Here is a 139366-nt window from a genome sequence, read left to right on the forward strand (position 1 = left end):
CTCCTGCAGGGATGGTGCCCTCGGCTAAAGGTTCCTGGAAGACCTGCGAAGCAGATGGTTTCCCTAAGTGCAGCTCAGACAAGGGCAATGAGGCAGAGTTCCTTGACAAGTGGCACGTGAGAGAACAGGTTCCCTGGAGCTGTTGCCGTGCCGAGGAAATCTAGCTCTCCCCAAGGAGGTGTGCAGTGCGTTGCTCCACACTAGGCCTACACAGAGTGGCTGGGAAGGGCTGCCGGGCTTGGAGGCCGCTGAGCAGGCCAGGGGAGGCAGCCAGTATTCAGTGGTCTTGCAGGGAATCGGGTGCAAACGCGAGGGACCTGGGTGTCCTGAACGGCGCGCACTACCAAGACGAGAAAGCTGAACCGCGACGAAGACCTCTTGGAAAGTGCTGCATGCCTCCGCTTCAGCAGGGCAATAAAGCGACTTTCCTCGAGGCAGGGGCTAATGTTCGGTCTCCAGGTAAGTCGAGAGCATAGCGGCATGAGCTCCCAACCAGGCCCTGGACGCACGGTGTTTTACGAGAGAGCACTCATTTTCTTCCCAGAGCAATGCCTACCGTGACGAGAGGCCCATCAGAAAGGGTGTCTCTCCGTGTACTTCAAGGCCCGACGGAGGGAACTTTCCAACTGTGCCTTCAGGCCCGCACTTCAAGCCCGACAGGCGGTAAACGTCCCCTGGGGCTTCAACAAGGCACAAACCACACAAAGTACACAACGGGCCCTTCCCTGGATCAGCGTGTTTACGCAGGGTGTTCTGAGTGGAGCAAACGGCCTCAACCAAGGCAGGCTCCCTTTAGGCATGTAAGCGTCTGCCTCTTCCAAACGACCGCTGTGCTGCCTGAAGAACTCTGCTTTAGTTGCCGCTGCAATGCAAGCTGACTTTCTCCGAGAGTAGAGCGACTTTCCAACCGAGGTGCCAGAAGGCGTTCTAAGCAGACTATTTCCTCAGTGCAGCTGAGAGTAGGTCAATGGCGAAAACTTCCAGGGCACAGTGGACCGGCTAGAAAGGCGTTCCTGATGCTGTTGGAGTGGCGAGGAATCCTAGCCGTCCCCTTTAAGAGCGCTGGTTGGAGTCCTTCCCTCGTCAGACACAGTAGGCCCCTCTCTCAAGGGCCTAGGGGGCTGGGTGTGGCAGAGCATGCCCACAGGGGCAGGGGATTTCGCAGGGAAAAGGGTGCACACCCGAAGCGCCGAGGAGTCCTGAGAAGGGCAGCACCATTCAAATAAAGCACTACAGTGACAAAGCACTGTACTTCAGTGGCAGTTGCAACGCAAGCCCACTTTCCCCTGCAGGTATGGTGCACTCGGCTAAAGGTTCCTGGAAGGCCTGCGAAGCAGATGGTTTCCCTAAGTGCAGCTCAGACAAGGGCAATGAGGCAGAGTTCCTTGACAAGTGGCACGTGAGAGAACAGTTTCCCTGGAGCTGTTGCCGTGCCGAGGAAATCTAGCTCTCCCCAAGGAGGTGTGCAGTGCGTTGCTCCACACTAGGCCTACACAGAGTGGCTGGGAAGGGCTGCCGGGCTTGGAGGCCGCTGAGCAGGCCAGGGGAGGCAGCCAGTATTCAGTGGTCTTGCAGGGAATCGGGTGCAAACGCGAGGGACCTGGGTGTCCTGAACGGCACGCACTACCAAGAAGAGAAAGCTGAACCGCGACGAAGACCTCTTGGAAAGTGCTGCATGCCTCCGCTTCAGCAGGGCAATAAAGCGACATTCCTCGAGGCAGGGGCTAATGTTCGTTCTCCAGGTAAGTCTAGAGCATAGCGGCATGAGCTCGCAACCAGGCCCTGGACGCACGGTGTTTTACGAGAGAGCACTCATTTTCTTCCCAGAGCAATGCCTACCGTGACGAGAGGCCCATCAGAAAGGGTGTCTCTCCGTGTACTTCAAGGCCCGACGGAGGGAACTTTCCAACTGTGCCTTCAGGCCCGCACTTCAAGCCCGACAGGCGGTAATCGTCCCCTGGGGCTTCAACAAGGCACAAACCACACAAGGTACACAACGGGCCCTTCCCTGGATCAGCGTGTTTACGCAGGGTGTTCTGAGTGGAGCAAACGGCCTCAACCAAGGCAGGCTCCCTTTAGGCATGTAAGCGTCTGCCTCTTCCAAACGACCGCTGTGTTGCCTGAAGAACTCTGCTTTAGTTGCCGCTGCAATGCAAGCTGACTTTCTCCGAGAGTAGAGCGACTTTCCAACCGAGGTGCCAGAAGGCGTTCTAAGCAGACTATTTCCTCAGTGCAGCTGAGAGTAGGTCAATGGCGAAAACTTCCAGGGCACGGTGGACCGGCTAGAAAGGCGTTCCTGATGCTGTTGGAGTGGCGAGGAATCGTAGCCGTCCCCTTTAAAAGCGCTGGTTGGAGTCCTTCCCTCGGCAGACACAGTAGGCCCCTCTCTCAAGGGCCAAGGGGCCTGGGTGTGGCACAGCATGCCCACAGGGGCAGGGGATTTCGCAGGGAAAAGGGTGCACACCCGAAGCGCCTAGGAGTCCTGAGAAGGGCAGCACCGTTCAAATAAAGCACTACCGTGACTAAGACCTCCAAGAGCTTGCTGTATGCTCCGTTCCTGCAGGGCGACTCAAAGCCTTTCTCGAGGCAGGCCCTCTCGTGGACGTTCCCTGTAGTCCTACAGCCTGACAGGATGAGCTCCCAACACGGCTCCGGAAGCCATCTGAGAACTGAGAGAAAAATTCCTTCTCTTCCCCGAACCATGCCTCCCGCGCCTAGAGGCCCGTCAGAAACGGTGTTATTCAGGTAGCTCCAAGGCAGCATGAATGGAGCTTTCAAAATGGGAATTCAACGCTTCTGCCCTCCGGACCCCACTTCCAGTAAACACGTAGTCCACTCCCTTGGGATTTCTAGCAAGTGCCCTGGGACACTAGCTACGCACTCGCTCCTGCCCTGAATCCACTTTTCGTCACAGGGTGCTCTGCATGGAGCCAACTCCCTCATCCAAGGAACCCTCTAGGTAGGCTCTATCGGGCCTTAGCCTCTACCAAAGGCCTGCAGTGAAAGAGGAAGCACTGTACTTCAGTGGCAGCGGGAACGCAAGCCCACTTTCTCCTGCAGGGATGGTGCCCTCGGCTAAAGGTTCCTGGAAGACCTGCGAAGCAGATGGTTTCCCTAAGTGCAGCTCAGACAAGGGCAATGAGGCAGAGTTCCTTGACAAGTGGCACGTGAGAGAACAGGTTCCCTGGAGCTGTTGCCGTGCTGAGGAAATCTAGCTCTCACCAAGGAGGTGTGCAGTGCGTTGCTCCACACTAGGCCTACACAGAGTGGCTGGGAAGGGCTGCCGGGCTTGGAGGCCGCTGAGCAGGCCAGGGGAGGCAGCCAGTATTCAGTGGTCTTGCAGGGAATCGGGTGCAAACGCGAGGGACCTGGGTGTCCTGAACGGCGCGCACTACCAAGACGAGAAAGCTGAACCGCGACGAAGACCTCTTGGAAAGCGCTGCATGCCTCCGCTTCAGCAGGGCAATAAAGCGACTTTCCTCGAGGCAGGGGCTAATGTTCGGTCTCCAGGTAAGTCGAGAGCATAGCGGCATGAGCTCCCAACCAGGCCCTGGACGCACGGTGTTTTACGAGAGAGCACTCATTTTCTTCCCAGAGCAATGCCTACCGTGACGAGAGGCCCATCAGAAAGGTTGTCTCTCCGTGTACTTCTAGGCCCGACGGAGGGAACTTTCCAACTGTGCCTTCAGGCCCGCACTTCAAGCCCGACAGGCGGTAAACGTCCCCTGGGGCTTCAACAAGGCACAAACCACACAAGGTACACAACGGGCCCTTCCCTGGATCAGCGTGTTTACGCAGGGTGTTCTGAGTGGAGCAAACGGCCTCAACCAAGGCAGGCTCCCTTTAGGCATGTAAGCGTCTGCCTCTTCCAAACGACCGCTGTGCTGCCTGAAGAACTCTGCTTTAGTTGCCGCTGCAATGCAAGCTGACTTTCTCCGAGAGTAGAGCGACTTTCCAACCGAGGTGCCAGAAGGCGTTCTAAGCAGACTATTTCCTCAGTGCAGCTGAGAGTAGGTCAATGGCGAAAACTTCCAGGGCACAGTGGACCGGCTAGAAAGGCGTTCCTGATGCTGTTGGAGTGGCGAGGAATCGTAGCCGTCCCCTTTAAGAGCGCTGGTTGGAGTCCTTCCCTCGTCAGACACAGTAGGCCCCTCTCTCAATGGCCTAGGGGGCTGGGTGTGGCAGAGCATGCCCACAGGGGCAGGGGATTTCGCAGGGAAAAGGGAGCACACCCGAAGCGCCGAGGAGTCCTGAGAAGGGCAGCACCGTTCAAATAAAGCACTACAGTGACAAAGCACTGTACTACAGTGGCAGTTGCAACGCAAGCCCACTTTCCCCTGCAGGTATGGTGCCCTCGGCTAAAGGTTCCTGGAAGGCCTGCGAAGCAGATGGTTTCCCTAAGTGCAGCTCAGACAAGGGCAATGAGGCAGAGTTCCTTGACAAGTGGCACGTGAGAGAACAGTTTCCCTGGAGCTGTTGCCGTGCCGAGGAAATCTAGCTCTCCCCAAGGAGGTGTGCAGTGCGTTGCTCCACACTAGGCCTACACAGAGTGGCTGGGAAGGGCTGCCGGGCTTGGAGGACGCTGAGCAGGCCAGGGGAGGCAGCCAGTATTCAGTGGTCTTGCAGGGAATCGGGTGCAAACGCGAGGGACCTGGGTGTCCTGAAAGGCGGGCACTACCAAGAAGAGAAAGTTGAACCGCGTTGAAGGCCTCTTGGAAGGTGCTGCATGCCTCCGCTTCAGCAGGGCAATAAAGCGACTTTCCTCGAGGCAGGGGCTAATGTTCGGTCTCCAGGTAAGTCGAGAGCATAGCGGCATGAGCTCCCAACCAGGCCCTGGACGCACGGTGTTTTACGAGAGAGCACTCATTTTCTTCCCAGAGCAATGCCTACCGTGACGAGAGGCCCATCAGAAAGGTTGTCTCTCCGTGTACTTCTAGGCCCGACGGAGGGAACTTTCCAACTGTGCCTTCAGGCCCGCACTTCAAGCCCGACAGGCGGTAAACGTCCCCTGGGGCTTCAACAAGGCACAAACCACACAAGGTACACAACGGGCCCTTCCCTGGATCAGCGTGTTTACGCAGGGTGTTCTGAGTGGAGCAAACGGCCTCAACCAAGGCAGGCTCCCTTTAGGCATGTAAGCGTCTGCCTCTTCCAAACGAACGCTGTGTTGCCTGAAGAACTCTGCTTTTGTTGCCGCTGCAATGCAAGCTGACTTTCTCCGAGAGTAGAGCGACTTTCCAACCGAGGTGCCAGAAGGCGTTCTAAGCGGACTTTTCCTCAGTGCAGCTGAGAGAAGGTCAATGGCGAAAACTTCCAGGGCACGGTGGACCGGCTAGAAAGGCGTTCCTGTTGCTGTTGGAGTGGCGACGAATCGTAGCCGTCCCCTTTAAAAGCGCTGGTTGGAGTCCTTCCCTCGGCAGACACAGTAGGCCCCTCTCTCAAGGGCCTAGGGGGCTGGGTGTGGCACAGCATACGCACAGGGGCAGGGGATTTCGCAGGGAAAAGGGTGCACACCCGAAGCGCCTAGGAGTCCTGAGAAGGGCAGCACCGTTCAAATAAAGCACTACCGTGACTAAGACCTCCAAGAGCTTGCTGTATGCTCCTTTCCTGCAGGGCGACTCAAAGCCTTTCTCGAGGCAGGCCCTCTCGTGGACGTTCCCTGTAGTCCTACAGCCTGACAGGATGAGCTCCCAACACGGCTCCGGAAGCCATCTGAGAACTGAGAGAAAAAGTCCTTCTCTTCCCCGAACCATGCCTCCCGCGCCTAGAGGCCCGTCAGAAACGGTGTTATTCAGGTAGCTCCAAGGCAGCATGAATGGAGCTTTCAAAATGGGAATTCAACGCTTCTGCCCTCCGGACCCCACTTCCAGTAAACACGTAGTCCACTCCCTTGGGATTTCTAGCAAGTGCCCTGGGACACTAGCTACGCACTCGCTCCTGCCCTGAATCCACTTTTCGTCACAGGGTGCTCTGCATGGAGCCAACTCCCTCATCCAAGGAACCCTCTAGGTAGGCTCTATCGGGCCTTAGCCTCTACCAAAGGCCTGCAGTGAAAGAGGAAGCACTGTACTTCAGTGGCAGTGGGAACGCAAGCCCACTTTCTCCTGCAGGGATGGTGCCCTCGGCTAAAGGTTCCTGGAAGGCCTGCGAAGCAGATGGTTTCCCTAAGTGCAGCTCAGACAAGGGCAATGAGGCAGAGTTCCTTGACAAGTGGCACGTGAGAGAACAGTTTCCCTGGAGCTGTTGCCGTGCCGAGGAAATCTAGCTCTCCCCAAGGAGGTGTGCAGTGCGTTGCTCCACACTAGGCCTACACAGAGTGGCTGGGAAGGGCTGCCGGGCTTGGAGGCCGCTGAGCAGCGCAGGGGAGGCAGCCAGTATTCAGTGGTCTTGCAGGGAATCGGGTGCAAACGCGAGGGACCTGGGTGTCCTGAACGGCGCGCACTACCAAGAAGAGAAAGCTGAACCGCGACGAAGACCTCTTGGAAAGCGCTGCATGCCTCCGCTTCAGCAGGGCAATAAAGCGACATTCCTCGAGGCAGGGGCTAATGTTCGTTCTCCAGGTAAGTCTAGAGCATAGCGGCATGAGCTCGCAACCAGGCCCTGGACGCACGGTGTTTTACGAGAGAGCACTCATTTTCTTCCCAGAGCAATGCCTACCGTGACGAGAGGCCCATCAGAAAGGGTGTCTCTCCGTGTACTTCAAGGCCCGACGGAGGGAACTTTCCAACTGTGCCTTCAGGCCCGCACTTCAAGCCCGACAGGCGGTAATCGTCCCCTGGGGCTTCAACAAGGCACAAACCACACAAGGTACACAACGGGCCCTTCCCTGGATCAGCGTGTTTACGCAGGGTGTTCTGAGTGGAGCAAACGGCCTCAACCAAGGCAGGCTCCCTTTAGGCATGTAAGCGTCTGCCTCTTCCAAACGACCGCTGTGTTGCCTGAAGAACTCTGCTTTAGTTGCCGCTGCAATGCAAGCTGACTTTCTCCGAGAGTAGAGCGACTTTCCAACCGAGGTGCCAGAAGGCGTTCTAAGCAGACTATTTCCTCAGTGCAGCTGAGAGTAGGTCAATGGCGAAAACTTCCAGGGCACGGTGGACCGGCTAGAAAGGCGTTCCTGATGCTGTTGGAGTGGCGAGGAATCGTAGCCGTCCCCTTTAAAAGCGCTGGTTGGAGTCCTTCCCTCGGCAGACACAGTAGGCCCCTCTCTCAAGGGCCTAGGGGCCTGGGTGTGGCACAGCATGCCCACAGGGGCAGGGGATTTCGCAGGGAAAAGGGTGCACACCCGAAGCGCCTAGGAGTCCTGACAAGGGCAGCACCGTTCAAATAAAGCACTACCGTGACTAAGACCTCCAAGAGCTTGCTGTATGCTCCGTTCCTGCAGGGCGACTCAAAGCCTTTCTCGAGGCATGCCCTCTCGTGGACGTTCCCTGTAGTCCTACAGCCTGACAGGATGAGCTCCCAACACGGCTCCGGAAGCCATCTGAGAACAGAGAAAAATTCCTTCTCTTCCCCGAACCTTGCCTCCCGCGCCTAGAGGCCCGTCAGAAACGGTGTTATTCAGGTAGCTCCAAGGCAGCATGAATGGAGCTTTCAAAATGGGAATTCAACGCTTCTGCCCTCCGGACCCCACTTCCAGTAAACACGTAGTCCACTCCCTTGGGATTTCTAGCAAGTGCCCTGGGACACTAGCTACGCACTCGCTCCTGCCCTGAATCCACTTTTCGTCACAGGGTGCTCTGCATGGAGCCAACTCCCTCATCCAAGGAACCCTCTAGGTAGACTCTATCGGGCCTTAGTCTCTACCAAAGGCCTGCAGTGAAAGAGGAAGCACTGTACTTCAGTGGCAGCGGGAACGCAAGCCCACTTTCTCCTGCAGGGATGGTGCCCTCGGCTAAAGGTTCCTGGAAGACCTGCGAAGCAGATGGTTTCCCTAAGTGCAGCTCAGACAAGGGCAATGAGGCAGAGTTCCTTGACAAGTGGCACGTGAGAGAACAGGTTCCCTGGAGCTGTTGCCGTGCCGAGGAAATCTAGCTCTCCCCAAGGAGGTGTGCAGTGCGTTGCTCCACACTAGGCCTACACAGAGTGGCTGGGAAGGGCTGCCGGGCTTGGAGGCCGCTGAGCAGGCCAGGGGAGGCAGCCAGTATTCAGTGGTCTTGCAGGGAATCGGGTGCAAACGCGAGGGACCTGGGTGTCCTGAACGGCGCGCACTACCAAGAAGAGAAAGCTGAACCGCGACGAAGACCTCTTGGAAAGCGCTGCATGCCTCCGCTTCAGCAGGGCAATAAAGCGACTTTCCTCGAGGCATGGGCTAATGTTCGGTCTCCAGGTAAGTCGAGAGCATAGCGGCATGAGCTCCCAACCAGGCCCTGGACGCACGGTGTTTTACGAGAGAGCACTCATTTTCTTCCCAGAGCAATGCCTACCGTGACGAGAGGCCCATCACAAAGGGTGTCTCTCCGTGTACTTCAAGGCCCGACGGAGGGAACTTTCCAACTGTGCCTTCAGGCCCGCACTTCAAGCCCGACTGGCGGTAAACGTCCCCTGGGGCTTCAACAAGGCACAAACCACACAAGGTACACAACGGGCCCTTCCCTGGATCAGCGTGTTTACGCAGGGTGTTCTGAGTGGAGCAAACGGCCTCAACCAAGGCAGGCTCCCTTTAGGCATGTAAGCGTCTGCCTCTTCCAAACGACCGCTGTGCTGCCTGAAGAACTCTGCTTTAGTTGCCGCTGCAATGCAAGCTGACTTTCTCCGAGAGTAGAGCGACTTTCCAACCGAGGTGCCAGAAGGCGTTCTAAGCAGACTATTTCCTCAGTGCAGCTGAGAGTAGGTCAATGGCGAAAACTTCCAGGGCACAGTGGACCGGCTAGAAAGGCGTTCCTGATGCTGTTGGAGTGGCGAGGAATCGTAGCCGTCCCCTTTAAGAGCGCTGGTTGGAGTCCTTCCCTCGTCAGACACAGTAGGCCCCTCTCTCAATGGCCTAGGGGGCTGGGTGTGGCAGAGCATGCCCACAGGGGCAGGGGATTTCGCAGGGAAAAGGGAGCACACCCGAAGCGCCGAGGAGTCCTGAGAAGGGCAGCACCGTTCAAATAAAGCACTACAGTGACAAAGCACTGTACTACAGTGGCAGTTGCAACGCAAGCCCACTTTCCCCTGCAGGTATGGTGCCCCCGGCTAAAGGTTCCTGGAAGGCCTGCGAAGCAGATGGTTTCCCTAAGTGCAGCTCAGACAAGGGCAATGAGGCAGAGTTCCTTGACAAGTGGCACGTGAGAGAACAGTTTCCCTGGAGCTGTTGCCGTGCCGAGGAAATCTAGCTCTCCCCAAGGAGGTGTGCTGTGCGTTGCTCCACACTAGGCCTACACAGAGTGGCTGGGAAGGGCTGCCGGGCTTGGAGGCCGCTGAGCAGGCCAGGGGAGGCAGCCAGTATTCAGTGGTCTTGCAGGGAATCGGGTGCAAACGCGAGGGACCTGGGTGTCCTGAACGGCACGCACTACCAAGAAGAGAAAGCTGAACCGCGACGAAGACCTCTTGGAAAGCGCTGCATGCCTCCGCTTCAGCAGGGCAATAAAGCGACTTTCCTCGAGGCAGGGGCTAATGTTCGGTCTCCAGGTAAGTCGAGAGCATAGCGGCATGAGCTCCCAACCAGGCCCTGGACGCACGGTGTTTTACGAAAGAGCACTCATTTTCTTCCCAGAGCAATGCCTACCGTGACGAGAGGCCCATCAGAAAGGGTGTCTCTCCGTGTACTTCAAGGCCCGACGGAGGGAACTTTCCAACTGTGCCTTCAGGCCCGCACTTCAAGCCCGACAGGCGGTAAACGTCCCCTGGGGCTTCAACAAGGCACAAACCACACAAGGTACACAACGGGCCCTTCCCTGGATCAGCGTGTTTACGCAGGGTGTTCTGAGTGGAGCAAACGGCCTCAACCAAGGCAGGCTCCCTTTAGGCATGTAAGCGTCTGCCTCTTCCAAACGACCGCTGTGCTGCCTGAAGAACTCTGCTTTAGTTGCCGCTGCAATGCAAGCTGACTTTCTCCGAGAGTAGAGCGACTTTCCAACCGAGGTGCCAGAAGGCGTTCTAAGCAGACTATTTCCTCAGTGCAGCTGAGAGTAGGTCAATGGCGAAAACTTCCAGGGCACAGTGGACCGGCTAGAAAGGCGTTCCTGATGCTGTTGGAGTGGCGAGGAATCGTAGCCGTCCCCTTTAAGAGCGCTGGTTGGAGTCCTTCCCTCGTCAGACACAGTAGGCCCCTCTCTCAAGGGCCTAGGGGGCTGGGTGTGGCAGAGCATGCCCACAGGGGCAGGGGATTTCGCAGGGAAAAGGGTGCACACCCGAAGCGCCGAGGAGTCCTGAGAAGGGCAGCACCATTCAAATAAAGCACTACAGTGACAAAGCACTGTACTTCAGTGGCAGTTGCAACGCAAGCCCACTTTCCCCTGCAGCTATGGTGCACTCGGCTAAAGGTTCCTGGAAGGCCTGTGAAGCAGATGGTTTCCCTAAGTGCAGCTCAGACAAGGGCAATGAGGCAGAGTTCCTTGACAAGTGGCACGTGAGAGAACAGTTTCCCTGGAGCTGTTGCCGTGCCGAGGAAATCTAGCTCTCCCCAAGGAGGTGTGCAGTGCGTTGCTCCACACTAGGCCTACACAGAGTGGCTGGGAAGGGCTGCCGGGCTTGGAGGCCGCTGAGCAGGCCAGGGGAGGCAGCCAGTATTCAGTGGTCTTGCAGGGAATCGGGTGCAAACGCGAGGGACCTGGGTGTCCTGAACGGCACGCACTACCAAGAAGAGAAAGCTGAACCGCGACGAAGACCTCTTGGAAAGTGCTGCATGCCTCCGCTTCAGCAGGGCAATAAAGCGACATTCCTCGAGGCAGGGGCTAATGTTCGTTCTCCAGGTAAGTCTAGAGCATAGCGGCATGAGCTCGCAACCAGGCCCTGGACGCACGGTGTTTTACGAGAGAGCACTCATTTTCTTCCCAGAGCAATGCCTACCGTGACGAGAGGCCCATCAGAAAGGGTGTCTCTCCGTGTACTTCAAGGCCCGACGGAGGGAACTTTCCAACTGTGCCTTCAGGCCCGCACTTCAAGCCCGACAGGCGGTAATCGTCCCCTGGGGCTTCAACAAGGCACAAACCACACAAGGTACACAACGGGCCCTTCCCTGGATCAGCGTGTTTACGCAGGGTGTTCTGAGTGGAGCAAACGGCCTCAACCAAGGCAGGCTCCCTTTAGGCATGTAAGCGTCTGCCTCTTCCAAACGACCGCTGTGCTGCCTGAAGAACTCTGCTTTAGTTGCCGCTGCAATGCAAGCTGACTTTCTCCGAGAGTAGAGCGACTTTCCAACCGAGGTGCCAGAAGGCGTTCTAAGCAGACTATTTCCTCAGTGCAGCTGAGAGTAGGTCAATGGCGAAAACTTCCAGGGCACGGTGGACCGGCTAGAAAGGCGTTCCTGATGCTGTTGGAGTGGCGAGGAATCGTAGCCGTCCCCTTTAAGAGCGCTGGTTGGAGTCCTTCCCTCGTCAGACACAGTAGGCCCCTCTCTCAATGGCCTAGGGGGCTGGGTGTGGCAGAGCATGCCCACAGGGGCAGGGGATTTCGCAGGGAAAAGGGTGCACACCCGAAGCGCCTAGGAGTCCTGACAAGGGCAGCACCGTTCAAATAAAGCACTACCGTGACTAAGACCTCCAAGAGCTTGCTGTATGCTCCGTTCCTGCAGGGCGACTCAAAGCCTTTCTCGAGGCAGGCCCTCTCGTGGACGTTCCCTGTAGTCCTACAGCCTGACAGGATGAGCTCCCAACACGGCTCCGGAAGCCATCTGAGAACTGAGAGAAAAATTCCTTCTCTTCCCCGAACCATGCCTCCCGCGCCTAGAGGCCCGTCAGAAACGGTGTTATTCAGGTAGCTCCAAGGCAGCATGAATGGAGCTTTCAAAATGGGAATTCAACGCTTCTGCCCTCCAGACCCCACTTCCAGTAAACACGTAGTCCACTCCCTTGGGATTTCTAGCAAGTGCCCTGGGACACTAGCTACGCACTCGCTCCTGCCCTGAATCCACTTTTCGTCACAGGGTGCTCTGCATGGAGCCAACTCCCTCATCCAAGGAACCCTCTAGGTAGGCTCTATCGGGCCTTAGCCTCTACCAAAGGCCTGCAGTGAAAGAGGAAGCACTGTACTTCAGTGGCAGCGGGAACGCAAGCCCACTTTCTCCTGCAGGGATGGTGCCCTCGGCTAAAGGTTCCTGGAAGACCTGCGAAGCAGATGGTTTCCCTAAGTGCAGCTCAGACAAGGGCAATGAGGCAGAGTTCCTTGACAAGTGGCACGTGAGAGAACAGGTTCCCTGGAGCTGTTGCCGTGCCGAGGAAATCTAGCTCTCCCCAAGGAGGTGTGCAGTGCGTTGCTCCACACTAGGCCTACACAGAGTGGCTGGGAAGGGCTGCCGGGCTTGGAGGCCGCTGAGCAGGCCAGGGGAGGCAGCCAGTATTCAGTGGCCTTGCAGGGAATCGGGTGCAAACGCGAGGGACCTGGGTGTCCTGAAAGGCGGGCACTACCAAGAAGAGAAAGTTGAACCGCGTTGAAGGCCTCTTGGAAGGTGCTGCATGCCTCCGCTTCAGCAGGGCAATAAAGCGACTTTCCTCGAGGCAGGGGCTAATGTTCGGTCTCCAGGTAAGTCGAGAGCATAGCGGCATGAGCTCCCAACCAGGCCCTGGACGCACGGTGTTTTACGAGAGAGAACTCATTTTCTTCCCAGAGCAATGCCTACCGTGACGAGAGGCCCATCAGAAAGGTTGTCTCTCCGTGTACTTCTAGGCCCGACGGAGGGAACTTTCCAACTGTGCCTTCAGGCCCGCACTTCAAGCCCGACAGGCGGTAAACGTCCCCTGGGGCTTCAACAAGGCACAAACCACACAAGGTACACAACGGGCCCTTCCCTGGATCAGCGTGTTTACGCAGGGTGTTCTGAGTGGAGCAAACGGCCTCAACCAAGGCAGGCTCCCTTTAGGCATGTAAGCGTCTGCCTCTTCCAAACGAACGCTGTGTTGCCTGAAGAACTCTGCTTTAGTTGCCGCTGCAATGCAAGCTGACTTTCTCCGAGAGTAGAGCGACTTTCCAACCGAGGTGCCAGAAGGCGTTCTAAGCGGACATTTCCTCAGTGCAGCTGAGAGAAGGTCAATGGCGAAAACTTCCAGGGCACGGTGGACCGGCTAGAAAGGCGTTCCTGATGCTGTTGGAGTGGCGAGGAATCGTAGCCGTCCCCTTTAAAAGCGCTGGTTGGAGTCCTTCCCTCGGCAGACACAGTAGGCCCCTCTCTCAAGGGCCTAGGGGGCTGGGTGTGGCACAGCATACGCACAGGGGCAGGGGATTTCGCAGGGAAAAGGGTGCACACCCGAAGCGCCTAGGAGTCCTGACAAGGGCAGCACCGTTCAAATAAAGCACTACCGTGACTAAGACCTCCAAGAGCTTGCTGTATGCTCCGTTCCTGCAGGGCGACTCAAAGCCTTTCTCGAGGCAGGCCCTCTCGTGGACGTTCCCTGTAGTCCTACAGCCTGACAGGATGAGCTCCCAACACGGCTCCGGAAGCCATCTGAGAACTGAGAGAAAAATTCCTTCTCTTCCCCGAACCATGCCTCCCGCGCCTAGAGGCCCGTCAGAAACGGTGTTATTCAGGTAGCTCCAAGGCAGCATGAATGGAGCTTTCAAAATGGGAATTCAACGCTTCTGCCCTCCGGACCCCACTTCCAGTAAACACGTAGTCCACTCCCTTGGGATTTCTAGCAAGTGCCCTGGGACACTAGCTACGCACTCGCTCCTGCCCTGAATCCACTTTTCGTCACAGGGTGCTCTGCATGGAGCCAACTCCCTCATCCAAGGAACCCTCTAGGTAGGCTCTATCGGGCCTTAGCCTCTACCAAAGGCCTGCAGTGAAAGAGGAAGCACTGTACTTCAGTGGCAGCGGGAACGCAAGCCCACTTTCTCCTGCAGGGATGGTGCCCTCGGCTAAAGGTTCCTGGAAGACCTGCGAAGCAGATGGTTTCCCTAAGTGCAGCTCAGACAAGGGCAATGAGGCAGAGTTCCTTGACAAGTGGCACGTGAGAGAACAGGTTCCCTGGAGCTGTTGCCGTGCCGAGGAAATCTAGCTCTCCCCAAGGAGGTGTGCAGTGCGTTGCTCCACACTAGGCCTACACAGAGTGGCTGGGAAGGGCTGCCGGGCTTGGAGGCCGCTGAGCAGGCCAGGGGAGGCAGCCAGTATTCAGTGGTCTTGCAGGGAATCGGGTGCAAACGCGAGGGACCTGGGTGTCCTGAACGGCGCGCACTACCAAGACGAGAAAGCTGAACCGCGACGAAGACCTCTTGGAAAGTGCTGCATGCCTCCGCTTCAGCAGGGCAATAAAGCGACTTTCCTCGAGGCAGGGGCTAATGTTCGGTCTCCAGGTAAGTCGAGAGCATAGCGGCATGAGCTCCCAACCAGGCCCTGGACGCACGGTGTTTTACGAGAGAGCACTCATTTTCTTCCCAGAGCAATGCCTACCGTGACGAGAGGCCCATCAGAAAGGGTGTCTCTCCGTGTACTTCAAGGCCCGACGGAGGGAACTTTCCAACTGTGCCTTCAGGCCCGCACTTCAAGCCCGACAGGCGGTAAACGTCCCCTGGGGCTTCAACAAGGCACAAACCACACAAGGTACACAACGGGCCCTTCCCTGGATCAGCGTGTTTACGCAGGGTGTTCTGAGTGGAGCAAACGGCCTCAACCAAGGCAGGCTCCCTTTAGGCATGTAAGCGTCTGCCTCTTCCAAACGACCGCTGTGCTGCCTGAAGAACTCTGCTTTAGTTGCCGCTGCAATGCAAGCTGACTTTCTCCGAGAGTAGAGCGACTTTCCAACCGAGGTGCCAGAAGGCGTTCTAAGCAGACTATTTCCTCAGTGCAGCTGAGAGTAGGTCAATGGCGAAAACTTCCAGGGCACAGTGGACCGGCTAGAAAGGCGTTCCTGATGCTGTTGGAGTGGCGAGGAATCCTAGCCGTCCCCTTTAAGAGCGCTGGTTGGAGTCCTTCCCTCGTCAGACACAGTAGGCCCCTCTCTCAAGGGCCTAGGGGGCTGGGTGTGGCAGAGCATGCCCACAGGGGCAGGGGATTTCGCAGGGAAAAGGGTGCACACCCGAAGCGCCGAGGAGTCCTGAGAAGGGCAGCACCATTCAAATAAAGCACTACAGTGACAAAGCACTGTACTTCAGTGGCAGTTGCAACGCAAGCCCACTTTCCCCTGCAGGTATGGTGCACTCGGCTAAAGGTTCCTGGAAGGCCTGCGAAGCAGATGGTTTCCCTAAGTGCAGCTCAGACAAGGGCAATGAGGCAGAGTTCCTTGACAAGTGGCACGTGAGAGAACAGGTTCCCTGGAGCTGTTGCCGTGCCGAGGAAATCTAGCTCTCCCCAAGGAGGTGTGCAGTGCGTTGCTCCACACTAGGCCTACACAGAGTGGCTGGGAAGGGCTGCCGGGCTTGGAGGCCGCTGAGCAGGCCAGGGGAGGCAGCCAGTATTCAGTGGTCTTGCAGGGAATCGGGTGCAAACGCGAGGGACCTGGGTGTCCTGAACGGCACGCACTACCAAGAAGAGAAAGCTGAACCGCGACGAAGACCTCTTGGAAAGTGCTGCATGCCTCCGCTTCAGCAGGGCAATAAAGCGACATTCCTCGAGGCAGGGGCTAATGTTCGTTCTCCAGGTAAGTCTAGAGCATAGCGGCATGAGCTCGCAACCAGGCCCTGGACGCACGGTGTTTTACGAGAGAGCACTCATTTTCTTCCCAGAGCAATGCCTACCGTGACGAGAGGCCCATCAGAAAGGGTGTCTCTCCGTGTACTTCAAGGCCCGACGGAGGGAACTTTCCAACTGTGCCTTCAGGCCCGCACTTCAAGCCCGACAGGCGGTAATCGTCCCCTGGGGCTTCAACAAGGCACAAACTACACGAGGTACACAACGGGCCCTTCCCTGGATCAGCGTGTTTACGCAGGGTGTTCTGAGTGGAGCAAACGGCCTCAACCAAGGCAGGCTCCCTTTAGGCATGTAAGGGTCTGCCTCTTCCAAACGACCGCTGTGCTGCCTGAAGAACTCTGCTTTAGTTGCCGCTGCAATGCAAGCTGACTTTCTCCGAGAGTAGAGCGACTTTCCAACCGAGGTGCCAGAAGGCGTTCTAAGCAGACTATTTCCTCAGTGCAGCTGAGAGTAGGTCAATGGCGAAAACTTCCAGGGCACAGTGGACCGGCTAGAAAGGCGTTCCTGATGCTGTTGGAGTGGCGAGGAATCGTAGCCGTCCCCTTTAAGAGCGCTGGTTGGAGTCCTTCCCTCGTCAGACACAGTAGGCCCCTCTCTCAAGGGCCTAGGGGGCTGGGTGTGGCAGAGCATGCCCACATGGGCAGGGGATTTCGCAGGGAAAAGGGTGCACACCCGAAGCGCCGAGGAGTCCTGAGAAGGGCAGCACCGTTCAAATAAAGCACTACAGTGACAAAGCACTGTACTTCAGTGGCAGTTGCAACGCAAGCCCACTTTCCCCTGCAGGTATGGTGCACTCGGCTAAAGGTTCCTGGAAGGCCTGCGAAGCAGATGGTTTCCCTAAGTGCAGCTCAGACAAGGGCAATGAGGCAGAGTTCCTTGACAAGTGGCACGTGAGAGAACAGTTTCCCTGGAGCTGTTGCCGTGCCGAGGAAATCTAGCTCTCCCCAAGGAGGTGTGCAGTGCGTTGCTCCACACTAGGCCTACACAGAGTGGCTGGGAAGGGCTGCCGGGCTTGGAGGACGCTGAGCAGGCCAGGGGAGGCAGCCAGTATTCAGTGGTCTTGCAGGGAATCGGGTGCAAACGCGAGGGACCTGGGTGTCCTGAAAGGCGGGCACTACCAAGAAGAGAAAGTTGAACCGCGTTGAAGGCCTCTTGGAAGGTGCTGCATGCCTCCGCTTCAGCAGGGCAATAAAGCGACTTTCCTCGAGGCAGGGGCTAATGTTCGGTCTCCAGGTAAGTCGAGAGCATAGCGGCATGAGCTCCCAACCAGGCCCTGGACGCACGGTGTTTTACGAGAGAGCACTCATTTTCTTCCCAGAGCAATGCCTACCGTGACGAGAGGCCCATCAGAAAGGTTGTCTCTCCGTGTACTTCTAGGCCCGACGGAGGGAACTTTCCAACTGTGCCTTCAGGCCCGCACTTCAAGCCCGACAGGCGGTAAACGTCCCCTGGGGCTTCAACAAGGCACAAACCACACAAGGTACACAACGGGCCCTTCCCTGGATCAGCGTGTTTACGCAGGGTGTTCTGAGTGGAGCAAACGGCCTCAACCAAGGCAGGCTCCCTTTAGGCATGTAAGCGTCTGCCTCTTCCAAACGAACGCTGTGTTGCCTGAAGAACTCTGCTTTTGTTGCCGCTGCAATGCAAGCTGACTTTCTCCGAGAGTAGAGCGACTTTCCAACCGAGGTGCCAGAAGGCGTTCTAAGCGGACTTTTCCTCAGTGCAGCTGAGAGAAGGTCAATGGCGAAAACTTCCAGGGCACGGTGGACCGGCTAGAAAGGCGTTCCTGTTGCTGTTGGAGTGGCGACGAATCGTAGCCGTCCCCTTTAAAAGCGCTGGTTGGAGTCCTTCCCTCGGCAGACACAGTAGGCCCCTCTCTCAAGGGCCTAGGGGGCTGGGTGTGGCACAGCATACGCACAGGGGCAGGGGATTTCGCAGGGAAAAGGGTGCACACCCGAAGCGCCTAGGAGTCCTGAGAAGGGCAGCACCGTTCAAATAAAGCACTACCGTGACTAAGACCTCCAAGAGCTTGCTGTATGCTCCTTTCCTGCAGGGCGACTCAAAGCCTTTCTCGAGGCAGGCCCTCTCGTGGACGTTCCCTGTAGTCCTACAGCCTGACAGGATGAGCTCCCAACACGGCTCCGGAAGCCATCTGAGAACTGAGAGAAAAAGTCCTTCTCTTCCCCGAACCATGCCTCCCGCGCCTAGAGGCCCGTCAGAAACGGTGTTATTCAGGTAGCTCCAAGGCAGCATGAATGGAGCTTTCAAAATGGGAATTCAACGCTTCTGCCCTCCGGACCCCACTTCCAGTAAACACGTAGTCCACTCCCTTGGGATTTCTAGCAAGTGCCCTGGGACACTAGCTACGCACTCGCTCCTGCCCTGAATCCACTTTTCGTCACAGGGTGCTCTGCATGGAGCCAACTCCCTCATCCAAGGAACCCTCTAGGTAGGCTCTATCGGGCCTTAGCCTCTACCAAAGGCCTGCAGTGAAAGAGGAAGCACTGTACTTCAGTGGCAGTGGGAACGCAAGCCCACTTTCTCCTGCAGGGATGGTGCCCTCGGCTAAAGGTTCCTGGAAGGCCTGCGAAGCAGATGGTTTCCCTAAGTGCAGCTCAGACAAGGGCAATGAGGCAGAGTTCCTTGACAAGTGGCACGTGAGAGAACAGTTTCCCTGGAGCTGTTGCCGTGCCGAGGAAATCTAGCTCTCCCCAAGGAGGTGTGCAGTGCGTTGCTCCACACTAGGCCTACACAGAGTGGCTGGGAAGGGCTGCCGGGCTTGGAGGCCGCTGAGCAGCGCAGGGGAGGCAGCCAGTATTCAGTGGTCTTGCAGGGAATCGGGTGCAAACGCGAGGGACCTGGGTGTCCTGAACGGCGCGCACTACCAAGAAGAGAAAGCTGAACCGCGACGAAGACCTCTTGGAAAGCGCTGCATGCCTCCGCTTCAGCAGGGCAATAAAGCGACTTTCCTCGAGGCAGGGGCTAATGTTCGGTCTCCAGGTAAGTCGAGAGCATAGCGGCATGAGCTCCCAACCAGGCCCTGGACGCACGGTGTTTTACGAGAGAGCACTCATTTTCTTCCCAGAGCAATGCCTACCGTGACGAGAGGCCCATCAGAAAGGGTGTCTCTCCGTGTACTTCAAGGCCCGACGGAGGGAACTTTCCAACTGTGCCTTCAGGCCCGCACTTCAAGCCCGACAGGCGGTAAACGTCCCCTGGGGCTTCAACAAGGCACAAACCACACAAGGTACACAACGGGCCCTTCCCTGGATCAGCGTGTTTACGCAGGGTGTTCTGAGTGGAGCAAACGGCCTCAACCAAGGCAGGCTCCCTTTAGGCATGTAAGCGTCTGCCTCTTCCAAACGACCGCTGTGCTGCCTGAAGAACTCTGCTTTAGTTGCCGTTGCAATGCAAGCTGACTTTCTCCGAGAGTAGAGCGACTTTCCAACCGAGGTGCCAGAAGGCGTTCTAAGCAGACTATTTCCTCAGTGCAGCTGAGAGTAGGTCAATGGCGAAAACTTCCAGGGCACAGTGGACCGGCTAGAAAGGCGTTCCTGATGCTGTTGGAGTGGCGAGGAATCGTAGCCGTCCCCTTTAAGAGCGCTGGTTGGAGTCCTTCCCTCGTCAGACACAGTAGGCCCCTCTCTCAAGGGCCTAGGGGGCTGGGTGTGGCAGAGCATGCCCACAGGGGCAGGGGATTTCGCAGGGAAAAGGGTGCACACCCGAAGCGCCGAGGAGTCCTGAGAAGGGCAGCACCGTTCAAATAAAGCACTACAGTGACAAAGCACTGTACTTCAGTGGCAGTTGCAACGCAAGCCCACTTTCCCCTGCAGGTATGGTGCCCTCGGCTAAAGGTTCCTGGAAGGCCTGCGAAACAGATGGTTTCCCTAAGTGCAGCTCAGACAAGGGCAATGAGGCAGAGTTCCTTGACAAGTGGCACGTGAGAGAACAGGTTCCCTGGAGCTGTTGCCGTGCCGAGGAAATCTAGCTCTCCCCAAGGAGGTGTGCAGTGCGTTGCTCCACACTAGGCCTACACAGAGTGGCTGGGAAGGGCTGCCGGGCTTGGAGGCCGCTGAGCAGGCCAGGGGAGGCAGCCAGTATTCAGTGGTCTTGCAGGGAATCGGGTGCAAACGCGAGGGACCTGGGTGTCCTGAACGGCACGCACTACCAAGAAGAGAAAGCTGAACCGCGACGAAGACCTCTTGGAAAGTGCTGCATGCCTCCGCTTCAGCAGGGCAATAAAGCGACATTCCTCGAGGCAGGGGCTAATGTTCGTTCTCCAGGTAAGTCTAGAGCATAGCGGCATGAGCTCGCAACCAGGCCCTGGACGCACGGTGTTTTACGAGAGAGCACTCATTTTCTTCCCAGAGCAATGCCTACCGTGACGAGAGGCCCATCAGAAAGGGTGTCTCTCCGTGTACTTCAAGGCCCGACGGAGGGAACTTTCCAACTGTGCCTTCAGGCCCGCACTTCAAGCCCGACAGGCGGTAATCGTCCCCTGGGGCTTCAACAAGGCACAAACCACACAAGGTACACAACGGGCCCTTCCCTGGATCAGCGTGTTTACGCAGGGTGTTCTGAGTGGAGCAAACGGCCTCAACCAAGGCAGGCTCCCTTTAGGCATGTAAGCGTCTGCCTCTTCCAAACGACCGCTGTGTTGCCTGAAGAACTCTGCTTTAGTTGCCGCTGCAATGCAAGCTGACTTTCTCCGAGAGTAGAGCGACTTTCCAACCGAGGTGCCAGAAGGCGTTCTAAGCAGACTATTTCCTCAGTGCAGCTGAGAGTAGGTCAATGGCGAAAACTTCCAGGGCACGGTGGACCGGCTAGAAAGGCGTTCCTGATGCTGTTGGAGTGGCGAGGAATCGTAGCCGTCCCCTTTAAAAGCGCTGGTTGGAGTCCTTCCCTCGGCAGACACAGTAGGCCCCTCTCTCAAGGGCCTAGGGGCCTGGGTGTGGCACAGCATGCCCACAGGGGCAGGGGATTTCGCAGGGAAAAGGGTGCACACCCGAAGCGCCTAGGAGTCCTGACAAGGGCAGCACCGTTCAAATAAAGCACTACCGTGACTAAGACCTCCAAGAGCTTGCTGTATGCTCCGTTCCTGCAGGGCGACTCAAAGCCTTCCTCGAGGCAGGCCCTCTCGTGGACGTTCCCTGTAGTCCTACAGCCTGACAGGATGAGCTCCCAACACGGCTCCGGAAGCCATCTGAGAACAGAGAAAAATTCCTTCTCTTCCCCGAACCTTGCCTCCCGCGCCTAGAGGCCCGTCAGAAACGGTGTTATTCAGGTAGCTCCAAGGCAGCATGAATGGAGCTTTCAAAATGGGAATTCAACGCTTCTGCCCTCCGGACCCCACTTCCAGTAAACACGTAGTCCACTCCCTTGGGATTTCTAGCAAGTGCCCTGGGACACTAGCTACGCACTCGCTCCTGCCCTGAATCCACTTTTCGTCACAGGGTGCTCTGCATGGAGCCAACTCCCTCATCCAAGGAACCCTCTAGGTAGACTCTATCGGGCCTTAGTCTCTACCAAAGGCCTGCAGTGAAAGAGGAAGCACTGTACTTCAGTGGCAGCGGGAACGCAAGCCCACTTTCTCCTGCAGGGATGGTGCCCTCGGCTAAAGGTTCCTGGAAGACCTGCGAAGCAGATGGTTTCCCTAAGTGCAGCTCAGACAAGGGCAATGAGGCAGAGTTCCTTGACAAGTGGCACGTGAGAGAACAGGTTCCCTGGAGCTGTTGCCGTGCCGAGGAAATCTAGCTCTCCCCAAGGAGGTGTGCAGTGCGTTGCTCCACACTAGGCCTACACAGAGTGGCTGGGAAGGGCTGCCGGGCTTGGAGGCCGCTGAGCAGGCCAGGGGAGGCAGCCAGTATTCAGTGGTCTTGCAGGGAATCGGGTGCAAACGCGAGGGACCTGGGTGTCCTGAACGGCGCGCACTACCAAGAAGAGAAAGCTGAACCGCGACGAAGACCTCTTGGAAAGCGCTGCATGCCTCCGCTTCAGCAGGGCAATAAAGCGACTTTCCTCGAGGCAGGGGCTAATGTTCGGTCTCCAGGTAAGTCGAGAGCATAGCGGCATGAGCTCCCAACCAGGCCCTGGACGCACGGTGTTTTACGAGAGAGCACTCATTTTCTTCCCAGAGCAATGCCTACCGTGACGAGAGGCCCATCACAAAGGGTGTCTCTCCGTGTACTTCAAGGCCCGACGGAGGGAACTTTCCAACTGTGCCTTCAGGCCCGCACTTCAAGCCCGACTGGCGGTAAACGTCCCCTGGGGCTTCAACAAGGCACAAACCACACAAGGTACACAACGGGCCCTTCCCTGGATCAGCGTGTTTACGCAGGGTGTTCTGAGTGGAGCAAACGGCCTCAACCAAGGCAGGCTCCCTTTAGGCATGTAAGCGTCTGCCTCTTCCAAACGACCGCTGTGCTGCCTGAAGAACTCTGCTTTAGTTGCCGCTGCAATGCAAGCTGACTTTCTCCGAGAGTAGAGCGACTTTCCAACCGAGGTGCCAGAAGGCGTTCTAAGCAGACTATTTCCTCAGTGCAGCTGAGAGTAGGTCAATGGCGAAAACTTCCAGGGCACAGTGGACCGGCTAGAAAGGCGTTCCTGATGCTGTTGGAGTGGCGAGGAATCGTAGCCGTCCCCTTTAAGAGCGCTGGTTGGAGTCCTTCCCTCGTCAGACACAGTAGGCCCCTCTCTCAATGGCCTAGGGGGCTGGGTGTGGCAGAGCATGCCCACAGGGGCAGGGGATTTCGCAGGGAAAAGGGAGCACACCCGAAGCGCCGAGGAGTCCTGAGAAGGGCAGCACCGTTCAAATAAAGCACTACAGTGACAAAGCACTGTACTACAGTGGCAGTTGCAACGCAAGCCCACTTTCCCCTGCAGGTATGGTGCCCCCGGCTAAAGGTTCCTGGAAGGCCTGCGAAGCAGATGGTTTCCCTAAGTGCAGCTCAGACAAGGGCAATGAGGCAGAGTTCCTTGACAAGTGGCACGTGAGAGAACAGTTTCCCTGGAGCTGTTGCCGTGCCGAGGAAATCTAGCTCTCCCCAAGGAGGTGTGCTGTGCGTTGCTCCACACTAGGCCTACACAGAGTGGCTGGGAAGGGCTGCCGGGCTTGGAGGCCGCTGAGCAGGCCAGGGGAGGCAGCCAGTATTCAGTGGTCTTGCAGGGAATCGGGTGCAAACGCGAGGGACCTGGGTGTCCTGAACGGCACGCACTACCAAGAAGAGAAAGCTGAACCGCGACGAAGACCTCTTGGAAAGCGCTGCATGCCTCCGCTTCAGCAGGGCAATAAAGCGACTTTCCTCGAGGCAGGGGCTAATGTTCGGTCTCCAGGTAAGTCGAGAGCATAGCGGCATGAGCTCCCAACCAGGCCCTGGACGCACGGTGTTTTACGAAAGAGCACTCATTTTCTTCCCAGAGCAATGCCTACCGTGACGAGAGGCCCATCAGAAAGGGTGTCTCTCCGTGTACTTCAAGGCCCGACGGAGGGAACTTTCCAACTGTGCCTTCAGGCCCGCACTTCAAGCCCGACAGGCGGTAAACGTCCCCTGGGGCTTCAACAAGGCACAAACCACACAAGGTACACAACGGGCCCTTCCCTGGATCAGCGTGTTTACGCAGGGTGTTCTGAGTGGAGCAAACGGCCTCAACCAAGGCAGGCTCCCTTTAGGCATGTAAGCGTCTGCCTCTTCCAAACGACCGCTGTGCTGCCTGAAGAACTCTGCTTTAGTTGCCGCTGCAATGCAAGCTGACTTTCTCCGAGAGTAGAGCGACTTTCCAACCGAGGTGCCAGAAGGCGTTCTAAGCAGACTATTTCCTCAGTGCAGCTGAGAGTAGGTCAATGGCGAAAACTTCCAGGGCACAGTGGACCGGCTAGAAAGGCGTTCCTGATGCTGTTGGAGTGGCGAGGAATCGTAGCCGTCCCCTTTAAGAGCGCTGGTTGGAGTCCTTCCCTCGTCAGACACAGTAGGCCCCTCTCTCAATGGCCTAGGGGGCTGGGTGTGGCAGAGCATGCCCACAGGGGCAGGGGATTTCGCAGGGAAAAGGGTGCACACCCGAAGCGCCGAGGAGTCCTGAGAAGGGCAGCACCATTCAAATAAAGCACTACAGTGACAAAGCACTGTACTTCAGTGGCAGTTGCAACGCAAGCCCACTTTCCCCTGCAGCTATGGTGCACTCGGCTAAAGGTTCCTGGAAGGCCTGTGAAGCAGATGGTTTCCCTAAGTGCAGCTCAGACAAGGGCAATGAGGCAGAGTTCCTTGACAAGTGGCACGTGAGAGAACAGTTTCCCTGGAGCTGTTGCCGTGCCGAGGAAATCTAGCTCTCCCCAAGGAGGTGTGCAGTGCGTTGCTCCACACTAGGCCTACACAGAGTGGCTGGGAAGGGCTGCCGGGCTTGGAGGCCGCTGAGCAGGCCAGGGGAGGCAGCCAGTATTCAGTGGTCTTGCAGGGAATCGGGTGCAAACGCGAGGGACCTGGGTGTCCTGAACGGCACGCACTACCAAGAAGAGAAAGCTGAACCGCGACGAAGACCTCTTGGAAAGTGCTGCATGCCTCCGCTTCAGCAGGGCAATAAAGCGACATTCCTCGAGGCAGGGGCTAATGTTCGTTCTCCAGGTAAGTCTAGAGCATAGCGGCATGAGCTCGCAACCAGGCCCTGGACGCACGGTGTTTTACGAGAGAGCACTCATTTTCTTCCCAGAGCAATGCCTACCGTGACGAGAGGCCCATCAGAAAGGGTGTCTCTCCGTGTACTTCAAGGCCCGACGGAGGGAACTTTCCAACTGTGCCTTCAGGCCCGCACTTCAAGCCCGACAGGCGGTAATCGTCCCCTGGGGCTTCAACAAGGCACAAACCACACAAGGTACACAACGGGCCCTTCCCTGGATCAGCGTGTTTACGCAGGGTGTTCTGAGTGGAGCAAACGGCCTCAACCAAGGCAGGCTCCCTTTAGGCATGTAAGCGTCTGCCTCTTCCAAACGACCGCTGTGCTGCCTGAAGAACTCTGCTTTAGTTGCCGCTGCAATGCAAGCTGACTTTCTCCGAGAGTAGAGCGACTTTCCAACCGAGGTGCCAGAAGGCGTTCTAAGCAGACTATTTCCTCAGTGCAGCTGAGAGTAGGTCAATGGCGAAAACTTCCAGGGCACGGTGGACCGGCTAGAAAGGCGTTCCTGATGCTGTTGGAGTGGCGAGGAATCGTAGCCGTCCCCTTTAAGAGCGCTGGTTGGAGTCCTTCCCTCGTCAGACACAGTAGGCCCCTCTCTCAATGGCCTAGGGGGCTGGGTGTGGCAGAGCATGCCCACAGGGGCAGGGGATTTCGCAGGGAAAAGGGTGCACACCCGAAGCGCCTAGGAGTCCTGACAAGGGCAGCACCGTTCAAATAAAGCACTACCGTGACTAAGACCTCCAAGAGCTTGCTGTATGCTCCGTTCCTGCAGGGCGACTCAAAGCCTTTCTCGAGGCAGGCCCTCTCGTGGACGTTCCCTGTAGTCCTACAGCCTGACAGGATGAGCTCCCAACACGGCTCCGGAAGCCATCTGAGAACTGAGAGAAAAATTCCTTCTCTTCCCCGAACCATGCCTCCCGCGCCTAGAGGCCCGTCAGAAACGGTGTTATTCAGGTAGCTCCAAGGCAGCATGAATGGAGCTTTCAAAATGGGAATTCAACGCTTCTGCCCTCCAGACCCCACTTCCAGTAAACACGTAGTCCACTCCCTTGGGATTTCTAGCAAGTGCCCTGGGACACTAGCTACGCACTCGCTCCTGCCCTGAATCCACTTTTCGTCACAGGGTGCTCTGCATGGAGCCAACTCCCTCATCCAAGGAACCCTCTAGGTAGGCTCTATCGGGCCTTAGCCTCTACCAAAGGCCTGCAGTGAAAGAGGAAGCACTGTACTTCAGTGGCAGCGGGAACGCAAGCCCACTTTCTCCTGCAGGGATGGTGCCCTCGGCTAAAGGTTCCTGGAAGACCTGCGAAGCAGATGGTTTCCCTAAGTGCAGCTCAGACAAGGGCAATGAGGCAGAGTTCCTTGACAAGTGGCACGTGAGAGAACAGGTTCCCTGGAGCTGTTGCCGTGCCGAGGAAATCTAGCTCTCCCCAAGGAGGTGTGCAGTGCGTTGCTCCACACTAGGCCTACACAGAGTGGCTGGGAAGGGCTGCCGGGCTTGGAGGCCGCTGAGCAGGCCAGGGGAGGCAGCCAGTATTCAGTGGCCTTGCAGGGAATCGGGTGCAAACGCGAGGGACCTGGGTGTCCTGAAAGGCGGGCACTACCAAGAAGAGAAAGTTGAACCGCGTTGAAGGCCTCTTGGAAGGTGCTGCATGCCTCCGCTTCAGCAGGGCAATAAAGCGACTTTCCTCGAGGCAGGGGCTAATGTTCGGTCTCCAGGTAAGTCGAGAGCATAGCGGCATGAGCTCCCAACCAGGCCCTGGACGCACGGTGTTTTACGAGAGAGAACTCATTTTCTTCCCAGAGCAATGCCTACCGTGACGAGAGGCCCATCAGAAAGGTTGTCTCTCCGTGTACTTCTAGGCCCGACGGAGGGAACTTTCCAACTGTGCCTTCAGGCCCGCACTTCAAGCCCGACAGGCGGTAAACGTCCCCTGGGGCTTCAACAAGGCACAAACCACACAAGGTACACAACGGGCCCTTCCCTGGATCAGCGTGTTTACGCAGGGTGTTCTGAGTGGAGCAAACGGCCTCAACCAAGGCAGGCTCCCTTTAGGCATGTAAGCGTCTGCCTCTTCCAAACGAACGCTGTGTTGCCTGAAGAACTCTGCTTTAGTTGCCGCTGCAATGCAAGCTGACTTTCTCCGAGAGTAGAGCGACTTTCCAACCGAGGTGCCAGAAGGCGTTCTAAGCGGACATTTCCTCAGTGCAGCTGAGAGAAGGTCAATGGCGAAAACTTCCAGGGCACGGTGGACCGGCTAGAAAGGCGTTCCTGATGCTGTTGGAGTGGCGAGGAATCGTAGCCGTCCCCTTTAAAAGCGCTGGTTGGAGTCCTTCCCTCGGCAGACACAGTAGGCCCCTCTCTCAAGGGCCTAGGGGGCTGGGTGTGGCACAGCATACGCACAGGGGCAGGGGATTTCGCAGGGAAAAGGGTGCACACCCGAAGCGCCTAGGAGTCCTGACAAGGGCAGCACCGTTCAAATAAAGCACTACCGTGACTAAGACCTCCAAGAGCTTGCTGTATGCTCCGTTCCTGCAGGGCGACTCAAAGCCTTTCTCGAGGCAGGCCCTCTCGTGGACGTTCCCTGTAGTCCTACAGCCTGACAGGATGAGCTCCCAACACGGCTCCGGAAGCCATCTGAGAACTGAGAGAAAAATTCCTTCTCTTCCCCGAACCATGCCTCCCGCGCCTAGAGGCCCGTCAGAAACGGTGTTATTCAGGTAGCTCCAAGGCAGCATGAATGGAGCTTTCAAAATGGGAATTCAACGCTTCTGCCCTCCGGACCCCACTTCCAGTAAACACGTAGTCCACTCCCTTGGGATTTCTAGCAAGTGCCCTGGGACACTAGCTACGCACTCGCTCCTGCCCTGAATCCACTTTTCGTCACAGGGTGCTCTGCATGGAGCCAACTCCCTCATCCAAGGAACCCTCTAGGTAGGCTCTATCGGGCCTTAGCCTCTACCAAAGGCCTGCAGTGAAAGAGGAAGCACTGTACTTCAGTGGCAGCGGGAACGCAAGCCCACTTTCTCCTGCAGGGATGGTGCCCTCGGCTAAAGGTTCCTGGAAGACCTGCGAAGCAGATGGTTTCCCTAAGTGCAGCTCAGACAAGGGCAATGAGGCAGAGTTCCTTGACAAGTGGCACGTGAGAGAACAGGTTCCCTGGAGCTGTTGCCGTGCCGAGGAAATCTAGCTCTCCCCAAGGAGGTGTGCAGTGCGTTGCTCCACACTAGGCCTACACAGAGTGGCTGGGAAGGGCTGCCGGGCTTGGAGGCCGCTGAGCAGGCCAGGGGAGGCAGCCAGTATTCAGTGGTCTTGCAGGGAATCGGGTGCAAACGCGAGGGACCTGGGTGTCCTGAACGGCGCGCACTACCAAGACGAGAAAGCTGAACCGCGACGAAGACCTCTTGGAAAGTGCTGCATGCCTCCGCTTCAGCAGGGCAATAAAGCGACTTTCCTCGAGGCAGGGGCTAATGTTCGGTCTCCAGGTAAGTCGAGAGCATAGCGGCATGAGCTCCCAACCAGGCCCTGGACGCACGGTGTTTTACGAGAGAGCACTCATTTTCTTCCCAGAGCAATGCCTACCGTGACGAGAGGCCCATCAGAAAGGGTGTCTCTCCGTGTACTTCAAGGCCCGACGGAGGGAACTTTCCAACTGTGCCTTCAGGCCCGCACTTCAAGCCCGACAGGCGGTAAACGTCCCCTGGGGCTTCAACAAGGCACAAACCACACAAGGTACACAACGGGCCCTTCCCTGGATCAGCGTGTTTACGCAGGGTGTTCTGAGTGGAGCAAACGGCCTCAACCAAGGCAGGCTCCCTTTAGGCATGTAAGCGTCTGCCTCTTCCAAACGACCGCTGTGCTGCCTGAAGAACTCTGCTTTAGTTGCCGCTGCAATGCAAGCTGACTTTCTCCGAGAGTAGAGCGACTTTCCAACCGAGGTGCCAGAAGGCGTTCTAAGCAGACTATTTCCTCAGTGCAGCTGAGAGTAGGTCAATGGCGAAAACTTCCAGGGCACAGTGGACCGGCTAGAAAGGCGTTCCTGATGCTGTTGGAGTGGCGAGGAATCCTAGCCGTCCCCTTTAAGAGCGCTGGTTGGAGTCCTTCCCTCGTCAGACACAGTAGGCCCCTCTCTCAAGGGCCTAGGGGGCTGGGTGTGGCAGAGCATGCCCACAGGGGCAGGGGATTTCGCAGGGAAAAGGGTGCACACCCGAAGCGCCGAGGAGTCCTGAGAAGGGCAGCACCATTCAAATAAAGCACTACAGTGACAAAGCACTGTACTTCAGTGGCAGTTGCAACGCAAGCCCACTTTCCCCTGCAGGTATGGTGCACTCGGCTAAAGGTTCCTGGAAGGCCTGCGAAGCAGATGGTTTCCCTAAGTGCAGCTCAGACAAGGGCAATGAGGCAGAGTTCCTTGACAAGTGGCACGTGAGAGAACAGTTTCCCTGGAGCTGTTGCCGTGCCGAGGAAATCTAGCTCTCCCCAAGGAGGTGTGCAGTGCGTTGCTCCACACTAGGCCTACACAGAGTGGCTGGGAAGGGCTGCCGGGCTTGGAGGCCGCTGAGCAGGCCAGGGGAGGCAGCCAGTATTCAGTGGCCTTGCAGGGAATCGGGTGCAAACGCGAGGGACCTGGGTGTCCTGAAAGGCGGGCACTACCAAGAAGAGAAAGTTGAACCGCGTTGAAGGCCTCTTGGAAGGTGCTGCATGCCTCCGCTTCAGCAGGGCAATAAAGCGACTTTCCTCGAGGCAGGGGCTAATGTTCGGTCTCCAGGTAAGTCGAGAGCATAGCGGCATGAGCTCCCAACCAGGCCCTGGACGCACGGTGTTTTACGAGAGAGCACTCATTTTCTTCCCAGAGCAATGCCTACCGTGACGAGAGGCCCATCAGAAAGGTTGTCTCTCCGTGTACTTCTAGGCCCGACGGAGGGAACTTTCCAACTGTGCCTTCAGGCCCGCACTTCAAGCCCGACAGGCGGTAAACGTCCCCTGGGGCTTCAACAAGGCACAAACCACACAAGGTACACAACGGGCCCTTCCCTGGATCAGCGTGTTTACGCAGGGTGTTCTGAGTGGAGCAAACGGCCTCAACCAAGGCAGGCTCCCTTTAGGCATGTAAGCGTCTGCCTCTTCCAAACGAACGCTGTGTTGCCTGAAGAACTCTGCTTTAGTTGCCGCTGCAATGCAAGCTGACTTTCTCCGAGAGTAGAGCGACTTTCCAACCGAGGTGCCAGAAGGCGTTCTAAGCGGACATTTCCTCAGTGCAACTGAGAGAAGGTCAATGGCGAAAACTTCCAGGGCACGGTGGACCGGCTAGAAAGGCGTTCCTGATGCTGTTGGAGTGGCGAGGAATCGTAGCCGTCCCCTTTAAAAGCGCTGGTTGGAGTCCTTCCCTCGGCAGACACAGTAGGCCCCTCTCTCAAGGGCCTAGGGGGCTGGGTGTGGCACAGCATACGCACAGGGGCAGGGGATTTCGCAGGGAAAAGGGTGCACACCCGAAGCGCCTAGGAGTCCTGACAAGGGCAGCACCGTTCAAATAAAGCACTACCGTGACTAAGACCTCCAAGAGCTTGCTGTATGCTCCGTTCCTGCAGGGCGACTCAAAGCCTTTCTCGAGGCAGGCCCTCTCGTGGACGTTCCCTGTAGTCTTACAGCCTGACAGGATGAGCTCCCAACACGGCTCCGGAAGCCATCTGAGAACTGAGAGAAAAATTCCTTCTCTTCCCCGAACCATGCCTCCCGCGCCTAGAGGCCCGTCAGAAACGGTGTTATTCAGGTAGCTCCAAGGCAGCATGAATGGAGCTTTCAAAATGGGAATTCAACGCTTCTGCCCTCCGGACCCCACTTCCAGTAAACACGTAGTCCACTCCCTTGGGATTTCTAGCAAGTGCCCTGGGACACTAGCTACGCACTCGCTCCTGCCCTGAATCCACTTTTCGTCACAGGGTGCTCTGCATGGAGCCAACTCCCTCATCCAAGGAACCCTCTAGGTAGGCTCTATCGGGCCTTAGCCTCTACCAAAGGCCTGCAGTGAAAGAGGAAGCACTGTACTTCAGTGGCAGCGGGAACGCAAGCCCACTTTCTCCTGCAGGGATGGTGCCCTCGGCTAAAGGTTCCTGGAAGACCTGCGAAGCAGATGGTTTCCCTAAGTGCAGCTCAGACAAGGGCAATGAGGCAGAGTTCCTTGACAAGTGGCACGTGAGAGAACAGGTTCCCTGGAGCTGTTGCCGTGCCGAGGAAATCTAGCTCTCCCCAAGGAGGTGTGCAGTGCGTTGCTCCACACTAGGCCTACACAGAGTGGCTGGGAAGGGCTGCCGGGCTTGGAGGCCGCTGAGCAGGCCAGGGGAGGCAGCCAGTATTCAGTGGTCTTGCAGGGAATCGGGTGCAAACGCGAGGGACCTGGGTGTCCTGAACGGCGCGCACTACCAAGACGAGAAAGCTGAACCGCGACGAAGACCTCTTGGAAAGTGCTGCATGCCTCCGCTTCAGCAGGGCAATAAAGCGACTTTCCTCGAGGCAGGGGCTAATGTTCGGTCTCCAGGTAAGTCGAGAGCATAGCGGCATGAGCTCCCAACCAGGCCCTGGACGCACGGTGTTTTACGAGAGAGCACTCATTTTCTTCCCAGAGCAATGCCTACCGTGACGAGAGGCCCATCAGAAAGGGTGTCTCTCCGTGTACTTCAAGGCCCGACGGAGGGAACTTTCCAACTGTGCCTTCAGGCCCGCACTTCAAGCCCGACAGGCGGTAAACGTCCCCTGGGGCTTCAACAAGGCACAAACCACACAAAGTACACAACGGGCCCTTCCCTGGATCAGCGTGTTTACGCAGGGTGTTCTGAGTGGAGCAAACGGCCTCAACCAAGGCAGGCTCCCTTTAGGCATGTAAGCGTCTGCCTCTTCCAAACGACCGCTGTGCTGCCTGAAGAACTCTGCTTTAGTTGCCGCTGCAATGCAAGCTGACTTTCTCCGAGAGTAGAGCGACTTTCCAACCGAGGTGCCAGAAGGCGTTCTAAGCAGACTATTTCCTCAGTGCAGCTGAGAGTAGGTCAATGGCGAAAACTTCCAGGGCACAGTGGACCGGCTAGAAAGGCGTTCCTGATGCTGTTGGAGTGGCGAGGAATCCTAGCCGTCCCCTTTAAGAGCGCTGGTTGGAGTCCTTCCCTCGTCAGACACAGTAGGCCCCTCTCTCAAGGGCCTAGGGGGCTGGGTGTGGCAGAGCATGCCCACAGGGGCAGGGGATTTCGCAGGGAAAAGGGTGCACACCCGAAGCGCCGAGGAGTCCTGAGAAGGGCAGCACCATTCAAATAAAGCACTACAGTGACAAAGCACTGTACTTCAGTGGCAGTTGCAACGCAAGCCCACTTTCCCCTGCAGGTATGGTGCACTCGGCTAAAGGTTCCTGGAAGGCCTGCGAAGCAGATGGTTTCCCTAAGTGCAGCTCAGACAAGGGCAATGAGGCAGAGTTCCTTGACAAGTGGCACGTGAGAGAACAGTTTCCCTGGAGCTGTTGCCGTGCCGAGGAAATCTAGCTCTCCCCAAGGAGGTGTGCAGTGCGTTGCTCCACACTAGGCCTACACAGAGTGGCTGGGAAGGGCTGCCGGGCTTGGAGGCCGCTGAGCAGGCCAGGGGAGGCAGCCAGTATTCAGTGGTCTTGCAGGGAATCGGGTGCAAACGCGAGGGACCTGGGTGTCCTGAACGGCACGCACTACCAAGAAGAGAAAGCTGAACCGCGACGAAGACCTCTTGGAAAGTGCTGCATGCCTCCGCTTCAGCAGGGCAATAAAGCGACATTCCTCGAGGCAGGGGCTAATGTTCGTTCTCCAGGTAAGTCTAGAGCATAGCGGCATGAGCTCGCAACCAGGCCCTGGACGCACGGTGTTTTACGAGAGAGCACTCATTTTCTTCCCAGAGCAATGCCTACCGTGACGAGAGGCCCATCAGAAAGGGTGTCTCTCCGTGTACTTCAAGGCCCGACGGAGGGAACTTTCCAACTGTGCCTTCAGGCCCGCACTTCAAGCCCGACAGGCGGTAATCGTCCCCTGGGGCTTCAACAAGGCACAAACCACACAAGGTACACAACGGGCCCTTCCCTGGATCAGCGTGTTTACGCAGGGTGTTCTGAGTGGAGCAAACGGCCTCAACCAAGGCAGGCTCCCTTTAGGCATGTAAGCGTCTGCCTCTTCCAAACGACCGCTGTGTTGCCTGAAGAACTCTGCTTTAGTTGCCGCTGCAATGCAAGCTGACTTTCTCCGAGAGTAGAGCGACTTTCCAACCGAGGTGCCAGAAGGCGTTCTAAGCAGACTATTTCCTCAGTGCAGCTGAGAGTAGGTCAATGGCGAAAACTTCCAGGGCACGGTGGACCGGCTAGAAAGGCGTTCCTGATGCTGTTGGAGTGGCGAGGAATCGTAGCCGTCCCCTTTAAAAGCGCTGGTTGGAGTCCTTCCCTCGGCAGACACAGTAGGCCCCTCTCTCAAGGGCCAAGGGGCCTGGGTGTGGCACAGCATGCCCACAGGGGCAGGGGATTTCGCAGGGAAAAGGGTGCACACCCGAAGCGCCTAGGAGTCCTGAGAAGGGCAGCACCGTTCAAATAAAGCACTACCGTGACTAAGACCTCCAAGAGCTTGCTGTATGCTCCGTTCCTGCAGGGCGACTCAAAGCCTTTCTCGAGGCAGGCCCTCTCGTGGACGTTCCCTGTAGTCCTACAGCCTGACAGGATGAGCTCCCAACACGGCTCCGGAAGCCATCTGAGAACTGAGAGAAAAATTCCTTCTCTTCCCCGAACCATGCCTCCCGCGCCTAGAGGCCCGTCAGAAACGGTGTTATTCAGGTAGCTCCAAGGCAGCATGAATGGAGCTTTCAAAATGGGAATTCAACGCTTCTGCCCTCCGGACCCCACTTCCAGTAAACACGTAGTCCACTCCCTTGGGATTTCTAGCAAGTGCCCTGGGACACTAGCTACGCACTCGCTCCTGCCCTGAATCCACTTTTCGTCACAGGGTGCTCTGCATGGAGCCAACTCCCTCATCCAAGGAACCCTCTAGGTAGGCTCTATCGGGCCTTAGCCTCTACCAAAGGCCTGCAGTGAAAGAGGAAGCACTGTACTTCAGTGGCAGCGGGAACGCAAGCCCACTTTCTCCTGCAGGGATGGTGCCCTCGGCTAAAGGTTCCTGGAAGACCTGCGAAGCAGATGGTTTCCCTAAGTGCAGCTCAGACAAGGGCAATGAGGCAGAGTTCCTTGACAAGTGGCACGTGAGAGAACAGGTTCCCTGGAGCTGTTGCCGTGCCGAGGAAATCTAGCTCTCCCCAAGGAGGTGTGCAGTGCGTTGCTCCACACTAGGCCTACACAGAGTGGCTGGGAAGGGCTGCCGGGCTTGGAGGCCGCTGAGCAGGCCAGGGGAGGCAGCCAGTATTCAGTGGTCTTGCAGGGAATCGGGTGCAAACGCGAGGGACCTGGGTGTCCTGAACGGCGCGCACTACCAAGACGAGAAAGCTGAACCGCGACGAAGACCTCTTGGAAAGCGCTGCATGCCTCCGCTTCAGCAGGGCAATAAAGCGACTTTCCTCGAGGCAGGGGCTAATGTTCGGTCTCCAGGTAAGTCGAGAGCATAGCGGCATGAGCTCCCAACCAGGCCCTGGACGCACGGTGTTTTACGAGAGAGCACTCATTTTCTTCCCAGAGCAATGCCTACCGTGACGAGAGGCCCATCAGAAAGGGTGTCTCTCCGTGTACTTCAAGGCCCGACGGAGGGAACTTTCCAACTGTGCCTTCAGGCCCGCACTTCAAGCCCGACTGGCGGTAAACGTCCCCTGGGGCTTCAACAAGGCACAAACCACACAAGGTACACAACGGGCCCTTCCCTGGATCAGCGTGTTTACGCAGGGTGTTCTGAGTGGAGCAAACGGCCTCAACCAAGGCAGGCTCCCTTTAGGCATGTAAGCGTCTGCCTCTTCCAAACGACCGCTGTGCTGCCTGAAGAACTCTGCTTTAGTTGCCGCTGCAATGCAAGCTGACTTTCTCCGAGAGTAGAGCGACTTTCCAACCGAGGTGCCAGAAGGCGTTCTAAGCAGACTATTTCCTCAGTGCAGCTGAGAGTAGGTCAATGGCGAAAACTTCCAGGGCACAGTGGACCGGCTAGAAAGGCGTTCCTGATGCTGTTGGAGTGGCGAGGAATCGTAGCCGTCCCCTTTAAGAGCGCTGGTTGGAGTCCTTCCCTCGTCAGACACAGTAGGCCCCTCTCTCAATGGCCTAGGGGGCTGGGTGTGGCAGAGCATGCCCACAGGGGCAGGGGATTTCGCAGGGAAAAGGGAGCACACCCGAAGCGCCGAGGAGTCCTGAGAAGGGCAGCACCGTTCAAATAAAGCACTACAGTGACAAAGCACTGTACTACAGTGGCAGTTGCAACGCAAGCCCACTTTCCCCTGCAGGTATGGTGCCCTCGGCTAAAGGCTCCTGGAAGGCCTGCGAAGCAGATGGTTTCCCTAAGTGCAGCTCAGACAAGGGCAATGAGGCAGAGTTCCTTGACAAGTGGCACGTGAGAGAACAGTTTCCCTGGAGCTGTTGCCGTGCCGAGGAAATCTAGCTCTCCCCAAGGAGGTGTGCAGTGCGTTGCTCCACACTAGGCCTACACAGAGTGGCTGGGAAGGGCTGCCGGGCTTGGAGGCCGCTGAGCAGGCCAGGGGAGGCAGCCAGTATTCAGTGGTCTTGCAGGGAATCGGGTGCAAACGCGAGGGACCTGGGTGTCCTGAACGGCGCGCACTACCAAGACGAGAAAGCTGAACCGCGACGAAGACCTCTTGGAAAGTGCTGCATGCCTCCGCTTCAGCAGGGCAATAAAGCGACTTTCCTCGAGGCAGGGGCTAATGTTCGGTCTCCAGGTAAGTCTAGAGCATAGCGGCATGAGCTCGCAACCAGGCCCTGGACGCACGGTGTTTTACGAGAGAGCACTCATTTTCTTCCCAGAGCAATGCCTACCGTGACGAGAGGCCCATCAGAAAGGGTGTCTCTCCGTGTACTTCAAGGCCCGACGGAGGGAACTTTCCAACTGTGCCTTCAGGCCCGCACTTCAAGCCCGACAGGCGGTAAACGTCCCCTGGGGCTTCAACAAGGCACAAACCACACAAGGTACACAACGGGCCCTTCCCTGGATCAGCGTGTTTACGCAGGGTGTTCTGAGTGGAGCAAACGGCCTCAACCAAGGCAGGCTCCCTTTAGGCATGTAAGCGTCTGCCTCTTCCAAACGACCGCTGTGCTGCCTGAAGAACTCTGCTTTAGTTGCCGCTGCAATGCAAGCTGACTTTCTCCGAGAGTAGAGCGACTTTCCAACCGAGGTGCCAGAAGGCGTTCTAAGCAGACTATTTCCTCAGTGCAGCTGAGAGTAGGTCAATGGCGAAAACTTCCAGGGCACAGTGGACCGGCTAGAAAGGCGTTCCTGATGCTGTTGGAGTGGCGAGGAATCCTAGCCGTCCCCTTTAAGAGCGCTGGTTGGAGTCCTTCCCTCGTCAGACACAGTAGGCCCCTCTCTCAAGGGCCTAGGGGGCTGTGTGTGGCAGAGCATGCCCACAGGGGCAGGGGATTTCGCAGGGAAAAGGGTGCACACCCGAAGCGCCGAGGAGTCCTGAGAAGGGCAGCACCATTCAAATAAAGCACTACAGTGACAAAGCACTGTACTTCAGTGGCAGTTGCAACGCAAGCCCACTTTCCCCTGCAGGTATGGTGCCCTCGGCTAAAGGTTCCTGGAAGGCCTGCGAAGCAGATGGTTTCCCTAAGTGCAGCTCAGACAAGGGCAATGAGGCAGAGTTCCTTGACAAGTGGCACGTGAGAGAACAGTTTCCCTGGAGCTGTTGCCGTGCCGAGGAAATCTAGCTCTCCCCAAGGAGGTGTGCAGTGCGTTGCTCCACACTAGGCCTACACAGAGTGGCTGGGAAGGGCTGCCGGGCTTGGAGGCCGCTGAGCAGGCCAGGGGAGGCAGCCAGTATTCAGTGGCCTTGCAGGGAATCGGGTGCAAACGCGAGGGACCTGGGTGTCCTGAAAGGCGGGCACTACCAAGAAGAGAAAGTTGAACCGCGTTGAAGGCCTCTTGGAAGGTGCTGCATGCCTCCGCTTCAGCAGGGCAATAAAGCGACTTTCCTCGAGGCAGGGGCTAATGTTCGGTCTCCAGGTAAGTCGAGAGCATAGCGGCATGAGCTCCCAACCAGGCCCTGGACGCACGGTGTTTTACGAGAGAGCACTCATTTTCTTCCCAGAGCAATGCCTACCGTGACGAGAGGCCCATCAGAAAGGTTGTCTCTCCGTGTACTTCTAGGCCCGACGGAGGGAACTTTCCAACTGTGCCTTCAGGCCCGCACTTCAAGCCCGACAGGCGGTAAACGTCCCCTGGGGCTTCAACAAGGCACAAACCACACAAGGTACACAACGGGCCCTTCCCTGGATCAGCGTGTTTACGCAGGGTGTTCTGAGTGGAGCAAACGGCCTCAACCAAGGCAGGCTCCCTTTAGGCATGTAAGCGTCTGCCTCTTCCAAACGAACGCTGTGTTGCCTGAAGAACTCTGCTTTAGTTGCCGCTGCAATGCAAGCTGACTTTCTCCGAGAGTAGAGCGACTTTCCAACCGAGGTGCCAGAAGGCGTTCTAAGCGGACATTTCCTCAGTGCAGCTGAGAGAAGGTCAATGGCGAAAACTTCCAGGGCACGGTGGACCGGCTAGAAAGGCGTTCCTGATGCTGTTGGAGTGGCGAGGAATCGTAGCCGTCCCCTTTAAAAGCGCTGGTTGGAGTCCTTCCCTCGGCAGACACAGTAGGCCCCTCTCTCAAGGGCCTAGGGGGCTGGGTGTGGCACAGCATACGCACAGGGGCAGGGGATTTCGCAGGGAAAAGGGTGCACACCCGAAGCGCCTAGGAGTCCTGACAAGGGCAGCACCGTTCAAATAAAGCACTACCGTGACTAAGACCTCCAAGAGCTTGCTGTATGCTCCGTTCCTGCAGGGCGACTCAAAGCCTTTCTCGAGGCAGGCCCTCTCGTGGACGTTCCCTGTAGTCCTACAGCCTGACAGGATGAGCTCCCAACACGGCTCCGGAAGCCATCTGAGAACTGAGAGAAAAATTCCTTCTCTTCCCCGAACCATGCCTCCCGCGCCTAGAGGCCCGTCAGAAACGGTGTTATTCAGGTAGCTCCAAGGCAGCATGAATGGAGCTTTCAAAATGGGAATTCAACGCTTCTGCCCTCCGGACCCCACTTCCAGTAAACACGTAGTCCACTCCCTTGGGATTTCTAGCAAGTGCCCTGGGACACTAGCTACGCACTCGCTCCTGCCCTGAATCCACTTTTCGTCACAGGGTGCTCTGCATGGAGCCAACTCCCTCATCCAAGGAACCCTCTAGGTAGGCTCTATCGGGCCTTAGCCTCTACCAAAGGCCTGCAGTGAAAGAGGAAGCACTGTACTTCAGTGGCAGCGGGAACGCAAGCCCACTTTCTCCTGCAGGGATGGTGCCCTCGGCTAAAGGTTCCTGGAAGACCTGCGAAGCAGATGGTTTCCCTAAGTGCAGCTCAGACAAGGGCAATGAGGCAGAGTTCCTTGACAAGTGGCACGTGAGAGAACAGGTTCCCTGGAGCTGTTGCCGTGCCGAGGAAATCTAGCTCTCCCCAAGGAGGTGTGCAGTGCGTTGCTCCACACTAGGCCTACACAGAGTGGCTGGGAAGGGCTGCCGGGCTTGGAGGCCGCTGAGCAGGCCAGGGGAGGCAGCCAGTATTCAGTGGTCTTGCAGGGAATCGGGTGCAAACGCGAGGGACCTGGGTGTCCTGAACGGCGCGCACTACCAAGACGAGAAAGCTGAACCGCGACGAAGACCTCTTGGAAAGTGCTGCATGCCTCCGCTTCAGCAGGGCAATAAAGCGACTTTCCTCGAGGCAGGGGCTAATGTTCGGTCTCCAGGTAAGTCGAGAGCATAGCGGCATGAGCTCCCAACCAGGCCCTGGACGCACGGTGTTTTACGAGAGAGCACTCATTTTCTTCCCAGAGCAATGCCTACCGTGACGAGAGGCCCATCAGAAAGGGTGTCTCTCCGTGTACTTCAAGGCCCGACGGAGGGAACTTTCCAACTGTGCCTTCAGGCCCGCACTTCAAGCCCGACAGGCGGTAAACGTCCCCTGGGGCTTCAACGAGGCACAAACCACACAAATTACACAACGGGCCCTTCCCTGGATCAGCGTGTTTACGCAGGGTGTTCTGAGTGGAGCAAACGGCCTCAACCAAGGCAGGCTCCCTTTAGGCATGTAAGCGTCTGCCTCTTCCAAACGACCGCTGTGCTGCCTGAAGAACTCTGCTTTAGTTGCCGCTGCAATGCAAGCTGACTTTCTCCGAGAGTAGAGCGACTTTCCAACCGAGGTGCCAGAAGACGTTCTAAGCAGACTATTTCCTCAGTGCAGCTGAGAGTAGGTCAATGGCGAAAACTTCCAGGGCACAGTGGACCGGCTAGAAAGGCGTTCCTGATGCTGTTGGAGTGGCGAGGAATCCTAGCCGTCCCCTTTAAGAGCGCTGGTTGGAGTCCTTCCCTCGTCAGACACAGTAGGCCCCTCTCTCAAGGGCCTAGGGGGCTGGGTGTGGCAGAGCATGCCCACAGGGGCAGGGGATTTCGCAGGGAAAAGGGTGCACACCCGAAGCGCCGAGGAGTCCTGAGAAGGGCAGCACCATTCAAATAAAGCACTACAGTGACAAAGCACTGTACTTCAGTGGCAGTTGCAACGCAAGCCCACTTTCCCCTGCAGGTATGGTGCACTCGGCTAAAGGTTCCTGGAAGGCCTGCGAAGCAGATGGTTTCCCTAAGTGCAGCTCAGACAAGGGCAATGAGGCAGAGTTCCTTGACAAGTGGCACGTGAGAGAACAGTTTCCCTGGAGCTGTTGCCGTGCCGAGGAAATCTAGCTCTCCCCAAGGAGGTGTGCAGTGCGTTGCTCCACACTAGGCCTACACAGAGTGGCTGGGAAGGGCTGCCGGGCTTGGAGGCCGCTGAGCAGGCCAGGGGAGGCAGCCAGTATTCAGTGGCCTTGCAGGGAATCGGGTGCAAACGCGAAGGACCTGGGTGTCCTGAAAGGCGGGCACTACCAAGAAGAGAAAGTTGAACCGCGTTGAAGGCCTTTTGGAAGGTGCTGCATGCCTCCGCTTCAGCAGGGCAATAAAGCGACTTTCCTCGAGGCAGGGGCTAATGTTCGGTCTCCAGGTAAGTCGAGAGCATAGCGGCATGAGCTCCCAACCAGGCCCTGGACGCACGGTGTTTTACGAGAGAGCACTCATTTTCTTCCCAGAGCAATGCCTACCGTGACGAGAGGCCCATCAGAAAGGTTGTCTCTCCGTGTACTTCTAGGCCCGACGGAGGGAACTTTCCAACTGTGCCTTCAGGCCCGCACTTCAAGCCCGACAGGCGGTAAACGTCCCCTGGGGCTTCAACAAGGCACAAACCACACAAGGTACACAACGGGCCCTTCCCTGGATCAGCGTGTTTACGCAGGGTGTTCTGAGTGGAGCAAACGGCCTCAACCAAGGCAGGCTCCCTTTAGGCATGTAAGCGTCTGCCTCTTCCAAACGAACGCTGTGTTGCCTGAAGAATTCTGCTTTAGTTGCCGCTGCAATGCAAGCTGACTTTCTCCGAGAGTAGAGCGACTTTCCAACCGAGGTGCCAGAAGGCGTTCTAAGCGGACATTTCCTCAGTGCAGCTGAGAGAAGGTCAATGGCGAAAACTTCCAGGGCACGGTGGACCGGCTAGAAAGGCGTTCCTGATGCTGTTGGAGTGGCGAGGAATCGTAGCCGTCCCCTTTAAAAGCGCTGGTTGGAGTCCTTCCCTCGGCAGACACAGTAGGCCCCTCTCTCAAGGGCCTAGGGGGCTGGGTGTGGCACAGCATACGCACAGGGGCAGGGGATTTCGCAGGGAAAAGGGTGCACACCCGAAGCGCCTAGGAGTCCTGACAAGGGCAGCACCGTTCAAATAAAGCACTACCGTGACTAAGACCTCCAAGAGCTTGCTGTATGCTCCGTTCCTGCAGGGCGACTCAAAGCCTTTCTCGAGGCAGGCCCTCTCGTGGACGTTCCCTGTAGTCCTACAGCCTGACAGGATGAGCTCCCAACACGGCTCCGGAAGCCATCTGAGAACTGAGAGAAAAATTCCTTCTCTTCCCCGAACCATGCCTCCCGCGCCTAGAGGCCCGTCAGAAACGGTGTTATTCAGGTAGCTCCAAGGCAGCATGAATGGAGCTTTCAAAATGGGAATTCAACGCTTCTGCCCTCCGGACCCCACTTCCAGTAAACACGTAGTCCACTCCCTTGGGATTTCTAGCAAGTGCCCTGGGACACTAGCTACGCACTCGCTCCTGCCCTGAATCCACTTTTCGTCACAGGGTGCTCTGCATGGAGCCAACTCCCTCATCCAAGGAACCCTCTAGGTAGGCTCTATCGGGCCTTAGCCTCTACCAAAGGCCTGCAGTGAAAGAGGAAGCACTGTACTTCAGTGGCAGCGGGAACGCAAGCCCACTTTCTCCTGCAGGGATGGTGCCCTCGGCTAAAGGTTCCTGGAAGACCTGCGAAGCAGATGGTTTCCCTAAGTGCAGCTCAGACAAGGGCAATGAGGCAGAGTTCCTTGACAAGTGGCACGTGAGAGAACAGGTTCCCTGGAGCTGTTGCCGTGCCGAGGAAATCTAGCTCTCCCCAAGGAGGTGTGCAGTGCGTTGCTCCACACTAGGCCTACACAGAGTGGCTGGGAAGGGCTGCCGGGCTTGGAGGCCGCTGAGCAGGCCAGGGGAGGCAGCCAGTATTCAGTGGTCTTGCAGGGAATCGGGTGCAAACGCGAGGGACCTGGGTGTCCTGAACGGCGCGCACTACCAAGACGAGAAAGCTGAACCGCGACGAAGACCTCTTGGAAAGTGCTGCATGCCTCCGCTTCAGCAGGGCAATAAAGCGACTTTCCTCGAGGCAGGGGCTAATGTTCGGTCTCCAGGTAAGTCGAGAGCATAGCGGCATGAGCTCCCAACCAGGCCCTGGACGCACGGTGTTTTACGAGAGAGCACTCATTTTCTTCCCAGAGCAATGCCTACCGTGACGAGAGGCCCATCAGAAAGGGTGTCTCTCCGTGTACTTCAAGGCCCGACGGAGGGAACTTTCCAACTGTGCCTTCAGGCCCGCACTTCAAGCCCGACAGGCGGTAAACGTCCCCTGGGGCTTCAACAAGGCACAAACCACACAAGGTACACAACGGGCCCTTCCCTGGATCAGCGTGTTTACGCAGGGTGTTCTGAGTGGAGCAAACGGCCTCAACCAAGGCAGGCTCCCTTTAGGCATGTAAGCGTCTGCCTCTTCCAAACGACCGCTGTGCTGCCTGAAGAACTCTGCTTTAGTTGCCGCTGCAATGCAAGCTGACTTTCTCCGAGAGTAGAGCGACTTTCCAACCGAGGTGCCAGAAGGCGTTCTAAGCAGACTATTTCCTCAGTGCAGCTGAGAGTAGGTCAATGGCGAAAACTTCCAGGGCACAGTGGACCGGCTAGAAAGGCGTTCCTGATGCTGTTGGAGTGGCGAGGAATCCTAGCCGTCCCCTTTAAGAGCGCTGGTTGGAGTCCTTCCCTCGTCAGACACAGTAGGCCCCTCTCTCAAGGGCCTAGGGGGCTGGGTGTGGCAGAGCATGCCCACAGGGGCAGGGCATTTCGCAGGGAAAAGGGTGCACACCCGAAGCGCCGAGGAGTCCTGAGAAGGGCAGCACCATTCAAATAAAGCACTACAGTGACAAAGCACTGTACTTCAGTGGCAGTTGCAACGCAAGCCCACTTTCCCCTGCAGGTATGGTGCCCTCGGCTAAAGGTTCCTGGAAGGCCTGCGAAGCAGATGGTTTCCCTAAGTGCAGCTCAGACAAGGGCAATGAGGCAGAGTTCCTTGACAAGTGGCACGTGAGAGAACAGTTTCCCTGGAGCTGTTGCCGTGCCGAGGAAATCTAGCTCTCCCCAAGGAGGTGTGCAGTGCGTTGCTCCACAGTAGGCCTACACAGAGTGGCTGGGAAGGGCTGCCGGGCTTGGAGGCCGCTGAGCAGGCCAGGGGAGGCAGCCAGTATTCAGTGGTCTTGCAGGGAATCGGGTGCAAACGCGAGGGACCTGGGTGTCCTGAACGGCGCGCACTACCAAGAAGAGAAAGCTGAACCGCGACGAAGACCTCTTGGAAAGCGCTGCATGCCTCCGCTTCAGCAGGGCAATAAAGCGACTTTCCTCGAGGCAGGGGCTAATGTTCGGTCTCCAGGTAAGTCGAGAGCATAGCGGAATGAGCTCCCAACCAGGCCCTGGACGCACGGTGTTTTACGAGAGAGCACTCATTTTCTTCCCAGAGCAATGCCTACCGTGATGAGAGGCCCATCAGAAAGGGTGTCTCTCCGTGTACTTCAAGGCCCGACGGAGGGAACTTTCCAACTGTGCCTTCAGGCCCGCACTTCAAGCCCGACTGGCGGTAAACGTCCCCTGGGGCTTCAACAAGGCACAAACCACACAAGGTACACAACGGGCCCTTCCCTGGATCAGCGTGTTTACGCAGGGTGTTCTGAGTGGAGCAAACGGCCTCAACCAAGGCAGGCTCCCTTTAGGCATGTAAGCGTCTGCCTCTTCCAAACGACCGCTGTGTTGCCTGAAGAACTCTGCTTTTGTTGCCGCTGCAATGCTAGCTGACTTTTCCGAGAGTAGAGCGACTTTCCAACCGAGGTGCCAGAAGGCGTTCTAAGCAGACTATTTCCTCAGTGCAGCTGAGAGAAGGTCAATGGCGAAAACTTCCAGGGCACGGTGGACCGGCTAGAAAGGCGTTCCTGATGCTGTTGGAGTGGCGAGGAATCGTAGCCGTCCCCTTTAAAAGCGCTGGTTGGAGTCCTTCCCTCGTCAGACACAGTAGGCCCCTCTCTCAAGGGCCTAGGGGCCTGGGTGTGGCACAGCATGCCCACAGGGGCAGGGGATTTCGCAGGGAAAAGGGTGCACACCCGAAGCGCCTAGGAGTCCTGACAAGGGCAGCACCGTTCAAATAAAGCACTACCGTGACTAAGACCTCCAAGAGCTTGCTGTATGCTCCTTTCCTGCAGGGCGACTCAAAGCCTTTCTCGAGGCAGGCCCTCTCGTGGACGTTCCCTGTAGTCCTACAGCCTGACAGGATGAGCTCCCAACACGGCTCCGGAAGCCATCTGAGAACTGAGAGAAAAATTCCTTCTCTTCCCCGAACCATGCCTCCCGCGCCTAGAGGCCCGTCAGAAACGGTGTTATTCAGGTAGCTCCAAGGCAGCATGAATGGAGCTTTCAAAATGGGAATTCAACGCTTCTGCCCTCCGGACCCCACTTCCAGTAAACACGTAGTCCACTCCCTTGGGATTTCTAGCAAGTGCCCTGGGACACTAGCTACGCACTCGCTCCTGCCCTGAATCCACTTTTCGTCACAGGGTGCTCTGCATGGAGCCAACTCCCTCATCCAAGGAACCCTCTAGGTAGACTCTATCGGGCCTTAGCCTCTACCAAAGGCCTGCAGTGAAAGAGGAAGCACTGTACTTCAGTGGCAGCGGGAACGCAAGCCCACTTTCTCCTGCAGGGATGGTGCCCTCGGCTAAAGGTTCCTGGAAGACCTGCGAAGCAGATGGTTTCCCTAAGTGCAGCTCAGACAAGGGCAATGAGGCAGAGTTCCTTGACAAGTGGCACGTGAGAGAACAGGTTCCCTGGAGCTGTTGCCATGCCGAGGAAATCTAGCTCTCCCCAAGGAGGTGTGCAGTGCGTTGCTCCACACTAGGCCTACACAGAGTGGCTGGGAAGGGCTGCCGGGCTTGGAGGCCGCTGAGCAGGCCAGGGGAGGCAGCCAGTATTCAGTGGTCTTGCAGGGAATCGGGTGCAAACGCGAGGGACCTGGGTGTCCTGAACGGCGCGCACTACCAAGAAGAGAAAGCTGAACCGCGACGAAGACCTCTTGGAAAGCGCTGCATGCCTCCGCTTCAGCAGGGCAATAAAGCGACTTTCCTCGAGGCAGGGGCTAATGTTCGGTCTCCAGGTAAGTCGAGAGCATAGCGGCATGAGCTCCCAACCAGGCCCTGGACGCACGGTGTTTTACGAGAGAGCACTCATTTTCTTCCCAGAGCAATGCCTACCGTGACGAGAGGCCCATCAGAAAGGGTGTCTCTCCGTGTACTTCAAGGCCCGACGGAGGGAACTTTCCAACTGTGCCTTCAGGCCCGCACTTCAAGCCCGACAGGCGGTAAACGTCCCCTGGGGCTTCAACAAGGCACAAACCACACAAGGTACACAACGGGCCCTTCCCTGGATCAGCGTGTTTACGCAGGGTGTTCTGAGTGGAGCAAACGGCCTCAACCAAGGCAGGCTCCCTTTAGGCATGTAAGCGTCTGCCTCTTCCAAACGACCGCTGTGCTGCCTGAAGAACTCTGCTTTAGTTGCCGCTGCAATGCAAGCTGACTTTCTCCGAGAGTAGAGCGACTTTCCAACCGAGGTGCCAGAAGGCGTTCTAAGCAGACTATTTCCTCAGTGCAGCTGAGAGTAGGTCAATGGCGAAAACATCCAGGGCACAGTGGACCATCTAGAAAGGCGTTCCTGATGCTGTTGGAGTGGCGAGGAATCCTAGCCGTCCCCTTTAAGAGCGCTGGTTGGAGTCCTTCCCTCGTCAGACACAGTAGGCCCCTCTCTCAAGGGCCTAGGGGGCTGGGTGTGGCAGAGCATGCCCACAGGGGCAGGGGATTTCGCAGGGAAAAGGGTGCACACCCGAAGCGCCGAGGAGTCCTGAGAAGGGCAGCACCGTTCAAATAAAGCACTACAGTGACAAAGCACTGTACTTCAGTGGCAGTTGCAACGCAAGCCCACTTTCCCCTGCAGGTATGGTGCCCTCGGCTAAAGGTTCCTGGAAGGCCTGCGAAGCAGATGGTTTCCCTAAGTGCAGCTCAGACAAGGGCAATGAGGCAGAGTTCCTTGACAAGTGGCACGTGAGAGAACAGGTTCCCTGGAGCTGTTGCCGTGCCGAGGAAATCTAGCTCTCCCCAAGGAGGTGTGCAGTGCGTTGCTCCACACTAGGCCTACACAGAGTGGCTGGGAAGGGCTGCCGGGCTTGGAGGCCGCTGAGCAGGCCAGGGGAGGCAGCCAGTATTCAGTGGTCTTGCAGGGAATCGGGTGCAAACGCGAGGGACCTGGGTGTCCTGAACGGCGCGCACTACCAAGAAGAGAAAGCTGAACCGCGACGAAGACCTCTTGGAAAGCGCTGCATGCCTCCGCTTCAGCAGGGCAATAAAGCGACTTTCCTCGAGGCAGGGGCTAATGTTCGGTCTCCAGGTAAGTCGAGAGCATAGCGGAATGAGCTCCCAACCAGGCCCTGGACGCACGGTGTTTTACGAGAGAGCACTCATTTTCTTCCCAGAGCAATGCCTACCGTGATGAGAGGCCCATCAGAAAGGGTGTCTCTCCGTGTACTTCAAGGCCCGACGGAGGGAACTTTCCAACTGTGCCTTCAGGCCCGCACTTCAAGCCCGACTGGCGGTAAACGTCCCCTGGGGCTTCAACAAGGCACAAACCACACAAGGTACACAACGGGCCCTTCCCTGGATCAGCGTGTTTACGCAGGGTGTTCTGAGTGGAGCAAACGGCCTCAACCAAGGCAGGCTCCCTTTAGGCATGTAAGCGTCTGCCTCTTCCAAACGACCGCTGTGTTGCCTGAAGAACTCTGCTTTTGTTGCCGCTGCAATGCTAGCTGACTTTTCCGAGAGTAGAGCGACTTTCCAACCGAGGTGCCAGAAGGCGTTCTAAGCAGACTATTTCCTCAGTGCAGCTGAGAGAAGGTCAATGGCGAAAACTTCCAGGGCACGGTGGACCGGCTAGAAAGGCGTTCCTGATGCTGTTGGAGTGGCGAGGAATCGTAGCCGTCCCCTTTAAAAGCGCTGGTTGGAGTCCTTCCCTCGTCAGACACAGTAGGCCCCTCTCTCAAGGGCCTAGGGGCCTGGGTGTGGCACAGCATGCCCACAGGGGCAGGGGATTTCGCAGGGAAAAGGGTGCACACCCGAAGCGCCTAGGAGTCCTGAGAAGGGCAGCACCGTTCAAATAAAGCACTACCGTGACTAAGACCTCCAAGAGCTTGCTGTATGCTCCTTTCCTGCAGGGCGACTCAAAGCCTTTCTCGAGGCAGGCCCTCTCGTGGACGTTCCCTGTAGTCCTACAGCCTGACAGGATGAGCTCCCAACACGGCTCCGGAAGCCATCTGAGAACTGAGAGAAAAATTCCTTCTCTTCCCCGAACCATGCCTCCCGCGCCTAGAGGCCCGTCAGAAACGGTGTTATTCAGGTAGCTCCAAGGCAGCATGAATGGAGCTTTCAAAATGGGAATTCAACGCTTCTGCCCTCCGGACCCCACTTCCAGTAAACACGTAGTCCACTCCCTTGGGATTTCTAGCAAGTGCCCTGGGACACTAGCTACGCACTCGCTCCTGCCCTGAATCCACTTTTCGTCACAGGGTGCTCTGCATGGAGCCAACTCCCTCATCCAAGGAACCCTCTAGGTAGACTCTATCGGGCCTTAGCCTCTACCAAAGGCCTGCAGTGAAAGAGGAAGCACTGTACTTCAGTGGCAGCGGGAACGCAAGCCCACTTTCTCCTGCAGGGATGGTGCCCTCGGCTAAAGGTTCCTGGAAGACCTGCGAAGCAGATGGTTTCCCTAAGTGCAGCTCAGACAAGGGCAATGAGGCAGAGTTCCTTGACAAGTGGCACGTGAGAGAACAGGTTCCCTGGAGCTGTTGCCGTGCCGAGGAAATCTAGCTCTCCCCAAGGAGGTGTGCAGTGCGTTGCTCCACACTAGGCCTACACAGAGTGGCTGGGAAGGGCTGCCGGGCTTGGAGGCCGCTGAGCAGGCCAGGGGAGGCAGCCAGTATTCAGTGGTCTTGCAGGGAATCGGGTGCAAACGCGAGGGACCTGGGTGTCCTGAACGGCGCGCACTACCAAGAAGAGAAAGCTGAACCGCGACGAAGACCTCTTGGAAAGCGCTGCATGCCTCCGCTTCAGCAGGGCAATAAAGCGACTTTCCTCGAGGCAGGGGCTAATGTTCGGTCTCCAGGTAAGTCGAGAGCATAGCGGCATGAGCTCCCAACCAGGCCCTGGACGCACGGTGTTTTACGAGAGAGCACTCATTTTCTTCCCAGAGCAATGCCTACCGTGACGAGAGGCCCATCAGAAAGGGTGTCTCTCCGTGTACTTCAAGGCCCGACGGAGGGAACTTTCCAACTGTGCCTTCAGGCCCGCACTTCAAGCCCGACAGGCGGTAAACGTCCCCTGGGGCTTCAACAAGGCACAAACCACACAAGGTACACAACGGGCCCTTCCCTGGATCAGCGTGTTTACGCAGGGTGTTCTGAGTGGAGCAAACGGCCTCAACCAAGGCAGGCTCCCTTTAGGCATGTAAGCGTCTGCCTCTTCCAAACGACCGCTGTGCTGCCTGAAGAACTCTGCTTTAGTTGCCGCTGCAATGCAAGCTGACTTTCTCCGAGAGTAGAGCGACTTTCCAACCGAGGTGCCAGAAGGCGTTCTAAGCAGACTATTTCCTCAGTGCAGCTGAGAGTAGGTCAATGGCGAAAACATCCAGGGCACAGTGGACCATCTAGAAAGGCGTTCCTGATGCTGTTGGAGTGGCGAGGAATCCTAGCCGTCCCCTTTAAGAGCGCTGGTTGGAGTCCTTCCCTCGTCAGACACAGTAGGCCCCTCTCTCAAGGGCCTAGGGGGCTGGGTGTGGCAGAGCATGCCCACAGGGGCAGGGGATTTCGCAGGGAAAAGGGTGCACACCCGAAGCGCCGAGGAGTCCTGAGAAGGGCAGCACCGTTCAAATAAAGCACTACAGTGACAAAGCACTGTACTTCAGTGGCAGTTGCAACGCAAGCCCACTTTCCCCTGCAGGTATGGTGCCCTCGGCTAAAGGTTCCTGGAAGGCCTGCGAAGCAGATGGTTTCCCTAAGTGCAGCTCAGACAAGGGCAATGAGGCAGAGTTCCTTGACAAGTGGCACGTGAGAGAACAGGTTCCCTGGAGCTGTTGCCGTGCCGAGGAAATCTAGCTCTCCCCAAGGAGGTGTGCAGTGCGTTGCTCCACACTAGGCCTACACAGAGTGGCTGGGAAGGGCTGCCGGGCTTGGAGGCCGCTGAGCAGGCCAGGGGAGGCAGCCAGTATTCAGTGGTCTTGCAGGGAATCGGGTGCAAACGCGAGGGACCTGGGTGTCCTGAACGGCGCGCACTACCAAGAAGAGAAAGCTGAACCGCGACGAAGACGTCTTGGAAAGCGCTGCATGCCTCCGCTTCAGCAGGGCAATAAAGCGACTTTCCTCGAGGCAGGGGCTAATGTTCGGTCTCCAGGTAAGTCGAGAGCATAGCGGCATGAGCTCCCAACCAGGCCCTGGACGCACGGTGTTTTACGAAAGAGCACTCATTTTCTTCCCAGAGCAATGCCTACCGTGACGAGAGGCCCATCAGAAAGGGTGTCTCTCCGTGTACTTCAAGGCCCGACGGAGGGAACTTTCCAACTGTGCCTTCAGGCCCGCACTTCAAGCCCGACTGGCGGTAAACGTCCCCTGGGGCTTCAACAAGGCACAAACCACACAAGGTACACAACGGGCCCTTCCCTGGATCAGCGTGTTTACGCAGGGTGTTCTGAGTGGAGCAAACGGCCTCAACCAAGGCAGGCTCCCTTTAGGCATGTAAGCGTCTGCCTCTTCCAAACGACCGCTGTGCTGCCTGAAGAACTCTGCTTTAGTTGCCGCTGCAATGCAAGCTGACTTTCTCCGAGAGTAGAGCGACTTTCCAACCGAGGTGCCAGAAGGCGTTCTAAGCAGACTATTTCCTCAGTGCAGCTGAGAGTAGGTCAATGGCGAAAACTTCCAGGGCACAGTGGACCGGCTAGAAAGGCGTTCCTGATGCTGTTGGAGTGGCGAGGAATCGTAGCCGTCCCCTTTAAGAGCGCTGGTTGGAGTCCTTCCCTCGTCAGACACAGTAGGCCCCTCTCTCAATGGCCTAGGGGGCTGGGTGTGGCAGAGCATGCCCACAGGGGCAGGGGATTTCGCAGGGAAAAGGGTGCACACCCGAAGCGCCGAGGAGTCCTGAGAAGGGCAGCACCGTTCAAATAAAGCACTACAGTGACAAAGCACTGTACTTCAGTGGCAGTTGCAACGCAAGCCCACTTTCCCCTGCAGGTATGGTGCCCCCGGCTAAAGGTTCCTGGAAGGCCTGCGAAGCAGATGGTTTCCCTAAGTGCAGCTCAGACAAGGGCAATGAGGCAGAGTTCCTTGACAAGTGGCACGTGAGAGAACAGTTTCCCTGGAGCTGTTGCCGTGCCGAGGAAATCTAGCTCTCCCCAAGGAGGTGTGCAGTGCGTTGCTCCACACTAGGCCTACACAGAGTGGCTGGGAAGGGCTGCCGGGCTTGGAGGCCGCTGAGCAGGCCAGGGGAGGCAGCCAGTATTCAGTGGTCTTGCAGGGAATCGGGTGCAAACGCGAGGGACCTGGGTGTCCTGAACGGCACGCATTACCAAGAAGAGAAAGCTGAACCGCGACGAAGACCTCTTGGAAAGTGTTGCATGCCTCCGCTTCAGCAGGGCAATAAAGCGACATTCCTCGAGGCAGGGGCTAATGTTCGGTCTCCAGGTAAGTCGAGAGCATAGCGGCATGAGCTCGCAACCAGGCCCTGGACGCACGGTGTTTTACGAGAGAGCACTCATTTTCTTCCCAGAGCAATGCCTACCGTGACGAGAGGCCCATCAGAAAGGGTGTCTCTCCGTGTACTTCAAGGCCCGACGGAGGGAACTTTCCAACTGTGCCTTCAGGCCCGCACTTCAAGCCCGACAGGCGGTAATCGTCCCCTGGGGCTTCAACAAGGCACAAACCACACGAGGTACACAACGGGCCCTTCCCTGGATCAGCGTGTTTACGCAGGGTGTTCTGAGTGGAGCAAACGGCCTCAACCAAGGCAGGCTCCCTTTAGGCATGTAAGCGTCTGCCTCTTCCAAACGATCGCTGTGCTGCCTGAAGAACTCTGCTTTAGTTGCCGCTGCAATGCAAGCTGACTTTCTACGAGAGTAGAGCGACTTTCCAACCGAGGTGCCAGAAGGCGTTCTAAGCAGACTATTTCCTCAGTGCAGCTGAGAGTAGGTCAATGGCGAAAACTTCCAGGGCACAGTGGACCGGCTAGAAAGGCGTTCCTGATGCTGTTGGAGTGGCGAGGAATCGTAGCCGTCCCCTTTAAGAGCGCTGGTTGGAGTCCTTCCCTCGTCAGACACAGTAGGCCCCTCTCTCAAGGGCCTAGGGGGCTGGGTGTGGCAGAGCATGCCCACAGGGGCAGGGGATTTCGCAGGGAAAAGGGTGCACACCCGAAGCGCCGAGGAGTCCTGAGAAGGGCAGCACCGTTCAAATAAAGCACTACAGTGACAAAGCACTGTACTTCAGTGGCAGTTGCAACGCAAGCCCACTTTCCCCTGCAGGTATGGTGCCCTCGGCTAAAGGTTCCTGGAAGGCCTGCGAAGCAGATGGTTTCCCTAAGTGCAGCTCAGACAAGGGCAATGAGGCAGAGTTCCTTGACAAGTGGCACGTGAGAGAACAGTTTCCCTGGAGCTGTTGCCGTGCCGAGGAAATCTAGCTCTCCCCAAGGAGGTGTGCAGTGCGTTGCTCCACACTAGGCCTACACAGAGTGGCTGGGAAGGGCTGCCGGGCTTGGAGGCCGCTGAGCAGGCCAGGGGAGGCAGCCAGTATTCAGTGGTCTTGCAGGGAATCGGGTGCAAACGCGAGGGACCTGGGTGTCCTGAACGGCGCGCACTACCAAGAAGAGAAAGCTGAACCGCGACGAAGACGTCTTGGAAAGCGCTGCATGCCTCCGCTTCAGCAGGGCAATAAAGCGACTTTCCTCGAGGCAGGGGCTAATGTTCGGTCTCCAGGTAAGTCGAGAGCATAGCGGCATGAGCTCCCAACCAGGCCCTGGACGCACGGTGTTTTACGAAAGAGCACTCATTTTCTTCCCAGAGCAATGCCTACCGTGACGAGAGGCCCATCAGAAAGGGTGTCTCTCCGTGTACTTCAAGGCCCGACGGAGGGAACTTTCCAACTGTGCCTTCAGGCCCGCACTTCAAGCCCGACTGGCGGTAAACGTCCCCTGGGGCTTCAACAAGGCACAAACCACACAAGGTACACAACGGGCCCTTCCCTGGATCAGCGTGTTTACGCAGGGTGTTCTGAGTGGAGCAAACGGCCTCAACCAAGGCAGGCTCCCTTTAGGCATGTAAGCGTCTGCCTCTTCCAAACGACCGCTGTGCTGCCTGAAGAACTCTGCTTTAGTTGCCGCTGCAATGCAAGCTGACTTTCTCCGAGAGTAGAGCGACTTTCCAACCGAGGTGCCAGAAGGCGTTCTAAGCAGACTATTTCCTCAGTGCAGCTGAGAGTAGGTCAATGACGAAAACTTCCAGGGCACAGTGGACCGGCTAGAAAGGCGTTCCTGATGCTGTTGGAGTGGCGAGGAATCGTAGCCGTCCCCTTTAAGAGCGCTGGTTGGAGTCCTTCCCTCGTCAGACACAGTAGGCCCCTCTCTCAATGGCCTAGGGGGCTGGGTGTGGCAGAGCATGCCCACAGGGGCAGGGGATTTCGCAGGGAAAAGGGTGCACACCCGAAGCGCCGAGGAGTCCTGAGAAGGGCAGCACCGTTCAAATAAAGCACTACAGTGACAAAGCACTGTACTTCAGTGGCAGTTGCAACGCAAGCCCACTTTCCCCTGCAGGTATGGTGCCCCCGGCTAAAGGTTCCTGGAAGGCCTGCGAAGCAGATGGTTTCCCTAAGTGCAGCTCAGACAAGGGCAATGAGGCAGAGTTCCTTGACAAGTGGCACGTGAGAGAACAGTTTCCCTGGAGCTGTTGCCGTGCCGAGGAAATCTAGCTCTCCCCAAGGAGGTGTGCAGTGCGTTGCTCCACACTAGGCCTACACAGAGTGGCTGGGAAGGGCTGCCGGGCTTGGAGGCCGCTGAGCAGGCCAGGGGAGGCAGCCAGTATTCAGTGGTCTTGCAGGGAATCGGGCGCAAACGCGAGGGACCTGGGTGTCCTGAACGGCACGCATTACCAAGAAGAGAAAGCTGAACCGCGACGAAGACCTCTTGGAAAGTGCTGCATGCCTCCGCTTCAGCAGGGCAATAAAGCGACATTCCTCGAGGCAGGGGCTAATGTTCGTTCTCCAGGTAAGTCTAGAGCATAGCGGCATGAGCTCGCAACCAGGCCCTGGACGCACGGTGTTTTACGAGAGAGCACTCATTTTCTTCCCAGAGCAATGCCTACCGTGACGAGAGGCCCATCAGAAAGGGTGTCTCTCCGTGTACTTCAAGGCCCGACGGAGGGAACTTTCCAACTGTGCCTTCAGGCCCGCACTTCAAGCCCGACAGGCGGTAATCGTCCCCTGGGGCTTCAACAAGGCACAAACCACACGAGGTACACAACGGGCCCTTCCCTGGATCAGCGTGTTTACGCAGGGTGTTCTGAGTGGAGCAAACGGCCTCAACCAAGGCAGGCTCCCTTTAGGCATGTAAGCGTCTGCCTCTTCCAAACGATCGCTGTGCTGCCTGAAGAACTCTGCTTTAGTTGCCGCTGCAATGCAAGCTGACTTTCTACGAGAGTAGAGCGACTTTCCAACCGAGGTGCCAGAAGGCGTTCTAAGCAGACTATTTCCTCAGTGCAGCTGAGAGTAGGTCAATGGCGAAAACTTCCAGGGCACAGTGGACCGGCTAGAAAGGCGTTCCTGATGCTGTTGGAGTGGCGAGGAATCCTAGCCGTCCCCTTTAAGAGCGCTGGTTGGAGTCCTTCCCTCGTCAGACACAGTAGGCCCCTCTCTCAAGGGCCTAGGGGGCTGGGTGTGGCAGAGCATGCCCACATGGGCAGGGGATTTCGCAGGGAAAAGGGTGCACACCCGAAGCGCCGAGGAGTCCTGAGAAGGGCAGCACCGTTCAAATAAAGCACTACAGTGACAAAGCACTGTACTTCAGTGGCAGTTGCAACGCAAGCCCACTTTCCCCTGCAGGTATGGTGCACTCGGCTAAAGGTTCCTGGAAGGCCTGCGAAGCAGATGGTTTCCCTAAGTGCAGCTCAGACAAGGGCAATGAGGCAGAGTTCCTTGACAAGTGGCACGTGAGAGAACAGTTTCCCTGGAGCTGTTGCCGTGCCGAGGAAATCTAGCTCTCCCCAAGGAGGTGTGCAGTGCGTTGCTCCACACTAGGCCTACACAGAGTGGCTGGGAAGGGCTGCCGGGCTTGGAGGCCGCTGAGCAGGCCAGGGGAGGCAGCCAGTATTCAGTGGCCTTGCAGGGAATCGGGTGCAAACGCGAGGGACCTGGGTGTCCTGAAAGGCGGGCACTACCAAGAAGAGAAAGTTGAACCGCGTTGAAGGCCTCTTGGAAGGTGCTGCATGCCTCCGCTTCAGCAGGGCAATAAAGCGACTTTCCTCGAGGCAGGGGCTAATGTTCGGTCTCCAGGTAAGTCGAGAGCATAGCGGCATGAGCTCCCAACCAGGCCCTGGACGCACGGTGTTTTACGAGAGAGCACTCATTTTCTTCCCAGAGCAATGCCTACCGTGACGAGAGGCCCATCAGAAAGGGTGTCTCTCCGTGTACTTCAAGGCCCGACGGAGGGAACTTTCCAACTGTGCCTTCAGGCCCGCACTTCAAGCCCGACAGGCGGTAAACGTCCCCTGGGGCTTCAACAAGGCACAAACCACACAAGGTACACAACGGGCCCTTCCCTGGATCAGCGTGTTTACGCAGGGTGTTCTGAGTGGAGCAAACGGCCTCAACCAAGGCAGGCTCCCTTTAGGCATGTAAGCGTCTGCCTCTTCCAAACGAACGCTGTGTTGCCTGAAGAACTCTGCTTTAGTTGCCGCTGCAATGCAAGCTGACTTTCTCCGAGAGTAGAGCGACTTTCCAACCGAGGTGCCAGAAGGCGTTCTAAGCGGACATTTCCTCAGTGCAGCTGAGAGAAGGTCAATGGCGAAAACTTCCAGGGCACGGTGGACCGGCTAGAAAGGCGTTCCTGATGCTGTTGGAGTGGCGAGGAATCGTAGCCGTCCCCTTTAAAAGCGCTGGTTGGAGTCCTTCCCTCGGCAGACACAGTAGGCCCCTCTCTCAAGGGCCTAGGGGGCTGGGTGTGGCACAGCATACGCACAGGGGCAGGGGATTTCGCAGGGAAAAGGGTGCACACCCGAAGCGCCTAGGAGTCCTGACAAGGGCAGCACCGTTCAAATAAAGCACTACCGTGACTAAGACCTCCAAGAGCTTGCTGTATGCTCCGTTCCTGCAGGGCGACTCAAAGCCTTTCTCGAGGCAGGCCCTCTCGTGGACGTTCCCTGTAGTCCTACAGCCTGACAGGATGAGCTCCCAACAGGGCTCCGGAAGCCATCTGAGAACTGAGAGAAAAATTCCTTCTCTTCCCCGAACCATGCCTCCCGCGCCTAGAGGCCCGTCAGAAACGGTGTTATTCAGGTAGCTCCAAGGCAGCATGAATGGAGCTTTCAAAATGGGAATTCAACGCTTCTGCCCTCCGGACCCCACTTCCAGTAAACACGTAGTCCACTCCCTTGGGATTTCTAGCAAGTGCCCTGGGACACTAGCTACGCACTCGCTCCTGCCCTGAATCCACTTTTCGTCACAGGGTGCTCTGCATGGAGCCAACTCCCTCATCCAAGGAACCCTCTAGGTAGGCTCTATCGGGCCTTAGCCTCTACCAAAGGCCTGCAGTGAAAGAGGAAGCACTGTACTTCAGTGGCAGCGGGAACGCAAGCCCACTTTCTCCTGCAGGGATGGTGCCCTCGGCTAAAGGTTCCTGGAAGACCTGCGAAGCAGATGGTTTCCCTAAGTGCAGCTCAGACAAGGGCAATGAGGCAGAGTTCCTTGACAAGTGGCACGTGAGAGAACAGGTTCCCTGGAGCTGTTGCCGTGCCGAGGAAATCTAGCTCTCCCCAAGGAGGTGTGCAGTGCGTTGCTCCACACTAGGCCTACACAGAGAGGCTGGGAAGGGCTGCCGGGCTTGGAGGCCGCTGAGCAGGCCAGGGGAGGCAGCCAGTATTCAGTGGTCTTGCAGGGAATCGGGTGCAAACGCGAGGGACCTGGGTGTCCTGAACGGCGCGCACTACCAAGAAGAGAAAGCTGAACCGCGACGAAGACCTCTTGGAAAGCGCTGCATGCCTCCGCTTCAGCAGGGCAATAAAGCGACTTTCCTCGAGGCAGGGGCTAATGTTCGGTCTCCAGGTAAGTCGAGAGCATAGCGGAATGAGCTCCCAACCAGGCCCTGGACGCACGGTGTTTTACGAAAGAGCACTCATTTTCTTCCCAGAGCAATGCCTACCGTGACGAGAGGCCCATCAGAAAGGTTGTCTCTCCGTGTACTTCAAGGCCCGACGGAGGGAACTTTCCAACTGTGCCTTCAGGCCCGCACTTCAAGCCCGACTGGCGGTAAACGTCCCCTGGGGCTTCAACAAGGCACAAACCACACAAGGTACACAACGGGCCCTTCCCTGGATCAGCGTGTTTACGCAGGGTGTTCTGAGTGGAGCAAACGGCCTCAACCAAGGCAGGCTCCCTTTAGGCATGTAAGCGTCTGCCTCTTCCAAACGACCGCTGTGTTGCCTGAAGAACTCTGCTTTTGTTGCCGCTGCAATGCAAGCTGACTTTTCCGAGAGTAGAGCGACTTTCCAACCGAGGTGCCAGAAGGCGTTCTAAGCAGACTATTTCCTCAGTGCAGCTGAGAGAAGGTCAATGGCGAAAACTTCCAGGGCACGGTGGACCGGCTAGAAAGGCGTTCCTGATGCTGTTGGAGTGGCGAGGAATCGTAGCCGTCCCCTTTAAAAGCGCTGGTTGGAGTCCTTCCCTCGTCAGACACAGTAGGCCCCTCTCTCAAGGGCCTAGGGGGCTGGGTGTGGCACAGCATACGCACAGGGGCAGGGGATTTCGCAGGGAAAAGGGTGCACACCCGAAGCGCCTAGGAGTCCTGACAAGGGCAGCACCGTTCAAATAAAGCACTACCGTGACTAAGACCTCCAAGAGCTTGCTGTATGCTCCGTTCCTGCAGGGCGACTCAAAGCCTTTCTCGAGGCAGGCCCTCTCGTGGACGTTCCCTGTAGTCCTACAGCCTGACAGGATGAGCTCCCAACACGGCTCCGGAAGCCATCTGAGAACTGAGAGAAAAATTCCTTCTCTTCCCCGAACCATGCCTCCCGCGCCTAGAGGCCCGTCAGAAACGGTGTTATTCAGGTAGCTCCAAGGCAGCATGAATGGAGCTTTCAAAATGGGAATTCAACGCTTCTGCCCTCCGGACCCCACTTCCAGTAAACACGTAGTCCACTCCCTTGGGATTTCTAGCAAGTGCCCTGGGACACTAGCTACGCACTCGCTCCTGCCCTGAATCCACTTTTCGTCACAGGGTGCTCTGCATGGAGCCAACTCCCTCATCCAAGGAACCCTCTAGGTAGGCTCTATCGGGCCTTAGCCTCTACCAAAGGCCTGCAGTGTAAGAGGAAGCACTGTACTTCAGTGGCAGCGGGAACGCAAGCCCACTTTCTCCTGCAGGGATGGTGCCCTCGGCTAAAGGTTCCTGGAAGACCTGCGAAGCAGATGGTTTCCCTAAGTGCAGCTCAGACAAGGGCAATGAGGCAGAGTTCCTTGACAAGTGGCACGTGAGAGAACAGGTTCCCTGGAGCTGTTGCCGTGCCGAGGAAATCTAGCTCTCCCCAAGGAGGTGTGCAGTGCGTTGCTCCACACTAGGCCTACACAGAGTGGCTGGGAAGGGCTGCCGGGCTTGGAGGCCGCTGAGCAGGCCAGGGGAGGCAGCCAGTATTCAGTGGTCTTGCAGGGAATCGGGTGCAAACGCGAGGGACCTGGGTGTCCTGAACGGCGCGCACTACCAAGAAGAGAAAGCTGAACCGCGACGAAGACCTCTTGGAAAGTGCTGCATGCCTCCGCTTCAGCAGGGCAATAAAGCGACTTTCCTCGAGGCAGGGGCTAATGTTCGGTCTCCAGGTAAGTCGAGAGCATAGCGGCATGAGCTCCCAACCAGGCCCTGGACGCACGGTGTTTTACGAGAGAGCACTCATTTTCTTCCCAGAGCAATGCCTACCGTGACGAGAGGCCCATCAGAAAGGGTGTCTCTCCGTGTACTTCAAGGCCCGACGGAGGGAACTTTCCAACTGTGCCTTCAGGCCCGCACTTCAAGCCCGACAGGCGGTAAACGTCCCCTGGGGCTTCAACAAGGCACAAACCACACAAGGTACACAACGGGCCCTTCCCTGGATCAGCGTGTTTACGCAGGGTGTTCTGAGTGGAGCAAACGGCCTCAACCAAGGCAGGCTCCCTTTAGGCATGTAAGCGTCTGCCTCTTCCAAACGACCGCTGTGCTGCCTGAAGAACTCTGCTTTAGTTGCCGCTGCAATGCAAGCTGACTTTCTCCAAGAGTAGAGCGACTTTCCAACCGAGGTGCCAGAAGGCGTTCTAAGCAGACTATTTCCTCAGTGCAGCTGAGAGTAGGTCAATGGCGAAAACTTCCAGGGCACAGTGGACCGGCTAGAAAGGCGTTCCTGATGCTGTTGGAGTGGCGAGGAATCGTAGCCGTCCCCTTTAAGAGCGCTGGTTGGAGTCCTTCCCTCGTCAGACACAGTAGGCCCCTCTCTCAAGGGCCTAGGGGGCTGGGTGTGGCAGAGCATGCCCACAGGGGCAGGGGATTTCGCAGGGAAAAGGGTGCACACCCGAAGCGCCGAGGAGTCCTGAGAAGGGCAGCACCGTTCAAATAAAGCACTACAGTGACAAAGCACTGTACTTCAGTGGCAGTTGCAACGCAAGCCCACTTTCCCCTGCAGGTATGGTGCCCTCGGCTAAAGGTTCCTGGAAGGCCTGCGAAGCAGATGGTTTCCCTAAGTGCAGCTCAGACAAGGGCAATGAGGCAGAGTTCCTTGACAAGTGGCACGTGAGAGAACAGTTTCCCTGGAGCTGTTGCCGTGCCGAGGAAATCTAGCTCTCCCCAAGGAGGTGTGCAGTGCGTTGCTCCACACTAGGCCTACACAGAGTGGCTGGGAAGGGCTGCCGGGCTTGGAGGCCGCTGAGCAGGCCAGGGGAGGCAGCCAGTATTCAGTGGTCTTGCAGGGAATCGGGTGCAAACGCGAGGGACCTGGGTGTCCTGAACGGCACGCACTACCAAGAAGAGAAAGCTGAACCGCGACGAAGACCTCTTGGAAAGTGCTGCATGCCTCCGCTTCAGCAGGGCAATAAAGCGACATTCCTCGAGGCAGGGGCTAATGTTCGTTCTCCAGGTAAGTCTAGAGCATAGCGGCATGAGCTCGCAACCAGGCCATGGACGCACGGTGTTTTACGAGAGACCACTCATTTTCTTCCCAGAGCAATGCCTACCGTGACGAGAGGCCCATCAGAAAGGGTGTCTCTCCGTGTACTTCAAGGCCCGACGGAGGGAACTTTCCAACTGTGCCTTCAGGCCCGCACTTCAAGCCCGACTGGCGGTAATCGTCCCCTGGGGCTTCAACAAGGCACAAACCACACAAGGTACACAACGGGCCCTTCCCTGGATCAGCGTGTTTACGCAGGGTGTTCTGAGTGGAGCAAACGGCCTCAACCAAGGCAGGCTCCCTTTAGGCATGTAAGCGTCTGCCTCTTCCAAACGACCGCTGTGCTGCCTGAAGAACTCTGCTTTAGTTGCCGCTGCAATGCAAGCTGACTTTCTCCGAGAGTAGAGCGACTTTCCAACCGAGGTGCCAGAAGGCGTTCTAAGCAGACTATTTCCTCAGTGCAGCTGAGAGTAGGTCAATGGCGAAAACTTCCAGGGCACAGTGGACCGGCTAGAAAGGCGTTCCTGATGCTGTTGGAGTGGCGAGGAATCGTAGCCGTCCCCTTTAAGAGCGCTGGTTGGAGTCCTTCCCTCGTCAGACACAGTAGGCCCCTCTCTCAAGGGCCTAGGGGGCTGGGTGTGGCAGAGCATGCCCACAGGGGCAGGGGATTTCGCAGGGAAAAGGGTGCACACCCGAAGCGCCTAGGAGTCCTGAGAAGGGCAGCACCGTTCAAATAAAGCACTACCGTGACTAAGACCTCCAAGAGCTTGCTGTATGCTCCGTTCCTGCAGGGCGACTCAAAGCCTTTCTCGAGGCATGCCCTCTCGTGGACGTTCCCTGTAGTCCTACAGCCTGACAGGATGAGCTCCCAACACGGCTCCGGAAGCCATCTGAGAACTGAGAGAAAAATTCCTTCTCTTCCCCGAACCATGCCTCCCGCGCCTAGAGGCCCGTCAGAAACGGTGTTATTCAGGTAGCTCCAAGGCAGCATGAATGGAGCTTTCAAAATGGGAATTCAACGCTTCTGCCCTCCGGACCCCACTTCCAGTAAACACGTAGTCCACTCCCTTGGGATTTCTAGCAAGTGCCCTGGGACACTAGCTACGCACTCGCTCCTGCCCTGAATCCACTTTTCGTCACAGGGTGCTCTGCATGGAGCCAACTCCCTCATCCAAGGAACCCTCTAGGTAGGCTCTATCGGGCCTTAGCCTCTACCAAAGGCCTGCAGTGAAAGAGGAAGCACTGTACTTCAGTGGCAGCGGGAACGCAAGCCCACTTTCTCCTGCAGGGATGGTGCCCTCGGCTAAAGGTTCCTGGAAGACCTGCGAAGCAGATGGTTTCCCTAAGTGCAGCTCAGACAAGGGCAATGAGGCAGAGTTCCTTGACAAGTGGCACGTGAGAGAACAGGTTCCCTGGAGCTGTTGCCGTGCCGAGGAAATCTAGCTCTCCCCAAGGAGGTGTGCAGTGCGTTGCTCCACACTAGGCCTACACAGAGTGGCTGGGAAGGGCTGCCGGGCTTGGAGGCCGCTGAGCAGGCCAGGGGAGGCAGCCAGTATTCAGTGGTCTTGCAGGGAATCGGGTGCAAACGCGAGAGACCTGGGTGTCCTGAACGGCGCGCACTACCAAGACGAGAAAGCTGAACCGCGACGAAGACCTCTTGGAAAGTGCTGCATGCCTCCGCTTCAGCAGGGCAATAAAGCGACTTTCCTCGAGGCAGGGGCTAATGTTCGGTCTCCAGGTAAGTCGAGAGCATAGCGGCATGAGCTCTCAACCAGGCCCTGGACGCACGGTGTTTTACGAGAGAGCACTCATTTTCTTCCCAGAGCAATGCCTACCGTGACGAGAGGCCCATCAGAAAGGGTGTCTCTCCGTGTACTTCAAGGCCCGACGGAGGGAACTTTCCAACTGTGCCTTCAGGCCCGCACTTCAAGCCCGACAGGCGGTAAACGTCCCCTGGGGCTTCAACAAGGCACAAACCACACAAGGTACACAACGGGCCCTTCCCTGGATCAGCGTGTTTACGCAGGGTGTTCTGAGTGGAGCAAACGGCCTCAACCAAGGCAGGCTCCCTTTAGGCATGTAAGCGTCTGCCTCTTCCAAACGACCGCTGTGCTGCCTGAAGAACTCTGCTTTAGTTGCCGCTGCAATGCAAGCTGACTTTCTCCGAGAGTAGAGCGACTTTCCAACCGAGGTGCCAGAAGGCGTTCTAAGCAGACTATTTCCTCAGTGCAGCTGAGAGTAGGTCAATGGCGAAAACTTCCAGGGCACAGTGGACCGGCTAGAAAGGCGTTCCTGATGCTGTTGGAGTGGCGAGGAATCCTAGCCGTCCCCTTTAAGAGCGCTGGTTGGAGTCCTTCCCTCGTCAGACACAGTAGGCCCCTCTCTCAAGGGCCTAGGGGGCTGGGTGTGGCAGAGCATGCCCACAGGGGCAGGGCATTTCGCAGGGAAAAGGGTGCACACCCGAAGCGCCGAGGAGTCCTGAGAAGGGCAGCACCGTTCAAATAAAGCACTACAGTGACAAAGCACTGTACTTCAGTGGCAGTTGCAACGCAAGCCCACTTTCCCCTGCAGGTATGGTGCACTCGGCTAAAGGTTCCTGGAAGGCCTGCGAAGCAGATGGTTTCCCTAAGTGCAGCTCAGACAAGGGCAATGAGGCAGAGTTCCTTGACAAGTGGCACGTGAGAGAACAGTTTCCCTGGAGCTGTTGCCGTGCCGAGGAAATCTAGCTCTCCCCAAGGAGGTGTGCAGTGCGTTGCTCCACACTAGGCCTACACAGAGTGGCTGGGAAGGGCTGCCGGGCTTGGAGGCCGCTGAGCAGGCCAGGGGAGGCAGCCAGTATTCAGTGGTCTTGCAGGGAATCGGGTGCAAACGCGAGGGACCTGGGTGTCCTGAACGGCACGCACTACCAAGAAGAGAAAGCTGAACCGCGACGAAGACCTCTTGGAAAGCGCTGCATGCCTCCGCTTCAGCAGGGCAATAAAGCGACTTTCCTCGAGGCAGGGGCTAATGTTCGGTCTCCAGGTAAGTCGAGAGCATAGCGGCATGAGCTCGCAACCAGGCCCTGGACGCACGGTGTTTTACGAAAGAGCACTCATTTTCTTCCCAGAGCAATGCCTACCGTGATGAGAGGCCCATCAGAAAGGGTGTCTCTCCGTGTACTTCAAGGCCCGACGGAGGGAACTTTCCAACTGTGCCTTCAGGCCCGCACTTCAAGCCCGACTGGCGGTAAACGTCCCCTGGGGCTTCAACAAGGCACAAACCACACAAGGTACACAACGGGCCCTTCCCTGGATCAGCGTGTTTACGCAGGGTGTTCTGAGTGGAGCAAACGGCCTCAACCAAGGCAGGCTCCCTTTAGGCATGTAAGCGTCTGCCTCTTCCAAACGACCGCTGTGTTGCCTGAAGAACTCTGCTTTTGTTGCCGCTGCAATGCAAGCTGACTTTCTCCGAGAGTAGAGCGACTTTCCAACCGAGGTGCCAGAAGGCGTTCTAAGCAGACTATTTCCTCAGTGCAGCTGAGAGAAGGTCAATGGCGAAAACTTCCAGGGCACGGTGGACCGGCTAGAAAGGCGTTCCTGATGCTGTTGGAGTGGCGAGGAATCGTAGCCGTCCCCTTTAAAAGCGCTGGTTGGAGTCCTTCCCTCGGCAGACACAGTAGGCCCCTCTCTCAAGGGCCTAGGGGCCTGGGTGTGGCACAGCATGCCCACAGGGGCAGGGGATTTCGCAGGGAAAAGGGTGCACACCCGAAGCGCCTAGGAGTCCTGACAAGGGCAGCACCGTTCAAATAAAGCACTACCGTGACTAAGACCTCCAAGAGCTTGCTGTATGCTCCGTTCCTGCAGGGCGACTCAAAGCCTTTCTCGAGGCATGCCCTCTCGTGGACGTTCCCTGTAGTCCTACAGCCTGACAGGATGAGCTCCCAACACGGCTCTGGAAGCCATCTGAGAACTGAGAGAAAAATTCCTTCTCTTCCCCGAACCATGCCTCCCGCGCCTAGAGGCCCGTCAGAAACGGTGTTATTCAGGTAGCTCCAAGGCAGCATGAATGGAGCTTTCAAAATGGGAATTCAACGCTTCTGCCCTCCGGACCCCACTTCCAGTAAACACGTAGTCCACTCCCTTGGGATTTCTAGCAAGTGCCCTGGGACACTAGCTACGCACTCGCTCCTGCCCTGAATCCACTTTTCGTCACAGGGTGCTCTGCATGGAGCCAACTCCCTCATCCAAGGAATCTCTAGGTAGGCTCTATCGGGCCTTAGCCTCTACCAAAGGCCTGCAGTGAAAGAGGAAGCACTGTACTTCAGTGGCAGCGGGAACGCAAGCCCACTTTCTCCTGCAGGGATGGTGCCCTCGGCTAAAGGTTCCTGGAAGACCTGCGAAGCAGATGGTTTCCCTAAGTGCAGCTCAGACAAGGGCAATGAGGCAGAGTTCCTTGACAAGTGGCACGTGAGAGAACAGGTTCCCTGGAGCTGTTGCCGTGCCGAGGAAATCTAGCTCTCCCCAAGGAGGTGTGCAGTGCGTTGCTCCACACTAGGCCTACACAGAGTGGCTGGGAAGGGCTGCCGGGCTTGGAGGCCGCTGAGCAGGCCAGGGGAGGCAGCCAGTATTCAGTGGTCTTGCAGGGAATCGGGTGCAAACGCGAGGGACCTGGGTGTCCTGAACGGCGCGCACTACCAAGAAGAGAAAGCTGAACCGCGACGAAGACCTCTTGGAAAGCGCTGCATGCCTCCGCTTCAGCAGGGCAATAAAGCGACTTTCCTCGAGGCAGGGGCTAATGTTCGGTCTCCAGGTAAGTCGAGAGCATAGCGGCATGAGCTCCCAACCAGGCCCTGGACGCACGGTGTTTTACGAGAGAGCACTCATTTTCTTCCCAGAGCAATGCCTACCGTGACGAGAGGCCCATCAGAAAGGGTGTCTCTCCGTGTACTTCAAGGCCCGACGGAGGGAACTTTCCAACTGTGCCTTCAGGCCCGCACTTCAAGCCCGACAGGCGGTAAACGTCCCCTGGGGCTTCAACAAGGCACAAACCACACAAAGTACACAACGGGCCCTTCCCTGGATCAGCGTGTTTACGCAGGGTGTTCTGAGTGGAGCAAACGGCCTCAACCAAGGCAGGCTCCCTTTAGGCATGTAAGCGTCTGCCTCTTCCAAACGACCGCTGTGCTGCCTGAAGAACTCTGCTTTAGTTGCCGCTGCAATGCAAGCTGACTTTCTCCGAGAGTAGAGCGACTTTCCAACCGAGGTGCCAGAAGGCGTTCTAAGCAGACTATTTCCTCAGTGCAGCTGAGAGTAGGTCAATGGCGAAAACTTCCAGGGCACAGTGGACCGGCTAGAAAGGCGTTCCTGATGCTGTTGGAGTGGCGAGGAATCCTAGCCGTCCCCTTTAAGAGCGCTGGTTGGAGTCCTTCCCTCGTCAGACACAGTAGGCCCCTCTCTCAAGGGCCTAGGGGGCTGGGTGTGGCAGAGCATGCCCACAGGGGCAGGGGATTTCGCAGGGAAAAGGGTGCACACCCGAAGCGCCGAGGAGTCCTGAGAAGGGCAGCACCATTCAAATAAAGCACTACAGTGACAAAGCACTGTACTTCAGTGGCAGTTGCAACGCAAGCCCACTTTCCCCTGCAGGTATGGTGCACTCGGCTAAAGGTTCCTGGAAGGCCTGCGAAGCAGATGGTTTCCCTAAGTGCAGCTCAGACAAGGGCAATGAGGCAGAGTTCCTTGACAAGTGGCACGTGAGAGAACAGTTTCCCTGGAGCTGTTGCCGTGCCGAGGAAATCTAGCTCTCCCCAAGGAGGTGTGCAGTGCGTTGCTCCACACTAGGCCTACACAGAGTGGCTGGGAAGGGCTGCCGGGCTTGGAGGCCGCTGAGCAGGCCAGGGGAGGCAGCCAGTATTCAGTGGTCTTGCAGGGAATCGGGTGCAAACGCGAGGGACCTGGGTGTCCTGAACGGCACGCACTACCAAGAAGAGAAAGCTGAACCGCGACGAAGACCTCTTGGAAAGTGCTGCATGCCTCCGCTTCAGCAGGGCAATAAAGCGACATTCCTCGAGGCAGGGGCTAATGTTCGTTCTCCAGGTAAGTCTAGAGCATAGCGGCATGAGCTCGCAACCAGGCCCTGGACGCACGGTGTTTTACGAGAGAGCACTCATTTTCTTCCCAGAGCAATGCCTACCGTGACGAGAGGCCCATCAGAAAGGGTGTCTCTCCGTGTACTTCAAGGCCCGACGGAGGGAACTTTCCAACTGTGCCTTCAGGCCCGCACTTCAAGCCCGACAGGCGGTAATCGTCCCCTGGGGCTTCAACAAGGCACAAACCACACAAGGTACACAACGGGCCCTTCCCTGGATCAGCGTGTTTACGCAGGGTGTTCTGAGTGGAGCAAACGGCCTCAACCAAGGCAGGCTCCCTTTAGGCATGTAAGCGTCTGCCTCTTCCAAACGACCGCTGTGTTGCCTGAAGAACTCTGCTTTAGTTGCCGCTGCAATGCAAGCTGACTTTCTCCGAGAGTAGAGCGACTTTCCAACCGAGGTGCCAGAAGGCGTTCTAAGCAGACTATTTCCTCAGTGCAGCTGAGAGTAGGTCAATGGCGAAAACTTCCAGGGCACGGTGGACCGGCTAGAAAGGCGTTCCTGATGCTGTTGGAGTGGCGAGGAATCGTAGCCGTCCCCTTTAAAAGCGCTGGTTGGAGTCCTTCCCTCGGCAGACACAGTAGGCCCCTCTCTCAAGGGCCAAGGGGCCTGGGTGTGGCACAGCATGCCCACAGGGGCAGGGGATTTCGCAGGGAAAAGGGTGCACACCCGAAGCGCCTAGGAGTCCTGAGAAGGGCAGCACCGTTCAAATAAAGCACTACCGTGACTAAGACCTCCAAGAGCTTGCTGTATGCTCCGTTCCTGCAGGGCGACTCAAAGCCTTTCTCGAGGCAGGCCCTCTCGTGGACGTTCCCTGTAGTCCTACAGCCTGACAGGATGAGCTCCCAACACGGCTCCGGAAGCCATCTGAGAACTGAGAGAAAAATTCCTTCTCTTCCCCGAACCATGCCTCCCGCGCCTAGAGGCCCGTCAGAAACGGTGTTATTCAGGTAGCTCCAAGGCAGCATGAATGGAGCTTTCAAAATGGGAATTCAACGCTTCTGCCCTCCGGACCCCACTTCCAGTAAACACGTAGTCCACTCCCTTGGGATTTCTAGCAAGTGCCCTGGGACACTAGCTACGCACTCGCTCCTGCCCTGAATCCACTTTTCGTCACAGGGTGCTCTGCATGGAGCCAACTCCCTCATCCAAGGAACCCTCTAGGTAGGCTCTATCGGGCCTTAGCCTCTACCAAAGGCCTGCAGTGAAAGAGGAAGCACTGTACTTCAGTGGCAGCGGGAACGCAAGCCCACTTTCTCCTGCAGGGATGGTGCCCTCGGCTAAAGGTTCCTGGAAGACCTGCGAAGCAGATGGTTTCCCTAAGTGCAGCTCAGACAAGGGCAATGAGGCAGAGTTCCTTGACAAGTGGCACGTGAGAGAACAGGTTCCCTGGAGCTGTTGCCGTGCCGAGGAAATCTAGCTCTCCCCAAGGAGGTGTGCAGTGCGTTGCTCCACACTAGGCCTACACAGAGTGGCTGGGAAGGGCTGCCGGGCTTGGAGGCCGCTGAGCAGGCCAGGGGAGGCAGCCAGTATTCAGTGGTCTTGCAGGGAATCGGGTGCAAACGCGAGGGACCTGGGTGTCCTGAACGGCGCGCACTACCAAGACGAGAAAGCTGAACCGCGACGAAGACCTCTTGGAAAGCGCTGCATGCCTCCGCTTCAGCAGGGCAATAAAGCGACTTTCCTCGAGGCAGGGGCTAATGTTCGGTCTCCAGGTAAGTCGAGAGCATAGCGGCATGAGCTCCCAACCAGGCCCTGGACGCACGGTGTTTTACGAGAGAGCACTCATTTTCTTCCCAGAGCAATGCCTACCGTGACGAGAGGCCCATCAGAAAGGGTGTCTCTCCGTGTACTTCAAGGCCCGACGGAGGGAACTTTCCAACTGTGCCTTCAGGCCCGCACTTCAAGCCCGACTGGCGGTAAACGTCCCCTGGGGCTTCAACAAGGCACAAACCACACAAGGTACACAACGGGCCCTTCCCTGGATCAGCGTGTTTACGCAGGGTGTTCTGAGTGGAGCAAACGGCCTCAACCAAGGCAGGCTCCCTTTAGGCATGTAAGCGTCTGCCTCTTCCAAACGACCGCTGTGCTGCCTGAAGAACTCTGCTTTAGTTGCCGCTGCAATGCAAGCTGACTTTCTCCGAGAGTAGAGCGACTTTCCAACCGAGGTGCCAGAAGGCGTTCTAAGCAGACTATTTCCTCAGTGCAGCTGAGAGTAGGTCAATGGCGAAAACTTCCAGGGCACAGTGGACCGGCTAGAAAGGCGTTCCTGATGCTGTTGGAGTGGCGAGGAATCGTAGCCGTCCCCTTTAAGAGCGCTGGTTGGAGTCCTTCCCTCGTCAGACACAGTAGGCCCCTCTCTCAATGGCCTAGGGGGCTGGGTGTGGCAGAGCATGCCCACAGGGGCAGGGGATTTCGCAGGGAAAAGGGAGCACACCCGAAGCGCCGAGGAGTCCTGAGAAGGGCAGCACCGTTCAAATAAAGCACTACAGTGACAAAGCACTGTACTACAGTGGCAGTTGCAACGCAAGCCCACTTTCCCCTGCAGGTATGGTGCACTCGGCTAAAGGTTCCTGGAAGGCCTGCGAAGCAGATGGTTTCCCTAAGTGCAGCTCAGACAAGGGCAATGAGGCAGAGTTCCTTGACAAGTGGCACGTGAGAGAACAGTTTCCCTGGAGCTGTTGCCGTGCCGAGGAAATCTAGCTCTCCCCAAGGAGGTGTGCAGTGCGTTGCTCCACACTAGGCCTACACAGAGTGGCTGGGAAGGGCTGCCGGGCTTGGAGGCCGCTGAGCAGGCCAGGGGAGGCAGCCAGTATTCAGTGGTCTTGCAGGGAATCGGGTGCAAACGCGAGGGGCCTGGGTGTCCTGAACGGCGCGCACTACCAAGACGAGAAAGCTGAACCGCGACGAAGACCTCTTGGAAAGTGCTGCATGCCTCCGCTTCAGCAGGGCAATAAAGCGACTTTCCTCGAGGCAGGGGCTAATGTTCGGTCTCCAGGTAAGTCGAGAGCATAGCGGCATGAGCTCCCAACCAGGCCCTGGACGCACGGTGTTTTACGAGAGAGCACTCATTTTCTTCCCAGAGCAATGCCTACCGTGACGAGAGGCCCATCAGAAAGGGTGTCTCTCCGTGTACTTCAAGGCCCGACGGAGGGAACTTTCCAACTGTGCCTTCAGGCCCGCACTTCAAGCCCGACAGGCGGTAAACGTCCCCTGGGGCTTCAACAAGGCACAAACCACACAAGGTACACAACGGGCCCTTCCCTGGATCAGCGTGTTTACGCAGGGTGTTCTGAGTGGAGCAAACGGCCTCAACCAAGGCAGGCTCCCTTTAGGCATGTAAGCGTCTGCCTCTTCCAAACGACCGCTGTGCTGCCTGAAGAACTCTGCTTTAGTTGCCGCTGCAATGCAAGCTGACTTTCTCCGAGAGTAGAGCGACTTTCCAACCGAGGTGCCAGAAGGCGTTCTAAGCAGACTATTTCCTCAGTGCAGCTGAGAGTAGGTCAATGGCGAAAACTTCCAGGGCACAGTGGACCGGCTAGAAAGGCGTTCCTGATGCTGTTGGAGTGGCGAGGAATCCTAGCCGTCCCCTTTAAGAGCGCTGGTTGGAGTCCTTCCCTCGTCAGACACAGTAGGCCCCTCTCTCAAGGGCCTAGGGGGCTGGGTGTGGCAGAGCATGCCCACAGGGGCAGGGGATTTCGCAGGGAAAAGGGTGCACACCCGAAGCGCCGAGGAGTCCTGAGAAGGGCAGCACCATTCAAATAAAGCACTACAGTGACAAAGCACTGTACTTCAGTGGCAGTTGCAACGCAAGCCCACTTTCCCCTGCAGGTATGGTGCACTCGGCTAAAGGTTCCTGGAAGGCCTGCGAAGCAGATGGTTTCCCTAAGTGCAGCTCAGACAAGGGCAATGAGGCAGAGTTCCTTGACAAGTGGCACGTGAGAGAACAGTTTCCCTGGAGCTGTTGCCGTGCCGAGGAAATCTAGCTCTCCCCAAGGAGGTGTGCAGTGCGTTGCTCCACACTAGGCCTACACAGAGTGGCTGGGAAGGGCTGCCGGGCTTGGAGGCCGCTGAGCAGGCCAGGGGAGGCAGCCAGTATTCAGTGGCCTTGCAGGGAATCGGGTGCAAACGCGAGGGACCTGGGTGTCCTGAAAGGCGGGCACTACCAAGAAGAGAAAGTTGAACCGCGTTGAAGGCCTCTTGGAAGGTGCTGCATGCCTCCGCTTCAGCAGGGCAATAAAGCGACTTTCATCGAGGCAGGGGCTAATGTTCGGTCTCCAGGTAAGTCGAGAGCATAGCGGCATGAGCTCGCAACCAGGCCCTGGACGCACGGTGTTTTACGAGAGAGCACTCATTTTCTTCCCAGAGCAATGCCTACCGTGACGAGAGGCCCATCAGAAAGGTTGTCTCTCCGTGTACTTCTAGGCCCGACGGAGGGAACTTTCCAACTGTGCCTTCAGGCCCGCACTTCAAGCCCGACAGGCGGTAAACGTCCCCTGGGGCTTCAACAAGGCACAAACCACACAAGGTACACAACGGGCCCTTCCCTGGATCAGCGTGTTTACGCAGGGTGTTCTGAGTGGAGCAAACGGCCTCAACCAAGGCAGGCTCCCTTTAGGCATGTAAGCGTCTGCCTCTTCCAAACGAACGCTGTGTTGCCTGAAGAACTCTGCTTTAGTTGCCGCTGCAATGCAAGCTGACTTTCTCCGAGAGTAGAGCGACTTTCCAACCGAGGTGCCAGAAGGCGTTCTAAGCGGACATTTCCTCAGTGCAGCTGAGAGTAGGTCAATGGCGAAAACTTCCAGGGCACGGTGGACCGGCTAGAAAGGCGTTCCTGATGCTGTTGGAGTGGCGAGGAATCGTAGCCGTCCCCTTTAAAAGCGCTGGTTGGAGTCCTTCCCTCGGCAGACACAGTAGGCCCCTCTCTCAAGGGCCTAGGGGGCTGGGTGTGGCACAGCATACGCACAGGGGCAGGGGATTTCGCAGGGAAAAGGGTGCACACCCGAAGCGCCTAGGAGTCCTGACAAGGGCAGCACCGTTCAAATAAAGCACTACCGTGACTAAGACCTCCAAGAGCTTGCTGTATGCTCCGTTCCTGCAGGGCGACTCAAAGCCTTTCTCGAGGCAGGCCCTCTCGTGGACGTTCCCTGTAGTCCTACAGCCTGACAGGATGAGCTCCCAACACGGCTCCGGAAGCCATCTGAGAACTGAGAGAAAAATTCCTTCTCTTCCCCGAACCATGCCTCCCGCGCCTAGAGGCCCGTCAGAAACGGTGTTATTCAGGTAGCTCCAAGGCAGCATGAATGGAGCTTTCAAAATGGGAATTCAACGCTTCTGCCCTCCGGACCCCACTTCCAGTAAACACGTAGTCCACTCCCTTGGGATTTCTAGCAAGTGCCCTGGGACACTAGCTACGCACTCGCTCCTGCCCTGAATCCACTTTTCGTCACAGGGTGCTCTGCATGGAGCCAACTCCCTCATCCAAGGAACCCTCTAGGTAGGCTCTATCGGGCCTTAGCCTCTACCAAAGGCCTGCAGTGAAAGAGGAAGCACTGTACTTCAGTGGCAGCGGGAACGCAAGCCCACTTTCTCCTGCAGGGATGGTGCCCTCGGCTAAAGGTTCCTGGAAGACCTGCGAAGCAGATGGTTTCCCTAAGTGCAGCTCAGACAAGGGCAATGAGGCAGAGTTCCTTGACAAGTGGCACGTGAGAGAACAGGTTCCCTGGAGCTGTTGCCGTGCCGAGGAAATCTAGCTCTCCCCAAGGAGGTGTGCAGTGCGTTGCTCCACACTAGGCCTACACAGAGTGGCTGGGAAGGGCTGCCGGGCTTGGAGGCCGCTGAGCAGGCCAGGGGAGGCAGCCAGTATTCAGTGGTCTTGCAGGGAATCGGGTGCAAACGCGAGGGACCTGGGTGTCCTGAACGGCGCGCACTACCAAGACGAGAAAGCTGAACCGCGACGAAGACCTCTTGGAAAGTGCTGCATGCCTCCGCTTCAGCAGGGCAATAAAGCGACTTTCCTCGAGGCAGGGGCTAATGTTCGGTCTCCAGGTAAGTCGAGAGCATAGCGGCATGAGCTCCCAACCAGGCCCTGGACGCACGGTGTTTTACGAGAGAGCACTCATTTTCTTCCCAGAGCAATGCCTACCGTGACGAGAGGCCCATCAGAAAGGGTGTCTCTCCGTGTACTTCAAGGCCCGACGGAGGGAACTTTCCAACTGTGCCTTCAGGCCCGCACTTCAAGCCCGACAGGCGGTAAACGTCCCCTGGGGCTTCAACGAGGCACAAACCACACAAATTACACAACGGGCCCTTCCCTGGATCAGCGTGTTTACGCAGGGTGTTCTGAGTGGAGCAAACGGCCTCAACCAAGGCAGGCTCCCTTTAGGCATGTAAGCGTCTGCCTCTTCCAAACGACCGCTGTGCTGCCTGAAGAACTCTGCTTTAGTTGCCGCTGCAATGCAAGCTGACTTTCTCCGAGAGTAGAGCGACTTTCCAACCGAGGTGCCAGAAGACGTTCTAAGCAGACTATTTCCTCAGTGCAGCTGAGAGTAGGTCAATGGCGAAAACTTCCAGGGCACAGTGGACCGGCTAGAAAGGCGTTCCTGATGCTGTTGGAGTGGCGAGGAATCCTAGCCGTCCCCTTTAAGAGCGCTGGTTGGAGTCCTTCCCTCGTCAGACACAGTAGGCCCCTCTCTCAAGGGCCTAGGGGGCTGGGTGTGGCAGAGCATGCCCACAGGGGCAGGGGATTTCGCAGGGAAAAGGGTGCACACCCGAAGCGCCGAGGAGTCCTGAGAAGGGCAGCACCATTCAAATAAAGCACTACAGTGACAAAGCACTGTACTTCAGTGGCAGTTGCAACGCAAGCCCACTTTCCCCTGCAGGTATGGTGCACTCGGCTAAAGGTTCCTGGAAGGCCTGCGAAGCAGATGGTTTCCCTAAGTGCAGCTCAGACAAGGGCAATGAGGCAGAGTTCCTTGACAAGTGGCACGTGAGAGAACAGTTTCCCTGGAGCTGTTGCCGTGCCGAGGAAATCTAGCTCTCCCCAAGGAGGTGTGCAGTGCGTTGCTCCACACTAGGCCTACACAGAGTGGCTGGGAAGGGCTGCCGGGCTTGGAGGCCGCTGAGCAGGCCAGGGGAGGCAGCCAGTATTCAGTGGCCTTGCAGGGAATCGGGTGCAAACGCGAGGGACCTGGGTGTCCTGAAAGGCGGGCACTACCAAGAAGAGAAAGTTGAACCGCGTTGAAGGCCTTTTGGAAGGTGCTGCATGCCTCCGCTTCAGCAGGGCAATAAAGCGACTTTCCTCGAGGCAGGGGCTAATGTTCGGTCTCCAGGTAAGTCGAGAGCATAGCGGCATGAGCTCCCAACCAGGCCCTGGACGCACGGTGTTTTACGAGAGAGCACTCATTTTCTTCCCAGAGCAATGCCTACCGTGACGAGAGGCCCATCAGAAAGGTTGTCTCTCCGTGTACTTCTAGGCCCGACGGAGGGAACTTTCCAACTGTGCCTTCAGGCCCGCACTTCAAGCCCGACAGGCGGTAAACGTCCCCTGGGGCTTCAACAAGGCACAAACCACACAAGGTACACAACGGGCCCTTCCCTGGATCAGCGTGTTTACGCAGGGTGTTCTGAGTGGAGCAAACGGCCTCAACCAAGGCAGGCTCCCTTTAGGCATGTAAGCGTCTGCCTCTTCCAAACGAACGCTGTGTTGCCTGAAGAACTCTGCTTTAGTTGCCGCTGCAATGCAAGCTGACTTTCTCCGAGAGTAGAGCGACTTTCCAACCGAGGTGCCAGAAGGCGTTCTAAGCGGACATTTCCTCAGTGCAGCTGAGAGAAGGTCAATGGCGAAAACTTCCAGGGCACGGTGGACCGGCTAGAAAGGCGTTCCTGATGCTGTTGGAGTGGCGAGGAATCGTAGCCGTCCCCTTTAAAAGCGCTGGTTGGAGTCCTTCCCTCGGCAGACACAGTAGGCCCCTCTCTCAAGGGCCTAGGGGGCTGGGTGTGGCACAGCATACGCACAGGGGCAGGGGATTTCGCAGGGAAAAGGGTGCACACCCGAAGCGCCTAGGAGTCCTGACAAGGGCAGCACCGTTCAAATAAAGCACTACCGTGACTAAGACCTCCAAGAGCTTGCTGTATGCTCCGTTCCTGCAGGGCGACTCAAAGCCTTTCTCGAGGCAGGCCCTCTCGTGGACGTTCCCTGTAGTCCTACAGCCTGACAGGATGAGCTCCCAACACGGCTCCGGAAGCCATCTGAGAACTGAGAGAAAAATTCCTTCTCTTCCCCGAACCATGCCTCCCGCGCCTAGAGGCCCGTCAGAAACGGTGTTATTCAGGTAGCTCCAAGGCAGCATGAATGGAGCTTTCAAAATGGGAATTCAACGCTTCTGCCCTCCGGACCCCACTTCCAGTAAACACGTAGTCCACTCCCTTGGGATTTCTAGCAAGTGCCCTGGGACACTAGCTACGCACTCGCTCCTGCCCTGAATCCACTTTTCGTCACAGGGTGCTCTGCATGGAGCCAACTCCCTCATCCAAGGAACCCTCTAGGTAGGCTCTATCGGGCCTTAGCCTCTACCAAAGGCCTGCAGTGAAAGAGGAAGCACTGTACTTCAGTGGCAGCGGGAACGCAAGCCCACTTTCTCCTGCAGGGATGGTGCCCTCGGCTAAAGGTTCCTGGAAGACCTGCGAAGCAGATGGTTTCCCTAAGTGCAGCTCAGACAAGGGCAATGAGGCAGAGTTCCTTGACAAGTGGCACGTGAGAGAACAGGTTCCCTGGAGCTGTTGCCGTGCCGAGGAAATCTAGCTCTCCCCAAGGAGGTGTGCAGTGCGTTGCTCCACACTAGGCCTACACAGAGTGGCTGGGAAGGGCTGCCGGGCTTGGAGGCCGCTGAGCAGGCCAGGGGAGGCAGCCAGTATTCAGTGGTCTTGCAGGGAATCGGGTGCAAACGCGAGGGACCTGGGTGTCCTGAACGGCGCGCACTACCAAGACGAGAAAGCTGAACCGCGACGAAGACCTCTTGGAAAGTGCTGCATGCCTCCGCTTCAGCAGGGCAATAAAGCGACTTTCCTCGAGGCAGGGGCTAATGTTCGGTCTCCAGGTAAGTCGAGAGCATAGCGGCATGAGCTCCCAACCAGGCCCTGGACGCACGGTGTTTTACGAGAGAGCACTCATTTTCTTCCCAGAGCAATGCCTACCGTGACGAGAGGCCCATCAGAAAGGGTGTCTCTCCGTGTACTTCAAGGCCCGACGGAGGGAACTTTCCAACTGTGCCTTCAGGCCCGCACTTCAAGCCCGACAGGCGGTAAACGTCCCCTGGGGCTTCAACAAGGCACAAACCACACAAGGTACACAACGGGCCCTTCCCTGGATCAGCGTGTTTACGCAGGGTGTTCTGAGTGGAGCAAACGGCCTCAACCAAGGCAGGCTCCCTTTAGGCATGTAAGCGTCTGCCTCTTCCAAACGACCGCTGTGCTGCCTGAAGAACTCTGCTTTAGTTGCCGCTGCAATGCAAGCTGACTTTCTCCGAGAGTAGAGCGACTTTCCAACCGAGGTGCCAGAAGGCGTTCTAAGCAGACTATTTCCTCAGTGCAGCTGAGAGTAGGTCAATGGCGAAAACTTCCAGGGCACAGTGGACCGGCTAGAAAGGCGTTCCTGATGCTGTTGGAGTGGCGAGGAATCCTAGCCGTCCCCTTTAAGAGCGCTGGTTGGAGTCCTTCCCTCGTCAGACACAGTAGGCCCCTCTCTCAAGGGCCTAGGGGGCTGGGTGTGGCAGAGCATGCCCACAGGGGCAGGGCATTTCGCAGGGAAAAGGGTGCACACCCGAAGCGCCGAGGAGTCCTGAGAAGGGCAGCACCATTCAAATAAAGCACTACAGTGACAAAGCACTGTACTTCAGTGGCAGTTGCAACGCAAGCCCACTTTCCCCTGCAGGTATGGTGCCCTCGGCTAAAGGTTCCTGGAAGGCCTGCGAAGCAGATGGTTTCCCTAAGTGCAGCTCAGACAAGGGCAATGAGGCAGAGTTCCTTGACAAGTGGCACGTGAGAGAACAGTTTCCCTGGAGCTGTTGCCGTGCCGAGGAAATCTAGCTCTCCCCAAGGAGGTGTGCAGTGCGTTGCTCCACAGTAGGCCTACACAGAGTGGCTGGGAAGGGCTGCCGGGCTTGGAGGCCGCTGAGCAGGCCAGGGGAGGCAGCCAGTATTCAGTGGTCTTGCAGGGAATCGGGTGCAAACGCGAGGGACCTGGGTGTCCTGAACGGCGCGCACTACCAAGAAGAGAAAGCTGAACCGCGACGAAGACCTCTTGGAAAGCGCTGCATGCCTCCGCTTCAGCAGGGCAATAAAGCGACTTTCCTCGAGGCAGGGGCTAATGTTCGGTCTCCAGGTAAGTCGAGAGCATAGCGGAATGAGCTCCCAACCAGGCCCTGGACGCACGGTGTTTTACGAGAGAGCACTCATTTTCTTCCCAGAGCAATGCCTACCGTGATGAGAGGCCCATCAGAAAGGGTGTCTCTCCGTGTACTTCAAGGCCCGACGGAGGGAACTTTCCAACTGTGCCTTCAGGCCCGCACTTCAAGCCCGACTGGCGGTAAACGTCCCCTGGGGCTTCAACAAGGCACAAACCACACAAGGTACACAACGGGCCCTTCCCTGGATCAGCGTGTTTACGCAGGGTGTTCTGAGTGGAGCAAACGGCCTCAACCAAGGCAGGCTCCCTTTAGGCATGTAAGCGTCTGCCTCTTCCAAACGACCGCTGTGTTGCCTGAAGAACTCTGCTTTTGTTGCCGCTGCAATGCTAGCTGACTTTTCCGAGAGTAGAGCGACTTTCCAACCGAGGTGCCAGAAGGCGTTCTAAGCAGACTATTTCCTCAGTGCAGCTGAGAGAAGGTCAATGGCGAAAACTTCCAGGGCACGGTGGACCGGCTAGAAAGGCGTTCCTGATGCTGTTGGAGTGGCGAGGAATCGTAGCCGTCCCCTTTAAAAGCGCTGGTTGGAGTCCTTCCCTCGTCAGACACAGTAGGCCCCTCTCTCAAGGGCCTAGGGGCCTGGGTGTGGCACAGCATGCCCACAGGGGCAGGGGATTTCGCAGGGAAAAGGGTGCACACCCGAAGCGCCTAGGAGTCCTGACAAGGGCAGCACCGTTCAAATAAAGCACTACCGTGACTAAGACCTCCAAGAGCTTGCTGTATGCTCCTTTCCTGCAGGGCGACTCAAAGCCTTTCTCGAGGCAGGCCCTCTCGTGGACGTTCCCTGTAGTCCTACAGCCTGACAGGATGAGCTCCCAACACGGCTCCGGAAGCCATCTGAGAACTGAGAGAAAAATTCCTTCTCTTCCCCGAACCATGCCTCCCGCGCCTAGAGGCCCGTCAGAAACGGTGTTATTCAGGTAGCTCCAAGGCAGCATGAATGGAGCTTTCAAAATGGGAATTCAACGCTTCTGCCCTCCGGACCCCACTTCCAGTAAACACGTAGTCCACTCCCTTGGGATTTCTAGCAAGTGCCCTGGGACACTAGCTACGCACTCGCTCCTGCCCTGAATCCACTTTTCGTCACAGGGTGCTCTGCATGGAGCCAACTCCCTCATCCAAGGAACCCTCTAGGTAGACTCTATCGGGCCTTAGCCTCTACCAAAGGCCTGCAGTGAAAGAGGAAGCACTGTACTTCAGTGGCAGCGGGAACGCAAGCCCACTTTCTCCTGCAGGGATGGTGCCCTCGGCTAAAGGTTCCTGGAAGACCTGCGAAGCAGATGGTTTCCCTAAGTGCAGCTCAGACAAGGGCAATGAGGCAGAGTTCCTTGACAAGTGGCACGTGAGAGAACAGGTTCCCTGGAGCTGTTGCCGTGCCGAGGAAATCTAGCTCTCCCCAAGGAGGTGTGCAGTGCGTTGCTCCACACTAGGCCTACACAGAGTGGCTGGGAAGGGCTGCCGGGCTTGGAGGCCGCTGAGCAGGCCAGGGGAGGCAGCCAGTATTCAGTGGTCTTGCAGGGAATCGGGTGCAAACGCGAGGGACCTGGGTGTCCTGAACGGCGCGCACTACCAAGAAGAGAAAGCTGAACCGCGACGAAGACCTCTTGGAAAGCGCTGCATGCCTCCGCTTCAGCAGGGCAATAAAGCGACTTTCCTCGAGGCAGGGGCTAATGTTCGGTCTCCAGGTAAGTCGAGAGCATAGCGGCATGAGCTCCCAACCAGGCCCTGGACGCACGGTGTTTTACGAGAGAGCACTCATTTTCTTCCCAGAGCAATGCCTACCGTGACGAGAGGCCCATCAGAAAGGGTGTCTCTCCGTGTACTTCAAGGCCCGACGGAGGGAACTTTCCAACTGTGCCTTCAGGCCCGCACTTCAAGCCCGACAGGCGGTAAACGTCCCCTGGGGCTTCAACAAGGCACAAACCACACAAGGTACACAACGGGCCCTTCCCTGGATCAGCGTGTTTACGCAGGGTGTTCTGAGTGGAGCAAACGGCCTCAACCAAGGCAGGCTCCCTTTAGGCATGTAAGCGTCTGCCTCTTCCAAACGACCGCTGTGCTGCCTGAAGAACTCTGCTTTAGTTGCCGCTGCAATGCAAGCTGACTTTCTCCGAGAGTAGAGCGACTTTCCAACCGAGGTGCCAGAAGGCGTTCTAAGCAGACTATTTCCTCAGTGCAGCTGAGAGTAGGTCAATGGCGAAAACATCCAGGGCACAGTGGACCATCTAGAAAGGCGTTCCTGATGCTGTTGGAGTGGCGAGGAATCCTAGCCGTCCCCTTTAAGAGCGCTGGTTGGAGTCCTTCCCTCGTCAGACACAGTAGGCCCCTCTCTCAAGGGCCTAGGGGGCTGGGTGTGGCAGAGCATGCCCACAGGGGCAGGGGATTTCGCAGGGAAAAGGGTGCACACCCGAAGCGCCGAGGAGTCCTGAGAAGGGCAGCACCGTTCAAATAAAGCACTACAGTGACAAAGCACTGTACTTCAGTGGCAGTTGCAACGCAAGCCCACTTTCCCCTGCAGGTATGGTGCCCTCGGCTAAAGGTTCCTGGAAGGCCTGCGAAGCAGATGGTTTCCCTAAGTGCAGCTCAGACAAGGGCAATGAGGCAGAGTTCCTTGACAAGTGGCACGTGAGAGAACAGGTTCCCTGGAGCTGTTGCCGTGCCGAGGAAATCTAGCTCTCCCCAAGGAGGTGTGCAGTGCGTTGCTCCACACTAGGCCTACACAGAGTGGCTGGGAAGGGCTGCCGGGCTTGGAGGCCGCTGAGCAGGCCAGGGGAGGCAGCCAGTATTCAGTGGTCTTGCAGGGAATCGGGTGCAAACGCGAGGGACCTGGGTGTCCTGAACGGCGCGCACTACCAAGAAGAGAAAGCTGAACCGCGACGAAGACCTCTTGGAAAGCGCTGCATGCCTCCGCTTCAGCAGGGCAATAAAGCGACTTTCCTCGAGGCAGGGGCTAATGTTCGGTCTCCAGGTAAGTCGAGAGCATAGCGGAATGAGCTCCCAACCAGGCCCTGGACGCACGGTGTTTTACGAGAGAGCACTCATTTTCTTCCCAGAGCAATGCCTACCGTGATGAGAGGCCCATCAGAAAGGGTGTCTCTCCGTGTACTTCAAGGCCCGACGGAGGGAACTTTCCAACTGTGCCTTCAGGCCCGCACTTCAAGCCCGACTGGCGGTAAACGTCCCCTGGGGCTTCAACAAGGCACAAACCACACAAGGTACACAACGGGCCCTTCCCTGGATCAGCGTGTTTACGCAGGGTGTTCTGAGTGGAGCAAACGGCCTCAACCAAGGCAGGCTCCCTTTAGGCATGTAAGCGTCTGCCTCTTCCAAACGACCGCTGTGTTGCCTGAAGAACTCTGCTTTTGTTGCCGCTGCAATGCTAGCTGACTTTTCCGAGAGTAGAGCGACTTTCCAACCGAGGTGCCAGAAGGCGTTCTAAGCAGACTATTTCCTCAGTGCAGCTGAGAGAAGGTCAATGGCGAAAACTTCCAGGGCACGGTGGACCGGCTAGAAAGGCGTTCCTGATGCTGTTGGAGTGGCGAGGAATCGTAGCCGTCCCCTTTAAAAGCGCTGGTTGGAGTCCTTCCCTCGTCAGACACAGTAGGCCCCTCTCTCAAGGGCCTAGGGGCCTGGGTGTGGCACAGCATGCCCACAGGGGCAGGGGATTTCGCAGGGAAAAGGGTGCACACCCGAAGCGCCTAGGAGTCCTGAGAAGGGCAGCACCGTTCAAATAAAGCACTACCGTGACTAAGACCTCCAAGAGCTTGCTGTATGCTCCTTTCCTGCAGGGCGACTCAAAGCCTTTCTCGAGGCAGGCCCTCTCGTGGACGTTCCCTGTAGTCCTACAGCCTGACAGGATGAGCTCCCAACACGGCTCCGGAAGCCATCTGAGAACTGAGAGAAAAATTCCTTCTCTTCCCCGAACCATGCCTCCCGCGCCTAGAGGCCCGTCAGAAACGGTGTTATTCAGGTAGCTCCAAGGCAGCATGAATGGAGCTTTCAAAATGGGAATTCAACGCTTCTGCCCTCCGGACCCCACTTCCAGTAAACACGTAGTCCACTCCCTTGGGATTTCTAGCAAGTGCCCTGGGACACTAGCTACGCACTCGCTCCTGCCCTGAATCCACTTTTCGTCACAGGGTGCTCTGCATGGAGCCAACTCCCTCATCCAAGGAACCCTCTAGGTAGGCTCTATCGGGCCTTAGCCTCTACCAAAGGCCTGCAGTGAAAGAGGAAGCACTGTACTTCAGTGGCAGCGGGAACGCAAGCCCACTTTCTCCTGCAGGGATGGTGCCCTCGGCTAAAGGTTCCTGGAAGACCTGCGAAGCAGATGGTTTCCCTAAGTGCAGCTCAGACAAGGGCAATGAGGCAGAGTTCCTTGACAAGTGGCACGTGAGAGAACAGGTTCCCTGGAGCTGTTGCCGTGCCGAGGAAATCTAGCTCTCCCCAAGGAGGTGTGCAGTGCGTTGCTCCACACTAGGCCTACACAGAGTGGCTGGGAAGGGCTGCCGGGCTTGGAGGCCGCTGAGCAGGCCAGGGGAGGCAGCCAGTATTCAGTGGTCTTGCAGGGAATCGGGTGCAAACGCGAGGGACCTGGGTGTCCTGAACGGCGCGCACTACCAAGAAGAGAAAGCTGAACCGCGACGAAGACCTCTTGGAAAGCGCTGCATGCCTCCGCTTCAGCAGGGCAATAAAGCGACTTTCCTCGAGGCAGGGGCTAATGTTCGGTCTCCAGGTAAGTCGAGAGCATAGCGGCATGAGCTCCCAACCAGGCCCTGGACGCACGGTGTTTTACGAGAGAGCACTCATTTTCTTCCCAGAGCAATGCCTACCGTGACGAGAGGCCCATCAGAAAGGGTGTCTCTCCGTGTACTTCAAGGCCCGACGGAGGGAACTTTCCAACTGTGCCTTCAGGCCCGCACTTCAAGCCCGACAGGCGGTAAACGTCCCCTGGGGCTTCAACAAGGCACAAACCACACAAGGTACACAACGGGCCCTTCCCTGGATCAGCGTGTTTACGCAGGGTGTTCTGAGTGGAGCAAACGGCCTCAACCAAGGCAGGCTCCCTTTAGGCATGTAAGCGTCTGCCTCTTCCAAACGACCGCTGTGCTGCCTGAAGAACTCTGCTTTAGTTGCCGCTGCAATGCAAGCTGACTTTCTCCGAGAGTAGAGCGACTTTCCAACCGAGGTGCCAGAAGGCGTTCTAAGCAGACTATTTCCTCAGTGCAGCTGAGAGTAGGTCAATGGCGAAAACATCCAGGGCACAGTGGACCATCTAGAAAGGCGTTCCTGATGCTGTTGGAGTGGCGAGGAATCCTAGCCGTCCCCTTTAAGAGCGCTGGTTGGAGTCCTTCCCTCGTCAGACACAGTAGGCCCCTCTCTCAAGGGCCTAGGGGGCTGGGTGTGGCAGAGCATGCCCACAGGGGCAGGGGATTTCGCAGGGAAAAGGGTGCACACCCGAAGCGCCGAGGAGTCCTGAGAAGGGCAGCACCGTTCAAATAAAGCACTACAGTGACAAAGCACTGTACTTCAGTGGCAGTTGCAACGCAAGCCCACTTTCCCCTGCAGGTATGGTGCCCTCGGCTAAAGGTTCCTGGAAGGCCTGCGAAGCAGATGGTTTCCCTAAGTGCAGCTCAGACAAGGGCAATGAGGCAGAGTTCCTTGACAAGTGGCACGTGAGAGAACAGGTTCCCTGGAGCTGTTGCCGTGCCGAGGAAATCTAGCTCTCCCCAAGGAGGTGTGCAGTGCGTTGCTCCACACTAGGCCTACACAGAGTGGCTGGGAAGGGCTGCCGGGCTTGGAGGCCGCTGAGCAGGCCAGGGGAGGCAGCCAGTATTCAGTGGTCTTGCAGGGAATCGGGTGCAAACGCGAGGGACCTGGGTGTCCTGAACGGCGCGCACTACCAAGAAGAGAAAGCTGAACCGCGACGAAGACCTCTTGGAAAGCGCTGCATGCCTCCGCTTCAGCAGGGCAATAAAGCGACTTTCCTCGAGGCAGGGGCTAATGTTCGGTCTCCAGGTAAGTCGAGAGCATAGCGGAATGAGCTCCCAACCAGGCCCTGGACGCACGGTGTTTTACGAGAGAGCACTCATTTTCTTCCCAGAGCAATGCCTACCGTGATGAGAGGCCCATCAGAAAGGGTGTCTCTCCGTGTACTTCAAGGCCCGACGGAGGGAACTTTCCAACTGTGCCTTCAGGCCCGCACTTCAAGCCCGACTGGCGGTAAACGTCCCCTGGGGCTTCAACAAGGCACAAACCACACAAGGTACACAACGGGCCCTTCCCTGGATCAGCGTGTTTACGCAGGGTGTTCTGAGTGGAGCAAACGGCCTCAACCAAGGCAGGCTCCCTTTAGGCATGTAAGCGTCTGCCTCTTCCAAACGACCGCTGTGTTGCCTGAAGAACTCTGCTTTTGTTGCCGCTGCAATGCTAGCTGACTTTTCCGAGAGTAGAGCGACTTTCCAACCGAGGTGCCAGAAGGCGTTCTAAGCAGACTATTTCCTCAGTGCAGCTGAGAGAAGGTCAATGGCGAAAACTTCCAGGGCACGGTGGACCGGCTAGAAAGGCGTTCCTGATGCTGTTGGAGTGGCGAGGAATCGTAGCCGTCCCCTTTAAAAGCGCTGGTTGGAGTCCTTCCCTCGTCAGACACAGTAGGCCCCTCTCTCAAGGGCCTAGGGGCCTGGGTGTGGCACAGCATGCCCACAGGGGCAGGGGATTTCGCAGGGAAAAGGGTGCACACCCGAAGCGCCTAGGAGTCCTGAGAAGGGCAGCACCGTTCAAATAAAGCACTACCGTGACTAAGACCTCCAAGAGCTTGCTGTATGCTCCTTTCCTGCAGGGCGACTCAAAGCCTTTCTCGAGGCAGGCCCTCTCGTGGACGTTCCCTGTAGTCCTACAGCCTGACAGGATGAGCTCCCAACACGGCTCCGGAAGCCATCTGAGAACTGAGAGAAAAATTCCTTCTCTTCCCCGAACCATGCCTCCCGCGCCTAGAGGCCCGTCAGAAACGGTGTTATTCAGGTAGCTCCAAGGCAGCATGAATGGAGCTTTCAAAATGGGAATTCAACGCTTCTGCCCTCCGGACCCCACTTCCAGTAAACACGTAGTCCACTCCCTTGGGATTTCTAGCAAGTGCCCTGGGACACTAGCTACGCACTCGCTCCTGCCCTGAATCCACTTTTCGTCACAGGGTGCTCTGCATGGAGCCAACTCCCTCATCCAAGGAACCCTCTAGGTAGACTCTATCGGGCCTTAGCCTCTACCAAAGGCCTGCAGTGAAAGAGGAAGCACTGTACTTCAGTGGCAGCGGGAACGCAAGCCCACTTTCTCCTGCAGGGATGGTGCCCTCGGCTAAAGGTTCCTGGAAGACCTGCGAAGCAGATGGTTTCCCTAAGTGCAGCTCAGACAAGGGCAATGAGGCAGAGTTCCTTGACAAGTGGCACGTGAGAGAACAGGTTCCCTGGAGCTGTTGCCGTGCCGAGGAAATCTAGCTCTCCCCAAGGAGGTGTGCAGTGCGTTGCTCCACACTAGGCCTACACAGAGTGGCTGGGAAGGGCTGCCGGGCTTGGAGGCCGCTGAGCAGGCCAGGGGAGGCAGCCAGTATTCAGTGGTCTTGCAGGGAATCGGGTGCAAACGCGAGGGACCTGGGTGTCCTGAACGGCGCGCACTACCAAGAAGAGAAAGCTGAACCGCGACGAAGACCTCTTGGAAAGCGCTGCATGCCTCCGCTTCAGCAGGGCAATAAAGCGACTTTCCTCGAGGCAGGGGCTAATGTTCGGTCTCCAGGTAAGTCGAGAGCATAGCGGCATGAGCTCCCAACCAGGCCCTGGACGCACGGTGTTTTACGAGAGAGCACTCATTTTCTTCCCAGAGCAATGCCTACCGTGACGAGAGGCCCATCAGAAAGGGTGTCTCTCCGTGTACTTCAAGGCCCGACGGAGGGAACTTTCCAACTGTGCCTTCAGGCCCGCACTTCAAGCCCGACAGGCGGTAAACGTCCCCTGGGGCTTCAACAAGGCACAAACCACACAAGGTACACAACGGGCCCTTCCCTGGATCAGCGTGTTTACGCAGGGTGTTCTGAGTGGAGCAAACGGCCTCAACCAAGGCAGGCTCCCTTTAGGCATGTAAGCGTCTGCCTCTTCCAAACGACCGCTGTGCTGCCTGAAGAACTCTGCTTTAGTTGCCGCTGCAATGCAAGCTGACTTTCTCCGAGAGTAGAGCGACTTTCCAACCGAGGTGCCAGAAGGCGTTCTAAGCAGACTATTTCCTCAGTGCAGCTGAGAGTAGGTCAATGGCGAAAACATCCAGGGCACAGTGGACCATCTAGAAAGGCGTTCCTGATGCTGTTGGAGTGGCGAGGAATCCTAGCCGTCCCCTTTAAGAGCGCTGGTTGGAGTCCTTCCCTCGTCAGACACAGTAGGCCCCTCTCTCAATGGCCTAGGGGGCTGGGTGTGGCAGAGCATGCCCACAGGGGCAGGGGATTTCGCAGGGAAAAGGGTGCACACCCGAAGCGCCGAGGAGTCCTGAGAAGGGCAGCACCGTTCAAATAAAGCACTACAGTGACAAAGCACTGTACTTCAGTGGCAGTTGCAACGCAAGCCCACTTTCCCCTGCAGGTATGGTGCCCTCGGCTAAAGGTTCCTGGAAGGCCTGCGAAGCAGATGGTTTCCCTAAGTGCAGCTCAGACAAGGGCAATGAGGCAGAGTTCCTTGACAAGTGGCACGTGAGAGAACAGGTTCCCTGGAGCTGTTGCCGTGCCGAGGAAATCTAGCTCTCCCCAAGGAGGTGTGCAGTGCGTTGCTCCACACTAGGCCTACACAGAGTGGCTGGGAAGGGCTGCCGGGCTTGGAGGCCGCTGAGCAGGCCAGGGGAGGCAGCCAGTATTCAGTGGTCTTGCAGGGAATCGGGTGCAAACGCGAGGGACCTGGGTGTCCTGAACGGCGCGCACTACCAAGAAGAGAAAGCTGAACCGCGACGAAGACGTCTTGGAAAGCGCTGCATGCCTCCGGTTCAGCAGGGCAATAAAGCGACTTTCCTCGAGGCAGGGGCTAATGTTCGGTCTCCAGGTAAGTCGAGAGCATAGCGGCATGAGCTCCCAACCAGGCCCTGGACGCACGGTGTTTTACGAAAGAGCACTCATTTTCTTCCCAGAGCAATGCCTACCGTGACGAGAGGCCCATCAGAAAGGGTGTCTCTCCGTGTACTTCAAGGCCCGACGGAGGGAACTTTCCAACTGTGCCTTCAGGCCCGCACTTCAAGCCCGACTGGCGGTAAACGTCCCCTGGGGCTTCAACAAGGCACAAACCACACAAGGTACACAACGGGCCCTTCCCTGGATCAGCGTGTTTACGCAGGGTGTTCTGAGTGGAGCAAACGGCCTCAACCAAGGCAGGCTCCCTTTAGGCATGTAAGCGTCTGCCTCTTCCAAACGACCGCTGTGCTGCCTGAAGAACTCTGCTTTAGTTGCCGCTGCAATGCAAGCTGACTTTCTCCGAGAGTAGAGCGACTTTCCAACCGAGGTGCCAGAAGGCGTTCTAAGCAGACTATTTCCTCAGTGCAGCTGAGAGTAGGTCAATGGCGAAAACTTCCAGGGCACAGTGGACCGGCTAGAAAGGCGTTCCTGATGCTGTTGGAGTGGCGAGGAATCGTAGCCGTCCCCTTTAAGAGCGCTGGTTGGAGTCCTTCCCTCGTCAGACACAGTAGGCCCCTCTCTCAATGGCCTAGGGGGCTGGGTGTGGCAGAGCATGCCCACAGGGGCAGGGGATTTCGCAGGGAAAAGGGTGCACACCCGAAGCGCCGAGGAGTCCTGAGAAGGGCAGCACCGTTCAAATAAAGCACTACAGTGACAAAGCACTGTACTTCAGTGGCAGTTGCAACGCAAGCCCACTTTCCCCTGCAGGTATGGTGCCCCCGGCTAAAGGTTCCTGGAAGGCCTGCGAAGCAGATGGTTTCCCTAAGTGCAGCTCAGACAAGGGCAATGAGGCAGAGTTCCTTGACAAGTGGCACGTGAGAGAACAGTTTCCCTGGAGCTGTTGCCGTGCCGAGGAAATCTAGCTCTCCCCAAGGAGGTGTGCAGTGCGTTGCTCCACACTAGGCCTACACAGAGTGGCTGGGAAGGGCTGCCGGGCTTGGAGGCCGCTGAGCAGGCCAGGGGAGGCAGCCAGTATTCAGTGGTCTTGCAGGGAATCGGGTGCAAACGCGAGGGACCTGGGTGTCCTTAACGGCACGCATTACCAAGAAGAGAAAGCTGAACCGCGACGAAGACCTCTTGGAAAGTGTTGCATGCCTCCGCTTCAGCAGGGCAATAAAGCGACATTCCTCGAGGCAGGGGCTAATGTTCGTTCTCCAGGTAAGTCTAGAGCATAGCGGCATGAGCTCGCAACCAGGCCCTGGACGCACGGTGTTTTACGAGAGAGCACTCATTTTCTTCCCAGAGCAATGCCTACCGTGACGAGAGGCCCATCAGAAAGGGTGTCTCTCCGTGTACTTCAAGGCCCGACGGAGGGAACTTTCCAACTGTGCCTTCAGGCCCGCACTTCAAGCCCGACAGGCGGTAATCGTCCCCTGGGGCTTCAACAAGGCACAAACCACACGAGGTACACAACGGGCCCTTCCCTGGATCAGCGTGTTTACGCAGGGTGTTCTGAGTGGAGCAAACGGCCTCAACCAAGGCAGGCTCCCTTTAGGCATGTAAGCGTCTGCCTCTTCCAAACGATCGCTGTGCTGCCTGAAGAACTCTGCTTTAGTTGCCGCTGCAATGCAAGCTGACTTTCTACGAGAGTAGAGCGACTTTCCAACCGAGGTGCCAGAAGGCGTTCTAAGCAGACTATTTCCTCAGTGCAGCTGAGAGTAGGTCAATGGCGAAAACTTCCAGGGCACAGTGGACCGGCTAGAAAGGCGTTCCTGATGCTGTTGGAGTGGCGAGGAATCGTAGCCGTCCCCTTTAAGAGCGCTGGTTGGAGTCCTTCCCTCGTCAGACACAGTAGGCCCCTCTCTCAAGGGCCTAGGGGGCTGGGTGTGGCAGAGCATGCCCACAGGGGCAGGGGATTTCGCAGGGAAAAGGGTGCACACCCGAAGCGCCGAGGAGTCCTGAGAAGGGCAGCACCGTTCAAATAAAGCACTACAGTGACAAAGCACTGTACTTCAGTGGCAGTTGCAACGCAAGCCCACTTTCCCCTGCAGGTATGGTGCCCTCGGCTAAAGGTTCCTGGAAGGCCTGCGAAGCAGATGGTTTCCCTAAGTGCAGCTCAGACAAGGGCAATGAGGCAGAGTTCCTTGACAAGTGGCACGTGAGAGAACAGTTTCCCTGGAGCTGTTGCCGTGCCGAGGAAATCTAGCTCTCCCCAAGGAGGTGTGCAGTGCGTTGCTCCACACTAGGCCTACACAGAGTGGCTGGGAAGGGCTGCCGGGCTTGGAGGCCGCTGAGCAGGCCAGGGGAGGCAGCCAGTATTCAGTGGTCTTGCAGGGAATCGGGTGCAAACGCGAGGGACCTGGGTGTCCTGAACGGCGCGCACTACCAAGAAGAGAAAGCTGAACCGCGACGAAGACGTCTTGGAAAGCGCTGCATGCCTCCGCTTCAGCAGGGCAATAAAGCGACTTTCCTCGAGGCAGGGGCTAATGTTCGGTCTCCAGGTAAGTCGAGAGCATAGCGGCATGAGCTCCCAACCAGGCCCTGGACGCACGGTGTTTTACGAAAGAGCACTCATTTTCTTCCCAGAGCAATGCCTACCGTGACGAGAGGCCCATCAGAAAGGGTGTCTCTCCGTGTACTTCAAGGCCCGACGGAGGGAACTTTCCAACTGTGCCTTCAGGCCCGCACTTCAAGCCCGACTGGCGGTAAACGTCCCCTGGGGCTTCAACAAGGCACAAACCACACAAGGTACACAACGGGCCCTTCCCTGGATCAGCGTGTTTACGCAGGGTGTTCTGAGTGGAGCAAACGGCCTCAACCAAGGCAGGCTCCCTTTAGGCATGTAAGCGTCTGCCTCTTCCAAACGACCGCTGTGCTGCCTGAAGAACTCTGCTTTAGTTGCCGCTGCAATGCAAGCTGACTTTCTCCGAGAGTAGAGCGACTTTCCAACCGAGGTGCCAGAAGGCGTTCTAAGCAGACTATTTCCTCAGTGCAGCTGAGAGTAGGTCAATGGCGAAAACTTCCAGGGCACAGTGGACCGGCTAGAAAGGCGTTCCTGATGCTGTTGGAGTGGCGAGGAATCGTAGCCGTCCCCTTTAAGAGCGCTGGTTGGAGTCCTTCCCTCGTCAGACACAGTAGGCCCCTCTCTCAATGGCCTAGGGGGCTGGGTGTGGCAGAGCATGCCCACAGGGGCAGGGGATTTCGCAGGGAAAAGGGTGCACACCCGAAGCGCCGAGGAGTCCTGAGAAGGGCAGCACCGTTCAAATAAAGCACTACAGTGACAAAGCACTGTACTTCAGTGGCAGTTGCAACGCAAGCCCACTTTCCCCTGCAGGTATGGTGCCCCCGGCTAAAGGTTCCTGGAAGGCCTGCGAAGCAGATGGTTTCCCTAAGTGCAGCTCAGACAAGGGCAATGAGGCAGAGTTCCTTGACAAGTGGCACGTGAGAGAACAGTTTCCCTGGAGCTGTTGCCGTGCCGAGGAAATCTAGCTCTCCCCAAGGAGGTGTGCAGTGCGTTGCTCCACACTAGGCCTACACAGAGTGGCTGGGAAGGGCTGCCGGGCTTGGAGGCCGCTGAGCAGGCCAGGGGAGGCAGCCAGTATTCAGTGGTCTTGCAGGGAATCGGGCGCAAACGCGAGGGACCTGGGTGTCCTGAACGGCACGCATTACCAAGAAGAGAAAGCTGAACCGCGACGAAGACCTCTTGGAAAGTGCTGCATGCCTCCGCTTCAGCAGGGCAATAAAGCGACATTCCTCGAGGCAGGGGCTAATGTTCGTTCTCCAGGTAAGTCTAGAGCATAGCGGCATGAGCTCGCAACCAGGCCCTGGACGCACGGTGTTTTACGAGAGAGCACTCATTTTCTTCCCAGAGCAATGCCTACCGTGATGAGAGGCCCATCAGAAAGGGTGTCTCTCCGTGTACTTCAAGGCCCGACGGAGGGAACTTTCCAACTGTGCCTTCAGGCCCGCACTTCAAGCCCGACAGGCGGTAATCGTCCCCTGGGGCTTCAACAAGGCACAAACCACACGAGGTACACAACGGGCCCTTCCCTGGATCAGCGTGTTTACGCAGGGTGTTCTGAGTGGAGCAAACGGCCTCAACCAAGGCAGGCTCCCTTTAGGCATGTAAGCGTCTGCCTCTTCCAAACGATCGCTGTGCTGCCTGAAGAACTCTGCTTTAGTTGCCGCTGCAATGCAAGCTGACTTTCTACGAGAGTAGAGCGACTTTCCAACCGAGGTGCCAGAAGGCGTTCTAAGCAGACTATTTCCTCAGTGCAGCTGAGAGTAGGTCAATGGCGAAAACTTCCAGGGCACAGTGGACCGGCTAGAAAGGCGTTCCTGATGCTGTTGGAGTGGCGAGGAATCCTAGCCGTCCCCTTTAAGAGCGCTGGTTGGAGTCCTTCCCTCGTCAGACACAGTAGGCCCCTCTCTCAAGGGCCTAGGGGGCTGGGTGTGGCAGAGCATGCCCACATGGGCAGGGGATTTCGCAGGGAAAAGGGTGCACACCCGAAGCGCCGAGGAGTCCTGAGAAGGGCAGCACCGTTCAAATAAAGCACTACAGTGACAAAGCACTGTACTTCAGTGGCAGTTGCAACGCAAGCCCACTTTCCCCTGCAGGTATGGTGCACTCGGCTAAAGGTTCCTGGAAGGCCTGCGAAGCAGATGGTTTCCCTAAGTGCAGCTCAGACAAGGGCAATGAGGCAGAGTTCCTTGACAAGTGGCACGTGAGAGAACAGTTTCCCTGGAGCTGTTGCCGTGCCGAGGAAATCTAGCTCTCCCCAAGGAGGTGTGCAGTGCGTTGCTCCACACTAGGCCTACACAGAGTGGCTGGGAAGGGCTGCCGGGCTTGGAGGCCGCTGAGCAGGCCAGGGGAGGCAGCCAGTATTCAGTGGCCTTGCAGGGAATCGGGTGCAAACGCGAGGGACCTGGGTGTCCTGAAAGGCGGGCACTACCAAGAAGAGAAAGTTGAACCGCGTTGAAGGCCTTTTGGAAGGTGCTGCATGCCTCCGCTTCAGCAGGGCAATAAAGCGACTTTCCTCGAGGCAGGGGCTAATGTTCGGTCTCCAGGTAAGTCGAGAGCATAGCGGCATGAGCTCCCAACCAGGCCCTGGACGCACGGTGTTTTACGAGAGAGCACTCATTTTCTTCCCAGAGCAATGCCTACCGTGACGAGAGGCCCATCAGAAAGGTTGTCTCTCCGTGTACTTCTAGGCCCGACGGAGGGAACTTTCCAACTGTGCCTTCAGGCCCGCACTTCAAGCCCGACAGGCGGTAAACGTCCCCTGGGGCTTCAACAAGGCACAAACCACACAAGGTACACAACGGGCCCTTCCCTGGATCAGCGTGTTTACGCAGGGTGTTCTGAGTGGAGCAAACGGCCTCAACCAAGGCAGGCTCCCTTTAGGCATGTAAGCGTCTGCCTCTTCCAAACGAACGCTGTGTTGCCTGAAGAACTCTGCTTTAGTTGCCGCTGCAATGCAAGCTGACTTTCTCCGAGAGTAGAGCGACTTTCCAACCGAGGTGCCAGAAGGCGTTCTAAGCGGACATTTCCTCAGTGCAGCTGAGAGAAGGTCAATGGCGAAAACTTCCAGGGCACGGTGGACCGGCTAGAAAGGCGTTCCTGATGCTGTTGGAGTGGCGAGGAATCGTAGCCGTCCCCTTTAAAAGCGCTGGTTGGAGTCCTTCCCTCGGCAGACACAGTAGGCCCCTCTCTCAAGGGCCTAGGGGGCTGGGTGTGGCACAGCATACGCACAGGGGCAGGGGATTTCGCAGGGAAAAGGGTGCACACCCGAAGCGCCTAGGAGTCCTGACAAGGGCAGCACCGTTCAAATAAAGCACTACCGTGACTAAGACCTCCAAGAGCTTGCTGTATGCTCCGTTCCTGCAGGGCGACTCAAAGCCTTTCTCGAGGCAGGCCCTCTCGTGGACGTTCCCTGTAGTCCTACAGCCTGACAGGATGAGCTCCCAACAGGGCTCCGGAAGCCATCTGAGAACTGAGAGAAAAATTCCTTCTCTTCCCCGAACCATGCCTCCCGCGCCTAGAGGCCCGTCAGAAACGGTGTTATTCAGGTAGCTCCAAGGCAGCATGAATGGAGCTTTCAAAATGGGAATTCAACGCTTCTGCCCTCCGGACCCCACTTCCAGTAAACACGTAGTCCACTCCCTTGGGATTTCTAGCAAGTGCCCTGGGACACTAGCTACGCACTCGCTCCTGCCCTGAATCCACTTTTCGTCACAGGGTGCTCTGCATGGAGCCAACTCCCTCATCCAAGGAACCCTCTAGGTAGGCTCTATCGGGCCTTAGCCTCTACCAAAGGCCTGCAGTGAAAGAGGAAGCACTGTACTTCAGTGGCAGCGGGAACGCAAGCCCACTTTCTCCTGCAGGGATGGTGCCCTCGGCTAAAGGTTCCTGGAAGACCTGCGAAGCAGATGGTTTCCCTAAGTGCAGCTCAGACAAGGGCAATGAGGCAGAGTTCCTTGACAAGTGGCACGTGAGAGAACAGGTTCCCTGGAGCTGTTGCCGTGCCGAGGAAATCTAGCTCTCCCCAAGGAGGTGTGCAGTGCGTTGCTCCACACTAGGCCTACACAGAGAGGCTGGGAAGGGCTGCCGGGCTTGGAGGCCGCTGAGCAGGCCAGGGGAGGCAGCCAGTATTCAGTGGTCTTGCAGGGAATCGGGTGCAAACGCGAGGGACCTGGGTGTCCTGAACGGCGCGCACTACCAAGACGAGAAAGCTGAACCGCGACGAAGACCTCTTGGAAAGTGCTGCATGCCTCCGCTTCAGCAGGGCAATAAAGCGACTTTCCTCGAGGCAGGGGCTAATGTTCGGTCTCCAGGTAAGTCGAGAGCATAGCGGCATGAGCTCCCAACCAGGCCCTGGACGCACGGTGTTTTACGAGAGAGCACTCATTTTCTTCCCAGAGCAATGCCTACCGTGACGAGAGGCCCATCAGAAAGGGTGTCTCTCCGTGTACTTCAAGGCCCGACGGAGGGAACTTTCCAACTGTGCCTTCAGGCCCGCACTTCAAGCCCGACAGGCGGTAAACGTCCCCTGGGGCTTCAACAAGGCACAAACCACACAAGGTACACAACGGGCCCTTCCCTGGATCAGCGTGTTTACGCAGGGTGTTCTGAGTGGAGCAAACGGCCTCAACCAAGGCAGGCTCCCTTTAGGCATGTAAGCGTCTGCCTCTTCCAAACGACCGCTGTGCTGCCTGAAGAACTCTGCTTTAGTTGCCGCTGCAATGCAAGCTGACTTTCTCCGAGAGTAGAGCGACTTTCCAACCGAGGTGCCAGAAGGCGTTCTAAGCAGACTATTTCCTCAGTGCAGCTGAGAGTAGGTCAATGGCGAAAACTTCCAGGGCACAGTGGACCGGCTAGAAAGGCGTTCCTGATGCTGTTGGAGTGGCGAGGAATCCTAGCCGTCCCCTTTAAGAGCGCTGGTTGGAGTCCTTCCCTCGTCAGACACAGTAGGCCCCTCTCTCAAGGGCCTAGGGGGCTGGGTGTGGCAGAGCATGCCCACAGGGGCAGGGGATTTCGCAGGGAAAAGGGTGCACACCCGAAGCGCCGAGGAGTCCTGAGAAGGGCAGCACCGTTCAAATAAAGCACTACAGTGACAAAGCACTGTACTTCAGTGGCAGTTGCAACGCAAGCCCACTTTCCCCTGCAGGTATGGTGCACTCGGCTAAAGGTTCCTGGAAGGCCTGCGAAGCAGATGGTTTCCCTAAGTGCAGCTCAGACAAGGGCAATGAGGCAGAGTTCCTTGACAAGTGGCACGTGAGAGAACAGTTTCCCTGGAGCTGTTGCCGTGCCGAGGAAATCTAGCTCTCCCCAAGGAGGTGTGCAGTGCGTTGCTCCACACTAGGCCTACACAGAGTGGCTGGGAAGGGCTGCCGGGCTTGGAGGCCGCTGAGCAGGCCAGGGGAGGCAGCCAGTATTCAGTGGTCTTGCAGGGAATCGGGTGCAAACGCGAGGGACCTGGGTGTCCTGAACGGCGCGCACTACCAAGAAGAGAAAGCTGAACCGCGACGAAGACCTCTTGGAAAGCGCTGCATGCCTCCGCTTCAGCAGGGCAATAAAGCGACTTTCCTCGAGGCAGGGGCTAATGTTCGGTCTCCAGGTAAGTCGAGAGCATAGCGGAATGAGCTCCCAACCAGGCCCTGGACGCACGGTGTTTTACGAAAGAGCACTCATTTTCTTCCCAGAGCAATGCCTACCGTGACGAGAGGCCCATCAGAAAGGTTGTCTCTCCGTGTACTTCAAGGCCCGACGGAGGGAACTTTCCAACTGTGCCTTCAGGCCCGCACTTCAAGCCCGACTGGCGGTAAACGTCCCCTGGGGCTTCAACAAGGCACAAACCACACAAGGTACACAACGGGCCCTTCCCTGGATCAGCGTGTTTACGCAGGGTGTTCTGAGTGGAGCAAACGGCCTCAACCAAGGCAGGCTCCCTTTAGGCATGTAAGCGTCTGCCTCTTCCAAACGACCGCTGTGTTGCCTGAAGAACTCTGCTTTTGTTGCCGCTGCAATGCAAGCTGACTTTTCCGAGAGTAGAGCGACTTTCCAACCGAGGTGCCAGAAGGCGTTCTAAGCAGACTATTTCCTCAGTGCAGCTGAGAGAAGGTCAATGGCGAAAACTTCCAGGGCACGGTGGACCGGCTAGAAAGGCGTTCCTGATGCTGTTGGAGTGGCGAGGAATCGTAGCCGTCCCCTTTAAAAGCGCTGGTTGGAGTCCTTCCCTCGGCAGACACAGTAGGCCCCTCTCTCAAGGGCCTAGGGGGCTGGGTGTGGCACAGCATACGCACAGGGGCAGGGGATTTCGCAGGGAAAAGGGTGCACACCCGAAGCGCCTAGGAGTCCTGACAAGGGCAGCACCGTTCAAATAAAGCACTACCGTGACTAAGACCTCCAAGAGCTTGCTGTATGCTCCGTTCCTGCAGGGCGACTCAAAGCCTTTCTCGAGGCAGGCCCTCTCGTGGACGTTCCCTGTAGTCCTACAGCCTGACAGGATGAGCTCCCAACACGGCTCCGGAAGCCATCTGAGAACTGAGAGAAAAATTCCTTCTCTTCCCCGAACCATGCCTCCCGCGCCTAGAGGCCCGTCAGAAACGGTGTTATTCAGGTAGCTCCAAGGCAGCATGAATGGAGCTTTCAAAATGGGAATTCAACGCTTCTGCCCTCCGGACCCCACTTCCAGTAAACACGTAGTCCACTCCCTTGGGATTTCTAGCAAGTGCCCTGGGACACTAGCTACGCACTCGCTCCTGCCCTGAATCCACTTTTCGTCACAGGGTGCTCTGCATGGAGCCAACTCCCTCATCCAAGGAACCCTCTAGGTAGGCTCTATCGGGCCTTAGCCTCTACCAAAGGCCTGCAGTGTAAGAGGAAGCACTGTACTTCAGTGGCAGCGGGAACGCAAGCCCACTTTCTCCTGCAGGGATGGTGCCCTCGGCTAAAGGTTCCTGGAAGACCTGCGAAGCAGATGGTTTCCCTAAGTGCAGCTCAGACAAGGGCAATGAGGCAGAGTTCCTTGACAAGTGGCACGTGAGAGAACAGGTTCCCTGGAGCTGTTGCCGTGCCGAGGAAATCTAGCTCTCCCCAAGGAGGTGTGCAGTGCGTTGCTCCACACTAGGCCTACACAGAGTGGCTGGGAAGGGCTGCCGGGCTTGGAGGCCGCTGAGCAGGCCAGGGGAGGCAGCCAGTATTCAGTGGTCTTGCAGGGAATCGGGTGCAAACGCGAGGGACCTGGGTGTCCTGAACGGCGCGCACTACCAAGAAGAGAAAGCTGAACCGCGACGAAGACCTCTTGGAAAGCGCTGCATGCCTCCGCTTCAGCAGGGCAATAAAGCGACTTTCCTCGAGGCAGGGGCTAATGTTCGGTCTCCAGGTAAGTCGAGAGCATAGCGGCATGAGCTCCCAACCAGGCCCTGGACGCACGGTGTTTTACGAGAGAGCACTCATTTTCTTCCCAGAGCAATGCCTACCGTGACGAGAGGCCCATCAGAAAGGGTGTCTCTCCGTGTACTTCAAGGCCCGACGGAGGGAACTTTCCAACTGTGCCTTCAGGCCCGCACTTCAAGCCCGACAGGCGGTAAACGTCCCCTGGGGCTTCAACAAGGCACAAACCACACAAGGTACACAACGGGCCCTTCCCTGGATCAGCGTGTTTACGCAGGGTGTTCTGAGTGGAGCAAACGGCCTCAACCAAGGCAGGCTCCCTTTAGGCATGTAAGCGTCTGCCTCTTCCAAACGACCGCTGTGCTGCCTGAAGAACTCTGCTTTAGTTGCCGCTGCAATGCAAGCTGACTTTCTCCGAGAGTAGAGCGACTTTCCAACCGAGGTGCCAGAAGGCGTTCTAAGCAGACTATTTCCTCAGTGCAGCTGAGAGTAGGTCAATGGCGAAAACTTCCAGGGCACAGTGGACCGGCTAGAAAGGCGTTCCTGATGCTGTTGGAGTGGCGAGGAATCGTAGCCGTCCCCTTTAAGAGCGCTGGTTGGAGTCCTTCCCTCGTCAGACACAGTAGGCCCCTCTCTCAAGGGCCTAGGGGGCTGGGTGTGGCAGAGCATGCCCACAGGGGCAGGGGATTTCGCAGGGAAAAGGGTGCACACCCGAAGCGCCGAGGAGTCCTGAGAAGGGCAGCACCGTTCAAATAAAGCACTACAGTGACAAAGCACTGTACTTCAGTGGCAGTTGCAACGCAAGCCCACTTTCCCCTGCAGGTATGGTGCCCTCGGCTAAAGGTTCCTGGAAGGCCTGCGAAGCAGATGGTTTCCCTAAGTGCAGCTCAGACAAGGGCAATGAGGCAGAGTTCCTTGACAAGTGGCACGTGAGAGAACAGTTTCCCTGGAGCTGTTGCCGTGCCGAGGAAATCTAGCTCTCCCCAAGGAGGTGTGCAGTGCGTTGCTCCACACTAGGCCTACACAGAGTGGCTGGGAAGGGCTGCCGGGCTTGGAGGCCGCTGAGCAGGCCAGGGGAGGCAGCCAGTATTCAGTGGTCTTGCAGGGAATCGGGTGCAAACGCGAGGGACCTGGGTGTCCTGAACGGCACGCACTACCAACAAGAGAAAGCTGAACCGCGACGAAGACCTCTTGGAAAGTGCTGCATGCCTCCGCTTCAGCAGGGCAATAAAGCGACATTCCTCGAGGCAGGGGCTAATGTTCGTTCTCCAGGTAAGTCTAGAGCATAGCGGCATGAGCTCGCAACCAGGCCATGGACGCACGGTGTTTTACGAGAGACCACTCATTTTCTTCCCAGAGCAATGCCTACCGTGACGAGAGGCCCATCAGAAAGGGTGTCTCTCCGTGTACTTCAAGGCCCGACGGAGGGAACTTTCCAACTGTGCCTTCAGGCCCGCACTTCAAGCCCGACAGGCGGTAATCGTCCCCTGGGGCTTCAACAAGGCACAAACCACACAAGGTACACAACGGGCCCTTCCCTGGATCAGCGTGTTTACGCAGGGTGTTCTGAGTGGAGCAAACGGCCTCAACCAAGGCAGGCTCCCTTTAGGCATGTAAGCGTCTGCCTCTTCCAAACGACCGCTGTGCTGCCTGAAGAACTCTGCTTTAGTTGCCGCTGCAATGCAAGCTGACTTTCTCCGAGAGTAGAGCGACTTTCCAACCGAGGTGCCAGAAGGCGTTCTAAGCAGACTATTTCCTCAGTGCAGCTGAGAGTAGGTCAATGGCGAAAACTTCCAGGGCACAGTGGACCGGCTAGAAAGGCGTTCCTGATGCTGTTGGAGTGGCGAGGAATCGTAGCCGTCCCCTTTAAGAGCGCTGGTTGGAGTCCTTCCCTCGTCAGACACAGTAGGCCCCTCTCTCAAGGGCCTAGGGGGCTGGGTGTGGCAGAGCATGCCCACAGGGGCAGGGGATTTCGCAGGGAAAAGGGTGCACACCCGAAGCGCCTAGGAGTCCTGAGAAGGGCAGCACCGTTCAAATAAAGCACTACCGTGACTAAGACCTCCAAGAGCTTGCTGTATGCTCCGTTCCTGCAGGGCGACTCAAAGCCTTTCTCGAGGCATGCCCTCTCGTGGACGTTCCCTGTAGTCCTACAGCCTGACAGGATGAGCTCCCAACACGGCTCCGGAAGCCATCTGAGAACTGAGAGAAAAATTCCTTCTCTTCCCCGAACCATGCCTCCCGCGCCTAGAGGCCCGTCAGAAACGGTGTTATTCAGGTAGCTCCAAGGCAGCATGAATGGAGCTTTCAAAATGGGAATTCAACGCTTCTGCCCTCCGGACCCCACTTCCAGTAAACACGTAGTCCACTCCCTTGGGATTTCTAGCAAGTGCCCTGGGACACTAGCTACGCACTCGCTCCTGCCCTGAATCCACTTTTCGTCACAGGGTGCTCTGCATGGAGCCAACTCCCTCATCCAAGGAACCCTCTAGGTAGGCTCTATCGGGCCTTAGCCTCTACCAAAGGCCTGCAGTGAAAGAGGAAGCACTGTACTTCAGTGGCAGCGGGAACGCAAGCCCACTTTCTCCTGCAGGGATGGTGCCCTCGGCTAAAGGTTCCTGGAAGACCTGCGAAGCAGATGGTTTCCCTAAGTGCAGCTCAGACAAGGGCAATGAGGCAGAGTTCCTTGACAAGTGGCACGTGAGAGAACAGGTTCCCTGGAGCTGTTGCCGTGCCGAGGAAATCTAGCTCTCCCCAAGGAGGTGTGCAGTGCGTTGCTCCACACTAGGCCTACACAGAGTGGCTGGGAAGGGCTGCCGGGCTTGGAGGCCGCTGAGCAGGCCAGGGGAGGCAGCCAGTATTCAGTGGTCTTGCAGGGAATCGGGTGCAAACGCGAGAGACCTGGGTGTCCTGAACGGCGCGCACTACCAAGACGAGAAAGCTGAACCGCGACGAAGACCTCTTGGAAAGTGCTGCATGCCTCCGCTTCAGCAGGGCAATAAAGCGACTTTCCTCGAGGCAGGGGCTAATGTTCGGTCTCCAGGTAAGTCGAGAGCATAGCGGCATGAGCTCCCAACCAGGCCCTGGACGCACGGTGTTTTACGAGAGAGCACTCATTTTCTTCCCAGAGCAATGCCTACCGTGACGAGAGGCCCATCAGAAAGGGTGTCTCTCCGTGTACTTCAAGGCCCGACGGAGGGAACTTTCCAACTGTGCCTTCAGGCCCGCACTTCAAGCCCGACAGGCGGTAAACGTCCCCTGGGGCTTCAACAAGGCACAAACCACACAAGGTACACAACGGGCCCTTCCCTGGATCAGCGTGTTTACGCAGGGTGTTCTGAGTGGAGCAAACGGCCTCAACCAAGGCAGGCTCCCTTTAGGCATGTAAGCGTCTGCCTCTTCCAAACGACCGCTGTGCTGCCTGAAGAACTCTGCTTTAGTTGCCGCTGCAATGCAAGCTGACTTTCTCCGAGAGTAGAGCGACTTTCCAACCGAGGTGCCAGAAGGCGTTCTAAGCAGACTATTTCCTCAGTGCAGCTGAGAGTAGGTCAATGGCGAAAACTTCCAGGGCACAGTGGACCGGCTAGAAAGGCGTTCCTGATGCTGTTGGAGTGGGGAGGAATCCTAGCCGTCCCCTTTAAGAGCGCTGGTTGGAGTCCTTCCCTCGTCAGACACAGTAGGCCCCTCTCTCAAGGGCCTAGGGGGCTGGGTGTGGCAGAGCATGCCCACAGGGGCAGGGGATTTCGCAGGGAAAAGGGTGCACACCCGAAGCGCCGAGGAGTCCTGAGAAGGGCAGCACCGTTCAAATAAAGCACTACAGTGACAAAGCACTGTACTTCAGTGGCAGTTGCAACGCAAGCCCACTTTCCCCTGCAGGTATGGTGCACTCGGCTAAAGGTTCCTGGAAGGCCTGCGAAGCAGATGGTTTCCCTAAGTGCAGCTCAGACAAGGGCAATGAGGCAGAGTTCCTTGACAAGTGGCACGTGAGAGAACAGTTTCCCTGGAGCTGTTGCCGTGCCGAGGAAATCTAGCTCTCCCCAAGGAGGTGTGCAGTGCGTTGCTCCACACTAGGCCTACACAGAGTGGCTGGGAAGGGCTGCCGGGCTTGGAGGCCGCTGAGCAGGCCAGGGGAGGCAGCCAGTATTCAGTGGTCTTGCAGGGAATCGGGTGCAAACGCGAGGGACCTGGGTGTCCTGAACGGCACGCACTACCAAGAAGAGAAAGCTGAACCGCGACGAAGACCTCTTGGAAAGCGCTGCATGCCTCCGCTTCAGCAGGGCAATAAAGCGACTTTCCTCGAGGCAGGGGCTAATGTTCGGTCTCCAGGTAAGTCGAGAGCATAGCGGCATGAGCTCGCAACCAGGCCCTGGACGCACGGTGTTTTACGAAAGAGCACTCATTTTCTTCCCAGAGCAATGCCTACCGTGATGAGAGGCCCATCAGAAAGGGTGTCTCTCCGTGTACTTCAAGGCCCGACGGAGGGAACTTTCCAACTGTGCCTTCAGGCCCGCACTTCAAGCCCGACTGGCGGTAAACGTCCCCTGGGGCTTCAACAAGGCACAAACCACACAAGGTACACAACGGGCCCTTCCCTGGATCAGCGTGTTTACGCAGGGTGTTCTGAGTGGAGCAAACGGCCTCAACCAAGGCAGGCTCCCTTTAGGCATGTAAGCGTCTGCCTCTTCCAAACGACCGCTGTGTTGCCTGAAGAACTCTGCTTTTGTTGCCGCTGCAATGCAAGCTGACTTTCTCCGAGAGTAGAGCGACTTTCCAACCGAGGTGCCAGAAGGCGTTCTAAGCAGACTATTTCCTCAGTGCAGCTGAGAGAAGGTCAATGGCGAAAACTTCCAGGGCACGGTGGACCGGCTAGAAAGGCGTTCCTGATGCTGTTGGAGTGGCGAGGAATCGTAGCCGTCCCCTTTAAAAGCGCTGGTTGGAGTCCTTCCCTCGGCAGACACAGTAGGCCCCTCTCTCAAGGGCCTAGGGGCCTGGGTGTGGCACAGCATGCCCACAGGGGCAGGGGATTTCGCAGGGAAAAGGGTGCACACCCGAAGCGCCTAGGAGTCCTGACAAGGGCAGCACCGTTCAAATAAAGCACTACCGTGACTAAGACCTCCAAGAGCTTGCTGTATGCTCCGTTCCTGCAGGGCGACTCAAAGCCTTTCTCGAGGCATGCCCTCTCGTGGACGTTCCCTGTAGTCCTACAGCCTGACAGGATGAGCTCCCAACACGGCTCTGGAAGCCATCTGAGAACTGAGAGAAAAATTCCTTCTCTTCCCCGAACCATGCCTCCCGCGCCTAGAGGCCCGTCAGAAACGGTGTTATTCAGGTAGCTCCAAGGCAGCATGAATGGAGCTTTCAAAATGGGAATTCAACGCTTCTGCCCTCCGGACCCCACTTCCAGTAAACACGTAGTCCACTCCCTTGGGATTTCTAGCAAGTGCCCTGGGACACTAGCTACGCACTCGCTCCTGCCCTGAATCCACTTTTCGTCACAGGGTGCTCTGCATGGAGCCAACTCCCTCATCCAAGGAACCTCTAGGTAGGCTCTATCGGGCCTTAGCCTCTACCAAAGGCCTGCAGTGAAAGAGGAAGCACTGTACTTCAGTGGCAGCGGGAACGCAAGCCCACTTTCTCCTGCAGGGATGGTGCCCTCGGCTAAAGGTTCCTGGAAGACCTGCGAAGCAGATGGTTTCCCTAAGTGCAGCTCAGACAAGGGCAATGAGGCAGAGTTCCTTGACAAGTGGCACGTGAGAGAACAGGTTCCCTGGAGCTGTTGCCGTGCCGAGGAAATCTAGCTCTCCCCAAGGAGGTGTGCAGTGCGTTGCTCCACACTAGGCCTACACAGAGTGGCTGGGAAGGGCTGCCGGGCTTGGAGGCCGCTGAGCAGGCCAGGGGAGGCAGCCAGTATTCAGTGGTCTTGCAGGGAATCGGGTGCAAACGCGAGGGACCTGGGTGTCCTGAACGGCGCGCACTACCAAGAAGAGAAAGCTGAACCGCGACGAAGACCTCTTGGAAAGCGCTGCATGCCTCCGCTTCAGCAGGGCAATAAAGCGACTTTCCTCGAGGCAGGGGCTAATGTTCGGTCTCCAGGTAAGTCGAGAGCATAGCGGCATGAGCTCCCAACCAGGCCCTGGACGCACGGTGTTTTACGAGAGAGCACTCATTTTCTTCCCAGAGCAATGCCTACCGTGACGAGAGGCCCATCAGAAAGGGTGTCTCTCCGTGTACTTCAAGGCCCGACGGAGGGAACTTTCCAACTGTGCCTTCAGGCCCGCACTTCAAGCCCGACTGGCGGTAAACGTCCCCTGGGGCTTCAACAAGGCACAAACCACACAAGGTACACAACGGGCCCTTCCCTGGATCAGCGTGTTTACGCAGGGTGTTCTGGGTGGAGCAAACGGCCTCAACCAAGGCAGGCTCCCTTTAGGCATGTAAGCGTCTGCCTCTTCCAAACGACCGCTGTGCTGCCTGAAGAACTCTGCTTTAGTTGCCGCTGCAATGCAAGCTGACTTTCTCCGAGAGTAGAGCGACTTTCCAACCGAGGTGCCAGAAGGCATTCTAAGCAGACTATTTCCTCAGTGCAGCTGAGAGTAGGTCAATGGCGAAAACTTCCAGGGCACAGTGGACCGGCTAGAAAGGCGTTCCTGATGCTGTTGGAGTGGCGAGGAATCGTAGCCGTCCCCTTTAAGAGCGCTGGTTGGAGTCCTTCCCTCGTCAGACACAGTAGGCCCCTCTCTCAAGGGCCTAGGGGGCTGGGTGTGGCAGAGCATGCCCACAGGGGCAGGGGATTTCGCAGGGAAAAGGGTGCACACCCGAAGCGCCGAGGAGTCCTGAGAAGGGCAGCACCGTTCAAATAAAGCACTACAGTGACAAAGCACTGTACTTCAGTGGCAGTTGCAACGCAAGCCCACTTTCCCCTGCAGGTATGGTGCCCCCGGCTAAAGGTTCCTGGAAGGCCTGCGAAGCAGATGGTTTCCCTAAGTGCAGCTCAGACAAGGGCAATGAGGCAGAGTTCCTTGACAAGTGGCACGTGAGAGAACAGTTTCCCTGGAGCTGTTGCCGTGCCGAGGAAATCTAGCTCTCCCCAAGGAGGTGTGCAGTGCGTTGCTCCACACTAGGCCTACACAGAGTGGCTGGGAAGGGCTGCCGGGCTTGGAGGCCGCTGAGCAGGCCAGGGGAGGCAGCCAGTATTCAGTGGTCTTGCAGGGAATCGGGTGCAAACGCGAGGGACCTGGGTGTCCTGAACGGCGCGCACTACCAAGAAGAGAAAGCTGAACCGCGACGAAGACGTCTTGGAAAGCGCTGCATGCCTCCGCTTCAGCAGGGCAATAAAGCGACTTTCCTCGAGGCAGGGGCTAATGTTCGGTCTCCAGGTAAGTCGAGAGCATAGCGGCATGAGCTCGCAACCAGGCCCTGGACGCACGGTGTTTTACGAAAGAGCACTCATTTTCTTCCCAGAGCAATGCCTACCGTGACGAGAGGCCCATCAGAAAGGGTGTCTCTCCGTGTACTTCAAGGCCCGACGGAGGGAACTTTCCAACTGTGCCTTCAGGCCCACACTTCAAGCCCGACTGGCGGTAAACGTCCCCTGGGGCTTCAACAAGGCACAAACCACACAAGGTACACAACGGGCCCTTCCCTGGATCAGCGTGTTTACGCAGGGTGTTCTGAGTGGAGCAAACGACCTCAACCAAGGCAGGCTCCCTTTAGGCATGTAAGCGTCTGCCTCTTCCAAACGACCGCTGTGCTGCCTGAAGAACTCTGCTTTAGTTGCCGCTGCAATGCAAGCTGACTTTCTCCGAGAGTAGAGCGACTTTCCAACCGAGGTGCCAGAAGGCGTTCTAAGCAGACTATTTCCTCAGTGCAGCTGAGAGTAGGTCAATGGCGAAAACTTCCAGGGCACAGTGGACCGGCTAGAAAGGCGTTCCTGATGCTGTTGGAGTGGCGAGGAATCGTAGCCGTCCCCTTTAAGAGCGCTGGTTGGAGTCCTTCCCTCGTCAGACACAGTACGCCCCTCTCTCAATGGCCTAGGGGGCTGGGTGTGGCAGAGCATGCCCACAGGGGCAGGGGATTTCGCAGGGAAAAGGGTGCACACCCGAAGCGCCGAGGAGTCCTGAGAAGGGCAGCACCGTTCAAATAAAGCAGTACAGTGACAAAGCACTGTACTTCAGTGGCAGTTGCAACGCAAGCCCACTTTCCCCTGCAGGTATGGTGCACTCGGCTAAAGGTTCCTGGAAGGCCTGCGAAGCAGATGGTTTCCCTAAGTGCAGCTCAGACAAGGGCAATGAGGCAGAGTTCCTTGACAAGTGGCACGTGAGAGAACAGTTTCCCTGGAGCTGTTGCCGTGCCGAGGAAATCTAGCTCTCCCCAAGGAGGTGTGCAGTGCGTTGCTCCACACTAGGCCTACACAGAGTGGCTGGGAAGGGCTGCCGGGCTTGGAGGACGCTGAGCAGGCCAGGGGAGGCAGCCAGTATTCAGTGGCCTTGCAGGGAATCGGGTGCAAACGCGAGGGACCTGGGTGTCCTGAACTGCAGCACTACCAAGAAGAGAAAGTTGAACCGCGTTGAAGGCCTCTTGGAAGGTGCTGCATGCCTCCGCTTCAGCAGGGCAATAAAGCGACTTTCCTCGAGGCAGGGGCTAATGTTCGGTCTCCAGGTAAGTCGAGAGCATAGCGGCATGAGCTCCCAACCAGGCCCTGGACGCACGGTGTTTTACGAGAGAGCACTCATTTTCTTCCCAGAGCAATGCCTACCGTGACGAGAGGCCCATCAGAAAGGGTGTCTCTCCGTGTACTTCAAGGCCCGACGGAGGGAACTTTCCAACTGTGCCTTCAGGCCCGCACTTCAAGCCCGACAGGCGGTAAACGTCCCCTGGGGCTTCAACAAGGCACAAACCACACAAGGTACACAACGGGCCCTTCCCTGGATCAGCGTGTTTACGCAGGGTGTTCTGAGTGGAGCAAACGGCCTCAACCAAGGCAGGCTCCCTTTAGGCATGTAAGCGTCTGCCTCTTCCAAACGAACGCTGTGTTGCCTGAAGAACTCTGCTTTAGTTGCCGCTGCAATGCAAGCTGACTTTCTCCGAGAGTAGAGCGACTTTCCAACCGAGGTGCCAGAAGGCGTTCTAAGCGGACTTTTCCTCAGTGCAGCTGAGAGAAGGTCAATGGCGAAAACTTCCAGGGCACGGTGGACCGGCTAGAAAGGCGTTCCTGTTGCTGTTGGAGTGGCGACGAATCGTAGCCGTCCCCTTTAAAAGCGCTGGTTGGAGTCCTTCCCTCGGCAGACACAGTAGGCCCCTCTCTCAAGGGCCTAGGGGGCTGGGTGTGGCACAGCATACGCACAGGGGCAGGGGATTTCGCAGGGAAAAGGGTGCACACCCGAAGCGCCTAGGAGTCCTGAGAAGGGCAGCACCGTTCAAATAAAGCACTACCGTGACTAAGACCTCCAAGAGCTTGCTGTATGCTCCTTTCCTGCAGGGCGACTCAAAGCCTTTCTCGACGAAGGCCCTCTCGTGGACGTTCCCTGTAGTCCTACAGCCTGACAGGATGAGCTCCCAACACGGCTCCGGAAGCCATCTGAGAACTGAGAGAAAAAGTCCTTCTCTTCCCCGAACCGTGCCTCCCGCGCCTAGAGGCCCGTCAGAAACGGTGTTATTCAGGTAGCTCCAAGGCAGCATGAATGGAGCTTTCAAAATGGGAATTCAACGCTTCTGCCCTCCGGACCCCACTTCCAGTAAACACGTAGTCCACTCCCTTGGGATTTCTAGCAAGTGCCCTGGGACACTAGCTACGCACTCGCTCCTGCCCTGAATCCACTTTTCGTCACAGGGTGCTCTGCATGGAGCCAACTCCCTCATCCAAGGAACCCTCTAGGTAGGCTCTATCGGGCCTTAGCCTCTACCAAAGGCCTGCAGTGTAAGAGGAAGCACTGTACTTCAGTGGCAGTGGGAACGCAAGCCCACTTTCTCCTGCAGGGATGGTGCCCTCGGCTAAAGGTTCCTGGAAGGCCTGCGAAGCAGATGGTTTCCCTAAGTGCAGCTCAGACAAGGGCAATGAGGCAGAGTTCCTTGACAAGTGGCACGTGAGAGAACAGGTTCCCTGGAGCTGTTGCCGTGCCGAGGAAATCTAGCTCTCCCCAAGGAGGTGTGCAGTGCGTTGCTCCACACTAGGCCTACACAGAGTGGCTGGGAAGGGCTGCCGGGCTTGGAGGCCGCTGAGCAGCCCAGGGGAGGCAGCCAGTATTCAGTGGTCTTGCAGGGAATCGGGTGCAAACGCGAGGGACCTGGGTGTCCTGAACGGCGCGCACTACCAAGAAGAGAAAGCTGAACCGCGACGAAGACCTCTTGGAAAGTGCTGCACGCCTCCGCTTCAGCAGGGCAATAAAGCGACTTTCCTCGAGGCAGGGGCTAATGTTCGGTCTCCAGGTAAGTCGAGAGCATAGCGGCATGAGCTCCCAACCAGGCCCTGGACGCACGGTGTTTTACGAGAGAGCACTCATTTTCTTCCCAGAGCAATGCCTACCGTGACGAGAGGCCCATCAGAAAGGGTGTCTCTCCGTGTACTTCAAGGCCCGACGGAGGGAACTTTCCAACTGTGCCTTCAGGCCCGCACTTCAAGCCCGACAGGCGGTAAACGTCCCCTGGGGCTTCAACAAGGCACAAACCACACAAGGTACACAACGGGCCCTTCCCTGGATCAGCGTGTTTACGCAGGGTGTTCTGAGTGGAGCAAACGGCCTCAACCAAGGCAGGCTCCCTTTAGGCATGTAAGCGTCTGCCTCTTCCAAACGACCGCTGTGCTGCCTGAAGAACTCTGCTTTAGTTGCCGCTGCAATGCAAGCTGACTTTCTCCGAGAGTAGAGCGACTTTCCAACCGAGGTGCCAGAAGGCGTTCTAAGCAGACTATTTCCTCAGTGCAGCTGAGAGTAGGTCAATGGCGAAAACTTCCAGGGCACAGTGGACCGGCTAGAAAGGCGTTCCTGATGCTGTTGGAGTGGGGAGGAATCCTAGCCGTCCCCTTTAAGAGCGCTGGTTGGAGTCCTTCCCTCGTCAGACACAGTAGGCCCCTCTCTCAAGGGCCTAGGGGGCTGGGTGTGGCAGAGCATGCCCACAGGGGCAGGGGATTTCGCAGGGAAAAGGGTGCACACCCGAAGCGCCGAGGAGTCCTGAGAAGGGCAGCACCGTTCAAATAAAGCACTACAGTGACAAAGCACTGTACTTCAGTGGCAGTTGCAACGCAAGCCCACTTTCCCCTGCAGGTATGGTGCCCCCGGCTAAAGGTTCCTGGAAGGCCTGCGAAGCAGATGGTTTCCCTAAGTGCAGCTCAGACAAGGGCAATGAGGCAGAGTTCCTTGACAAGTGGCACGTGAGAGAACAGTTTCCCTGGAGCTGTTGCCGTGCCGAGGAAATCTAGCTCTCCCCAAGGAGGTGTGCAGTGCGTTGCTCCACACTAGGCCTACACAGAGTGGCTGGGAAGGGCTGCCGGGCTTGGAGGCCGCTGAGCAGGCCAGGGGAGGCAGCCAGTATTCAGTGGTCTTGCAGGGAATCGGGTGCAAACGCGAGGGACCTGGGTGTCCTGAACGGCGCGCACTACCAAGAAGAGAAAGCTGAACCGCGACGAAGACGTCTTGGAAAGCGCTGCATGCCTCCGCTTCAGCAGGGCAATAAAGCGACTTTCCTCGAGGCAGGGGCTAATGTTCGGTCTCCAGGTAAGTCGAGAGCATAGCGGCATGAGCTCGCAACCAGGCCCTGGACGCACGGTGTTTTACGAAAGAGCACTCATTTTCTTCCCAGAGCAATGCCTACCGTGACGAGAGGCCCATCAGAAAGGGTGTCTCTCCGTGTACTTCAAGGCCCGACGGAGGGAACTTTCCAACTGTGCCTTCAGGCCCACACTTCAAGCCCGACTGGCGGTAAACGTCCCCTGGGGCTTCAACAAGGCACAAACCACACAAGGTACACAACGGGCCCTTCCCTGGATCAGCGTGTTTACGCAGGGTGTTCTGAGTGGAGCAAACGGCCTCAACCAAGGCAGGCTCCCTTTAGGCATGTAAGCGTCTGCCTCTTCCAAACGACCGCTGTGCTGCCTGAAGAACTCTGCTTTAGTTGCCGCTGCAATGCAAGCTGACTTTCTCCGAGAGTAGAGCGACTTTCCAACCGAGGTGCCAGAAGGCGTTCTAAGCAGACTATTTCCTCAGTGCAGCTGAGAGTAGGTCAATGGCGAAAACTTCCAGGGCACAGTGGACCGGCTAGAAAGGCGTTCCTGATGCTGTTGGAGTGGCGAGGAATCGTAGCCGTCCCCTTTAAGAGCGCTGGTTGGAGTCCTTCCCTCGTCAGACACAGTACGCCCCTCTCTCAATGGCCTAGGGGGCTGGGTGTGGCAGAGCATGCCCACAGGGGCAGGGGATTTCGCAGGGAAAAGGGTGCACACCCGAAGCGCCGAGGAGTCCTGAGAAGGGCAGCACCGTTCAAATAAAGCAGTACAGTGACAAAGCACTGTACTTCAGTGGCAGTTGCAACGCAAGCCCACTTTCCCCTGCAGGTATGGTGCACTCGGCTAAAGGTTCCTGGAAGGCCTGCGAAGCAGATGGTTTCCCTAAGTGCAGCTCAGACAAGGGCAATGAGGCAGAGTTCCTTGACAAGTGGCACGTGAGAGAACAGTTTCCCTGGAGCTGTTGCCGTGCCGAGGAAATCTAGCTCTCCCCAAGGAGGTGTGCAGTGCGTTGCTCCACACTAGGCCTACACAGAGTGGCTGGGAAGGGCTGCCGGGCTTGGAGGACGCTGAGCAGGCCAGGGGAGGCAGCCAGTATTCAGTGGTCTTGCAGGGAATCGGGTGCAAACGCGAGAGACCTGGGTGTCCTGAACGGCGCGCACTACCAAGACGAGAAAGCTGAACCGCGACGAAGACCTCTTGGAAAGTGCTGCATGCCTCCGCTTCAGCAGGGCAATAAAGCGACTTTCCTCGAGGCAGGGGCTAATGTTCGGTCTCCAAGTAAGTCGAGAGCATAGCGGCATGAGCTCCCAACCAGGCCCTGGACGCACGGTGTTTTACGAGAGAGCACTCATTTTCTTCCCAGAGCAATGCCTACCGTGACGAGAGGCCCATCAGAAAGGGTGTCTCTCCGTGTACTTCAAGGCCCGACGGAGGGAACTTTCCAACTGTGCCTTCAGGCCCGCACTTCAAGCCCGACAGGCGGTAAACGTCCCCTGGGGCTTCAACAAGGCACAAACCACACAAGGTACACAACGGGCCCTTCCCTGGATCAGCGTGTTTACGCAGGGTGTTCTGAGTGGAGCAAACGGCCTCAACCAAGGCAGGCTCCCTTTAGGCATGTAAGCGTCTGCCTCTTCCAAACGACCGCTGTGCTGCCTGAAGAACTCTGCTTTAGTTGCCGCTGCAATGCAAGCTGACTTTCTCCGAGAGTAGAGCGACTTTCCAACCGAGGTGCCAGAAGGCGTTCTAAGCAGACTATTTCCTCAGTGCAGCTGAGAGTAGGTCAATGGCGAAAACTTCCAGGGCACAGTGGACCGGCTAGAAAGGCGTTCCTGATGCTGTTGGAGTGGCGAGGAATCCTAGCCGTCCCCTTTAAGAGCGCTGGTTGGAGTCCTTCCCTCGTCAGACACAGTAGGCCCCTCTCTCAAGGGCCTAGGGGGCTGGGTGTGGCAGAGCATGCCCACAGGGGCAGGGCATTTCGCAGGGAAAAGGGTGCACACCCGAAGCGCCGAGGAGTCCTGAGAAGGGCAGCACCGTTCAAATAAAGCACTACAGTGACAAAGCACTGTACTTCAGTGGCAGTTGCAACGCAAGCCCACTTTCCCCTGCAGGTATGGTGCACTCGGCTAAAGGTTCCTGGAAGGCCTGCGAAGCAGATGGTTTCCCTAAGTGCAGCTCAGACAAGGGCAATGAGGCAGAGTTCCTTGACAAGTGGCACGTGAGAGAACAGTTTCCCTGGAGCTGTTGCCGTGCCGAGGAAATCTAGCTCTCCCCAAGGAGGTGTGCAGTGCGTTGCTCCACACTAGGCCTACACAGAGTGGCTGGGAAGGGCTGCCGGGCTTGGAGGCCGCTGAGCAGGCCAGGGGAGGCAGCCAGTATTCAGTGGTCTTGCAGGGAATCGGGTGCAAACGCGAGGGACCTGGGTGTCCTGAACGGCACGCACTACCAAGAAGAGAAAGCTGAACCGCGACGAAGACCTCTTGGAAAGCGCTGCATGCCTCCGCTTCAGCAGGGCAATAAAGCGACTTTCCTCGAGGCAGGGGCTAATGTTCGGTCTCCAGGTAAGTCGAGAGCATAGCGGCATGAGCTCGCAACCAGGCCCTGGACGCACGGTGTTTTACGAAAGAGCACTCATTTTCTTCCCAGAGCAATGCCTACCGTGATGAGAGGCCCATCAGAAAGGGTGTCTCTCCGTGTACTTCAAGGCCCGACGGAGGGAACTTTCCAACTGTGCCTTCAGGCCCGCACTTCAAGCCCGACTGGCGGTAAACGTCCCCTGGGGCTTCAACAAGGCACAAACCACACAAGGTACACAACGGGCCCTTCCCTGGATCAGCGTGTTTACGCAGGGTGTTCTGAGTGGAGCAAACGGCCTCAACCAAGGCAGGCTCCCTTTAGGCATGTAAGCGTCTGCCTCTTCCAAACGACCGCTGTGTTGCCTGAAGAACTCTGCTTTTGTTGCCGCTGCAATGCAAGCTGACTTTCTCCGAGAGTAGAGCGACTTTCCAACCGAGGTGCCAGAAGGCGTTCTAAGCAGACTATTTCCTCAGTGCAGCTGAGAGAAGGTCAATGGCGAAAACTTCCAGGGCACGGTGGACCGGCTAGAAAGGCGTTCCTGATGCTGTTGGAGTGGCGAGGAATCGTAGCCGTCCCCTTTAAAAGCGCTGGTTGGAGTCCTTCCCTCGGCAGACACAGTAGGCCCCTCTCTCAAGGGCCTAGGGGCCTGGGTGTGGCACAGCATGCCCACAGGGGCAGGGGATTTCGCAGGGAAAAGGGTGCACACCCGAAGCGCCTAGGAGTCCTGACAAGGGCAGCACCGTTCAAATAAAGCACTACCGTGACTAAGACCTCCAAGAGCTTGCTGTATGCTCCGTTCCTGCAGGGCGACTCAAAGCCTTTCTCGAGGCATGCCCTCTCGTGGACGTTCCCTGTAGTCCTACAGCCTGACAGGATGAGCTCCCAACACGGCTCTGGAAGCCATCTGAGAACTGAGAGAAAAATTCCTTCTCTTCCCCGAACCATGCCTCCCGCGCCTAGAGGCCCGTCAGAAACGGTGTTATTCAGGTAGCTCCAAGGCAGCATGAATGGAGCTTTCAAAATGGGAATTCAACGCTTCTGCCCTCCGGACCCCACTTCCAGTAAACACGTAGTCCACTCCCTTGGGATTTCTAGCAAGTGCCCTGGGACACTAGCTACGCACTCGCTCCTGCCCTGAATCCACTTTTCGTCACAGGGTGCTCTGCATGGAGCCAACTCCCTCATCCAAGGAACCTCTAGGTAGGCTCTATCGGGCCTTAGCCTCTACCAAAGGCCTGCAGTGAAAGAGGAAGCACTGTACTTCAGTGGCAGCGGGAACGCAAGCCCACTTTCTCCTGCAGGGATGGTGCCCTCGGCTAAAGGTTCCTGGAAGACCTGCGAAGCAGATGGTTTCCCTAAGTGCAGCTCAGACAAGGGCAATGAGGCAGAGTTCCTTGACAAGTGGCACGTGAGAGAACAGGTTCCCTGGAGCTGTTGCCGTGCCGAGGAAATCTAGCTCTCCCCAAGGAGGTGTGCAGTGCGTTGCTCCACACTAGGCCTACACAGAGTGGCTGGGAAGGGCTGCCGGGCTTGGAGGACGCTGAGCAGGCCAGGGGAGGCAGCCAGTATTCAGTGGCCTTGCAGGGAATCGGGTGCAAACGCGAGGGACCTGGGTGTCCTGAACTGCAGCACTACCAAGAAGAGAAAGTTGAACCGCGTTGAAGGCCTCTTGGAAGGTGCTGCATGCCTCCGCTTCAGCAGGGCAATAAAGCGACTTTCCTCGAGGCAGGGGCTAATGTTCGGTCTCCAGGTAAGTCGAGAGCATAGCGGCATGAGCTCCCAACCAGGCCCTGGACGCACGGTGTTTTACGAGAGAGCACTCATTTTCTTCCCAGAGCAATGCCTACCGTGACGAGAGGCCCATCAGAAAGGTTGTCTCTCCGTGTACTTCTAGGCCCGACGGAGGGAACTTTCCAACTGTGCCTTCAGGCCCGCACTTCAAGCCCGACAGGCGGTAAACGTCCCCTGGGGCTTCAACAAGGCACAAACCACACAAGGTACACAACGGGCCCTTCCCTGGATCAGCGTGTTTACGCAGGGTGTTCTGAGTGGAGCAAACGGCCTCAACCAAGGCAGGCTCCCTTTAGGCATGTAAGCGTCTGCCTCTTCCAAACGAACGCTGTGTTGCCTGAAGAACTCTGCTTTAGTTGCCGCTGCAATGCAAGCTGACTTTCTCCGAGAGTAGAGCGACTTTCCAACCGAGGTGCCAGAAGGCGTTCTAAGCGGACTTTTCCTCAGTGCAGCTGAGAGAAGGTCAATGGCGAAAACTTCCAGGGCACGGTGGACCGGCTAGAAAGGCGTTCCTGTTGCTGTTGGAGTGGCGACGAATCGTAGCCGTCCCCTTTAAAAGCGCTGGTTGGAGTCCTTCCCTCGGCAGACACAGTAGGCCCCTCTCTCAAGGGCCTAGGGGGCTGGGTGTGGCACAGCATACGCACAGGGGCAGGGGATTTCGCAGGGAAAAGGGTGCACACCCGAAGCGCCTAGGAGTCCTGAGAAGGGCAGCACCGTTCAAATAAAGCACTACCGTGACTAAGACCTCCAAGAGCTTGCTGTATGCTCCTTTCCTGCAGGGCGACTCAAAGCCTTTCTCGACGAAGGCCCTCTCGTGGACGTTCCCTGTAGTCCTACAGCCTGACAGGATGAGCTCCCAACACGGCTCCGGAAGCCATCTGAGAACTGAGAGAAAAAGTCCTTCTCTTCCCCGAACCGTGCCTCCCGCGCCTAGAGGCCCGTCAGAAACGGTGTTATTCAGGTAGCTCCAAGGCAGCATGAATGGAGCTTTCAAAATGGGAATTCAACGCTTCTGCCCTCCGGACCCCACTTCCAGTAAACACGTAGTCCACTCCCTTGGGATTTCTAGCAAGTGCCCTGGGACACTAGCTACGCACTCGCTCCTGCCCTGAATCCACTTTTCGTCACAGGGTGCTCTGCATGGAGCCAACTCCCTCATCCAAGGAACCCTCTAGGTAGGCTCTATCGGGCCTTAGCCTCTACCAAAGGCCTGCAGTGTAAGAGGAAGCACTGTACTTCAGTGGCAGTGGGAACGCAAGCCCACTTTCTCCTGCAGGGATGGTGCCCTCGGCTAAAGGTTCCTGGAAGGCCTGCGAAGCAGATGGTTTCCCTAAGTGCAGCTCAGACAAGGGCAATGAGGCAGAGTTCCTTGACAAGTGGCACGTGAGAGAACAGGTTCCCTGGAGCTGTTGCCGTGCCGAGGAAATCTAGCTCTCCCCAAGGAGGTGTGCAGTGCGTTGCTCCACACTAGGCCTACACAGAGTGGCTGGGAAGGGCTGCCGGGCTTGGAGGCCGCTGAGCAGCCCAGGGGAGGCAGCCAGTATTCAGTGGTCTTGCAGGGAATCGGGTGCAAACGCGAGGGACCTGGGTGTCCTGAACGGCGCGCACTACCAAGAAGAGAAAGCTGAACCGCGACGAAGACCTCTTGGAAAGTGCTGCATGCCTCCGCTTCAGCAGGGCAATAAAGCGACTTTCCTCGAGGCAGGGGCTAATGTTCGGTCTCCAGGTAAGTCGAGAGCATAGCGGCATGAGCTCCCAACCAGGCCCTGGACGCACGGTGTTTTACGAGAGAGCACTCATTTTCTTCCCAGAGCAATGCCTACCGTGACGAGAGGCCCATCAGAAAGGGTGTCTCTCCGTGTACTTCAAGGCCCGACGGAGGGAACTTTCCAACTGTGCCTTCAGGCCCGCACTTCAAGCCCGACAGGCGGTAAACGTCCCCTGGGGCTTCAACAAGGCACAAACCACACAAGGTACACAACGGGCCCTTCCCTGGATCAGCGTGTTTACGCAGGGTGTTCTGAGTGGAGCAAACGGCCTCAACCAAGGCAGGCTCCCTTTAGGCATGTAAGCGTCTGCCTCTTCCAAACGACCGCTGTGCTGCCTGAAGAACTCTGCTTTAGTTGCCGCTGCAATGCAAGCTGACTTTCTCCGAGAGTAGAGCGACTTTCCAACCGAGGTGCCAGAAGGCGTTCTAAGCAGACTATTTCCTCAGTGCAGCTGAGAGTAGGTCAATGGCGAAAACTTCCAGGGCACAGTGGACCGGCTAGAAAGGCGTTCCTGATGCTGTTGGAGTGGGGAGGAATCCTAGCCGTCCCCTTTAAGAGCGCTGGTTGGAGTCCTTCCCTCGTCAGACACAGTAGGCCCCTCTCTCAAGGGCCTAGGGGGCTGGGTGTGGCAGAGCATGCCCACAGGGGCAGGGGATTTCGCAGGGAAAAGGGTGCACACCCGAAGCGCCGAGGAGTCCTGAGAAGGGCAGCACCGTTTAAATAAAGCACTACAGTGACAAAGCACTGTACTTCAGTGGCAGTTGCAACGCAAGCCCACTTTCCCCTGCAGGTATGGTGCCCCCGGCTAAAGGTTCCTGGAAGGCCTGCGAAGCAGATGGTTTCCCTAAGTGCAGCTCAGACAAGGGCAATGAGGCAGAGTTCCTTGACAAGTGGCACGTGAGAGAACAGTTTCCCTGGAGCTGTTGCCGTGCCGAGGAAATCTAGCTCTCCCCAAGGAGGTGTGCAGTGCGTTGCTCCACACTAGGCCTACACAGAGTGGCTGGGAAGGGCTGCCGGGCTTGGAGGCCGCTGAGCAGGCCAGGGGAGGCAGCCAGTATTCAGTGGTCTTGCAGGGAATCGGGTGCAAACGCGAGGGACCTGGGTGTCCTGAACGGCGCGCACTACCAAGAAGAGAAAGCTGAACCGCGACGAAGACGTCTTGGAAAGCGCTGCATGCCTCCGCTTCAGCAGGGCAATAAAGCGACTTTCCTCGAGGCAGGGGCTAATGTTCGGTCTCCAGGTAAGTCGAGAGCATAGCGGCATGAGCTCCCAACCAGGCCCTGGACGCACGGTGTTTTACGAAAGAGCACTCATTTTCTTCCCAGAGCAATGCCTACCGTGACGAGAGGCCCATCAGAAAGGGTGTCTCTCCGTGTACTTCAAGGCCCGACGGAGGGAACTTTCCAACTGTGCCTTCAGGCCCACACTTCAAGCCCGACTGGCGGTAAACGTCCCCTGGGGCTTCAACAAGGCACAAACCACACAAGGTACACAACGGGCCCTTCCCTGGATCAGCGTGTTTACGCAGGGTGTTCTGAGTGGAGCAAACGGCCTCAACCAAGGCAGGCTCCCTTTAGGCATGTAAGCGTCTGCCTCTTCCAAACGACCGCTGTGCTGCCTGAAGAACTCTGCTTTAGTTGCCGCTGCAATGCAAGCTGACTTTCTCCGAGAGTAGAGCGACTTTCCAACCGAGGTGCCAGAAGGCGTTCTAAGCAGACTATTTCCTCAGTGCAGCTGAGAGTAGGTCAATGGCGAAAACTTCCAGGGCACAGTGGACCGGCTAGAAAGGCGTTCCTGATGCTGTTGGAGTGGCGAGGAATCGTAGCCGTCCCCTTTAAGAGCGCTGGTTGGAGTCCTTCCCTCGTCAGACACAGTACGCCCCTCTCTCAATGGCCTAGGGGGCTGGGTGTGGCAGAGCATGCCCACAGGGGCAGGGGATTTCGCAGGGAAAAGGGTGCACACCCGAAGCGCCGAGGAGTCCTGAGAAGGGCAGCACCGTTCAAATAAAGCAGTACAGTGACAAAGCACTGTACTTCAGTGGCAGTTGCAACGCAAGCCCACTTTCCCCTGCAGGTATGGTGCACTCGGCTAAAGGTTCCTGGAAGGCCTGCGAAGCAGATGGTTTCCCTAAGTGCAGCTCAGACAAGGGCAATGAGGCAGAGTTCCTTGACAAGTGGCACGTGAGAGAACAGTTTCCCTGGAGCTGTTGCCGTGCCGAGGAAATCTAGCTCTCCCCAAGGAGGTGTGCAGTGCGTTGCTCCACACTAGGCCTACACAGAGTGGCTGGGAAGGGCTGCCGGGCTTGGAGGACGCTGAGCAGGCCAGGGGAGGCAGCCAGTATTCAGTGGCCTTGCAGGGAATCGGGTGCAAACGCGAGGGACCTGGGTGTCCTGAACTGCAGCACTACCAAGAAGAGAAAGTTGAACCGCGTTGAAGGCCTCTTGGAAGGTGCTGCATGCCTCCGCTTCAGCAGGGCAATAAAGCGACTTTCCTCGAGGCAGGGGCTAATGTTCGGTCTCCAGGTAAGTCGAGAGCATAGCGGCATGAGCTCCCAACCAGGCCCTGGACGCACGGTGTTTTACGAGAGAGCACTCATTTTCTTCCCAGAGCAATGCCTACCGTGACGAGAGGCCCATCAGAAAGGTTGTCTCTCCGTGTACTTCTAGGCCCGACGGAGGGAACTTTCCAAGTGTGCCTTCAGGCCCGCACTTCAAGCCCGACAGGCGGTAAACGTCCCCTGGGGCTTCAACAAGGCACAAACCACACAAGGTACACAACGGGCCCTTCCCTGGATCAGCGTGTTTACGCAGGGTGTTCTGAGTGGAGCAAACGGCCTCAACCAAGGCAGGCTCCCTTTAGGCATGTAAGCGTCTGCCTCTTCCAAACGAACGCTGTGTTGCCTGAAGAACTCTGCTTTAGTTGCCGCTGCAATGCAAGCTGACTTTCTCCGAGAGTAGAGCGACTTTCCAACCGAGGTGCCAGAAGGCGTTCTAAGCGGACTTTTCCTCAGTGCAGCTGAGAGAAGGTCAATGGCGAAAACTTCCAGGGCACGGTGGACCGGCTAGAAAGGCGTTCCTGTTGCTGTTGGAGTGGCGACGAATCGTAGCCGTCCCCTTTAAAAGCGCTGGTTGGAGTCCTTCCCTCGGCAGACACAGTAGGCCCCTCTCTCAAGGGCCTAGGGGGCTGGGTGTGGCACAGCATACGCACAGGGGCAGGGGATTTCGCAGGGAAAAGGGTGCACACCCGAAGCGCCTAGGAGTCCTGAGAAGGGCAGCACCGTTCAAATAAAGCACTACCGTGACTAAGACCTCCAAGAGCTTGCTGTATGCTCCTTTCCTGCAGGGCGACTCAAAGCCTTTCTCGACGAAGGCCCTCTCGTGGACGTTCCCTGTAGTCCTACAGCCTGACAGGATGAGCTCCCAACACGGCTCCGGAAGCCATCTGAGAACTGAGAGAAAAAGTCCTTCTCTTCCCCGAACCGTGCCTCCCGCGCCTAGAGGCCCGTCAGAAACGGTGTTATTCAGGTAGCTCCAAGGCAGCATGAATGGAGCTTTCAAAATGGGAATTCAACGCTTCTGCCCTCCGGACCCCACTTCCAGTAAACACGTAGTCCACTCCCTTGGGATTTCTAGCAAGTGCCCTGGGACACTAGCTACGCACTCGCTCCTGCCCTGAATCCACTTTTCGTCACAGGGTGCTCTGCATGGAGCCAACTCCCTCATCCAAGGAACCCTCTAGGTAGGCTCTATCGGGCCTTAGCCTCTACCAAAGGCCTGCAGTGTAAGAGGAAGCACTGTACTTCAGTGGCAGTGGGAACGCAAGCCCACTTTCTCCTGCAGGGATGGTGCCCTCGGCTAAAGGTTCCTGGAAGGCCTGCGAAGCAGATGGTTTCCCTAAGTGCAGCTCAGACAAGGGCAATGAGGCAGAGTTCCTTGACAAGTGGCACGTGAGAGAACAGTTTCCCTGGAGCTGTTGCCGTGCCGAGGAAATCTAGCTCTCCCCAAGGAGGTGTGCAGTGCGTTGCTCCACACTAGGCCTACACAGAGTGGCTGGGAAGGGCTGCCGGGCTTGGAGGCCGCTGAGCAGGCCAGGGGAGGCAGCCAGTATTCAGTGGTCTTGCAGGGAATCGGGTGCAAACGCGAGGGACCTGGGTGTCCTGAACGGCGCGCACTACCAAGAAGAGAAAGCTGAACCGCGACGAAGACCTCTTGGAAAGCGCTGCATGCCTCCGCTTCAGCAGGGCAATAAAGCGACTTTCCTCGAGGCAGGGGCTAATGTTCGGTCTCCAGGTAAGTCGAGAGCATAGCGGCATGAGCTCCCAACCAGGCCCTGGACGCACGGTGTTTTACGAGAGAGCACTCATTTTCTTCCCAGAGCAATGCCTACCGTGACGAGAGGCCCATCAGAAAGGGTGTCTCTCCGTGTACTTCAAGGCCCGACGGAGGGAACTTTCCAACTGTGCCTTCAGGCCCGCACTTCAAGCCCGACTGGCGGTAAACGTCCCCTGGGGCTTCAACAAGGCACAAACCACACAAGGTACACAACGGGCCCTTCCCTGGATCAGCGTGTTTACGCAGGGTGTTCTGAGTGGAGCAAACGGCCTCAACCAAGGCAGGCTCCCTTTAGGCATGTAAGCGTCTGCCTCTTCCAAACGACCGCTGTGCTGCCTGAAGAACTCTGCTTTAGTTGCCGCTGCAATGCAAGCTGACTTTCTCCGAGAGTAGAGCGACTTTCCAACCGAGGTGCCAGAAGGCGTTCTAAGCAGACTATTTCCTCAGTGCAGCTGAGAGTAGGTCAATGGCGAAAACTTCCAGGGCACAGTGGACCGGCTAGAAAGGCGTTCCTGATGCTGTTGGAGTGGCGAGGAATCGTAGCCGTCCCCTTTAAGAGCGCTGGTTGGAGTCCTTCCCTCGTCAGACACAGTAGGCCCCTCTCTCAATGGCCTAGGGGGCTGGGTGTGGCAGAGCATGCCCACAGGGGCAGGGGATTTCGCAGGGAAAAGGGTGCACACCCGAAGCGCCGAGGAGTCCTGAGAAGGGCAGCACCGTTCAAATAAAGCACTACAGTGACAAAGCACTGTACTTCAGTGGCAGTTGCAACGCAAGCCCACTTTCCCCTGCAGGTATGGTGCCCCCGGCTAAAGGTTCCTGGAAGGCCTGCGAAGCAGATGGTTTCCCTAAGTGCAGCTCAGACAAGGGCAATGAGGCAGAGTTCCTTGACAAGTGGCACGTGAGAGAACAGGTTCCCTGGAGCTGTTGCCGTGCCGAGGAAATCTAGCTCTCCCCAAGGAGGTGTGCAGTGCGTTGCTCCACACTAGGCCTACACAGAGTGGCTGGGAAGGGCTGCCGGGCTTGGAGGCCGCTGAGCAGGCCAGGGGAGGCAGCCAGTATTCAGTGGTCTTGCAGGGAATCGGGTGCAAACGCGAGGGACCTGGGTGTCCTGAACGGCACGCACTACCAAGAAGAGAAAGCTGAACCGCGACGAAGACCTCTTGGAAAGTGCTGCATGCCTCCGCTTCAGCAGGGCAATAAAGCGACATTCCTCGAGGCAGGGGCTAATGTTCGTTCTCCAGGTAAGTCTAGAGCATAGCGGCATGAGCTCGCAACCAGGCCCTGGACGCACGGTGTTTTACGAGAGAGCACTCATTTTCTTCCCAGAGCAATGCCTACCGTGACGAGAGGCCCATCAGAAAGGGTGTCTCTCCGTGTACTTCAAGGCCCGACGGAGGGAACTTTCCAACTGTGCCTTCAGGCCCGCACTTCAAGCCCGACAGGCGCTAATCGTGCCCTGGGGCTTCAACAAGGCACAAACCACACGAGGTACACAACGGGCCCTTCCCTGGATCAGCGTGTTTACGCAGGGTGTTCTGAGTGGAGCAAACGGCCTCAACCAAGGCAGGCTCCCTTTAGGCATGTAAGCGTCTGCCTCTTCCAAACGACCGCTGTGCTGCCTGAAGAACTCTGCTTTAGTTGCCGCTGCAATGCAAGCTGACTTTCTCCGAGAGTAGAGCGACTTTCCAACCGAGGTGCCAGAAGGCGTTCTAAGCAGACTATTTCCTCAGTGCAGCTGAGAGTAGGTCAATGGCGAAAACTTCCAGGGCACAGTGGACCGGCTAGAAAGGCGTTCCTGATGCTGTTGGAGTGGCGAGGAATCGTAGCCGTCCCCTTTAAGAGCGCTGGTTGGAGTCCTTCCCTCGTCAGACACAGTACGCCCCTCTCTCAATGGCCTAGGGGGCTGGGTGTGGCAGAGCATGCCCACAGGGGCAGGGGATTTCGCAGGGAAAAGGGTGCACACCCGAAGCGCCGAGGAGTCCTGAGAAGGGCAGCACCGTTCAAATAAAGCAGTACAGTGACAGAGCAATGTACTTCAGTGGCAGTTGCAACGCAAGCCCACTTTCCCCTGCAGGTATGGTGCACTCGGCTAAAGGTTCCTGGAAGGCCTGCGAAGCAGATGGTTTCCCTAAGTGCAGCTCAGACAAGGGCAATGAGGCAGAGTTCCTTGACAAGTGGCACGTGAGAGAACAGTTTCCCTGGAGCTGTTGCCGTGCCGAGGAAATCTAGCTCTCCCCAAGGAGGTGTGCAGTGCGTTGCTCCACACTAGGCCTACACAGAGTGGCTGGGAAGGGCTGCCGGGCTTGGAGGACGCTGAGCAGGCCAGGGGAGGCAGCCAGTATTCAGTGGCCTTGCAGGGAATCGGGTGCAAACGCGAGGGACCTGGGTGTCCTGAACTGCAGCACTACCAAGAAGAGAAAGTTGAACCGCGACGAAGGCCTCTTGGAAGGTGCTGCATGCCTCCGCTTCAGCAGGGCAATAAAGCGACTTTCCTCGAGGCAGGGGCTAATGTTCGGTCTCCAGGTAAGTCGAGAGCATAGCGGCATGAGCTCCCAACCAGGCCCTGGACGCACGGTGTTTTACGAGAGAGCACTCATTTTCTTCCCAGAGCAATGCCTACCGTGACGAGAGGCCCATCAGAAAGGTTGTCTCTCCGTGTACTTCTAGGCCCGACGGAGGGAACTTTCCAACTGTGCCTTCAGGCCCGCACTTCAAGCCCGACAGGCGGTAAACGTCCCCTGGGGCTTCAACAAGGCACAAACCACACAAGGTACACAACGGGCCCTTCCCTGGATCAGCGTGTTTACGCAGGGTGTTCTGAGTGGAGCAAACGGCCTCAACCAAGGCAGGCTCCCTTTAGGCATGTAAGCGTCTGCCTCTTCCAAACGAACGCTGTGTTGCCTGAAGAACTCTGCTTTAGTTGCCGCTGCAATGCAAGCTGACTTTCTCCGAGAGTAGAGCGACTTTCCAACCGAGGTGCCAGAAGGCGTTCTAAGCGGACTTTTCCTCAGTGCAGCTGAGAGAAGGTCAATGGCGAAAACTTCCAGGGCACGGTGGACCGGCTAGAAAGGCGTTCCTGTTGCTGTTGGAGTGGCGACGAATCGTAGCCGTCCCCTTTAAAAGCGCTGGTTGGAGTCCTTCCCTCGGCAGACACAGTAGGCCCCTCTCTCAAGGGCCTAGGGGGCTGGGTGTGGCACAGCATACGCACAGGGGCAGGGGATTTCGCAGGGAAAAGGGTGCACACCCGAAGCGCCTAGGAGTCCTGAGAAGGGCAGCACCGTTCAAATAAAGCACTACCGTGACTAAGACCTCCAAGAGCTTGCTGTATGCTCCTTTCCTGCAGGGCGACTCAAAGCCTTTCTCGACGAAGGCCCTCTCGTGGACGTTCCCTGTAGTCCTACAGCCTGACAGGATGAGCTCCCAACACGGCTCCGGAAGCCATCTGAGAACTGAGAGAAAAAGTCCTTCTCTTCCCCGAACCGTGCCTCCCGCGCCTAGAGGCCCGTCAGAAACGGTGTTATTCAGGTAGCTCCAAGGCAGCATGAATGGAGCTTTCAAAATGGGAATTCAACGCTTCTGCCCTCCGGACCCCACTTCCAGTAAACACGTAGTCCACTCCCTTGGGATTTCTAGCAAGTGCCCTGGGACACTAGCTACGCACTCGCTCCTGCCCTGAATCCACTTTTCGTCACAGGGTGCTCTGCATGGAGCCAACTCCCTCATCCAAGGAACCCTCTAGGTAGGCTCTATCGGGCCTTAGCCTCTACCAAAGGCCTGCAGTGTAAGAGGAAGCACTGTACTTCAGTGGCAGTGGGAACGCAAGCCCACTTTCTCCTGCAGGGATGGTGCCCTCGGCTAAAGGTTCCTGGAAGGCCTGCGAAGCAGATGGTTTCCCTAAGTGCAGCTCAGACAAGGGCAATGAGGCAGAGTTCCTTGACAAGTGGCACGTGAGAGAACAGGTTCCCTGGAGCTGTTGCCGTGCCGAGGAAATCTAGCTCTCCCCAAGGAGGTGTGCAGTGCGTTGCTCCACACTAGGCCTACACAGAGTGGCTGGGAAGGGCTGCCGGGCTTGGAGGCCGCTGAGCAGCCCAGGGGAGGCAGCCAGTATTCAGTGGTCTTGCAGGGAATCGGGTGCAAACGCGAGGGACCTGGGTGTCCTGAACGGCGCGCACTACCAAGAAGAGAAAGCTGAACCGCGACGAAGACCTCTTGGAAAGTGCTGCATGCCTCCGCTTCAGCAGGGCAATAAAGCGACTTTCCTCGAGGCAGGGGCTAATGTTCGGTCTCCAGGTAAGTCGAGAGCATAGCGGCATGAGCTCCCAACCAGGCCCTGGACGCACGGTGTTTTACGAGAGAGCACTCATTTTCTTCCCAGAGCAATGCCTACCGTGACGAGAGGCCCATCAGAAAGGGTGTCTCTCCGTGTACTTCAAGGCCCGACGGAGGGAACTTTCCAACTGTGCCTTCAGGCCCGCACTTCAAGCCCGACAGGCGGTAAACGTCCCCTGGGGCTTCAACAAGGCACAAACCACACAAGGTACACAACGGGCCCTTCCCTGGATCAGCGTGTTTACGCAGGGTGTTCTGAGTGGAGCAAACGGCCTCAACCAAGGCAGGCTCCCTTTAGGCATGTAAGCGTCTGCCTCTTCCAAACGACCGCTGTGCTGCCTGAAGAACTCTGCTTTAGTTGCCGCTGCAATGCAAGCTGACTTTCTCCGAGAGTAGAGCGACTTTCCAACCGAGGTGCCAGAAGGCGTTCTAAGCAGACTATTTCCTCAGTGCAGCTGAGAGTAGGTCAATGGCGAAAACTTCCAGGGCACAGTGGACCGGCTAGAAAGGCGTTCCTGATGCTGTTGGAGTGGGGAGGAATCCTAGCCGTCCCCTTTAAGAGCGCTGGTTGGAGTCCTTCCCTCGTCAGACACAGTAGGCCCCTCTCTCAAGGGCCTAGGGGGCTGGGTGTGGCAGAGCATGCCCACAGGGGCAGGGGATTTCGCAGGGAAAAGGGTGCACACCCGAAGCGCCGAGGAGTCCTGAGAAGGGCAGCACCGTTCAAATAAAGCACTACAGTGACAAAGCACTGTACTTCAGTGGCAGTTGCAACGCAAGCCCACTTTCCCCTGCAGGTATGGTGCCCTCGGCTAAAGGTTCCTGGAAGGCCTGCGAAGCAGATGGTTTCCCTAAGTGCAGCTCAGACAAGGGCAATGAGGCAGAGTTCCTTGACAAGTGGCACGTGAGAGAACAGTTTCCCTGGAGCTGTTGCCGTGCCGAGGAAATCTAGCTCTCCCCAAGGAGGTGTGCAGTGCGTTGCTCCACACTAGGCCTACACAGAGTGGCTGGGAAGGGCTGCCGGGCTTGGAGGCCGCTGAGCAGGCCAGGGGAGGCAGCCAGTATTCAGTGGTCTTGCAGGGAATCGGGTGCAAACGCGAGGGACCTGGGTGTCCTGAACGGCGCGCACTACCAAGAAGAGAAAGCTGAACCGCGACGAAGACCTCTTGGAAAGCGCTGCATGCCTCCGCTTCAGCAGGGCAATAAAGCGACTTTCCTCGAGGCAGGGGCTAATGTTCGGTCTCCAGGTAAGTCGAGAGCATAGCGGCATGAGCTCCCAACCAGGCCCTGGACGCACGGTGTTTTACGAGAGAGCACTCATTTTCTTCCCAGAGCAATGCCTACCGTGACGAGAGGCCCATCAGAAAGGGTGTCTCTCCGTGTACTTCAAGGCCCGACGGAGGGAACTTTCCAACTGTGCCTTCAGGCCCGCACTTCAAGCCCGACTGGCGGTAAACGTCCCCTGGGGCTTCAACAAGGCACAAACCACACAAGGTACACAACGGGCCCTTCCCTGGATCAGCGTGTTTACGCAGGGTGTTCTGAGTGGAGCAAACGGCCTCAACCAAGGCAGGCTCCCTTTAGGCATGTAAGCGTCTGCCTCTTCCAAACGACCGCTGTGCTGCCTGAAGAACTCTGCTTTAGTTGCCGCTGCAATGCAAGCTGACTTTCTCCGAGAGTAGAGCGACTTTCCAACCGAGGTGCCAGAAGGCGTTCTAAGCAGACTATTTCCTCAGTGCAGCTGAGAGTAGGTCAATGGCGAAAACTTCCAGGGCACAGTGGACCGGCTAGAAAGGCGTTCCTGATGCTGTTGGAGTGGCGAGGAATCGTAGCCGTCCCCTTTAAGAGCGCTGGTTGGAGTCCTTCCCTCGTCAGACACAGTAGGCCCCTCTCTCAATGGCCTAGGGGGCTGGGTGTGGCAGAGCATGCCCACAGGGGCAGGGGATTTCGCAGGGAAAAGGGTGCACACCCGAAGCGCCGAGGAGTCCTGAGAAGGGCAGCACCGTTCAAATAAAGCACTACAGTGACAAAGCACTGTACTTCAGTGGCAGTTGCAACGCAAGCCCACTTTCCCCTGCAGGTATGGTGCCCCCGGCTAAAGGTTCCTGGAAGGCCTGCGAAGCAGATGGTTTCCCTAAGTGCAGCTCAGACAAGGGCAATGAGGCAGAGTTCCTTGACAAGTGGCACGTGAGAGAACAGGTTCCCTGGAGCTGTTGCCGTGCCGAGGAAATCTAGCTCTCCCCAAGGAGGTGTGCAGTGCGTTGCTCCACACTAGGCCTACACAGAGTGGCTGGGAAGGGCTGCCGGGCTTGGAGGCCGCTGAGCAGGCCAGGGGAGGCAGCCAGTATTCAGTGGTCTTGCAGGGAATCGGGTGCAAACGCGAGGGACCTGGGTGTCCTGAACGGCACGCACTACCAAGAAGAGAAAGCTGAACCGCGACGAAGACCTCTTGGAAAGTGCTGCATGCCTCCGCTTCAGCAGGGCAATAAAGCGACATTCCTCGAGGCAGGGGCTAATGTTCGTTCTCCAGGTAAGTCTAGAGCATAGCGGCATGAGCTCGCAACCAGGCCCTGGACGCACGGTGTTTTACGAGAGAGCACTCATTTTCTTCCCAGAGCAATGCCTACCGTGACGAGAGGCCCATCAGAAAGGGTGTCTCTCCGTGTACTTCAAGGCCCGACGGAGGGAACTTTCCAACTGTGCCTTCAGGCCCGCACTTCAAGCCCGACAGGCGGTAATCGTGCCCTGGGGCTTCAACAAGGCACAAACCACACGAGGTACACAACGGGCCCTTCCCTGGATCAGCGTGTTTACGCAGGGTGTTCTGAGTGGAGCAAACGGCCTCAACCAAGGCAGGCTCCCTTTAGGCATGTAAGCGTCTGCCTCTTCCAAACGACCGCTGTGCTGCCTGAAGAACTCTGCTTTAGTTGCCGCTGCAATGCAAGCTGACTTTCTCCGAGAGTAGAGCGACTTTCCAACCGAGGTGCCAGAAGGCGTTCTAAGCAGACTATTTCCTCAGTGCAGCTGAGAGTAGGTCAATGGCGAAAACTTCCAGGGCACAGTGGACCGGCTAGAAAGGCGTTCCTGATGCTGTTGGAGTGGCGAGGAATCGTAGCCGTCCCCTTTAAGAGCGCTGGTTGGAGTCCTTCCCTCGTCAGACACAGTAGGCCCCTCTCTCAAGGGCCTAGTGGGCTGGGTGTGGCAGAGCATGCCCACATGGGCAGGGGATTTCGCAGGGAAAAGGGTGCACACCCGAAGCGCCGAGGAGTCCTGAGAAGGGCAGCACCGTTCAAATAAAGCACTACAGTGACAAAGCACTGTACTTCAGTGGCAGTTGCAACGCAAGCCCACTTTCCCCTGCAGGTATGGTGCACTCGGCTAAAGGTTCCTGGAAGGCCTGCGAAGCAGATGGTTTCCCTAAGTGCAGCTCAGACAAGGGCAATGAGGCAGAGTTCCTTGACAAGTGGCACGTGAGAGAACAGTTTCCCTGGAGCTGTTGCCGTGCCGAGGAAATCTAGCTCTCCCCAAGGAGGTGTGCAGTGCGTTGCTCCACACTAGGCCTACACAGAGTGGCTGGGAAGGGCTGCCGGGCTTGGAGGACGCTGAGCAGGCCAGGGGAGGCAGCCAGTATTCAGTGGCCTTGCAGGGAATCGGGTGCAAACGCGAGGGACCTGGGTGTCCTGAAAGGCGGGCACTACCAAGAAGAGAAAGTTGAACCGCGTTGAAGGCCTCTTGGAAGGTGCTGCATGCCTCCGCTTCAGCAGGGCAATAAAGCGACTTTCCTCGAGGCAGGGGCTAATGTTCGGTCTCCAGGTAAGTCGAGAGCATAGCGGCATGAGCTCCAAACCAGGCCCTGGACGCACGGTGTTTTACGAGAGAGCACTCATTTTCTTCCCAGAGCAATGCCTACCGTGACGAGAGGCCCATCAGAAAGGTTGTCTCTCCGTGTACTTCTAGGCCCGACGGAGGGAACTTTCCAACCTTGCCTTCAGGCCCACACTTCAAGCCCGACAGGCGGTAAACGTCCCCTGGGGCTTCAACAAGGCACAAACCACACAAGGTACACAACGGGCCCTTCCCTGGATCAGCGTGTTTACGCAGGGTGTTCTGAGTGGAGCAAACGGCCTCAACCAAGGCAGGCTCCCTTTAGGCATGTAAGCGTCTGCCTCTTCCAAACGAACGCTGTGTTGCCTGAAGAACTCTGCTTTAGTTGCCGCTGCAATGCAAGCTGACTTTCTCCGAGAGTAGAGCGACTTTCCAACCGAGGTGCCAGAAGGCGTTCTAAGCGGACATTTCCTCAGTGCAGCTGAGAGAAGGTCAATGGCGAAAACTTCCAGGGCACGGTGGACCGGCTAGAAAGGCGTTCCTGATGCTGTTGGAGTGGCGAGGAATCGTAGCCGTCCCCTTTAAAAGCGCTGGTTGGAGTCCTTCCCTCGGCAGACACAGTAGGCCCCTCTCTCAAGGGCCTAGGGGCCTGGGTGTGGCACAGCATACGCACAGGGGCAGGGGATTTCGCAGGGAAAAGGGTGCACACCCGAAGCGCCTAGGAGTCCTGACAAGGGCAGCACCGTTCAAATAAAGCACTACCGTGACTAAGACCTCCAAGAGCTTGCTGTATGCTCCGTTCCTGCAGGGCGACTCAAAGCCTTTCTCGAGGCAGGCCCTCTCGTGGACGTTCCCTGTAGTCCTACAGCCTGACAGGATGAGCTCCCAACACGGCTCCGGAAGCCATCTGAGAACTGAGAGAAAAATTCCTTCTCTTCCCCGAACCATGCCTCCCGCGCCTAGAGGCCCGTCAGAAACGGTGTTATTCAGGTAGCTCCAAGGCAGCATGAATGGAGCTTTCAAAATGGGAATTCAACGCTTCTGCCCTCCGGACCCCACTTCCAGTAAACACGTAGTCCACTCCCTTGGGATTTCTAGCAAGTGCCCTGGGACACTAGCTACGCACTCGCTCCTGCCCTGAATCCACTTTTCGTCACAGGGTGCTCTGCATGGAGCCAACTCCCTCATCCAAGGAACCCTCTAGGTAGACTCTATCGGGCCTTAGCCTCTACCAAAGGCCTGCAGTGAAAGAGGAAGCACTGTACTTCAGTGGCAGCGGGAACGCAAGCCCACTTTCTCCTGCAGGGATGGTGCCCTCGGCTAAAGGTTCCTGGAAGACCTGCGAAGCAGATGGTTTCCCTAAGTGCAGCTCAGACAAGGGCAATGAGGCAGAGTTCCTTGACAAGTGGCACGTGAGAGAACAGGTTCCCTGGAGCTGTTGCCGTGCCGAGGAAATCTAGCTCTCCCCAAGGAGGTGTGCAGTGCGTTGCTCCACACTAGGCCTACACAGAGTGGCTGGGAAGGGCTGCCGGGCTTGGAGGCCGCTGAGCAGGCCAGGGGAGGCAGCCAGTATTCAGTGGTCTTGCAGGGAATCGGGTGCAAACGCGAGGGACCTGGGTGTCCTGAACGGCGCGCACTACCAAGAAGAGAAAGCTGAACCGCGACGAAGACGTCTTGGAAAGCGCTGCATGCCTCCGCTTCAGCAGGGCAATAAAGCGACTTTCCTCGAGGCAGGGGCTAATGTTCGGTCTCCAGGTAAGTCGAGAGCATAGCGGCATGAGCTCCCAACCAGGCCCTGGACGCACGGTGTTTTACGAAAGAGCACTCATTTTCTTCCCAGAGCAATGCCTACCGTGACGAGAGGCCCATCAGAAAGGGTGTCTCTCCGTGTACTTCAAGGCCCGACGGAGGGAACTTTCCAACTGTGCCTTCAGGCCCGCACTTCAAGCCCGACTGGAGGTAAACGTCCCCTGGGGCTTCAACAAGGCACAAACCACACAAGGTACACAACGGGCCCTTCCCTGGATCAGCGTGTTTACGCAGGGTGTTCTGAGTGGAGCAAACGGCCTCAACCAAGGCAGGCTCCCTTTAGGCATGTAAGCGTCTGCCTCTTCCAAACGACCGCTGTGCTGCCTGAAGAACTCTGCTTTAGTTGCCGCTGCAATGCAAGCTGACTTTCTCCGAGAGTAGAGCGACTTTCCAACCGAGGTGCCAGAAGGCGTTCTAAGCAGACTATTTCCTCAGTGCAGCTGAGAGTAGGTCAATGGCGAAAACTTCCAGGGCACAGTGGACCGGCTAGAAAGGCGTTCCTGATGCTGTTGGAGTGGCGAGGAATCGTAGCCGTCCCCTTTAAGAGCGCTGGTTGGAGTCCTTCCCTCGTCAGACACAGTAGGCCCCTCTCTCAAGGGCCTAGGGGGCTGGGTGTGGCAGAGCATGCCCACAGGGGCAGGGGATTTCGCAGGGAAAAGGGTGCACACCCGAAGCGCCGAGGAGTCCTGAGAAGGGCAGCACCGTTCAAATAAAGCACTACAGTGACAAAGCACTGTACTTCAGTGGCAGTTGCAACGCAAGCCCACTTTCCCCTGCAGGTATGGTGCCCCCGGCTAAAGGTTCCTGGAAGGCCTGCGAAGCAGATGGTTTCCCTAAGTGCAGCTCAGACAAGGGCAATGAGGCAGAGTTCCTTGACAAGTGGCACGTGAGAGAACAGTTTCCCTGGAGCTGTTGCCGTGCCGAGGAAATCTAGCTCTCCCCAAGGAGGTGTGCAGTGCGTTGCTCCACACTAGGCCTACACAGAGTGGCTGGGAAGGGCTGCCGGGCTTGGAGGCCGCTGAGCAGGCCAGGGGAGGCAGCCAGTATACAGTGGTCTTGCAGGGAATCGGGTGCAAACGCGAGGGACCTGGGTGTCCTGAACGGCACGCACTACCAAGAAGAGAAAGCTGAACCGCGACGAAGACCTCTTGGAAAGTGCTGCATGCCTCCGCTTCAGCAGGGCAATAAAGCGACATTCCTCGAGGCAGGGGCTAATGTTCGTTCTCCAGGTAAGTCTAGAGCATAGCGGCATGAGCTCGCAACCAGGCCCTGGACGCACGGTGTTTTACGAGAGAGCACTCATTTTCTTCCCAGAGCAATGCCTACCGTGACGAGAGGCCCATCAGAAAGGGTGTCTCTCCGTGTACTTCAAGGCCCGACGGAGGGAACTTTCCAACTGTGCCTTCAGGCCCGCACTTCAAGCCCGACAGGCGGTAATCGTCCCCTGGGGCTTCAACAAGGCACAAACCACACGAGGTACACAACGGGCCCTTCCCTGGATCAGCGTGTTTACGCAGGGTGTTCTGAGTGGAGCAAACGGCCTCAACCAAGGCAGGCTCCCTTTAGGCATGTAAGCGTCTGCCTCTTCCAAACGACCGCTGTGCTGCCTGAAGAACTCTGCTTTAGTTGCCGCTGCAATGCAAGCTGACTTTCTCCGAGAGTAGAGCGACTTTCCAAACGAGGTGCCAGAAGGCGTTCTAAGCAGACTATTTCCTCAGTGCAGCTGAGAGTAGGTCAATGGCGAAAACTTCCAGGGCACAGTGGACCGGCTAGAAAGGCGTTCCTGATGCTGTTGGAGTGGCGAGGAATCGTAGCCGTCCCCTTTAAGAGCGCTGGTTGGAGTCCTTCCCTCGTCAGACACAGTAGGCCCCTCTCTCAAGGGCCTAGGGGGCTGGGTGTGGCAGAGCATGCCCACAGGGGCAGGGGATTTCGCAGGGAAAAGGGTGCACACCCGAAGCGCCGAGGAGTCCTGAGAAGGGCAGCACCGTTCAAATAAAGCACTACAGTGACAAAGCACTGTACTTCAGTGGCAGTTGCAACGCAAGCCCACTTTCCCCTGCAGGTATGGTGCACTCGGCTAAAGGTTCCTGGAAGGCCTGCGAAGCAGATGGTTTCCCTAAGTGCAGCTCAGACAAGGGCAATGAGGCAGAGTTCCTTGACAAGTGGCACGTGAGAGAACAGTTTCCCTGGAGCTGTTGCCGTGCCGAGGAAATCTAGCTCTCCCCAAGGAGGTGTGCAGTGCGTTGCTCCACACTAGGCCTACACAGAGTGGCTGGGAAGGGCTGCCGGGCTTGGAGGACGCTGAGCAGGCCAGGGGAGGCAGCCAGTATTCAGTGGCCTTGCAGGGAATCGGGTGCAAACGCGAGGGACCTGGGTGTCCTGAAAGGCGGGCACTACCAAGAAGAGAAAGTTGAACCGCGTTGAAGGCCTCTTGGAAGGTGCTGCATGCCTCCGCTTCAGCAGGGCAATAAAGCGACTTTCCTCGAGGCAGGGGCTAATGTTCGGTCTCCAGGTAAGTCGAGAGCATAGCGGCATGAGCTCCCAACCAGGCCCTGGACGCACGGTGTTTTACGAGAGAGCACTCATTTTCTTCCCAGAGCAATGCCTACCGTGACGAGAGGCCCATCAGAAAGGTTGTCTCTCCGTGTACTTCTAGGCCCGACGGAGGGAACTTTCCAACCTTGCCTTCAGGCCCACACTTCAAGCCCGACAGGCGGTAAACGTTCCCTGGGGCTTCAACAAGGCACAAACCACACAAGGTACACAACGGGCCCTTCCCTGGATCAGCGTGTTTACGCAGGGTGTTCTGAGAGGAGCAAACGGCCTCAAGCAAGGCAGGCTCCCTTTAGGCATGTAAGCGTCTGCCTCTTCCAAACGAACGCTGTGTTGCCTGAAGAACTCTGCTTTAGTTGCCGCTGCAATGCAAGCTGACTTTCTCCGAGAGTAGAGCGACTTTCCAAACGAGGTGCCAGAAGGCGTTCTAAGCGGACATTTCCTCAGTGCAGCTGAGAGAAGGTCAATGGCGAAAACTTCCAGGGCACGGTGGACCGGCTAGAAAGGCGTTCTTGATGCTGTTGGAGTGGCGAGGAATCGTAGCCGTCCCCTTTAAAAGCGCTGGTTGGAGTCCTTCCCTCGGCAGACACAGTAGGCCCCTCTCTCAAGGGCCTAGGGGACTGGGTGTGGCACAGCATACGCACAGGGGCAGGGGATTTCGCAGGGAAAAGGGTGCACACCCGAAGCGCCTAGGAGTCCTGACAAGGGCAGCACCGTTCAAATAAAGCACTACCGTGACTAAGACCTCCAAGAGCTTGCTGTATGCTCCGTTCCTGCAGGGCGACTCAAAGCCTTTCTCGAGGCAGGCCCTCTCGTGGACGTTCCCTGTAGTCCTACAGCCTGACAGGATGAGCTCCCAACACGGCTCCGGAAGCCATCTGAGAACTGAGAGAAAAATTCCTTCTCTTCCCCGAACCATGCCTCCCGCGCCTAGAGGCCCGTCAGAAACGGTGTTATTCAGGTAGCTCCAAGGCAGCATGAATGGAGCTTTCAAAATGGGAATTCAACGCTTCTGCCCTCCGGACCCCACTTCCAGTAAACATGTAGTCCACTCCCTTGGGATTTCTAGCAAGTGCCCTGGGACACTAGCTACGCACTCGCTCCTGCCCTGAATCCACTTTTCGTCACAGGGTGCTCTGCATGGAGCCAACTCCCTCATCCAAGGAACCTCTAGGTAGGCTCTATCGGGCCTTAGCCTCTACCAAAGGCCTGCAGTGAAAGAGGAAGCACTGTACTTCAGTGGCAGCGGGAACGCAAGCCCACTTTCTCCTGCAGGGATGGTGCCCTCGGCTAAAGGTTCCTGGAAGACCTGCGAAGCAGATGGTTTCCCTAAGTGCAGCTCAGACAAGGGCAATGAGGCAGAGTTCCTTGACAAGTGGCACGTGAGAGAACAGGTTCCCTGGAGCTGTTGCCGTGCCGAGGAAATCTAGCTCTCCCCAAGGAGGTGTGCAGTGCGTTGCTCCACACTAGGCCTACACAGAGTGGCTGGGAAGGGCTGCCGGGCTTGGAGGCCGCTGAGCAGGCCAGGGGAGGCAGCCAGTATTCAGTGGTCTTGCAGGGAATCGGGTGCAAACGCGAGGGACCTGGGTGTCCTGAACGGCGCGCACTACCAAGACGAGAAAGCTGAACCGCGACGAAGACCTCTTGGAAAGTGCTGCATGCCTCCGCTTCAGCAGGGCAATAAAGCGACTTTCCTCGAGGCAGGGGCTAATGTTCGGTCTCCAGGTAAGTCGAGAGCATAGCGGCATGAGCTCCCAACCAGGTCCTGGACGCACGGTGTTTTACGAGAGAGCACTCATTTTCTTCCCAGAGCAATGCCTACCGTGACGAGAGGCCCATCAGAAAGGGTGTCTCTCCGTGTACTTCAAGGCCCGACGGAGGGAACTTTCCAACTGTGCCTTCAGGCCCGCACTTCAAGCCCGACAGGCGGTAAACGTCCCCTGGGGCTTCAACAAGGCACAAACCACACAAGGTACACAACGGGCCCTTCCCTGGATCAGCGTGTTTACGCAGGGTGTTCTGAGTGGAGCAAACGGCCTCAACCAAGGCAGGCTCCCTTTAGGCATGTAAGCGTCTGCCTCTTCCAAACGACCGCTGTGCTGCCTGAAGAACTCTGCTTTAGTTGCCGCTGCAATGCAAGCTGACTTTCTCCGAGAGTAGAGCGACTTTCCAACCGAGGTGCCAGAAGGCGTTCTAAGCAGACTATTTCCTCAGTGCAGCTGAGAGTAGGTCAATGGCGAAAACTTCCAGGGCACAGTGGACCGGCTAGAAAGGCGTTCCTGATGCTGTTGGAGTGGCGAGGAATCGTAGCCGTCCCCTTTAAGAGCGCTGGTTGGAGTCCTTCCCTCGTCAGACACAGTAGGCCCCTCTCTCAATGGCCTAGGGGGCTGGGTGTGGCAGAGCATGCCCACAGGGGCAGGGGATTTCGCAGGGAAAAGGGTGCACACCCGAAGCGCCGAGGAGTCCTGAGAAGGGCAGCACCGTTCAAATAAAGCACTACAGTGACAAAGCACTGTACTTCAGTGGCAGTTGCAACGCAAGCCCACTTTCCCCTGCAGGTATGGTGCCCCCGGCTAAAGGTTCCTGGAAGGCCTGCGAAGCAGATGGTTTCCCTAAGTGCAGCTCAGACAAGGGCAATGAGGCAGAGTTCCTTGACAAGTGGCACGTGAGAGAACAGTTTCCCTGGAGCTGTTGCCGTGCCGAGGAAATCTAGCTCTCCCCAAGGAGGTGTGCAGTGCGTTGCTCCACACTAGGCCTACACAGAGTGGCTGGGAAGGGCTGCCGGGCTTGGAGGCCGCTGAGCAGGCCAGGGGAGGCAGCCAGTATACAGTGGTCTTGCAGGGAATCGGGTGCAAACGCGAGGGACCTGGGTGTCCTGAACGGCACGCACTACCAAGAAGAGAAAGCTGAACCGCGACGAAGACCTCTTGGAAAGTGCTGCATGCCTCCGCTTCAGCAGGGCAATAAAGCGACATTCCTCGAGGCAGGGGCTAATGTTCGTTCTCCAGGTAAGTCTAGAGCATAGCGGCATGAGCTCGCAACCAGGCCCTGGACGCACGGTGTTTTACGAGAGAGCACTCATTTTCTTCCCAGAGCAATGCCTACCGTGACGAGAGGCCCATCAGAAAGGGTGTCTCTCCGTGTACTTCAAGGCCCGACGGAGGGAACTTTCCAACTGTGCCTTCAGGCCCGCACTTCAAGCCCGACAGGCGGTAATCGTCCCCTGGGGCTTCAACAAGGCACAAACCACACGAGGTACACAACGGGCCCTTCCCTGGATCAGCGTGTTTACGCAGGGTGTTCTGAGTGGAGCAAACGGCCTCAACCAAGGCAGGCTCCCTTTAGGCATGTAAGCGTCTGCCTCTTCCAAACGACCGCTGTGCTGCCTGAAGAACTCTGCTTTAGTTGCCTCTGCAATGCAAGCTGACTTTCTCCGAGAGTAGAGCGACTTTCCAAACGAGGTGCCAGAAGGCGTTCTAAGCAGACTATTTCCTCAGTGCAGCTGAGAGTAGGTCAATGGCGAAAACTTCCAGGGCACAGTGGACCGGCTAGAAAGGCGTTCCTGATGCTGTTGGAGTGGCGAGGAATCGTAGCCGTCCCCTTTAAGAGCGCTGGTTGGAGTCCTTCCCTCGTCAGACACAGTAGGCCCCTCTCTCAAGGGCCTAGGGGGCTGGGTGTGGCAGAGCATGCCCACAGGGGCAGGGGATTTCGCAGGGAAAAGGGTGCACACCCGAAGCGCCGAGGAGTCCTGAGAAGGGCAGCACCGTTCAAATAAAGCACTACAGTGACAAAGCACTGTACTTCAGTGGCAGTTGCAACGCAAGCCCACTTTCCCCTGCAGGTATGGTGCACTCGGCTAAAGGTTCCTGGAAGGCCTGCGAAGCAGATGGTTTCCCTAAGTGCAGCTCAGACAAGGGCAATGAGGCAGAGTTCCTTGACAAGTGGCACGTGAGAGAACAGTTTCCCTGGAGCTGTTGCCGTGCCGAGGAAATCTAGCTCTCCCCAAGGAGGTGTGCAGTGCGTTGCTCCACACTAGGCCTACACAGAGTGGCTGGGAAGGGCTGCCGGGCTTGGAGGACGCTGAGCAGGCCAGGGGAGGCAGCCAGTATTCAGTGGCCTTGCAGGGAATCGGGTGCAAACGCGAGGGACCTGGGTGTCCTGAAAGGCGGGCACTACCAAGAAGAGAAAGTTGAACCGCGTTGAAGGCCTCTTGGAAGGTGCTGCATGCCTCCGCTTCAGCAGGGCAATAAAGCGACTTTCCTCGAGGCAGGGGCTAATGTTCGGTCTCCAGGTAAGTCGAGAGCATAGCGGCATGAGCTCCCAACCAGGCCCTGGACGCACGGTGTTTTACGAGAGAGCACTCATTTTCTTCCCAGAGCAATGCCTACCGTGACGAGAGGCCCATCAGAAAGGTTGTCTCTCCGTGTACTTCTAGGCCCGACGGAGGGAACTTTCCAACCTTGCCTTCAGGCCCACACTTCAAGCCCGACAGGCGGTAAACGTCCCCTGGGGCTTCAACAAGGCACAAACCACACAAGGTACACAACGGGCCCTTCCCTGGATCAGCGTGTTTACGCAGGGTGTTCTGAGTGGAGCAAACGGCCTCAACCAAGGCAGGCTCCCTTTAGGCATGTAAGCGTCTGCCTCTTCCAAACGAACGCTGTGTTGCCTGAAGAACTCTGCTTTAGTTGCCGCTGCAATGCAAGCTGACTTTCTCCGAGAGTAGAGCGACTTTCCAAACGAGGTGCCAGAAGGCGTTCTAAGCGGACATTTCCTCAGTGCAGCTGAGAGAAGGTCAATGGCGAAAACTTCCAGGGCACGGTGGACCGGCTAGAAAGGCGTTCCTGATGCTGTTGGAGTGGCGAGGAATCGTAGCCGTCCCCTTTAAAAGCGCTGGTTGGAGTCCTTCCCTCGGCAGACACAGTAGGCCCCTCTCTCAAGGGCCTAGGGGCCTGGGTGTGGCACAGCATACGCACAGGGGCAGGGGATTTCGCAGGGAAAAGGGTGCACACCCGAAGCGCCTAGGAGTCCTGACAAGGGCAGCACCGTTCAAATAAAGCACTACCGTGACTAAGACCTCCAAGAGCTTGCTGTATGCTCCTTTCCTGCAGGGCGACTCAAAGCCTTTCTCGAGGCAGGCCCTCTCGTGGACGTTCCCTGTAGTCCTACAGCCTGACAGGATGAGCTCCCAACACGGCTCCGGAAGCCATCTGAGAACTGAGAGAAAAATTCCTTCTCTTCCCCGAACCATGCCTCCCGCGCCTAGAGGCCCGTCAGAAACGGTGTTATTCAGGTAGCTCCAAGGCAGCATGAATGGAGCTTTCAAAATGGGAATTCAACGCTTCTGCCCTCCGGACCCCACTTCCAGTAAACACGTAGTCCACTCCCTTGGGATTTCTAGCAAGTGCCCTGGGACACTAGCTACGCACTCGCTCCTGCCCTGAATCCACTTTTCGTCACAGGGTGCTCTGCATGGAGCCAACTCCCTCATCCAAGGAACCTCTAGGTAGGCTCTATCGGGCCTTAGCCTCTACCAAAGGCCTGCAGTGAAAGAGGAAGCACTGTACTTCAGTGGCAGCGGGAACGCAAGCCCACTTTCTCCTGCAGGGATGGTGCCCTCGGCTAAAGGTTCCTGGAAGACCTGCGAAGCAGATGGTTTCCCTAAGTGCAGCTCAGACAAGGGCAATGAGGCAGAGTTCCTTGACAAGTGGCACGTGAGAGAACAGGTTCCCTGGAGCTGTTGCCGTGCCGAGGAAATCTAGCTCTCCCCAAGGAGGTGTGCAATGCGTTGCTCCACACTAGGCCTACACAGAGTGGCTGGGAAGGGCTGCCGGGCTTGGAGGCCGCTGAGCAGGCCAGGGGAGGCAGCCAGTATTCAGTGGTCTTGCAGGGAATCGGGTGCAAACGCGAGGGACCTGGGTGTCCTGAACGGCGCGCACTACCAAGACGAGAAAGCTGAACCGCGACGAAGACCTCTTGGAAAGTGCTGCATGCCTCCGCTTCAGCAGGGCAATAAAGCGACTTTCCTCGAGGCAGGGGCTAATGTTCGGTCTCCAGGTAAGTCGAGAGCATAGCGGCATGAGCTCCCAACCAGGCCCTGGACGCACGGTGTTTTACGAGAGAGCACTCATTTTCTTCCCAGAGCAATGCCTACCGTGACGAGAGGCCCATCAGAAAGGGTGTCTCTCCGTGTACTTCAAGGCCCGACGGAGGGAACTTTCCAACTGTGCCTTCAGGCCCGCACTTCAAGCCCGACAGGCGGTAATCGTCCCCTGGGGCTTCAACAAGGCACAAACCACACGAGGTACACAACGGGCCCTTCCCTGGATCAGCGTGTTTACGCAGGGTGTTCTGAGTGGAGCAAACGGCCTCAACCAAGGCAGGCTCCCTTTAGGCATGTAAGCGTCTGCCTCTTCCAAACGACCGCTGTGCTGCCTGAAGAACTCTGCTTTAGTTGCCGCTGCAATGCAAGCTGACTTTCTCCGATAGTAGAGCGACTTTCCAACCGAGGTGCCAGAAGGCGTTCTAAGCAGATATTTCCTCAGTGCAGCTGAGAGTAGGTCAATGGCGAAAACTTCCAGGGCACAGTGGACCGGCTAGAAAGGCGTTCCTGATGCTGTTGGAGTGGCGAGGAATCGTAGCCGTCCCCTTTAAGAGCGCTGGTTGGAGTCCTTCCCTCGTCAGACACAGTAGGCCCCTCTCTCAAGGGCCTAGGGGGCTGGGTGTGGCAGAGCATGCCCACAGGGGCAGGGGATTTCGCAGGGAAAAGGGTGCACACCCGAAGCGCCGAGGAGTCCTGAGAAGGGCAGCACCTTTCAAATAAAGCACTACAGTGACAAAGCACTGTACTTCAGTGGCAGTTGCAACGCAAGCCCACTTTCCCCTGCAGGTATGGTGCCCTCGGCTAAAGGTTCCTGGAAAGCCTGCGAAGCAGATGGTTTCCCTAAGTGCAGCTCAGACAAGGGCAATGAGGCAGAGTTCCTTGACAAGTGGCACGTGAGAGAACAGTTTCCCTGGAGCTGTTGCCGTGCCGAGGAAATCTAGCTCTCCCCAAGGAGGTGTGCAGTGCGTTGCTCCACACTAGGCCTACACAGAGTGGCTGGGAAGGGCTGCCGGGCTTGGAGGACGCTGAGCAGGCCAGGGGAGGCAGCCAGTATTCAGTGGTCTTGCAGGGAATCGGGTGCAAACGCGAGGGACCTGGGTGTCCTGAACGGCGCGCACTACCAAGAAGAGAAAGCTGAACCGCGACGAAGACCTCTTGGAAAGCGCTGCATGCCTCCGCTTCAGCAGGGCAATAAAGCGACTTTCCTCGAGGCAGGGGCTAATGTTCGGTCTCCAGGTAAGTCGAGAGCATAGCGGCATGAGCTCCCAACCAGGCCCTGGACGCACGGTGTTTTACGAGAGAGCACTCATTTTCTTCCCAGAGCAATGCCTACCATGACGAGAGGCCCATCAGAAAGGTTGTCTCTCCGTGTACTTCTAGGCCCGACGGAGGGAACTTTCCAACCTTGCCTTCAGGCCCACACTTCAAGCCCGACAGGCGGTAAACGTCCCCTGGGGCTTCAACAAGGCACAAACGACACAAGGTACACAACGGGCCCTTCCCTGGATCAGCGTGTTTACGCAGGGTGTTCTGAGTGGAGCAAACGGCCTCAACCAAGGCAGGCTCCCTTTAGGCATGTAAGCGTCTGCCTCTTCCAAACGAACGCTGTGTTGCCTGAAGAACTCTGCTTTAGTTGCCGCTGCAATGCAAGCTGACTTTCTCCGAGAGTAGAGCGACTTTCCAAACGAGGTGCCAGAAGGCGTTCTAAGCGGACATTTCCTCAGTGCAGCTGAGAGAAGGTCAATGGCGAAAACTTCCAGGGCACGGTGGACCGGCTAGAAAGGCGTTCCTGATGCTGTTGGAGTGGCGAGGAATCGTAGCCGTCCCCTTTAAAAGCGCTGGTTGGAGTCCTTCCCTCGGCAGACACAGTAGGCCCCTCTCTCAAGGGCCTAGGGGGCTGGGTGTGGCACAGCATACGCACAGGGGCAGGGGATTTCGCAGGGAAAAGGGTGCACACCCGAAGCGCCTAGGAGTCCTGACAAGGGCAGCACCGTTCAAATAAAGCACTACCGTGACTAAGACCTCCAAGAGCTTGCTGTATGCTCCGTTCCTGCAGGGCGACTCAAAGCCTTTCTCGAGGCAGGCCCTCTCGTGGACGTTCCCTGTAGTCCTACAGCCTGACAGGATGAGCTCCCAACACGGCTCCGGAAGCCATCTGAGAACTGAGAGAAAAATTCCTTCTCTTCCCCGAACCATGCCTCCCGCGCCTAGAGGCCCGTCAGAAACGGTGTTATTCAGGTAGCTCCAAGGCAGCATGAATGGAGCTTTCAAAATGGGAATTCAACGCTTCTGCCCTCCGGACCCCACTTCCAGTAAACACGTAGTCCACTCCCTTGGGATTTCTAGCAAGTGCCCTGGGACACTAGCTACGCACTCGCTCCTGCCCTGAATCCACTTTTCGTCACAGGGTGCTCTGCATGGAGCCAACTCCCTCATCCAAGGAACCTCTAGGTAGGCTCTATCGGGCCTTAGCCTCTACCAAAGGCCTGCAGTGAAAGAGGAAGCACTGTACTTCAGTGGCAGCGGGAACGCAAGCCCACTTTCTCCTGCAGGGATGGTGCCCTCGGCTAAAGGTTCCTGGAAGACCTGCGAAGCAGATGGTTTCCCTAAGTGCAGCTCAGACAAGGGCAATGAGGCAGAGTTCCTTGACAAGTGGCACGTGAGAGAACAGGTTCCCTGGAGCTGTTGCCGTGCCGAGGAAATCTAGCTCTCCCCAAGGAGGTGTGCAGTGCGTTGCTCCACACTAGGCCTACACAGAGTGGCTGGGAAGGGCTGCCGGGCTTGGAGGCCGCTGAGCAGCCCAGGGGAGGCAGCCAGTATTCAGTGGTCTTGCAGGGAATCGGGTGCAAACGCGAGGGACCTGGGTGTCCTGAACGGCGCGCACTACCAAGACGAGAAAGCTGAACCGCGACGAAGACCTCTTGGAAAGTGCTGCATGCCTCCGCTTCAGCAGGGCAATAAAGCGACTTTCCTCGAGGCAGGGGCTAATGTTCGGTCTCCAGGTAAGTCGAGAGCATAGCGGCATGAGCTCCCAACCAGGCCCTGGACGCACGGTGTTTTACGAGAGAGCACTCATTTTCTTCCCAGAGCAATGCCTACCGTGACGAGAGGCCCATCAGAAAGGGTGTCTCTCCGTGTACTTCAAGGCCCGACGGAGGGAACTTTCCAACTGTGCCTTCAGGCCCGCACTTCAAGCCCGACAGGCGGTAAACGTCCCCTGGGGCTTCAACAAGGCACAAACCACACAAGGTACACAACGGGCCCTTCCCTGGATCAGCGTGTTTACGCAGGGTGTTCTGAGTGGAGCAAACGGCCTCAACCAAGGCAGGCTCCCTTTAGGCATGTAAGCGTCTGCCTCTTCCAAACGACCGCTGTGCTGCCTGAAGAACTCTGCTTTAGTTGCCGCTGCAATGCAAGCTGACTTTCTCCGAGAGTAGAGCGACTTTCCAACCGAGGTGCCAGAAGGCGTTCTAAGCAGACTATTTCCTCAGTGCAGCTGAGAGTAGGTCAATGGCGAAAACTTCCAGGGCACAGTGGACCGGCTAGAAAGGCGTTCCTGATGCTGTTGGAGTGGCGAGGAATCGTAGCCGTCCCCTTTAAGAGCGCTGGTTGGAGTCCTTCCCTCGTCAGACACAGTAGGCCCCTCTCTCAATGGCCTAGGGGGCTGGGTGTGGCAGAGCATGCCCACAGGGGCAGGGGATTTCGCAGGGAAAAGGGTGCACACCCGAAGCGCCGAGGAGTCCTGAGAAGGGCAGCACCGTTCAAATAAAGCACTACAGTGACAAAGCACTGTACTTCAGTGGCAGTTGCAACGCAAGCCCACTTTCCCCTGCAGGTATGGTGCCCCCGGCTAAAGGTTCCTGGAAGGCCTGCGAAGCAGATGGTTTCCCTAAGTGCAGCTCAGACAAGGGCAATGAGGCAGAGTTCCTTGACAAGTGGCACGTGAGAGAACAGTTTCCCTGGAGCTGTTGCCGTGCCGAGGAAATCTAGCTCTCCCCAAGGAGGTGTGCAGTGCGTTGCTCCACACTAGGCCTACACAGAGTGGCTGGGAAGGGCTGCCGGGCTTGGAGGCCGCTGAGCAGGCCAGGGGAGGCAGCCAGTATACAGTGGTCTTGCAGGGAATCGGGTGCAAACGCGAGGGACCTGGGTGTCCTGAACGGCACGCACTACCAAGAAGAGAAAGCTGAACCGCGACGAAGAC

Source organism: Hyperoodon ampullatus (genome assembly GCF_949752795.1).
Source record: "Hyperoodon ampullatus genome assembly, chromosome: 17".
NCBI lineage: Eukaryota > Metazoa > Chordata > Mammalia > Artiodactyla > Ziphiidae > Hyperoodon > Hyperoodon ampullatus.